General features: G+C 40.5%; 6 protein-coding genes across 7 annotated transcripts; 1 reads left to right on the top strand and 5 right to left on the bottom strand.

Moving 5' to 3' along the window:
- Positions 1 to 20,972: 20,972 nt before the first annotated feature.
- LOC111230466 (arrestin domain-containing protein 3-like) lies at positions 20,973 to 26,009 on the bottom strand. Its single transcript, XM_022757216.1, has 6 exons — positions 25,676 to 26,009; positions 25,491 to 25,551; positions 25,253 to 25,400; positions 25,040 to 25,136; positions 22,204 to 22,460; positions 20,973 to 21,567 (listed from the first exon to the last, which is right to left on the bottom strand). The coding sequence occupies exons 1-6, from the start codon at positions 25,932 to 25,934 to the stop codon at positions 21,310 to 21,312; spliced, it is 1,080 nt and encodes a 359-aa protein (XP_022612937.1). The 5' UTR covers positions 25,935 to 26,009; the 3' UTR covers positions 20,973 to 21,309.
- A 933-nt stretch (positions 26,010 to 26,942) lies between these two features.
- LOC111227093 (arrestin domain-containing protein 4-like) lies at positions 26,943 to 30,552 on the bottom strand. The gene is made up of 6 exons (XM_022752489.1): positions 30,459 to 30,552; positions 30,256 to 30,316; positions 29,836 to 29,986; positions 28,320 to 28,416; positions 27,980 to 28,236; positions 26,943 to 27,209 (listed from the first exon to the last, which is right to left on the bottom strand). The coding sequence occupies exons 1-6, from the start codon at positions 30,550 to 30,552 to the stop codon at positions 26,943 to 26,945; spliced, it is 927 nt and encodes a 308-aa protein (XP_022608210.1).
- A 7,587-nt stretch (positions 30,553 to 38,139) lies between these two features.
- On the bottom strand, positions 38,140 to 42,631 carry LOC111230484 (arrestin domain-containing protein 3-like). Its single transcript, XM_022757238.1, has 7 exons — positions 42,327 to 42,631; positions 40,904 to 40,948; positions 40,419 to 40,479; positions 40,014 to 40,164; positions 39,475 to 39,571; positions 39,137 to 39,393; positions 38,140 to 38,866 (listed from the first exon to the last, which is right to left on the bottom strand). The coding sequence occupies exons 1-7, from the start codon at positions 42,586 to 42,588 to the stop codon at positions 38,594 to 38,596; spliced, it is 1,146 nt and encodes a 381-aa protein (XP_022612959.1). The 5' UTR covers positions 42,589 to 42,631; the 3' UTR covers positions 38,140 to 38,593.
- A 2,052-nt stretch (positions 42,632 to 44,683) lies between these two features.
- LOC111227084 (arrestin domain-containing protein 3-like) lies at positions 44,684 to 47,486 on the bottom strand. Its single transcript, XM_022752476.1, has 6 exons — positions 47,231 to 47,486; positions 46,591 to 46,651; positions 46,318 to 46,468; positions 46,111 to 46,207; positions 45,039 to 45,295; positions 44,684 to 44,941 (listed from the first exon to the last, which is right to left on the bottom strand). The coding sequence occupies exons 1-6, from the start codon at positions 47,484 to 47,486 to the stop codon at positions 44,684 to 44,686; spliced, it is 1,080 nt and encodes a 359-aa protein (XP_022608197.1).
- Positions 47,487 to 49,267: 1,781 nt separating this feature from the next.
- Positions 49,268 to 53,712, bottom strand: LOC111226908 (arrestin domain-containing protein 3-like). Its single transcript, XM_022752219.1, has 6 exons — positions 53,291 to 53,712; positions 53,134 to 53,203; positions 52,692 to 52,839; positions 51,867 to 51,969; positions 51,448 to 51,713; positions 49,268 to 51,282 (listed from the first exon to the last, which is right to left on the bottom strand). The coding sequence occupies exons 1-6, from the start codon at positions 53,556 to 53,558 to the stop codon at positions 51,184 to 51,186; spliced, it is 954 nt and encodes a 317-aa protein (XP_022607940.1). The 5' UTR covers positions 53,559 to 53,712; the 3' UTR covers positions 49,268 to 51,183.
- Positions 53,713 to 69,699: 15,987 nt separating this feature from the next.
- Positions 69,700 to 121,717, top strand: ssbp2 (single stranded DNA binding protein 2). 2 transcript variants are annotated; one of them, XM_022752200.1, is made up of 17 exons: positions 69,700 to 69,817; positions 91,133 to 91,205; positions 94,342 to 94,403; positions 94,745 to 94,829; positions 113,278 to 113,367; positions 115,090 to 115,149; positions 115,264 to 115,330; positions 116,742 to 116,812; positions 116,911 to 116,978; positions 117,679 to 117,727; positions 117,810 to 117,845; positions 117,938 to 117,992; positions 118,079 to 118,149; positions 118,263 to 118,341; positions 118,478 to 118,506; positions 118,600 to 118,698; positions 119,457 to 121,717. In XM_022752200.1, the coding sequence occupies exons 1-17, from the start codon at positions 69,762 to 69,764 to the stop codon at positions 119,484 to 119,486; spliced, it is 1,080 nt and encodes a 359-aa protein (XP_022607921.1). In that variant the 5' UTR covers positions 69,700 to 69,761; the 3' UTR covers positions 119,487 to 121,717. The 2 variants fall into 2 exon arrangements, with proteins under 2 accessions (XP_022607921.1, XP_022607930.1); XM_022752209.1 differs by lacking the exons at positions 69,700 to 69,817; positions 91,133 to 91,205 and adding an exon at positions 92,719 to 92,798.
- Positions 121,718 to 131,381: the final 9,664 nt, after the last annotated feature.

Here is a 131,381-nt window from a genome sequence, read left to right as displayed (position 1 = left end):
ATGTTTCCAATTAGTCTACAAGTGTATCATTTGTTTTTATTCATTGTCCCGCAACACTAGTTCAATTTACAGTAAATGTTCTCCGGCTGAATGATGTAAACTGGAGCAATGCAACAACACAGTGACGTTGTACTGGGCCACAAACATCACCATTTTCACACTCAGCTGACCGCAGGATTTGGTGCTGTGCAATGAAAATAACACTCCTCTCTGTTGGGAAATAGCCATCCTGCTTTGTGGAGGCTGTTTGTTTTCTGTAGAAGAATTGTGTAATAAGGTTTCAATAACAAGCAGTGGATGATAGAGGATACTATCTCCATACTCAATACTTGGTGGCCCCCCTCAATGGCTCCTGTGATCTCACCCATGTCCAGGGTGTTGTTCAAACACGACTCTGGGTTTTGATAGCTCCACCAATACTCGCTCCTCCTGAATGCAATAATGGAGAGATAATGAAGCCGTGGTCCCTCTAACCTCCATCACATCTGCAAGGTGCAAGAGTCGACATTGTAGCAGAATAAGGCAGCTTTCTAAAACCCCTCTCTTCACCTGGGCTGCAATGCTGCAGACACAGAAACAGTTCAACTGAGGAGAATAAATGACGAAGGTTAGGTCGGGGGAGGCAGGCGATGAGTCGACTCACTGACTCTCACCGCTTGCGAGTCATTGGCTGGGCCTGCGAGGAGATGAAAATGAAACGTTGCAAGCTGTCAAAATTGTGTTTCTCTGCCCAGATTAACATGTTTCATGAATTAGTGAAATGAAAGGAGAGCTCCAGGTTCAAGTAATTCAATTATGTGGCAAAAACCGCGGGAGTATTGTGTCACATTGGTGATGAAGTGCTGCGAATAACACAGAGCACAGATTCTGCTGTCACTTATTGGCTGTGATTTTCTTTTTTTTCTTTTTTTTAACACATGAAATATTCCAGAAAAGAAAAGGCATTGTGCCACATGGACACCGCTTGTCTGCCTTCATCTTTTCTTTGCTCTCATTGTCTCAGAATTAAAATGAGTTACTCTTAAATATTGTTGTCTCAAAACTTTTGATCCTACAATTGTTAAAAACTATATATCTATGTACAATGATTCTTCAATGGCAAGAATCTGTCACATTTTTGGAATCATGGTAATCTATCATTAATATAGAAATATATAGCTTTTAACCGCCTACTCACAATGTAACTGAGCATCATTCCTAGTCAGAACATTACAATACTGCATATCTATAAGTAAACGTTCAATATACACAGTACACTAGGAAATCTAGTGTTGGGATTCCATGCACAGAAAGAAGCTTCCAAATATCAATGACACCCTGACAGCTTTAGTTCCTCACAATGTTTATCTACACAGAAAAAAACTACCCACTGAATGATTCTTCTCCACGGGACCTTTCAACATGCGCCAGTCAGATCACACAAGCAAGAGGATGAGTAATCCTCTTGTAAATGTAAACTGTATTTGTTTTTTATTGATTTATTTTCTCAGCATAATCGTCCGGCACATGCTATGCAGACTGACCTCTCTTCACACTGAAACGTGTTCATACGGTGGAAAAGCTGCAGGAAGAAAACTGAGGTGATATACACAGAAGATATTGGCGTGTCCTATGTATTCAGAGGCAGTTAATAGTGTTAAAGCCATCCAATATCTTTTGAGGCGTAAGAATAAGAATGATGAATAAATAAGGATTACTCAGGATGATAGACCTGTTTGTACATTACTCATCCGGGAACTGATACTTTCACTACAAATTAAAAGAGACTGAGGGATGTGCGCGGGTCACAGGTCAGACTGTGTGTTTCATCATCTTAAGCAACACTAACAGTGAACAGCTTGTGTGGGAAATATGATAATGACTCTCTCTTATGTTATGATCCAACACATCTTCAGTCCCTCTGATGGTGTACTTGGTCTAAATTATTCAGTTCCACATTGTTAACAACATTGTTTTTGTCTTTTATTCCGGTTGCTCCGTCGAATTTCCCAACCGCCAATATGTTTTTCTCTGTCCATGGGTGCAACGGGTATGTGATGTAATGACAAAAAAAAAAAAAGAGGTTCAAATTGCTGAGTGAAGAGGAAAATCATCAGCAAAACAACTAATCACAACGTGTCACAGCGGCCTTTCAGATATATGATGTTTGACTCTACAAGTTGAAAACTCACATATTCTCAGTGTTTTGTCATTTTTAAATTCTTAATTTTGTCAGTCGACAGACGACCCTTCACTGTTTTTTTCTATGAGTATCATTCGGCTAAAGCTGCATATGCTTCAAGTGAAGAGACAAAATATTCCTACCCAGATGAGACAAGACTTTTAGATGTGGGAACTGAGAGTGCTACAAAGGCTCCTCTGTCCCTTCCTGGTCTTTCAGACATGACTCAGGCTGAGAGAGGGTGATGATGTCTTGTAGTAACAGGCCTCCCTGCTCTTGGCTTTGACTCCGGAGCAGCAACAGTAAGAGAAAAAATATCTGTATATATATTGAAAGAGTAGCAATGCCTCTCATCTGATTGTGTCTTGCTGTAGTTACCAATTACAGCAAGAGGTGAGCCTCTTCCGCTCTTTGAAGTCATGTTGTAGAAAAATATACTCACAAACTCACACTTTCTAGAGACGGACCTGAAAAGCCAAGGTTGAGAGGTGAAAAACACTCCATATTGTCATTTGTCTCTTATGAAAGTGTTTCTTGACACTTTGAAACAAACAGAGTCACATGCAGATGTATTATTCACTCTCTTAACTGCTCCCACTCCCACTGATAACTGCTGAAAATAATCAGCTATGGCTTACAGAGAGCTCGGGGAATAGTTTGTGTTCAATCCAAACACTTGCAGAGAGATGTTAGTTTTCCTCACTTTGGAATACTTTCCTTTTTTCTTTCTTTTTTTTTTCTTTTGTTCGCTGAAGTCATGAGAATGTTTAGGCTCAGATTAAGAAATCTGTTCATTAGTCATTTCCTTTTAAGAGAGTGGTCTTTATCTTAAGGCACCTCTTTTTAAAAGAGTGGCTGAATACAGACATGTTCCTTTCAAGTCACTGTGTATCTCTCACAGTCTACCCTTCCATCCAGTGTAGGCTGCATGAACAACACTAGTACAAAACAATTTAAAAAAAAGATTAATATATATGGATCTTTTTTTGTGAACATCAAATATAACAGCTGTGGCCACATTAAGTACTTACCAATAGGAAGTACCAATTACAGTGGTAAGTACCTAGAGATATGACTTCAGAGGAGAGGTAGTGGTTGTGCACCAGGATTACAGACATTTGTAGCGTGTCCCTCTCTCTCACACACACATGCATCACCCCACACACTCCCTTGTTCTGTGACCTGAAGTGTGCATCAAGGGATGGTAACAAGATCCATATGTGGTCACTTCCTTCCTCTACTTCACCTAACGTGAGGGGGTAGTATTAACAGGACTGCAGAATCTATTGATTTACTCTCCAGAGGAAGAAGAAAGACACAAAGAGAGCAAAAGAGACTTACAATCCTCCTTGAGTAATAACTTTCTTTGACATCAAGATGTGCACGAAGCAGCAGTTCTGGGAGCTTTTTACTTCCCATCACAGATCATGCAACTGGTCATTGGCATTTGGTGAGGCCGATCTCAAATTAAGTCTGTAAATCTTACAGAGCAAAGCAAAGATACCCAGTGCTGATGCAGCTGTGATTGTAATGGTTTTCAAGAGAAAGGACAATTAGACAATGTGATAACAGAAAGAAAAAAAAAAAACCTGCTTTAGGATCCCCTGACTTTTTCAAAATGTTGAATTTATAATCATTTGCATAATGGATCATCTCCCTTGTGACAGTACGTGCTTGTTGCAGAATGATATCTGAGTGCAGTCAAGCCCCAACAAGTCAGACTTTGGCTACAGGTAGAATTTCAAATATCAAATGAATGAATACTTCTTACAAAAGAATCGAACCAAAGGCTCACAAAGGATATTGATTGTGTCATGTGGGCCCCGTTGGCAAAAAATGAATTTGTCATCAGGATTAATGTGCTGCTTTTGAAGTTCAAGGGAAATTCGTTTTCCCAAATGACTCAGATTTCGTTTTATCAGTAAGATTTAAATGATTACTCACTGGTACTGCATCTGTCTATACATGATACTTATGAAAGAAACAGAAAAATCTTAACCTTTGGAGTTTAGGCGTGAGAAAAATACTCTTATAATGACCCTTTAAAGAAACAGGCAGTTGCCATTACCAGACACTTGTGCTATAGCCTTGGCTTTGTGCTGTTTGTTAATAACTGCTGTGAATGATCCTTGGATGACAAGTTGGTACAAAACACTGTGGATCTTCCATGTGAGACACAGTCATCTGCCAGTGAAATGAAATGCATTGTTTTTTACATCATTTATTTAACTGATAAATGATTGTGTACCAACACCCAAAACCCATTTGTTGATATTTTTCCCATCCAGGCCATTTGGATCCAATTAAAAGCAACATGTAAACAGTTTCTGTAATCTAGCAGACTCCGATGCAAACAGATGATTTATTGTTAATAATAAAATCACAGCAGACTATTAAAATGGAGGGGATACCACAATGATCAACACTATGCACCAACTGTCACCCATGCAGAGCATTAATTACATTTCAAACCAAAAGCAATGCTCAGTTTCCCATGGACAAATACAAATTACTGACATATGTTAGAGGATTAGTGACACATTCTTCAAAACAATTGTTGTGTTTGTTTATTCCTGTCTGGAAAAAAAAGGGGTTCCGGTCCTTCTCTGTGTGTAACAGACAAATCACTCCTGCAAAATCCCCAAATGTGCCATATTTTGTGGTCTTTGATGCGTCATTGTGGGAATTTGTCGTTCAGTGTTGTGTCACATGACAACAAAAACAACATTCATCTTCTTTGCCAGAGGTAGATGGCAAAGTGGGGTTCCTCAAATATGACGGCACTGCATGTTTCCTGCATGGGGGGACATGGGGATTTCACAATAGACAGTAATTCAAACCAATAATTATCAGCTGGAGAGGTCAATTTGAACAATTTCCCTCACTGGGGTCTGAAGACTCCTAATTTTCTGTCCAATTGATAAGTAGCCTATGTGTCGTAGGACAGTGATTATTATATATCCACGTTAATACTACTAGTCTTTGAGGACAAAGACAAACATAAAAACTGTCTTTTTTTCTATCAAAATACCACCCTGCAAATCAGTTCAGTAACAGAAAGCAACATCAATTAAGGCAAACTTGTGAGTATGAGCAGTTTAAACAATATTTATGAACAAAAATAATGAGCGGACATCTAAACTTGTAGACCTACTGTGAGTGTAGGAAAGAAACAACCCGGAGCCACAAGAGTTTGAATGCTTTTCTGCTTCTCTTAAGCACCTAAAATCTGTCTCATTCATTGTCTCTCTCTCAGCAGCAGCTGTTCGTGGTTTCATTTTTCTGCAGGGGATATAAAAAGGATGAGTGGTTTCCTCCAAGGTGGTCTATAGCCATCTGAATCCAACAGAGGTGTGCTAACACATAATGATAATAGCAATTTAATTGTACATCCATCCAGGGGTGGACTCACGAAACAATTTTTAGGCATGGTGACAAAGAACAGTTCATGCTGAAACATGCAGAAACTGGGTCTCATATTCAACAGAGATATGTTCAACTTTCTTGTATACTTGCATTTTTCACAATAATGAACTCACCTAACCTACCTCACTTTTTCCTAGAACAGACAATTTCCACTTAGTGCCTTAAAATGGCAGCCAATATAACCTTATAATGAATAGAAAAAGATTTGTGATGTTCAGGAAACGTCACATATTGAATTTGGCTTTGACTAGGACCAGCAGAGGCCCCGAGAAAGAGCCAAGACCAGAGCCAAGGCCTCACTGACCAGGTCTGTTAGTCCTGGTCCAGCACAACAGGCGTAATGAGGAACACATGGTCTGACAACCCAGAGCCAAGTCAGATCTTGGGTCTGTATGTGAGACACAGCGACACAGAAATATACTCTAATTAAAACTTTTAAATGCACTGCTCTGGTAACAGAACTTTGTACACATTCAAAGCATAAAACATGATGTTCAGATAATTGAGACTCTTTCTGTCTTCTACTGCCATCTAGTGGTTACATTTAAATAAAGATTTATTTGGTCTGTAGCATAACCTGTTGACCATCACAAAGTATATCTTCATCTGTCATACAGAGAGTAGATAGCTTTTGTTGTGTGTTTGTGTGTGTGTGTGTGTGTGTGTGTGTGTGTGTGTGTATGATTTAATAAATGTTGATTCTCATTATGTTTCATTCTGAGCTATTTGTATTTTCAGCATTAGCAAACAAGAACACTGGTGAGTTGATTCTTGGCTTCTGTGTATAGGCTACTAGATATTTACAACATGTATTTTACAGCAAAATATGGCACCTCTGCTTAATGTCATAGATGATCTCAACCATGTTACCAGTGGATATACTAGGGTATAAGGCATATCATCTGACAGTGAATATGAAACACACATAACGAAACATTATCCTTACACTAACTTCTCTCCAGCTACCACCAGAGGGCAGTGTACCCCTGTTGCCTAAAAGGAGGGGGCAACCAGGTGAGTGTTTCTCAAGGTCAGTATTACACATCACACACATAATAGGGTTGTCGAGATGTACAGCAAGATGGAGTAGAAGGCAACACTTCAGCAGAGGAGATGACAGAGAGGTTATGGAAAAGTCTGAAGAGGTGTGATACTGCAGTTCAAGAACAAGAATGCTGCTAGTTTACTTCAAGTCAGTTTTACCAACTGTGTGAGGGACTGTGATTTCTCTTCTGTTTTAAGTGAGTTACTCACTAACACATCCACCGTACTGCTTACTTATAATTTGCCTTCCCAATTCCAATCACATCAGCTGAGACTGAGGATGCCGTTGGCGGTGGAAGAAAACATCACTATTAATAAGCCCCTCACCAGGCACACACACACATACACACACACACACACACACACACACACACACACACACACACACACACACACACACACACACACAGCATACACTGTGTCAGGGAATGACAGAGAGAAGGGTTGGTCTGTCTTTAGCAGAGGCTGCAGTGGTTGCACCATTTGCTCACATGCTGGCAGATGCACGCACACGCACACACACACACACACACAGAGAGAGAGAGAGAGAAACCATCTCTGAACTCATCCACGAGAGAAGGATCTGAGCTGTGGAGGAGCTGAGTTAGCCGCACAGACACACATACACAGATAACCACACACACACACTGAACGCCTGAGCCCCCATTGGTCGGCGTCTCTCCACCCCACCGCGGGAGTCTCTGAGGGGTCTGCTGCAGTACTCTGCTCCAGGGGCCTGGAAACGCTGGAGTGAGCCATTTTTTTCCTTACTTCTATTTTTGGGCTGGATATTGGAGGTCCACAGCCTCCCTCATTTTCCACTGTTTCTTAACATACTGGTTCCCAGTGTAGGCTGTTTGCACAGCTTCAGTTCCTTCTCTGCAGACAGAAACAGCAGTAAGGCCTGTAGCTCAGACAGGCAATATGATACCACTGAGAATCTGTGCAATAAGCTAGTGAGGAAGGACGCATAAATCGTGCCTCCGCTGCAGGGCCCAGGGGCAGTAACCCAGTGTTCAGCCAGCCATGTAGACTCAGGCCACAGCTAAAAGAATTTGGAAAGGACCCTTCCTGCAGCCCATCCCCCCATACAAGAAGACATGATTTTACTAGTCTCCTCCCAAGCCAGCAAGGAATCCATGAGCACAGTTTTGTTGTTTTTAAGTCAAACGCAATGGTCTTGTTTTACATTTCCTGGCTTCTGCTGTAGTGAAACTGATAGAAAGTGCTAATGTGTTGTCAATAACACTGTATCAAACAACAGATAAAATTTTATTTGCATTACAGTGATGGTGAGAAAATGTAAAAATAAAAAAAATAAAAAATCTCTGATTTTGACTCAGTATTTTAAGAGGACAATCCACTGAAATTTGTCTCACATCACACATCACAAAGGCTATTTAGAGCTCCCTCTACACATCACAGGGGTGTTACACCTGAGGGATAAAACTGCAAAATAAGGCAGGGGATGTTGTGGGTTGTTTATTCTTCCATTAATTATTAAACACAGGTATGACTGCAGGTCATAAGCAGAACTAAACAATGACATTGAAATGCGCATGGTGGAGTTGATGATGATAAACACAGCTACAGTAGTAGTACAGATTTTACAGGATTGGTACTTGAGGGTACCTGGCAATGGCATGCACTTTTCTGTTAGGCCTAATATTTAGACAGACCATCAAAATTAAAAACAGGCTGTAATACAGAAAAGGGGAGCATGTTGTAGGTATGCAGGCAGTACCTGCAGCGGATCAATCAATCTCATCAGGGAGAGCTCTTCAACCCCAGTTCTGGAGTAAAACACAAGAGTATCTGCCCACATTCATAAAATAGAGGGAGGTCCCTAATTCCACAATAGCCTATAGGGCTTCAGATTCATGTAGGAACCTGTCAGAGGGAAGTAGCATGTTTATGAATGAACAAGCTGCTTCTCTGCCCGAGTTCAGTGTGTAGTCTGTTTAGCAAACGGGTGAATAAGGATTCCTGTGTGATGTGGAAACAGCCATCATTGCATTTTAATCACACTGTGTGCGTTTTTACGCAGTTCTCACTTTTTTTTTTTTTTTAAAGGTGCATTTATAAAAGTCTTAATAAACTTTAAAACAAAATGTACTTCTGCGTAAGGAGGGCATTTGCAGTTTGTGAACTGTGTACAATGGCTATAAGAAAGTTTTCCTATTCCTCAACTGTTAGGTGACACAGTTGATTGACAGTATATGGTTTTTGATGTTTGGATTTTACGCAGTGGTTTCTGTATCTCCGCGGCCTCAGAGATGGGTATCCGGCATATTGATAGTGGTGAATGCCAGCGGGCATTAGAACAGCAAGCGGCCATCTGCCAGCCTAGCGAACTAGCAACCCCACCAGCTGCAGTCGCAAAACGCCCTACAAAGCAGGACATGCATGCAGCTTCTGACGTCTGCGGCCACACTGCGCTACAAAGCCCAGAAAAACCAGGAGCGGAAACAATGAGAATCAAGCTTATAGACGCCGCATAGGTCCACGACCAGCAAGTTTTTGAGAAGAGGCTGCCGTTAAGTGCACATCAGTTCATTTCGGATGACCGGTTTGTGCGATTATTTTTCCACGGTGAAAAAATATACATAAAAAGACTCATGCAGGGGCACTTTAATACCCCGACATGGCGACGGCAAGAAAAGGGAGAGAGCTTTTTACTATTTTGGAAACTAGCGCGGACACAGAAAGTAGCACCGTGTGCGACAGTCAAGACTCTCCGCTTAATCTTTCAGCCGATGTGAAGTGGTTTGAAATACCGTACAGAAAGCCAGACTCGGACGAGGAAGACGAAGTGCGGGAGGAGGAGGAGGAGGACGGCGAGGGCGAGAATGGATTCACGAGCACAGCAGCAGCCGCGGCGGAGACTGCAGACGCGGCCAGCTTCATCGCAGGAGGAGGCTGCAACATAATTTTGGTCACTGGTAGTAATGGGATCAAGCACGACGAGGAGGAGTACGCAGAGGACTGTTATTATTCTACCTCCACTCACTGCTCTGATACCACCTCAAACGATTCGGATATTGATTTCTCCGATTTGGAGGAGGAGGAGCGCAGGAGTTTTTTCAGCTTTGAAGATGACTTGGACGAGGACTGCACTTCTCCAGACTTCTGGGGTGAACCTGACCAGGTAATTTCAATCGAACCATTCTCCGCTGTCAGCGGCCCGCAGCACTCGCTGGGGGATGATGCTGACACCCGTGACTATTTCCGGATACTCTTCCCAGATTCTCTTTTTGAACACATGGTAGAACAAACAAACAATTACGCCCTCTATCGGCAAAGGAGGAGTGGAAAATCAGACCCCCACTGGCACCCCACTGATGTCAGAGAGATGAAAGCTTATGTAGGTCTGAACATTCTTATGGGCATCAATCAGCTTCCAGACACTGGCATGTACTGGGCAAGTGACATTTTCATAGGCAATGCAGGCTTTAAAAAAACAATGACAGCCAGGCGCTTTGAAAAACTCACCCAGTATCTCCAGCTGTGTGACCGTGAGTCTGAGCCCGTGCGGGGGGAGCGTGGATACGATGGTCTCTTCAAAATCAGGCCTCTACTTGATGTGGTGGAGAACACCATGTGGGACGCATACATGCCCAACCGCTGTTTGACCATAGACAAGTGTGCCATTGTCATGAAAGGACGTTTCTCCCCCACCCAGTACATGCCCTCCAAGCCCCTGAGGAAGGGGCTGACAGTGTGGATGCTGTGTGACTCACGCTCAGGCTACTGCCACCGGGCCAAGATCTGCGTAGGCAAGCCCAGTGAAGACGAGGCAGTGGCCTCCCTGGGCTACAGGGTGGTGACCTCCCTGGTGCGTGGCCTGGAGGGTCAGTACCACCATCTCTTCATGGACAGCCTCTTCACCTCAGTGTCCCTCCTCCAGAGGCTGCTGAGGGATGGACTGTACGCCTGCGGGCCCACGCAGCCAGGGCGCAAAGGTTACCCAGAGGTCCTCCGCCCCCGAAACGTCGGAAAGCTGTCCCAAGGTGAATTCTACCAGTGTCAGCGTGGCAACCTGGTTGCTACAGTGACACGGGATGTCAAGATGGTTAGCTGCCTCTCTACCAATTCTGCTCCAGGGATTGTGGGTATCAATCCAGGCCGGCAGCAGCGTGAGACAGATGGAGAGGGGGAGAGTGACAGCATGGACAGCTCAGGTTTGTCTTTCGGTGTACCCCGACCTCTGCCCCTGCTGTTGTACCAGGAGAACATGAGGGGAGTGAACCTGTGTGACCAGCTGAGGGAGTGCTACCAGGTTGGCAGGCCGTGTAAGAAGTGGTGGCGCTACTTCCTGTGGTTCTACGTGAATCTGTGCATCGTCAACGCCTACATCATCCTGAGGGAGAGCCGAGGGGGCACCCCGCCGGCGGGCTTCAACGGCAAGCAGTTCACCCAGCGCCACTTCCGCGTGCGACTGGCACAGCAGCTGATCGGAGACTACCAAGGGGCAAGGGGCATGGAGAGGGCAGCGCGCAAGAGACACGCGGATTCACCCATAGAGTACGGACACCGCCTGGAGCGCATGTCAGAACGCTCTCGTCGCTGCAGGAACTGCACCAACAAGGGACTGCGACACGAAAGTGTGTTCGGCTGCAAGATATGCAATGTCCACCTATGCAGAGGAGGTTGCTTCTCTGAGTTTCATAAATAAAATTTAAGTGTTTTTTTGTTTGTCTGTTTGTTTTTATATCCTTTGTGTAATCAAACAACTTGTGTCAAGGGATTTTTACAGTAAAACAATTTGTAATTCCAAAGGTTACCACTACAAGTGCACAATATAGTCACACACTTTATGTAGAGCTAGTTTTAGGATAGAAGTATTACTGCACGTACATTAGAGAAAATAAACTGAGAAACTGTAGATTATTTGAATAAGTATAGAATGTTTTGGCAACTTGCCTTCTGTAACACTGACGGAACTGCCTTGTGTCACTTTTTTATACGTTTAAAATATGTTAAGGATTTTATATGAAAAAGAAGAAATCAAACTTTTCTGCACTTACAATAGATCAGAAAATGTTTACTATGGGAAGTTTATCTCTCTCCTTTTCCAAAATAAAAACTTCATTATGATGAACTTAACCGAATCACCTCTTTCTTTTTACGTGGTATTAAAACAACATCAACATGGTTAATATTTAACAGGAAAAACAACGTTAACGCATTAACTGAATTTACACTGGTTTAAAGTAGGTTCAGCTTTGGTTTCTCCTTTTCCTCCACACACATGAAAATCTGTGTTTCTGGGCCTTCAAAGGGACACAGCTTGGAGCAATTAGAGAGTAGAAAAAGCCCCTCAGTACTCTCCAGCCAACGGACCCAGTGATGCCATTTCTTTCTCCAACCGCACTACAGACACAGAGCCATCTGTGGCCCTATTACACAGAGTCCAAACCTAAAAAGTGGTACTTGTCACTGACATGATTGGAAAATGGAAGGAAGATGACAGAAACACACTTTTTGGTAGAAGAATCTTTGTGACTGATGGGTTAGAGTAAGCTCAAAGGGTGAGGATGTTCATTTGAGGGTGTGCTGATCCTGCTATCCCAAGAGAGGAGGACAATTTGAATGAAGAAATATTTGTGACTATTGTGAAACATACTGTTCCCATCAAAGCTTTTCTGTCCACTCTGCTTTCTGACTGGCAAGCTAAAGGCTGTATGTGGGCAGAGATAGGCGGCTTCAGCAGGTCAGACTAGCCGTCTCCTGTGTCTCCTTCTGAGGTCTCTCGCCTTCCTCTCTCTCCCTCTCTTTTAGCATACTGTCTGTCTATCTCCCTCTCTCCCTCTCTCCCTCTCTCTCTCTCTCTCCTCAGGCTCTGCTGTGCCATCCTACACATTCACACACACACACGCACCCTCCCTTCCCCTTCACTCCACTCCCTCGCTCTCCCTCAGCCGTTCCCCAGCTGGGAGAGGGTTAGTCAACTGGACGCCCATCCCGCTGATCTGCGGGAGCCCCGTGGGGAGTTACCATGGCAACCGTGGCCGATGAAGACAGGGAGTCGCCAGCAGGCCCGCATGGTTGTCATGGTACTGGCTCTGGCTATGGAGGTGGGGGGTGCCAGAGGCCACACCTCCCTACTCCAAAACCAGGCAAGGCTGTGGTGTGTGTGTGTGTGTGTAGGGAGCTGGCTGGCTGACAGCCTGCACACTGTACACGGAGCCAGACTGGTTACCAGGCAGGCTCTGCTTCAGCACAGCCAAGGCCATGACAGCAGCCAAGAATGAACCAAACTGCTGCTCTGGAGACGTCTTCATGCAGGTGTAGGATTCAGGGATTAAAGGAATCTGTCACACCGTGTTCTGCATCATACCAAACCACACTCAACGTTTCTATTCTGTTCTATTGAAGACATGAGACACACTGCTGCTTTGCAGATATCTTCATGCAGATGTAGAGGCATGGATTAGCTAAATCTGTACTGGGTACTGCGCTACATAAAACCACACTGCAAATTTATTTTCCGTTCTGTTCAATCACATAACATTCAAACAAGTATTTTCCATGTGTCCAACATTTTCTGAGTTGTGTCAGGAGCTGTCAGTCCTCTTTTACCCAAACAGTGATCATACTGCCAAAGTTATTGCAGTTACTTACAGTAATTTATATATTAAAAGCTGTTCAAGTCATTTTTGACATGTTATTTCAATTACATTTGAGGTTTCCACTTAAATATTGATACATTCTCTAATAGACTTAAATGATACATGATGACAAGTCAATTGTGAGCTGAAATATGAGTTTAATTTTCAATTCCCAGAATATCATTGCAGGGGCCTTGTACAGCAGGCCAGTGGAATTTGAAGCCTTTGTTGGTCACTCTTGTGCTTTTGTATTATTAATGGTGAGAGTAGAACATTGCTGGTTTTCTTCTCTGTTTTGTGGGATGAACATGAAATCATCAGGATCTGTTTGTGCTGAGTCAGAACCAAACACTGTTCTCTCTCTCTCTCTCTCTCTCTCTCTGGATAGGTGGGTGTGCTGTATGTGGTGTCACAATAGCCAGATCTAATGTTTCCAGGATGGATCCTGACCATAAAATGCTCAGCTCTCAACATGTTTCCCCTCCTGGGCAGGGAAAGATCTCTGAGTCTGTCAAGAACATGGGCCTGGTTTCACTTAGGAACCGCTGGTTGGGCAACACATGTACTGTTCGAACCATGAATGTGCCTTTGTTCAATACTTTTCTCTGTTGCAAAATGAGTCCATGGACAAGGACGTTTCCGTAACGCTTAATTCTCAGCTCTCGCTGATTCATTGTTTGTCTCTCGGCTGCAGTGTGTGAATGTTCATTCTCGACAGTCATGATTGTGAGGAGACAATGAATGACTTCTCAAATGTAAACTGTTCATACCTGTTCACATCAACTAGTGTCTCATAGAGAAGCAACCTTCCCTCACCTTAACAAGTTTATCTTATATTCATTTTATGCAGCTTTTTATGGAGAGCAACTAAGTAAATTTACTCAAATAACCAGTTTCCCAGTTTATGCTAGTTTGTTCACAACAGTTCACAAGGAAATATTGTGCTTTTACTCCACTACATTTGTCAGGTGTAGTTACTAAGTTTCAGATTAAGATTTTACATACAAACATAAAACATATTGTAAATTTATAAAAGAGAATTCATGGTCAAAGACTAACTAGCTTTTTGGATTGTGAACCTTTTCCAAAAAAACACACAAAAGCAACGTCGAGATGGGGCCTCTTGTCACGTTCAGATGACAGAAAGTTGTAAGCAGTTCCACAAAAGAGACATTTCCCCATGAAACTTCTCACATGGTTTCGTTTAAATAAGAGCCTTAGGCTCAAGGGTCTAAAATTTTCCAATATCTTACTAAAGAAGCAAAGATTAGAGAATATTCCAGAAAATTAAAACAGATTTGTGTTGCAGAACTTTCTTTTTTTCTTCTCTCCCACATCATTAATCATCTCATGAGTCTTTGGAGGACTAAACTACCTAACTGTATATAAAGAAGTTAAAACAAGCTGCACCTCAAGATGCAACAGTAAAATGTATGCATTGATGCATAAGTATTAACAATCTAATGATGTAATATATATGATAATATGTCAATCACAGGGGGCAATTTTTAGGAATTTGTACCTCTACTTGTGATACTTTAATTACCCTGTACTTTGATTTTAAAGGCAGGACTTTTACTTGTAATGGAGTAGTTTTACATTGTAGTATTAGTACTTTTACTTAAGTAAAGAATCTGAGTACTTGGATTTAAGTCCTTTCAAATGAACCTGACAGGCAACTAAGTGACATACATCTCCATCTAGTGGACACGAGAACATACAGTGAGCAAATTCTCAAGAACTTCAGTCAGTTTGAACTTCCCCGAGAAAACATCTGCTTAGTTAAATGCAGCTACACTGAACGGGCGGATTTACTCTGAGTTGTTATTTTGAGTGCTGTCATACAGCATGTGCATCGCTGTCTCTTGGTCTAATGCATCCTTTTATCCAGGGAGCTTTCTAAACCAGATGGATCTCTTTGGTTTTTGCTGATGTGGTTTTGGTGAGCCCAACAGAATGACGAGAGGAAGTTTGATCTCTGAGTCTCTTGCCAGCGGGACATCAAGGGTGACCTGTAAACAAAAAAACTAAACTTTTAATACTGTTTTTAGCTTATGCATGCCAAATACAGGGGAAATGTGCAAATATACTTAACTTTATATAAATTCCATAATAATTCAGTAAAAAATCATACAAATACTTAATTTTTAAATGAAAGAAATCTCATTGAAATCAAAAGTTTAATTACTTTTGATTTCTGTCCCTCAGTCACTAGGACAGTGTTTACTGAAAGCACTGATTTTGAGCTGGTGGCAGTTATAGTAATATGACACTTTTCCCTAAATGTCTCCACATAAAGTGTGTGGACAAGCCATAACGACTCTCCCCTTTAACCCCTCCTCCCTCTCTGTCTCCCTCTGTCTCACTGCGTCATACAGCCAGTGTGTGGTGCTATTGTCACAAAAAGTCTTCCACAGAAATGTTTTGTAACCACTCTATACCCAGGCCAAGTGTATTTTTCATGACATCAGTGACATCTTAGAAAAAGGATTTTCTCTTTTGGCATCAATACTCATTGGTATAGAGTATTTAATCAAGAATGATTAAATAATGGAGTCGGGTGTGGACAGTATTAACTGTGATAATAATCCCATTACACTGTATATGTGGTCACAGCATTAGTACCTTGAGTCTGTACTCCAGCTTCATCATGCAGCAGTTGAAGAAGGTAGGGATGGTCTGTGGAGGGATACTCATCACTTTAGTTATCGTTTGACTGGTCTCAGCTGGAACAGAGTCTCCCGTTCCAAACAGGATGTCATTTGAGTGCACTGTCCTCTTTGACTGAGCAACAAAGGTCTGCTTCTCACACAGGTAGAATCTGGGTGTTACTGTGCGCGTCGAGTCATTGAGAACTTCTACAGAGACTCCTATTGCCTCACCTGTTTTTAGGAGGAAAATAAACATTCACGTTTAAGATAAGGCCACTTCACAGATATCAGTTCATTCTTTTTGAAAGCTGTTTACCTTGCTTCACTCCCATTCTTTCTGAGGTAACATTCATAGTTACTTTTCCAGAGCCAAAAAATGAAATCCTGGTCGCACATTGTTGCTCCTAAAGACATAATCTGTCAGTAAACCAAGTCTCTGAACACCAGTTTGAACTGGCATCAGGTGGATAGTTGATTATTACAGTATTTTATCACAGTATTTCATAGCTCGTCATTAAAGTGCCATTACAAATTTAACTGGACACAAGTGGAAAACAGAAAGTAAAAGAAAAAACTCATTCAAGTTTAACAGATGATCACTTCTGTACCTTAAGTCCGATTATTATCATTTCTGATTTGGAGGCAAAGGGGAACTCAGCCTTGGTCAGGAAAGGGAACTCAGTCTTGGTTTTGTGGACAAGCCAGATTGACTGAGTCAACTGTGCTCGCAAACTGTATGTAATCTTGCCCCATTTCCCCTCATAAGATGAGGGCATACCTCTGTAAGGAAATGATCCAAACAAATAAGAGAAATTATTTCAGTTCAGCAGCTGGTAAGGAGGTGTTTATGTTAAATATAAATTTCATATATAGGGTGAGGTTATTAGCACACGCACATATTGGGAATCTTAAAGGTGAATGGATACACATTTCTCCCAGGGCCGATGATTTCTGAACCTTCGAAAAAGAAACTTTTGTGTTAGTACATTTGTCATCATATCAGAAGCTTTGAGCCATTTTTTGGCACAAGAGAGAGAGACCATACTAACCATCTCCTTTGTTTTTATCCTGAAGAATAATATGTTCAAAATAAAAGTATTTCTTCTTGTCGCTGTGAACCACTGTGGTTAGTCCTTCTTGTTCATGCCATGTCACCTCAGCTTTTCCTTTGGCTCTGACCAGAAAACACTGCACTTTAGTTTCCTTGTTGGTCACCGCTATCACTCTCCCAGAGATAATATCCCCAGGTGAGAAGGTGCCTCGTTCATTGACCTTGTTGTACTCCACCGAGAGATGCTTTACAGTCATGATAAGATTACATCAAATAACCTTCCCAAAGCTTGTGGAGTGAAAGCACAAGTAACAGCCGCCTTTAGTGCAAAAAATTAACTGGAGCCATTTTGAATGGATCCACAGTGGGACCTTAAGTTGATGAACAAGGATGCTGGCAAGGCTTGCCTATGCACTGTAGCAGAACCTGTATCTGTGTCACACATGATCACGTGATTAAGAGCTGCAGGTGTCACTTTCACACAGGTAACTCTAGCCAGCAGCCTTGTAGGCTTAACTAGGCTAAATAAATTGAGATTGACAATGCGCGCTGACTGGCCTATATGTGTGAAAATTAATTGGTATTCCTCAGTGAAGACAATTGAAAACTGTCAAAACCACAGTAGCTTACAACACTGCATAATCAACATATCAATGACATTATATTCACAAAATCATAGCATTCCTTCTATCTTTGTTCACAGACAGTATTATATGTCGGTTACACAACATGCATTATAAAACAGAGTAGAAACATGAGATTTCTTCTGACTCAGATACTGTACAGTTAAAGAGGCTTTTGTAAGTTTTCACTACTGCCAGAGCAGATGGTGGTGACTGTCAACAAGAGCCTCAGCCATCATTGTCTTGATAATACCAGAGGTTATAATACATCCTCTGAGCAGCGCTGTGCCTTCAGTGGATATTGGAGGCCGCAGTGAGTCACTATCGGAAAGTGACGTAATTGTTGGGGGTTAGCTGGTCATCTTGCTAACTTAAGTAAAAGAAAAGATGTAATACAGACAAGAGTTAACATTATTGTTGCTTTCAACCCCTTAAGACAACTCTTGGTGATTAAAAGAATGAAGTTTGATGCTAAACTCACAACATTTGTTCTAGACAGGTGAGTAAACAGCTGTTAATGCTTAATGCTAACGCTGGCTATGTAGCAATAGCAAAACTTACAAGACGTTCCTTTAAAGTAAATTAGGAGAATGATACAGAACTTTCAAGTGGCAGGAATACAGTATTGATGATTCAGGCAGGCATCAAGCATCCTTGATGAGTACACATTAAAGACACATACAGAAGCATTCAGAGCAAGTTTCCTTTCAGTACTGCTGTCCTGCACTATAGAGAATGCATTAAAGAATCACATCAGATAGTTTTACTTCAGGAGTGGCAACTTCAAGAAAAGATGAAAGTCCAATGAATTACATTTTGGGTGGCCTAGTGCTTAACAGACTCTGGGTCAGTACCCATTCCACAACCTTTTTGACCAGCCTTCTCAGATTTACTCAAATACATTATTAGTGCCAAAATAGAGATTACATAATGACAAATTAGATACATAAGAAGACAGTTTTGTCATATAGCACACTTCATTATAATCATTACAAACACATTATTGTAGTTTTCATTAAAAATGGATACAAGCACATGTGACACATAGTTTTTTTCATGTGTGAGATGGGATTAGAGTTATCTGAGTTAATTTAAATTGAAAAATTCAGTCGATTCTATGTGGGCTTATCTTGCCTTTTGGAGGTTTGTTGTTACGTCTGTGGATATTTGAACTTTTGAATTCACGAGTCAAAAAAATATCCCATAATTTGTCTGTGCAAGCAGCTTATTATGACCCATAGTTACATTTCATTGTGAAGTGACCTCTAGTGGTTGTAGTAATGATGATGGGAGCAAAGGAGAAAGTTAGGGGACGAGGAGGGGAGGGGTGAACTTTAACACACAGGAGACCACTGTCCTTTCCCTTGTGAAACTTTGTCTCTTTTATCCATGACCATTCCACAACCTTAACCATGTGCTTATCTGTCATGGTATGCCATGGCAGACATTTTATGTTTGACTTTGTTTTGGATTTTGTCACTTCCTGTTTTATTTTGTAGTTGGTTTCCTTGTGTGTCTCAATGTTTTTACTTCCTGTCTTGGTCCTGTTTCTGTTTGGTGATTGTCTACCCCGCTCTAATGTGTTTCACTTGTGTTCAATCACCCTTGCCTCCCTTGTGTCTATATAGTCTCTGTGCTCCCCTTTGTCTGTGTCAGTTAGTCTGTTCATGTCTGGTTTGTCCTCGGTCTGTTCATGTTGGCTGTTATGTTTCCTGTGAGTTACCTGTTAAGTCCTTGTGATCCCCTGTGGTTCATCAGTTTTGTAAGTTCTCCTGTTAATAAAGATTTTTTGCACTTCATTCCCATGTGTTGGCTCCATTTGGGTCCAGCCTTACCCGCACTGTGACACTTACTGTTACCATGGTCTGGTATGCCTGTATCTGGTGTGCTCCTATGGGTAATATCCAAGGATTAGAAACAAGTGACCTCTATTGTCGTTCATGTTGGAGAATGTGTTGTTGAATACATATATGACAAATGTTTTGCATTATTACTGTTTCCCTTGAGTGTTTTCTATTCCCTAGGCAATGAAATGAAGTAAGCAAGGGTGTCTACAGTCAGGATGTGAAGGAGCAGCTGACTGGCATGTGCTCAAGTTCATCTCAGAGACATTTGCTAAGAACATCCTACAAGAACATCCATCAAGGTTATGGACATTACCATAAAGAGCCCCTTGTCCTCTAAGCATCTGACAGAATTCTTGGACTACAGCATGCAGCATATCGTGAAGTTTCCTTAGCCAGGACGTCACCGCGAAGAGCCCCATGTCCTTAGAGCATCTCACTGAGCATCTCACTGAGCATCGGCGTCACTGAGAACAACATCCAGAGAAGTTTGGAAGGCTCCATCAGTTTGGCTCTCGGGTAATGTTATTGGACACACCTGGAAGGATTTTGCCTGAATTCATTGAAGCCATATCAAGAGAAGTCATTAATGAGGTTATTCTCCCTGAGAGATGTTCTCCACCACCACATCCAACACTGTTCTGGAAGCAGGCCTGCATCCACTCTGTGTAGTCAACCATCTTCAGCAAAGGTTACCAGACAACCCCAGAAACATTGTCCCATCTGTCTCAACCTGCCTCTGAGTCACAGGAGCAGTCTGGAAATTAATAAATTTTGACCTTGTAAATTGTTGTTCATGTGGAAATTTGAATTAATGAAACCACATTAAAAGGGTACAAGAATAGATAAGACCAGATCTAATAAGTAAGTTGTCCGATGTTCAGTTGCATAGAATAGACAGTCACAAACACTATGAAGGCTTCATGATACATCGTCTTAGTCAGAAGTCAGAGGCAGCTGGACTTGTTTAATCATTAAGATGTTTCATCACCCTTCCAAGAAGGAGCATGAGAATCCCTGTATTTCCAATGTTGTGCTTCATGAGTTGTGAGGTGAAGAAGCCTCTTCTGGATCAAACAAGTCATAGCTGTCCTTGATTTTAAGAGGTCACCTGATGCCACTGAACTGTAGACTTTTATAATGACATCTGTGCTTTTTTTTTTTTTAAACTCCAAAAAGGATAAGGAGGAAGGAGAAGAGGGCTTCAACTGAGGAATGGACCAAACACCATCCTCTGTGGATACAGCTGTTACGCTGCAACTGTTGCCTTGACAACTAAAGATCGGGACCAGCTCCAGCAGCTGGCCTAGTAAAATCTCTCTCTCCTCTCTTCCCTTTCTTTAACCTCACACCCCACTTTCTTTCCCCCCTCTGCCCACCAACCCGCAACCCTTTTCTTTCTCCCAGTCGCTTTTATTTCTCTGTGCTTGAACTGAATATTTGAATATTATATGGTTCTAATGGTTTTGTTGGACACCTACATGATGAGCATGAACTGGACTTTCTCGGAAAATGTTATTCATAAAAGTGAAAGTATCACAGTATTTATTTTTTTATTTTACAATTTGATTCATTTATATCTTTTACACAATTTATCATTTGCAATTCATCTTTCTAATTATCTCTCAACACTTTGTGCTCCATAAGGAGTGCATACAGTATCCAACTACTACAACTACAATATACTTTATGTACTATTTTTCATTGACATTTAAAAAATACAATACTAATACAAAGGTTTGAATTCTAAGTAGTTAAGCTCAGCCTTGCAGGATGAAGCTGTAATGTAGTGCCTATAACGGCACGAGGCTGAGTCTCCAACTGAACCATTACAGCCGAGTCTAAAAATGTCCCAGGTGTACAATGCTAATTCGGGGACATACTCTTATGGCAGGTATTTACCATGCAGTGTTATTTTTTTCAGAATCAGTAAAGGAGGGATACAGTGCATGTGCTCCATAGGGAGGTGGGAGATCCACAGGTTGGGCTCCTGCTTGCTGTGGCATGGTGCTCCAGGTCGGTTGGTTTGGGTTCCCAAATGCTTCAAATGCAAAGCCAGCAGGAGCAGGTAGTTGTTTCAAAACAGGAACCTCAGGCAGGACAACTATAGGGAGTTTGATCTGAGGGTCAATAGCACATTTGATATCCAGCTGGATCTGTGAAAAAGAGTGGTGTTAAAGTTTTTATTTATTTTTTGGAAACTTTAATCTTATGTTTGTTAGGGGTCCCCTCTGGTTTACTGTAGCATTCCTTTTTCATGAGCTTGTTGAGTTTATTACTGCTTGCAGTTTCCTCGAGAAGGGTCTGGCTGCTGCCTGTAGCACCTTTAGCCACACCCACCTCATGGAACACCCTGACCCTGACCCAGCGGCCAACACAGCCTCTTTGGATGAGGGGCCATTCTATGTAGTGGGTGTTCCATGAGGGGCTAAAGGCCGAAGCTAGACCTTATTGGGGTTTCCTGTGGTGATTCTGTTGATGTGTGATCTGCCTTTTTATAAGCCCAGTCATTTTATGAACTCACAAAAAGGAAAATCTTTACTTTTCCCTTTTCAATATGTTAAGTACTAAGAATATCCCTAAAAGGGATTTGTTTATATCAGTTTTTTAGTTTTATATCATTGCTAACTGAAAAAGGAGGAAGACTGAACAGGAAGACATACAGTTTCCACAAGCTTCCTATCAGCAGGTATTTCAACAAAAAGATAAACATGAACATTAAAAACAGAGTGGCACAGAATGAGGAACTGCAGGATTACCTCCCACAGTCTAATGACCATAATGCAGTTTACCTTCAGCCTGTACTCCAGCTTGATGATGGAGCAGTTCAAGATGGAGGAAGCTAGTTCTCTGGGGATGGAGATCACCTTGGTCACAGTCTCTTTGCTAGAGGGTGCAACAGCCTCAATCTTCTCCTTAAGGATCTCGTTTGTGCAAACTCTCCTGCGACCCTGGGCAAAGAAACTCCTTTTCTCATACAGTATGAACTTGGGCTTCACTGAACGGCTTGAGCGGTTGCTGATTTCAGCTATGACTTGAAATGCCTCACCTGTAATATGAAGAAAGGAAAGTTAGTCATTTTCTGAATCATAGAATCAGGTCTTGATAGTTGTTACTATTTTGTATTAGGACAGTGGGAATGCAGGGGAGAATTACTACATACTACACAACTAGTGGCCAAGGCAACACAAAAGTAGATACATTGTTATCAGACACAGGAGAGACAGTACTTTCAAAGAGTAACTCAATACTAGACTGAAAAAGCAGTGTTTTACATCTGTCAACACTGACCTCTGTTGGAACCCAACCGTGAAACCATGATTTACTGACACACCCTGAACTACACATCTACATCACAATGGTAGGGTGAAAGACTACTGGAGGTCAACAAGTATTGATTTACAGCTGTAATGAGGAGCATTCATTGAAAGTACTATTAGTCAGTAGACAAGATATGTTACTATCTGCCATAATCCAAGGAGAGCACTCTTATGTAGATCCACTCATGCTGCACATGCTCAGTTAGACCCTCTTCTCAGCAGGAAGACAGAAGACACATTCAGCTGCTGCATTTACAGAAAAATAAATGTTTTGGAGGTATGAAAGTATTTTTTTCATGAGCTATATTTTTTCAAAAGTTTTTGAATCATTTTTTTGCTAACCTCATAGCCAGCGTGTGTCAAGGTCAGTGTTTCTAGCTCGCACATAATGTTCTGTCATGGCTGACAGGGTGCAGGAGCAACACGCTGTTGTAACTGTCCCCAAGCTAAGCAGCCATATCAAAAAACACAACACAACAGTATTTTCTCAATATTTTTAGTTCAAAATAGGCAATATATTATCCCATAGCACAATAGATGAAAAATAATTGCTCATTTTAATGCATAGGAGAATAAAAACAAGTTGTTTGGGGAATTATTTTATAAACCTCTCATGGTCTTATGTGTTTTGTTTATCATATGCAAAACAAAACTCAATAACTGTTCTCTGATAAATATTGCTGAATAAATAAAACTAATATTGTAAAACAATGTATATTTTCAGAAAACTATGCTTATTGAGACAAAAAAGTAATTAGCAAAATTTTATGTATGTATAATATGTTGCAACCATCCCTGATCGGTGCTGCAACACTGTCCCCAGGGTTGGGGACAGTGCAATATCTGAATTCTTCTATTCAAATAAATATTGCGAATGACATGCCATATGTACTCATCTATAAATGGTATGTGTAATTAGTTCACCGATGTAAGTTTAATCATCTACAAACTAATAGGCCTACTGTATTATCGAATCTGCTAAAAATCTGTTCAATTATAAAAATGATTAAAAACCATTAATATACAATCACATACAATATGATTCACTCAGTCTGTAATGTTCTTTTCACACAGGTTTTTTCTTTTAACAGAGGACAGAGGAGAGCTTTACCAGTGATCCCGTAAACCTAAAATGTGACTTGTGATAGTCAATACAGGCACAATCCCTCACTGCTGTTACACACAGTGTGGCCTGAGTTCCTTTAAGGTCCAGCTTCATCAACATTAGCTGTGCCTTCAAGTTCCCAGCAAGTCCAGTGTACACTGATAAATTGTTGGTGGGCTGGGCAGATGAATGCACCCACTCAGGGTGCTACTAATCATTCACATCATGACTTCAATCACTATCAGTTTCAAACAGGTTTGACCAGGTCTGGCATCTCTGAACAGATTTCTGGCACGTCCTGCTGGTTGCCACTATTTCCCTTAAGTACTCAGGGCCTCTATGACAGGAACTAAATAGAAATATTTCAGCAACTGGAGGGACAAGGGTTGTTACAATGTCATCTTCTTATCATGACTTACATACAGCTCATTCATTAATCAGCAGTGTTAAGATGGAGATGAGGAAAGACCACAGGAAAAATTTGCATCTTTCTTGAAGTATGAAGCTTCTGCACTATCAAAGAACAAGGTTCTCTTCTATCAGCATCAAATCATTCTCATGACCCAGTCCAGAGAGTGGTCTCTGGTAGAGCAGAAGCATTTTCACATGGCCCTCAGTGGATTAGTTACACAGGTTTCCTGTCTTCATGTAGGTTAGATAGCAGTGACGTGTAAGGGAGAAGAAGTGTTACTAAAGAAGAGCTTGCAATTGATTTGTCTGTCACAGTTCTGCATCTCAGGTCACCTGCCTCACTTCAGCATTCCCTTTCATCCAGCTCGCATTCAGTAATTTTCCTTTCACCCTGTTCTCCCGCACCTCCCTGCATTAGCCACTGCCATCTCGTCAAGCCAACTCCATTCACCTGGTCACACAGCTGCTCCTGTTGTACCAGGAAGATTTCTAAGTTTTTTTTTTTTTCCCCCATTAACCTGCCTGCTCCAGTTTCTGCCTTGGTAGAAATAAAAGTCTCTACAAACTGTTTTTGTTGTACTGTGTGCTGCATTTGTGTCCTACACACACCCCTTACAGTGTCCTTGATGGAACATGTAGGTAGTAGTAGTAGTAAACACTGTTCACTCAGCCAAACTTAATATACCTGCTCTTCAAAACAAGTGAGACAGATCTGTCCAGTAACTGGACAAGGAAAGACAGTGAATCAAAATCCTCCAGGTGAAGTATTGCCTCTATAGACTAGATTATTACCTTGCTTGTATCCCATCCGCTTGGTGTGAACATCCATTGAAACATTTCCTGAGCCAAAAAGTTTGACAGATTTGTCCTTGCTGCCATACTGAGGCTCCTGAAACAACAGATCCCCACCCTAGGTTAATGCAGGTAGATAATTGTCTCCTCTGCTTAGACAACATTTATTATATGAAAAAATGGTTGTATTTTGAAAGTTAAATTATTTCTTACCATAAGTCCAGGGATATCCATATCTGCTTTGGAAACAAATGTGAAGTGGACTTTGGCCGTTTTTGTCAGCTTCATTGATTGTTTAAGCTCTGCCCTCAACTTGTGAACGATTTTGCCTATGGAGGCTTTGAAGGATGATGGGATTTTTCTGTAAAGTAAAATAATATTAGAAAATGTAAATGACCCAAATACAAATAAGACATCAATCTAAAAGAAAGATTAAGTAAAGAGTAGGCACCTGTCAGGAATCTTGAAGGAAAAGGGAAATACGTGTCTTCCTTTACCAATGACTTCAGTGCCTGGAAAAGAATAACTTACTATAAGTTTTGAGTTACACAGTGTGGGGATAATGGCTTATCTAAAAGTCATTACATTTGGTACAATGTATCATACATGAATTATTGTATTAATTTAATACGTTACCATCTTGTCTCGCTTCCCTCAAGATATGATGTTTGACTTCATAATATTTCTCATCAGACCAGTAAACATGATGTTGATGTTGCCCGTAATGTTCATGCCAGCAAACCCGAGCTTTTCCTTTTGCCACAAAAATAAGTGATTGGATTTTAGTTTCTTTAGAAACCTCCACAATGATTCTTCCATTGATGGTATCTCCATTTGTGAAGGTGTTCTCGCTGTTGATGGCATCGTATTCAATTAAGAGGTTTTTGATGGTCATCCTCCAAAGAGAAATACACCGTGGAAAATCTAATTCTCCTGTAAAACCAAGAAGAAAACCAAGCCTACTAAAACCCTGGACGGTGCTGCTCGACACTGTTTATATGTGGTCTCAAGCATGCAACTCTTGTTAAACCTGTTTTTCTTGTAGCATTCCTGCTCCAACAGACACAGCCACACACGGTGACAGGAAGAAGCATTCATTGCTACACACCGCTGTTACTCAAAGATATGAAATGCAGTAGCTTGGATGCAACTGGATGGTAACAATCAAAGTAATGCACACACTGTTGTTAAGAATGAGTATGCTGTCCTGACAACCACCCCAGTGGGCGGAGGGTAACACCTGTTTTTAATCTAGGTTTGCGACTGTCACGTGCTGTGGCTTACTCAGTGCATCATGTGACATATTTTCCGATCATGACGTCAAGTAAATTTCCATTTACTGCACATATTGTATGACATAATGGGATTTTAGTCCAGAGAAAGTTACAGTAGAATTAAACTTTGCAATTGTGACAGCTAAGAATATTCACAGTATGGAAATGGAAATAATTTAGAAGAAAGGTTTCACTAGGTGATTTGTTTCATGACTCAACTGTACATAAACAATGTTACTGTGGATGATCCGCAGGTTTCAATGTAAACTGTATTCATTTGGAATTTTTGTGTAAATAAAAATACTATAATGGTCCGTTGTGTCCATTATTTAACACACCCATGAAATTTCTGGAAAGACAATGCTGCTGTTTTGTTCAAAAATATCATTAACATTTTGAGCACCACTAATGAAATTCCATCACTCATATTTTGGTGGCAACATATAGACATGTGACAAATTAAAAGAAAAAAACATAAAATGTATATAGGTTGCTATAGACCATATTAGCAGATAATGCTGGTGTCTAACAGTTTCACTCTGATCAGAAAGTTTTGAAAGAAAAACACAATTTTAGGAAACAAACTCAAACAAGATAGTGATGAAATGTCACTTTTCTATTCTTTTAATTCATTTCTCTGAAATATTGCCAAAATCTGTCAAAGGAGGATACATCCCATGAGCTTCATAGGGAGGAGGGGGGTCAAAAGGCTGGGGTGCTGCTGGTGGGGTTGTCTTCCCGAATGGTTCCAATCCAGAGTCAGAAGAGGTGGTGGCGGCGGCAGCGGCAGCAGCAGCAGCAGGTGGTGGTACCACAGCAGGAACCCGAGAGGCCGGCATGATGATTATGGGAAACTTGATCTCTGGGTCTAAAGCATATTTGACATCAAGGTAGACCTGTGGAAAACACAGCTGATGTAACATTGTTGGATTTTATTTGTTCTGCCTTATATCTCCAAAAAAAAAAAAAAAAACAGTACTTTATACATGCATCTGAGAACACGCAATGCTTGATTTGATATCTTTTGTTTCCCTGACAACAGACCAACTTATCTTTCAAGCATCAGGTTATACTGTATATTGACTGAGGATGTCATCTAACCAAACAATTATCACACATGTCCTAGATTTATCACTAATATCAGTCTTAGGCTTTGTGTTCACATTATGTTTTAATGAAGTGATTTAATAACTCTTGGCAAGTGTGATGTCTTTGCTCTACAAGATTAAAATTATGAGTTTACATGTTTTGCTATTGTCACAATTATTTGCATCCTGTGTGCACAACTGACCCCAAACACAATGAAAACAAACACCGTAAACAATGGGGAGATGGCTTCAAAAGGATCCGGCAGCTGAAGGATTTTAGTGTGTAAAGGCACAACACAGGCACTGCATTCAATACTGTGCTGTTAAGCATGCGTTTCAGAAAGCAGAGCGCTAGGAAACACTCATCTCCATAAAACATAACAGGAGCCAATATCCCTTCAGTTTTTATTTCCAATTTTGCTGCTACATAATTCAGAGATTAATGCTTCATACACAATTCTATTAGGAGCTCACATACCTAAAATTGTCAATTTTTCAGGAGACATTTTTTGTGCACAGTCACGTAAGACAGGCACACACACCTGTGTTGCCAGTCTCCTGGTCACAGAGCTGCTTACCCTGAGTCTGTACTCTACTTTGATGATGTTGCAGTTGAGGATGGAGGGCTCCATATCATGGGGGATGGTGATGACCCTTGTGACCTTTTTCGAAGCAGAAGGAGCGATGGCTGTTCCCACGTCTTTCAAGATATCTTTAGTTTCAAGTCTTCTTTCCCCATTTGCGAAGAAGCTGTGCTTTCTGTACACACAGTACTTGGGCTTGATTTCACGAGAGGACTTGTTGATAATGCGGACCACAACCTTTAATCCTTCTCCTGAGAGAGAGAAAAAGACCGGAAATGTCAAAACAATCCTTGACATGAGACTGGTAAGTGTCAATATCACTGAGGGCTTTCACCTTGAAAGAATCCTGTTTTTTCAATGTCTGCAGTCATGGTTACTGCGCCTGAGGTGAAAAGGTTAAATTTCTTCTCCATACTTTTGTGCTGAGGTGTCTGAAAGACAAGACTGATTAATGCAATACTGACAGAGAGAAAACACTTTAGCCTGGTGCCTAAAATCTCTATATGTCCAGCACAGGCTGGAGTCAATTCAACAGGTCTAGTGTTAGAATAAAATAACCATTAGATAATCACTAATAGGTACACACAACAAACATTTCAACTTCAGTGTATGGCCAAAGTGATTTTGCCAGTAAGACTGAGCATGTTGTGTGCATTTGTAAAGGTTGGGTTTGCTGAATGCCAATATTCAGTCCTGAGGCCTGTACTACAAAGCACGGTTGTTTTGGTTAGCAAGATAACTTTAGGTTCAGTCCTACGACAGTGGTTCACTTCTTACCAGGTAAGTCACCCTAGTAACTGATGCTAAACTCCTGTCCTACTCTGACACCAGTTAACTCCAGAGGATCAAATTAAAACCTGTGACTACTTGCAACCTAGATGGTTGCTATTTATTGTACCGTGAGTTTCCACAGATCTGGACAGCCTTGGACATGGAATAATTTGTAGAAAGACGAACTTATATCCATTGACAACTTTAGGTGTATCATAAAGTAGTTAATGAGACATGTACTTGTACATCAAGCTCAAATTGCTGTCGTGTCATAATTGTGGTATTTTATGTTTTATTTTAAGATGTGGTATGTTTGCATGGCCACTATCCTGGCCAGATCTCTCAAAGGTTTTTTTTTTTTTTTTTTTTTTTTTTTTTTTTTTTAAATAAATGGCAATGGGACTTCCTGGTAAAAAAAAATGGAAAAAAAAAAAAAAAAAAAAGAGCAGCAGACAAAACAATCCGTTTGCTGTTCCAGACCTTGCACGTGCCCGTATGGTTTTAAAAGCTTAACAGCTTCTAACAAATGCAGGAGGAGGTTCACACTAAATAATAATAAATTAATAACTATTATAGCTTCGTTTTACCTGAACAAAGATTCTTTAAACCTGACAGGTTTTCTGACAGTGTTGACACTTTTACTCTCTTCATCACTGCAGCTCAAAATAAATTGAGGAAACTGACCATAACTGGAAATAAAAACTAAACACTGATGTCTTTTATTAGAAAAATTATCCACACACTAAAATATTTCTCATGATTAGAAATGAACATTTCAGTCATATTGACCTTATCAGACGTGAACTACTTCTTGCTCTGGCATCAAACAGTCTGACATTGACTTTTTTCCCCCCTGCATCACATGTTCATAACCAGCTTCTTAGTACAGGTTATCAGGATGGCCAATGTCAAGTTAAATTAAGAGATTACAAAAAGTTTTCCGGCTGAACTTGCTTCATAGTATAGATTGCTCAACACACCTCCATGCAGGTAGTAAACCAGGGCTGGCCATCACCAACCCTAGCAGATTTTTTGTCTGTTTTGGAATGACAGGAATGAAGATGTAATTAAGCACATACCTTTATCCCAGGGACACTGACAAGGTCCGCTTTGGACACAACGTTGATTTTAGTCGAATCTTTACTGGTAAACCATGTTGATCTGCTCACCTTGGCTTCCAGCAAGTACACAATCTTACCATTGGAACCAGTGAAGGAGCAGGGCACATCCCTAAAGCACGAGAGAAGCAGGCCAGAGGAACATGGGAAATTGATTGCAATCTATCAAATGAATATAGGCTATGGTAAGTCTATGATATAATTGTGTGTTTTTAAAATCAATCAAATCTATCAAAATAAACTAGAGCTGCAAAGAGGTTACACCATTAAGATGTTCTTCAGAAGATAATATGCAAGTACCGTATTTTCATGTCTGGAGAGGATAAGGGCCTGTCTGCTCTAATTCATTATAGAACCATTAAAAAAAAAAAAAGAACTTACTGGGAAGGGATCTGAAATTTGAATGGGTAGACATGGCGTCCTGGGGCAACAACACAGCTGTCTGAAAAAGGAAAGGCAAAAGAAGATAATGTGCTGACATGTTTGGGGCTGGGGGCACTTGTCACGGTGCGGGTAAGGCTGGACCCAAATGCAGCCAACAAATGGGGATGAAGTGCAAAATTGTTTATTAATGGAAGACTTACGAAACTGGTCAACCAACAGAACAGGGACCAGTGGACAGGAGGGAAAGCAACCGGGAAAGAGACTGGGACAACAGGGGCAGAGCAGAGCATCCATCGATGCTAAGGGGGAAAACAGGGCAACTCAGGGGGATGGCCCGGAGGCCCCACGGACAGGCTGGGCAGTTCAGTGGGGCGACCCAGAGGTCGGGCAAACTGACGGAACGGACGGACTGCGAAGACCGAGCCCCTCCGGAGGTTTAGTCGGAGGCCGGTGTGCAGGCGGGGTCTCTCCGGAGGTCGAGCCGGAGAACGGTGTGCAGGCGGAGCCCCTCTGGAAGGCGAGCAGGAGGCTGGCGGCCAAGACTGGGTCTCTCCGGAGGTCGAGCCGGACAGCAACCGGGCAAAGGAAGGAGACTGGGCAGAGCAGAGCAGAGCAGAGCATCCACCGATGCAAAACAGGGCAACTCAGGGGGACGGCCTGGAGGCCTCACGGGCAGGCTGGGCAGTTCAGTGGGGCGACCCAGAGGTCTGGCAAACGGACGGAACATTCCCGGGCGGCCGACGGCGAAGACCGAGCCCCTCCGGAGGTTTAGCCGGAGGCCGGTGTGCAGGCGGGGTCTCACCAAAGGTCGAGCCGGAGGACTGCGGCCAAGACCGGGTCTCTCCGGAGGTCGAGCCGGACAGCAACCGGGCAAGGGAAGGAGACTGGGCAGAGCAGAGCATCCACCGATGCTAAGGGGCAAAACAGGGCGACTCAGGGGGACGGCCTGGGGGCCTCACGGGCAGGCTGGGAAGTTCAGTGGGGCGACCCAGAGGTCGGGCAAACGGACGGAACATTCCCGGGGGGCCGACCGCGAAGACCGAGCCCCTCCGGAGGTTTAGCCGGAGGCCGGTGTGCAGGCGGGGTCTCACCGGATGTCGAGCCGGAGAACGGTGCTGCAGGCGGAGCCCCTCTGGAAGGCGAAGCAGGAGCTGACGGCCAAGACGGTCTCGCCGATGTCCGAGAGGAGGCTGACGGCCAAGACCGGGTCTCGCCGGATGTCGAGCAGGAGGCTGACGGCCAAGACCGGGTCTCTCCGGATGTCGAGCCGGAGGCCGATGTGCAGGCGGGGTCTCTCCGGAGGTCGAGCCGGAGAACGGTATGCAGGCGGAGCCCCTCTGGAAGGCGAGCAGGAGGCTGGCGGCGAAGACTGGAGGAAGCCTGGAGGCCTCACGGGAAGGCTGGGCAGTTCAGTGGGGCGACCCAGAGGTCGGGCAAACGGACGGAACATTCCCGGGGGGCCGACCGCGAAGACCGAGCCCCTCCGGAGGTTTAGCCGGAGGCCGGTGTGCAGGCGGGGTCTCACCGGAGGTCGCGGCCAAGACCGGGTCTCTCCGGATGTCGAGCCGGAGGCCGGTGTGCAGGCGGAGCCCCTCTGGACGGCGAGCAGGAGGCTGGCGGCGAAGACTGGGTCTCTCCGGAGGTCGAGCCGGACAGCAACCGGGCAAGGGAAGGAGACTGGGCAGAGCAGAGCATCCACCAATGCTAAGTGGAAAAACAGGGCGACTCAGGGGGAGGGCCGTACAGCAACCGGGCAAGGGAAGGAGACTGGGCAGAGCAGAGCATCCACCGATGCTAAGGGGCAAAACGGGGCAACTCAGGGGGACGGCCCGGAGGCAAGCGGGAGGCCGGCGTCGTAGGTGGAGCTCCTCTAGAGGGTGACCAGGAGTTGACTGGGTAACAGGAGCAGGAGTCCACTGGGCCACCGACTGGACAAGAGGAGCAGGTGTCGGCCGGACCGCCGACAGGGAATCAGGAACTGGAGTCGGCAGGTCCACCGACAGGACACGGGGAGCAGGTATCGGCCGGACTACTGACTGGGAACCAGAATCAAGAGTCAGCTGGACCACCGGTAGGAGATCGGGAGCTGGAGTCCTGTCGGGCCGCCGACAGGACACAAGGAGCAGGATTCAGCCAGCCCGCCATCAGGACAGGAGGAGCAGGTGTCGACCGGACCACTGACTGGGGACCACCATCAGGTGTAGGAGCAGAGGTTCCGGATAGTGAGGTAGTTAGGGCTTTGGCTGGAAGCTGGGGACCGGGGACTGTGGCTTGGGCTGGAAGCGATGAACCTGGGGCTGAGGCTGACTTTCCATTTGGTGACGGCAGCCATTATATCCTCGCCTTCCGTGGCCACCACGGAACCCCGGAAAAATAGCCAGACGAGTTCCCTTGAAAGGTCCTCCAGAGTCAGACAGCGGGTCAGCCAGCGTGCAAAGAGACCTGACGTTCGACGGGGGCGCTGGCTGGAAGGATCGAGGCCCGGGCTGGGAGTTCTGGGGCTGAGGCTACTTGGGGAACCGGCGTATCCGTGGCCTGTGTTTCTTCCCAAGGGCTCCCTCCCCTAGATACCTCCCAGGGAAAGCTAGCCGGGTTTCCCAAAAGGGATACGGCTCAGGATCCGAGTCGATCAACCAGCGTGCAAAGGGGCCTGACGACCTACGGGGGTGCCGGCTGGGAGGATTGAGGCAACCTCAGAAAAAAGCCATGAAACTGGCGTATGCCACTGTGTCCATATTATGGTCGGTTCCTTCTGGGACGGTGCAGGAAAGGCTGGGCCCAAATGCAGCCAACACATGGGGATGAACTGCAAAATTGTTTATTGATGGAAGACTTACGGAACTGGTGAACCAACAGAACAGGAAACCGAAGCACGAGGGCACACAAGGAACAACAACCGGAGACACATAACAACAGATAACAACAGCCGATATGAACAACGAGGCAAGGGTGATTGAACACAGGTGAAACACATTAGGGCGGGGCAGACAATCACCAAACAGAAATATGACCAAGACAGGAAGTAAAAACATCGAGACACACAAGGAAACCAACTACAAAATAAAACAGGAAGTCTAACATAAACAAAGTCTAACATAAAATGTCTGCCATGGCATACCATTACAGCACTTCCCTATCTGAATCAGAGCTGTTACGTGCAGCTATAGGTCAAGTATAATGAGTCATTAAAGAAGCTGGAAAAGTGTAACAGACTTCTTCATCAAGGTTCTAACAACTTTTTTAAAAGCTACTTAGTGGACAGCAAAGAGTAAATGTACAGTTGTGGCATTGGATTGTGATTGGATAATAGGATGGATGGTAAACACATGGCCCCTCAGATAACTCCAGCTGTTAATATGCACTAGAAACCTGTTTCAAGCTACTCACACCTGAATTAAAACCACAACAGTTTTGTGTCATAAAAACACACCAAAGCCACACCAGAGGCCGAGACAGAACAGTGGAATACAGTACTTACATGTTTTTCTAGGGTGGGCTGTCACAAGTGTTTGCTGGTAATTTCCTGCAGAAAAAAACAGCACACTGGTTAATGTTTGTCACTTAAGATAGAAAAATATTGCCATAAACAGCTTTATAAATGACTAATCTGCAGATTATTTTCTTGACTAATCTAACAACAACAATAATAATAGTAATCTAAACTGGCCTTAAAAAATGTCTGGCAAATGGCTAATCAAATAGCAGCAGGACATCTGACTGGCCTCCTGTTGTATTGGCAAGCATGGGTCTTTGTTTGTCTTTTACAAACCCAGCTTGCTTGAATGACTGTCGCCCTGTATCCCTCACTCCAGTAGTCATGAAATGCTTTGAGTGGCTTGCTATGCAGCACATCAGGACACGCCTCCCCGCCAACCTAGCGGAGGGCGAGTGAACCTTTCGTTGAGGCAGGAGTGTGAATCAGAGTAACCAGAAGTACTGGCAGTAACAGACTGAGGACTGATGCTGGGGCTCTATCTCAGGCTCTATTTCTTACTCAGGCTGTAATGCATGGCAGTAACATCCAGGTAGTATCTTCATATTCCACAGGGCCGGCAGCATACTGTGTCTTACTTAAAATTAACAGCCAGTTCTGACAGCAATGAATATGTGGTATTCAACTACCAAGTTCTTACAATTACAACTGGACTGGACTGACTAGCAGCAACATCCATCCATCCATTTTCTTCCACTTATCCAGGGTTGGGTTGCGATGGTAGTAGGCTAAGCAGGGCATTCCAGACATCCCTCTCTCCATCAACACTTTCCAGCTCCTCCCAGGGGATCACAAGGCGTTCCCAGGCCAGATGGGATGTATAGTCCCTCAAGCGAGTTCTGGATCTACCCTGGGCTCTTCTCCCAATTGGACTCCCAGTTCTTCCAGTTGGACATGACCACCAGTTACCACCACCCCAGTCTGCCACTTCACAGGTTCTGTTCCAACCTCCACGCAACATTGAAGAGATGTGTCAGCCATGACAGCCCAAGGATGTCCAAAGCCTTCAGTCTCTCAGGGCAAATCTCATCCACACCTGACATCTTGCTGCCAAGGGTTAGGGTTAACCCTCTGCCAGGGCTATGGATGATGCTTCCTCCGAATCTTCAGACTCTCCTCCTCCACAGAGGACGTGTTAGCCAGGTTCAGGAGCTCCTCAAAGTGTTCTTTTCACCACCCAACAACATCACCAGACCGGGTCAGCAGTTCTCCGATCTCTCTCTCTCATATACGCACACACACAAGCACACTGACAACGAAGCTGTCTGTCGGATTGGCTAAAAACAACAACGCATAGTTGTTTAATTGCATGTCAAGCAGGGAAGTGATATCAGATCACAAGTTGTCAATTGAGACACAAGTGGAGATGCATTTTAAAGCCAGGTGTGAAATGACATGCTTAGAGTTGACCACTTATGATTGGATAACTGAAGACATGTTAATGCTGGGCCTGTCCAGGGCCTAACTGATGAATAGGTCCCTGGGTGGGTTTCACACCCAGATGTGAAAGGTGAAGAATTGTGAGGGAGTGAGTTCAAATAGCCTGGGGTCTCCACCATCTTGAATAGGCTGAGGCCCAACAACTTCAAACTGCATTATGCATTGTTGACCGGCTGCAGTATGGTAGTAGCAGTAGTGGAGTTGGTGATGAGCAGTGGTGAATCTGAATCAGTAAGTATTTATAGTCTAAAGGTTTCAAATGTCAGAAATGAAAATGTCTTTGATATTAAATTTCACTTACTAACTAACTTTCATTACAGTGGCTAAGAGTGCTAACTTGGGAGGTGAAAATTGAGGTGAGGTTACACACAAAAAGTACTGATATTTGCAAAGTGAGTAATTAAGTAAACATAATGTCTGAGCTGCTTTGTTCACATGAAATCACTTGACAGATGACGAGTCCCTTTGAAATGGGTTGGAAAAAAGACACAGCCTCCTGTCCACTTCTGAACATTAAGGTCAGTGAAACTTGTATGAGCTCACTCTCCTATATAAACTATGATCACAACCAGCACGTCACTGAAAAGAAAATGTGTAAGTAATGACGTCCTAGTGAACAATCTTAAAGGACATAGCTCCAAAATCTCAGGTGAGATTTGAAAGTATCTCATAGCACATAGCTGGTTCAGAGTAGCACACAGGTTTTATACAAATCTTTTCCTGTAACATTTTCTTGATATTCCATCATGTCAAGATTTATATTAATTTTTAAACAATACTTGTTGAAAATCAGAGAAGAAACATAACACAAGTCTCAGGCTAAGTTATATCTGCAAACACTTTCTGGAGAGTCAAGCTCTTTATGTACAGTACATATGTGTGTGCATACGTGTGCATGAGACAATAGAGACAGAGAACATTTACACGTTATTTTGGCCATCTAATAAAAAAATGTCTCTACCAAAGATAAAAACCAAACTTATGCCCTTGTTTGGAAAATTCACAAATTTTTAAAGATCCTCGGCAAAGTAGCCAACCCATGCCAAACTCTTTAACACATAAAATAACATTTAAACTCTATACATTACAGCTTCCATTCAAATATGAAATCCCTCCTACCTGTGAGAGTTTTATCTCGGATGAAGTAATGTTTCAGGCTGAAGTACTTCTGCTTGGAGTGGTAAACAACAGTACCATAGCCTTGCCTCTCTGTCCAGTTCACCTCAGCTTTCCCTTTGAACTTAATGAACAGGTAGTTTATCTGGCAGTCTTTGGCCACCTCCAGAGTGACTTGACCAGAAACCCAGTCGCCATTGGTAAAAATGTCTTTCCCATTAACGGAGTTATAGGTGACTTTGAAGTTCTTCACAGTAAACATGACACATGGCACTAAGAAATATTGAAAGAACTGAAGATCGACCACCTCTGACTTCCTCGACAGGTGTGTCTGAAATTTAAGGGGGGATCAGGTTTATTTCCATGATATTGCCTCCTCCCCTCATTATTCATTCATTCAGCAATCTGCATAAAATCAGCATGTCTGCGGCGTATTACTAAAACAAAGCCTGAACATTATCAGCTTCATAACAATAGTAGTATTGTGGAATCCAGTGGGTGTGGCTGAAACTGGCCACAGCCATGATTATCAAAATCCCCGATAATAGTGTATAGAGGTTTAAATCATTGATATTTTCAAAAGGTAAAGGATGTTTTTATACTTTAGAGAAACTACATTACAGATTACAGCAGATTAAAAGTCACACCATAAGTACTGATATTTGCAAAGGGAGTAATTTGTTTAACAAGTAAACATAATGCCTGAGCTGCTAGTCAGACTGATATGATTGACTGAAATAGATATGGAACGAATGGAAAATACATGTCTCTGTGTGGTACTATGTGATCTCTAGAATAAGATATTTGATTATAGAGCTATATATAATGCTTATTCATATTTATTGCATAAACAAACATATACATTTCATGACAAGATTTCAGTATTCCTCATTAAGCACAACCTATTCAACCTGTTCTCCCGCACCTCCCTTTATTAGCCACTGCCATCTCGTCAAGCCAACTCCATTCACCTGGTCACACAGCTGCTCCTGATTACACTCACCCACTATACAAACCCCAGACTTCCAGTCATTCTTTGCCAGATTGTTCTTCACTCTTCTCCATGCAAGACTCGCCGGCATTTCTTGGAATTGAGCTGATTTCCCGTTGTTGAACCTGTTTGTCCCTGACTAGCCTTTCTTGTATGAACCATGATAAACACGCCATGGTGGTTCACCTGGTAGAGAGCGTACCACGAAGGCTTGGTCCTAACTGCAGCAGCAATTTGTAGCATGTCACCCCCCCTTTCACCTTCTCTCTCTCATTGCAACGGTTGGATTAAAGGCAACCACCAAGAACTGCTTTTGTGACTTTGGACTTAGTCTGCATGTTCCTGTGTTTAGGAAGATTTAAGTTGTTTTTTTTTTATTAACCTGCCTGCTCCAGTTTCTGCCTTGGTAAATAAAAGGTCTCTACAAACTGTTTTTGTTGTACTGTGTGCTGCATTTGTGTCCTACACAGGCCTGTTAGTGTCTTTGACGGAACATGTAGGTAGTAGTAGTAAACACTGTTCACTCAGCCAAACTTAATATACCTGCTCTTCAAAACAAGTGAGACAGATCTGTCCAGTAACTGGACAAGGAAAGACAGTGAATCAAAATCCTCCAGGTGAAGGTGATTATTACTATCTGCATGGCCAGATTTTTCTTACAGACCCATCAAACAATTTGTTTTTGTTGTTTTGTTCTGTTTTTGATTGTCTGATAAAATTAGTGATTTCCAACTTCAAAACCAAATAACAGTCTGCAAGTTTATTTCCAAAGTATTTAATTGCTTTTAGTACCTGCTGTTTACAATCTTGAAATATGCAGGATTCATATATAACAACTGTGAAAAGATATATAAATGACTATGCGAGGACATTTTCATGCAACTTAATTCACGTTTAATAAATTCCTTTCCAGTCACAGATCATACAGAAAAAAACACTGTCTGAAACAGGAGAGCTATTAGATTTTAAGTTTATAAAATATATCTACCAGTTTTTCAACAATCTTAACAGTCCAGAGTTCATTCATGGAGAGCCTCATAGACTCTTAGAGAGGATAAAACCTGAGGTATATGAAACTGTGGAAGGACCACTTTTCTTCTCTACTATTTGTTTTACAGGTTATTTTGGAAATAATGCAACACATTTTATCACTACTGCATAATACACATAATACCTAACAGTATCACTCTTATCAGAAAATCTCATTTTAGAAAACAAACACCCTCAACCACAAGATAATGATGAAATGTATTTCATTTCTTTGAAATGTCCAAGTATCGTCACAGTCTTCACAGTTACTGATATTTGTTGCCAAAATCTGTCAAAGGAGGATACATCCCATGTGCTCCATAGGGAGGAGGGGGGTCAAAAGACTGGGGTGCCGCTGGTGGTTGTGGTGGAGCAATGCCCCAGGCTGGTGGGTTTGTGTTCCCGAACGGTTCAAATCCAAAGTCAGAAAAGGCAGCAGCAGCAGGTGGTGGCGCCACAGCAGGAACCCGAGAGGCCGGCAGGATGATTATGGGAAATTTGATCTCTGGGTCTGAAGCATATTTGACATCGAGGTAGACCTGTGGAAAACACAGCTGGTGTTACGTTGTTGGATTTTATTTGTTCTGTTTCATATCGCCAGAAAATTTGGGACACACAGTGTCATCATGTGATTGAGAACACACAGCTAATTCTTGATTTGATTTTTTCAGTTCTCTTATGACAGATCAAATTATCTTTCCAGCATCAAAATACTTTTTCGGGAGACATGATATTTTTTGTGCACAGTCACGTAATAGAACAGGCACACACACCTGTGTTGCCAGTCTCCTGGTCACAGAGCTGCTTACCCTGAGTCTGTACTCTACTTTGATGATGTTGCAGTTGAGGATGGAGGGCTCCATATCATGGGGGATGGTGATGACCCTTGTGACCTTTGTGTTGGCAGAAGGAGGGATGGGTTCTCCCACCTCTTTAAGGAGGTCTATAGTGTGTAATCTTCTCTTCCCTCTTGCAAAGAAGCTGTGCTTTTTGTACACGCAGTACTTGGGCTTGATTTCACGAGAGGAATTGTTCTGAATGCAGGCAAGTACCTTCAATCCTTCTCCTGACAAAAAAAGACAAGAAATGTCAAAACAATCCTTGGCATGAGACTGGTAAGTGTCAGTATTGCTATGAGGGCTCTCACCTTGGAAGAATCCTGTTTTTTCAATGTCTACATCCATGGATACTGCTCCTGAGGTGAAAATTTTCAATTTCTTATCCTTAGACTCGTGCTGTGGTGTCTGAAAGAACAGATTCATTAACACAATACTTTTAAACAACAGAGAGAAAATACTTGTGCTTCAAATCTATCTATATGTCCAGCAAATGCCTGAGTAAATTCAACAGGTCTAATGTTAAAATAAAATAACCATTAGATAATATCTCTGACACGTACACAATAATAAAAAAATAAAAAAACATTTAAATTTCACTATATGGCCAAAGAGTGTAGTTTTGCCAGTGAGACTGAGCACGCTGTGTGAATTTGTAAACCACGTGTTTACAGGTTGGGTTTGCTGAATGCAAATACTCAGCAAATAACCAGTCCTGATTTAACATTGCTCAACACACCTCCATGCAGGTAGTAAATACGGCTGGATTTTAGTTACTCAACTGCCATCACCAACCCCAGCAAATGTTATTCTCCTTTTTGGAATGACAGCAATGTGATTAAGCACATACCATTATCCCAGGGACACTAGCGGGGTCTGCATTTGACATAAAGTTGATCTTAGTCGAATCTCTAGTGGCAATCCTCATTGATCTGCTCAGCTTGGCTTCCAGCAAGTACACAATCTTACCGGCGCTACCAGTGAAGGAGCAGGGCATATCCCTAAAGCAGAGGAACATGAGAAATTGATTGCAAGCAAAGGAATTTACAGTAGGTCTATTAAAAATAAAAGTACCTTTTCAAAATAACTTTATTAAATCTATTGTATTAAAATAAACTACAGCTGCAAAACCTGGGGTTACTCCATTAAGGTGTTTTTCAGAAGATAATACGCAAGTACCGTATTTTCATGTCTGGAGAGGATTAGGGTTTGACTGCTCTAATTCATTAAGAAACCATTAAAAATGATAACTTACTGGAAAGGGATCTGAAAGTTGAATGGGTAGACATGGCATCCTGGGGCAACAACACTGCTGTCTGAAAAAGTAAAAAGAAATTGGTAACAAAGATGATGTTCTTCCATGTTTATTTTACAACCCTTATAAATTTTCAACTGTTTGCTAGCCTTTTGGATGTAGTGGGATTTGGGGCTGTGGGCACGATGATCTGATCAGAGCTGTTACTCGATGACCACCTCCGCAGCAAGGGCTCCTTAATTGACAGCAGAGAATAAACTTACACTTGTGGCACACTGTTAATGGCTTTTGGGTTTGTGATAATACAACAGGGTGAATGGTCAACACAGTATTAACCCCTTAGCTCACTGGAGCTGTTAATATGCACCAGAAACCTGTTTTAAGCCACTCTTAACTGAATTAAAACCCCATCACGGTATCTTTTTGCATAATAAAAACACAACTGAGCCACACCAAAGGCCGAGACATAACTGTGAAATACTTACATGTGTCTCCATGCTGGGTTGTCATAAGTGTTTCGTTGTCATTTCCTGAAGAAAAAGCATTACACTGAGTTAACCGCAATTAACATTTGTCGCTTAAAAATTATCGTCATTAATGGCTTTTTTAAATGACCAAAGTGCAGATTATTTTCTTACTTAATCTACTAAGAGTTGACTGACAAATGACTTCATTGACTTAAAACTGCATTATTGCAGATACACATTATAGTTTAAAAGTTTCAAATGTCACAGAATTGAAAACGTCTTTGAACGTCTTTTGAATTTAAATTTCAATGGCTTAGTGTTTGATAATTAGTGAGGCAAAAATGCCCAAAGCAAAAGATGTCCGGAAAAAGAACAACTGAAGTGTAAGTAACAGCTGAGCACTAATAAGAAAGTTCTGTAATCAATCCAAACATGTATCTTCTTTTAAATTAATGGAGAGGATATTTATTATTGAATGCCCCCTTCCCCTTTCCCTGAGTGCCTCAAGAGCAGAGTTATTACAGCATATGGGTTAACGAGACATGAACATTATTTATAAGGTAAATAAGCCACAGTTTGTTCAACTGGTTTATTTGTTTATGCCAGACATAATTTTATTCTGAAAATCCTCTTAGCAGCAGCCAGAGCAACAGGGACAGGTGAGCTGCAGGCTCTCAGGTGATCTCTGATGTCCATCTTGCCATAAATTCAGGAGCTAATTAAAGAATAATACAAGAATACGTTTTTTTGTTTTAATCATAGATGAGTTTGAGCATTGATGTGGTGCTGCAGAATCTCAGGTGAGATTTGTATGGATCTCACAGCACAGCTGGTTCAGAGTATCACACCACCTGCATGGTTTTATAGATTCATTTTCTTGTAACAACTTGAAAATCAATCATGTCAAGATTTATATATTATTTAACAATGTATAGTAGAGTTAGAGTTAGAGTAAACTTTATTGTCACCAAAGGGAAATTTGTCTTGGGCACAGTGCTACAATCCGTTGCTTAAAATAGGATAACAACATCACAGAAACACAAACAATTTGACAAAAGCTAGACCATGGCTTCACACAAAACATCCCAAAAACATGAGGAAACATCTAGCTATACATTTCACACTGACAACACAAAACCACAACACAATGACATAAAAACGTATAACGAATAAAACGAATAAAAATGCAAAAGCATGAGACAATGGAGACGCAGAAAATGTGTGCATCTTATTTAGGCTATTTGATGAAAAAAATATATATGGAGAGAAAAAAACCAAACCTACGCCCTTATTTTGAAAATTCCTGAAATTCCTTAAAACTTCTGTAAAATAGCCAACCCGCGAAAAATGCTTTAACACAGAACATCACAAGCACGGAGGCCAGGGTTACACGGTTTAGTATAACGTTACAGCCTTCGTTCAAATATGAAATGCCTCCTACCTGTGAGATTTTTATCTCGGATGAAGTAATGTTTCAGGCTGAAGTACTTGTCCTTGGAGTGATAAACAACAGTCGTTTTTCCGTGCCTCTCGGTCCACAACACCTCGGCTTTCCCTTTGAACTTTATGAACAGGGAGTTTATCTGGCAGTCTTTGGACACCTCCAGAGTGACCTGACCAGAAACCCAGTCGCCATTGGTAAAAGTTTCTTTCCCATTAACGGGATTATAAGTAACTTTCAAGCTCTTCACGGTGGTCGACATGGTCGGCGGTGACGCTAACGAAAAAAACAAACACACAACGAGATCTACCTTCTCTTACTTCCTCGATAGGCGTGTCCTAACTTTGAGGAAGAATCGTGTTTGTTTCAGCGATATTGCCTCCTCCCTTCATTATTCATATATTCACTCATTCATGTATCTATTCTATTCAAGGACGCTTGTTTCCCTGTCTGTCTTGTTGTTAGACAACCGATCTCAAAGAGCATGAGTATGATACACGTGATACAGAGGACAGCTGAGCATGTGTATCCCTCAATTTAGTATTACTCTCCGTAATACTATAGCTTACTGCTGCACTAAATGCTTTCTATAGCAAGTGCTGTCATTAGCTATAAGTTTGATATCTTGAGAAAGACGTTATTGTGATGCATTTTTAAATGTATTCACATCATATCTAAATCATCTAATCTACTTGATTTGGTTCTACAGCAGATGATATTAGGACCTGATCATTTTCATTTTCAAGGGAACACTGATAATACTGGTGATATTTCATCTGCTCCAATAGATATCAATGAGCATGTGCAGCATTTAGAAGCTGAGAAATTGAGGAGCTGTCAAAAATTACCATAATTCCATCAACATTTCTGTGTTCACTGTGTCAACAAAACCCGAACATGATCAGCTTCATAACGGTAGGATGTAGTGTGGAATCCAGTGCGATGATAATCTTTCACTGTAAATGGGGAGAGATACTTGTCCTCATTTAATCACTGTTTTTATGAGATATCATAGTTTATAGAAAAAGATTATCATTATATGTGTTATAATTATGAAAAAGCATCAGTTGTATGTAACAATAGTAACTTATTGTTACTATACAGCCTTACCCACCAACTATCTTACTAATGCATTATGGATCAATAGATTTACATTGTTGATATTTTCAAAAAGTGAAGGACGTTTTTATACTTTAGAAAAACGACTTTACAAGTTACTGCAGTATAGTTAATGTGAAAAGTCACACAATAAGTACTGATGATGGCAAAGTGAGTAATGTGTTTAACAAGTAAACATAATGTCTCAGCTCCTTTGTTGCTCCTTTTGAACTGGGTTGAAATGGGTTGGGGAAAAAAACAAAGCCTCCTGCACGCTTTTGAACATTAAGGTGAGTGAAACTTGTAATTAGCTCACTCTTATGAAATATGATCACAAACGGCACGTGACTCATTTTCCATTGGAAAAAAAATATTTTGTGACAGAAGGTTTATCTCTAGGTTTGAGATGTTTATATTGTAATGAACCATTATTAACAATATTTCATAACAATTATAAATAAGAGTAATTTATGTCCTCATAGAGATGCTTGACACAAGGTGAAGTTTATTTGTTGTTATTTGATTGTCACGCAAATCCATACGTAATGTCATATCATAGTTTTCAAATTAGACATTGGTCGTTGTTCTCCTGTTGTCAGCCTGATATGATGATTGAAATAGATATGGAACGAATGGGAAATACATTTTCCCTGTGTGGTACTATGTGATCTCTGGAATAAGAGATTTGATTATGGAGCTATGGATAATGCTTATTCATATTTATTGATATTTGAAAAAAAGCTAACATAAGCAAACATGTATAGTTTATGACATACTTTCACATTCAAGATTTCAGTATTCCTCATCAAGCACAACACCATGAACCTAAGTGAACAAAGTCATCATTGGTAATCACATTCTCCCAGTGATACAGGAGCTGATCAATGATACAAGGGTCACTATACAGAGTAAAGGTTGAGACTGGACTAACAACCTTCAACTTAACATCAGAGACCCAGTCCTACAAACATCACTGTAACACTGTTAAGTAATGCAGAACTATTATACTAATAATATTATATTTATAACATAAAGTTTTCTACTTTTTAGCCCCTAAAACAATCCACTATCTTCATTCCTACTCTTAAGATTCTCTTCAAGTCTTTCCAATGGCATCAGTCTTGCCATTTATCTGAATAAAAGGGTTTAAGCAAAGACTTGGTTAGTATTTAATAGTGGTAGTCCCAAACATAAAGTCATGTGTTGTACTGTTAATTAAAAAAAAGATCTGAGTGCACTCAAAAACCATATTTGAGCTTCTAGGATTTCCCATCAAAACCAGTCAAGGAGGGGTACATCCCATATGTGCTATAGGGTGGAGGTGGAGCAGAAGGGCCTGAGGCTGCTGGGTTTTGTAGAAAGCTGGTCCCTCCTGCCATGCCTGAGTTAACAAATGCTCCAAATCCAAAGTCAGAATATACAGGTGGCTGCTCTTCATCAGGCTCCTGTAAAGCGTGCAGGACGACTATGGGGAACTTGATCTCAGGGTCTGAAGCATACTTAACATCCAGATAGACCTGTGGTTGAGAAAGAGTCAGCACTTCTCATATCAATCCTTGAGCCCTGTTACCATAAAGACATGTACTGATATGTTTTGGAAAAGGAAATACGCACCCTGAGCCTGTACTCTGTTTTGATGATTTTGCAGTTTAAGATGGACACACAGGTGGTGGGGGGGACAGTGATGGTCCTGGTGACAGTCTGACCTGCAGAAGGTGGGATGGCTTCGCCCACTTCTTTCAGGATGTCTATGGTTTCGACTCTCCTCTTCCCCTTCGCAAAGTAGCTGATCTTCTTATACAAACAGTACTTGGGCTTAATGTCACGAGATGATTTGTTCTGAATGGAGGCCACAACCTTTATGCCTTCCCCTGGAGAGCAGAGCAACACTTTATACACAATGGTCTTACTCTCTGGTTGACGCCTACACACAAGTGATAGCAGTAATCTCTTACTGCATACAATATAGTTTACATTTTTAAGGTGTGCATATCAATATTACATAAGTCTGCTGTTTACACCTGCATAACTTGTAGAGATATGACAAATTAAAGTCACTTTATTGTTGAACTTTTTGACTAACAGCTCAGTAAAAATCCCTTAAAGATAGTCTGTGTAGTTTTTGCTAAACAGTTGCCTCTTTGGCTTCAAGTAGAAATTATGGAAAAATGACAAGTGTATTAATGTAGCACAACAGTAGCACAAATAGAAAGGGGTTACAAAGTCCACATCCTGACTAAGTCATATCTGTTATACCTATATATCTACTTTAACTTTGATAACATCTGCTTATATTACCACCATAAACTACTTGAAATAGAAAGAAAAAGTGAGATTATAGCAGCAAAACCCCTGAGTGAGTAAAGGTGCATGTTAGTATTTAGGAATTCAACTTTTAATTTGAATGAGAATGAATGTGCCATTACTTTCTTCTTTCAAAATTGATTGATTATTAATTTAACATTTCTTAACATTGCTTAGTGCGATTGGAAAGACCAATCTCTCTAAGCTAGAGAACATATTTGGACTACCTCTCTGCCGCTTTTATTCCTACATCTCATTTGTTGTTGTCTTATCTTTAGACCATAAAAAAAAGTTCCATTGACAGAGGAAAGAGACTTTGAACTAAACATGGTTCAACTGCGAAGAGTCGTTGTTAGATAATCTGTGGAGTATAATTCAATACCTTGGTGGAAGCCTGTTCGTGCAATATTTACATCCATGCCCACTGTTCCTGATGTAAAGAGCTTCATTTTCTTATCAATGATATTTTGCTGTGGAGCCTGAAATGACAATTTAGTCAAAGATAGTGTTAGTTGTCATTACTGCACCAGTGTCAAATGTAAACAGCAATTGTGATCTTGTGTGTGTGTGTTTGCTGTAAGATGGGTACCATCAACGATGGATCACTGTTTAGGTTTCCTTTGTGGACGAGGGTGAACTTCGCCTTAGCTTTGCTGTCTAATTTCATGGGCCTGCTCAGGTTTGCCTCCAGTGAGTACAGGATCTTTCCATGGGAGCCCTTGAAGGAGGATGGCAGCTCCCTGCAAGACATGACAACACCATGTACAAAACAGCCCAGACAACAATAATGCTCATTTATATTCTTTGTTTTATAGTAATTGTTTATTTATTTATTTATTTATTTTTTATAAGAATAACGTACTGTGCAGGAATCTGAAAGGTGAATGGGTAAACATGACAGCCCGGGCCAACAGTAATATTGCCTGAAATACAATGAAGCAAAGTGACTTAATGTGGCTTCCATCACTGATCATAGCATGGTTTGTAAAACTAACTATAAATGATTACAAAAGACATTATTAAGAACAAACCGTTCCTTCTATAACCATGTACAGCTTTCTATCAGTAAGGATGGGTCAAAATCAAGCTCATTAATAATCTCATTAAAGTCAAACCTTATGTCAGTCAGGGTCTTGATTTTTCTAAATCCCTCTGTATGAATATTTGTTTAAATGCAGACACTGGGATTTATTTAACCTCTAGTATTTGCTTAAAATTACCAAAAAAGATACCATCCTGTGTATTTTGTAAGTTAAAATACACCTATTATAGGTTAAAAAAAATTAGAAAAGACACTATTTTAGTTGAACAAAATGAGATGAGACAGAAACAGATAAAAATGAAAGGTGATATTTAAAACAAAAATGGTGAAAGAAACCCTCTATAGCAAAGCAATACATTCTTTAATAAAGAGAGCCATGTGAACACAATACACTATGAATAAAATAAATGTGATTACAGCAGGTTATTTCTACATTGAATGACATAAGTAGTGCACTTACCGTGGTCCTCCTGAATGAGAAACTGCTTGATACTGAAGTACTTCTCTTTGTTATGGTATGTTACACTTGTTTTTCCATAATTCTCAGTCCATTTGACTTCTGCTTTTCCCTTCAGCTTTACACTGAGTGAATATATTTTGCTGATGCTTGCCAGCTCTAAAGTAATCTGTCCTGTAAGGCGATCACCACTGGTGAAAATGTCGCTTTTGTTTATGGGATTATATCCCACTGAAAAACTCTTAACACTGTTTGCCATGATATACTGTGTGACCGCAAAGCAAAACTGTAGATACAAGACAAGAGTGTCAGGTGAGAAAGTGAAGACACAGACTTTATATCTTGTGAGGTGCGTCTCTGCATGCAGATAGACACTTTGGTTTTGGTAATAATTAAACCATTGGACTTCAATGAATCTCACTTACTAGCCTGATCCAGACTGGTAAACAAAGAAATACTGGCTGTCAGAATACAAAATGTTGCTCTGGGGACAGAAAATATCATATGCATGTTTCTTGCATAAATCAACACAGCGGGTAAACAATGCCATTTACAATGCATAAGTGCTGACAAGCTTTAATGGCAATATATGCTACTAGAAGCTACTGCTGGCCCTCATTATGTGGGTGTGTCCACTATGTTTCAAACACATTATGCAAAGATCATATGTTGCTGGAAATAATGAGCCAATAGAATCCAGGGGAGGAGCTTCAGTCCACCTGGTGTGTGTGTAAAGGTGTGGGGATAAGCATGGACGTGGGGGTGGGGAGGTGACATGTTACAAAGAGCAAGCAAGAAAGACAGAGGGAGAGAAGCCTGACGAGCCAGACCTCTACATGTTTATACATGTTTTTTCTTCTTTCTTTCTTTCTATCCATCTGTCTTCCAGTTTTTCTTCCCTCCTTTCTCATGATGTAATTTTTATTTTTTACGTTGAGGTGAGGTTTAACATAAGCCCTTGATGGGTTTCTTACCTCACCTGCACATTCTCTCATATACATATACAGTACTATATACAATGTATTTGTAATGTAATATGTTTGCGAATAAAAAAATCAAAAATGAAAAAACATGAAATCAGCTCCTCACAATGTAACCCTGCGTGCTGCTGTCCCCTACAGGAAAACAGATGGAATGCACCATAATTGCAACCAAAAAACCAGTTATAAAAGGGCACAAGCACTAAGAAATGAATAAAAATTTCAAAAAATTAAAAAACAAAACATACTAACATCAAAATGTAATTCCACTTCATTAAAAATATATATATAATAACCTCATGCTACTGCAATAGTGTGAGAAATTTGAAGAATACCTGAAAGCCCATCCCACAGAAAAAAAAACAAAACATTATGACACTTATGATTTTGGTGTGTGACATCAGAGAGAATGCAGCAAAAGAGATGAGAACAAGATGAGTGGCTGAGACTTGACCAAAACAAGAGGCACTGAGGTTCAAGTCAAGCAACATCTAAAGCTAGACATTATGCTCACCAACTATAGCTGTCAAGGTGTTAACTCGCTCTGGGTGGGAGCTAAATTCCAATTCTGTAAATTTGTTTCATATGTGAAACAACCACATTAAAATTTCAATTTTCACACAGCAGCAGTATGAAAGGAGCAGCATGAGGTGATGTGAACATACATTTGAATAAAATAATAAAACTTTAAACAAAAGTCTGTAAAAGAGTTAGTTGTGCGGAGCTGCTCTCAACCAGACATCTGAAGTTAGTGAATATTAACACACTGGCTCACTTGGAGTGAGTGCCGGCTGAATAACAAAGAGGAGACGGCTTTCCTCCAGGAAATTAAGCTGATCGTGTTTGCATTGATACATAATTAGGCTAAAAAGATTGAATTCAGCAGTGTTTTCTGTGCTGAAGGGAGAAAAAAGTAATTTGGTTCATGGTATTGAATCAGTTCAGCCAAGCATTCAGCTGTTTGCATGACAGGTCTTTGTCATCATCATCATCATCATCATCATCATCATCATCATCATCATCATCATTTAGAGCACACTTACCCGCACTGCGCCCAAACTTTTATTTTTGTCAGGTTATAGAGTAAAATACTTCTCTATACAGTTTACATGCAATACAGTTTGTACATGACAATAGTGTATATGTAACAAGACATGATGGAAGTTGAGATGATAAATAATAATAAAAACATACATAACACATACTTACAATAATATAGTTAAAATCACTTTGCTCATTACAGTTAAGAGTCAATGCATGATCATGATACTATTTTTTATGGCATTAAGTGGTAATATTTTATATTAGATGAATTTCCCCTAGGGGATAAATACAGTATCTATCTATCTATCTATCTATCTATCTATCTATCTATCTATCTATCTATCTAATAACATTCAAACTGTAACACCTTTCCCCTGATGCTTCAATGTACTTAGACATGTGGTGAAACTGGATGAATGTCCTTTAAACATCTGCAACAATCCAAAACTTACATTACATAGATTAAACACAGACACATACTGAAAACTGTTTGACGGCAGTATGATGCTTTAAGGCACTTTCCATAAAGCAAACTTTGTGCCTTTGGCTTGTAACTAATATACTGAAGAGTCACTAACTGTATAAACAAAGCACTACGGTGTATATCCAAACTGACATTACATTTTTAACATTATATTCTTATGCTTCCATAGATTAAATCTACTTTTCGCTGACAACATGTATTAATAACCAAGTGAAAACATGGGGGAACCATGTTTAAAAGGTTGCAAGGTTGTATATGTAATATTGAGAAGACCCGTCAATAGTGGCGCTTGGATAGCGCACCAGGAGAAGAGGAGCAGTGTACCCTACTGTCACCGACAGACCATGTGAGGAAACATCATATGCATTCAGACATTGGCAAGAAAAAAAGTGAATCATACAAAATGGCTTCACATTCTTACATATAGCACTTTTAAACAGAATGACAATTTGCAGTTGTAGTACACATACAGAGACATGCAAAACATAAAATAGTAGAGGTAGAATATGATTGTGGAAAGACTAGAATTAGTATGGGGCTAGAACAGTGACATTCAATTTTGGCATTGAAAATCAAATTTTACATTGAAGCCGGAAACCCAAACTGAAAAACAATAGCACTGAAAAATTTTGATGGCACTGAAAACCTCCACTGAAACATAAAACACAGGTTTTCAGTTTCAACTTTGGCGTAGAGAGGGAGGGCTTGAGGGGAAGAGCAAGGAGCGTGTGATTTCTTTACATCCATAAGTCTGCTCCTCTTTGCTGCTGCTGTGTCAAAGATAACTTTTAACGTACATGATTCTCTTTTGGCAGAGGTCCACCGGAACAAGCGCTAACGTGAGTGTGCCAGTGTAAGCCCTTGCCAAGGTATGCAGTCCAGTCAGGCTTCTGAATGTAAATAAATCACGTGCTCCTTGCTCTTCCCCTCAATACAATTTTTTTCAAATGCAAGTTTTTCAATGCCATTGTTTCCCTTTTCAGTTCAGGTTCTGCTTTCAATGCCAAAGTCAATGTCACCATTCTAGCCCCATAAATTAGCATCTTATGTTTGTCAAAATTAAAAAAAGAGACATCTTTAATGGATGGGTATGTACTTTATTTTATTTATCCCCTAGGGGAAATTCGTGAATGTAATTAAGCATAAAAAAAAAAACATCACAAAAGTTATTTTTCAAAACATATATTGACCTGTAAAAACGTAATGCTTAGTAGAAGAGGCCATCCCTGGTCAGGTGAGCCTCATACAAAAACCCTGAGAAATACTGTAAAGCTCTCCCAGTAACATCATTGGAAATTAACTGAAGTCGCAATTACACAACTCCATGGAGTGCTCTTAATTTGAAAACAACGGATAAAGGAAGTGCACTTACATCGGTGACACCCGGCCCAGACAAGAGGGAGAGAGCAAGGAGGAAATCAATCCCAGTGACCCTCACCCATATGTACTCACAAACAAGGTGGGGGAGGACTGCCTACAGGGGTATCACACAGGATGATGGGAAACAGAACTGTGAGATCAGGGAAAGCCCATCCACTGAGGTTCACCTGCAGGAGACACAAGAAAAGAAGATGAACACACTTGGAATTCAAACTGTCAGTAATCCAAATTTGCTTCCAAATGAGTTGTTTGCATCTTAAAGCCCGCAGTCAAACTGTTTAACAAACAAATGAATCGTTTCTTCCAGCATCAAGTCTTTCATTAGTACCAACCTCAATTAAATAATCAACCACCAGGATGCTGCAGTTAGAGATGGTGGGCGACGCAGATGAGGGAATAGTGAGCATGATCTCAGTGTGCACGTCAGAGGCGTGACTGCAGATGGGCTCTCCAGCCACCGACACCAAGAGCTTGCAATACTCCCTCTTGTTGACCTTGTTTTTGGTGTAGTAGACCTGCTTCTGCTGCAGCCTCACCTTTGGAGTAGCTGTTCGAGATGAGCCATTACTAAACTTGCAAATTATTTTCACAGTTTCACCTGGAGGAAAAACAGACACAGGGTTGGGACGACAAATTTTTCAGAACTTCATTATCATCCTTATTTCATTTGAAAAATGGATGGATGGATGGATGGATGGATGGATGGATGGATGGATGGATGGATGGATGGATGGATGAATGGAAACAGTACCAGGAATGTAGCCTTTCTTCTCTATACTGGCTGTCATTGTGATAGGATAGGAGGCACACCATAGACAGCACACTGTCATTTTGTTGGAGCCTGAGAGAGGAGTCTGCAAAAAAACCACAAAAAAACACAAAAAAAAAACAGCGTAGTGACACAGTGACAGAAGTGCAGCAGAAATCAACATATTTTACCCACTATGCTAACAAACAAGTGATACAATACATGCGCCAATGGACATTAATCAAACTGCAACTTTTAAATGACACTACGGAGTAAGTTTGTAATGTTGTCTCACGACCATTTGTGTTCATTTTTGCAGCTTTTATAGCTCCATCATTTCTGTTGTGGATTGCCTTGTGGTGTAAATTGTCAACACATTGAAAGTTTTTTTTCAAAATTTCATCTCTTTTTCCATTGTGAACTGACTACACGCTCCAAACCTGCGTATACGTACTGTGTGTCCACTTACGACTCAGCCTGTGTTTCTACTGGTTTGTGGTCATTTCATTGAGAATATGTTTGAGGATATTGAAGTAGAGCATTAACTCACACAAGGGGCCTCGTGTCTAAATCTTCATACATCAGTTCAGTTTTATGGTTACGTGTGTGAAAGTGCTGATTTTGACATGTCAAAGCAGGTACTTCATTGCAGAGAAAGCCGTTGTTAATGATAGTGGTTCCACCCATACTTTTCTTGCTGTGAAAGGTCACAATGTCTGCAGCGAATGAAGCTCTATTCCAGTACAGAAAACCTGAACACACAGCAGCAGCTCTTTTTTATTTGCACTGAGGATCCCTGGTAGGTTAGTCTGGTCATGCATCACTTACCTGCAGCTCTGGCTGGTTGGCATTAATGCTGTTTACAAAGTTCAGCTCTGTTGTAAAGTCCTTAGACATATGCCATGGTCTGTTGATGCCCACTGTCAAGTTGTACGCTATTTTTCCATGAAGTCCATGAAAGGAGGATGGGAAGTCTCTGCATTGATGCAAAACAATCAAAAAAGGAAGGTGGAAATAATGAGATGATGATGATGATGATGATGATGATGATGATGGGAAAAAAACCCACTATAATTCTTATGCAAAAGTTAAAACGAAGATGCATCTAGCTCAGATATTAGAGAAAACTATTTAAAAGCATCTAGTTTTAGTTGTCTAAACGCTTTTTTTTTTCTCCTTAAAGTTTAAGATAGTTGCTGCATGTGTGTCGTTACCCCAAATACCACGTGACCCCGTAGCAAAAACAAGAATGGAGGCAGCTCATACACACCCCTGTGGCAGCTGACATGTAAACGGATACATATGTGTGCCAGGCTGAAGTTTTACTGCCTCGTCAGTAGCTGCAAGACAAAGACAAGACTGCAATGAACAATGACTGATTGTTTATGTTGCAACAGTGCACTCAAACAAACTCTGTGTGTGCATACCACCGTTTCTTTGCATGATGACGGCTTTCAAGTTGAAAAACTCCAGTTTGGCCGCGAAGTGTCTGCGTCGTCTCTTCTTCCCTCCCCCTCCGCTAGACCAATGGACATTCGCTTTTCCTTCCAGTGCCGCCGTTATTGAAGTGATTTTCGTCTCCTTTGTAAGGTCGAAGGAGAAGTGTCCAGTTACTGGTTCGCCACTGGAGAAAGTATTCCTCTCGTTCAACACGTTTAAGTTGATGTTGAAATTCTTGAAGGTCTGCTGGAACATCGTTGAAACTGGAGTTAAGGTAAAGATACATAAAAACCGTATCTAGTTTTATCCGGTGTAATAAACGTTTCTGTGTAGTAAGATAGCCCGGATAAATGTAACTGTAATTAAAACGCTGAGCCTCTTCACCACCACAGCAGTGAGTTTAGCAGGCCGCGCAGGCGCACAACATGCCGGAGGACCAGCCCAGATTTCAGGCGGAGCCAGGGTGCCCATGTCCTGTGTCTGCAAGACTCAGTGCTCTGCGGAGTGCTGTGGAAGTCACGAACAGTAAAACGGGAATGGACTGTGGAATATGAGAAGAATGCAGAACATCTGTTGTCTGTAACCTCTCTGCACATTGGACAATTATTCCTGTCAGATCCCAAACTAAAATCCGTTAAAAGCTCCTCAAGTTATCTGCTTTTAAACATAGTTTAATCACTACAAGGCCTACTTAATGATGTAACATCAACATTTTTATATGTATCATATGGATTTATAAGACTCTAAACAAGAACAACAACCAAGATGATTAAGTAGGCTAATGCTGTAATTAAATTTTTCTAATTTAAAATTAAGATTACTGTCTTGTTCTGCTATGTAGGTGCTTTTTCTCAAAACCACTTGTGATATTTGGACTATTACCTTGATCAAATGTTAAACTTGAGAAGTTGTCATTACATTTGTCAATGTAGTTGGCATTTATTTTATTTGGATTTTATATTTTTAAATTTTATTTTAACTTTATTTATTGAGGTGAATCCCATTGAGATAGAAATCGAATTTTCAAGAGTGGCCTGAATGTACACAAAAAAACATAAAAAAAAAAACAATAAATGAACAGATAGTTCAAAAAAGAATTTACAATTCAATTTAAATGACAAACAATAAAAATGATAATACTGTAATAAAAATAACACACAAGCTTCTGTAAGCCTGATCAGAGGTTTTAGATGTAAACGGACAAATCCCTAACTCAGACATGGTTCACATTACATTGAATAGAATTGCAAAGAAATATATGTTTTGACAGAAAAGCATTCAGCATTCATATGTATGACAAAGCTTGAGGGGATTTGCAGATTTACAGATTGTATCCCACAACAGAACATTTGTAAAACACAACATCAGCATCAAAGCTGTTGAAAAACTTTGGCTGCATGTTTTCAGTGAACTCCCAAAGCAGCTCATGCTGGAGGCTTTCTGAGGCAGATGTTTATGCTGTAAAAGCAACAGGAATCTGTGTATCCAGTGTTGCTTAATGGCTTTAAGTAGAAATTAGTTTGCATTGTGTTTTTGTGGTTTGAGAAAGTTTTTTTTAAAAGGCTAAAACTCATTTGCCTACCTCTAGACTTGCCTCTATAGCTGTGTTTTGCACTTTTTGTTTTGTTTTGACCAGATTTTTAGATATTCAAATCTCAGATTTGGAAAGAGAAGAAGCAAAAAAAAAAGAAAAGAAGAAAGCAAAAACTATTGGTAAACCATGGTGCTTGTAGGATTAAGTGAGAAAATATGTTTAGTTTTGTCGAAGTGGCTCTTTAACAGTCTGAAATTGTCTAACCACTAGATGGCACTAAACACTTTACTGTGATGCTCACTGTGCATTGTACAGTATAAACCATGACTATACAGACCTTACTGACAACATAACATGTCATTACAAACCCACATGTCATATTTCCTCAAGATGCAAGTCAATCATTTCAGAACTGCTCTTGGAATAAGCTGCAGAGTGGCATTTTAAACATAATGTTGTGTTATGTTTTAATAACAAGTGGTTTAACTGCCCTTTGATGGGGTTATGGTACACAATACAGCCATAAAATGCATATAAAGACCCGATAAAACTGACAGCACAAGGCATATAAAAACTCCTGGCACAAGTTAACTCGACCACAGATCTTTTCATACCTGCTGTCTTGTTCTGCTTGAGAACGGGATAGACCCGTCAGCAGTCTCCTCTAAAGCATCAGATTTTCTTTGGTGTGTAGTGAGGCACAACATTTTGGACAAATGACTTGTCAGAGATTGTGTCTGGGCTGATATAGATGTATGGAAGCCATGTATTGCTTACTATACTAGATTTACCCTTTGGCGGCTGTCACAGGATGGGATATTGGTAATCACTTAAAACACACAGACAATTGCGAACATATGCACTGTCAATAGATTAACAGTCTTGTCATGCACTTATTGCAGGAATTGTGCTTAAATAACTCAGGAAACCAAAAGTTTGTTAAACTGCCATCCCTTGTTTAATGGTTAATTTTCTATTTGCCAAGTGTTTATGTGTGGGCCTTTATCAAATAAAATGTTTGACAAGACAGTTGGTGATATTTAGATCAGAATCTCGATGTAGTGTCCCAACCGCATTTTGAAACAGGAAGAGCTGAAAAGCAGAAATCGCTTCGATCAACAAACTTTAATCATCTCTGCTATTAAGACTAACGGTCCATTAGCTGCTCTAAGACTTAACATTGTGCCGTATAAACAGTGGAAAGAATTTATTGTTGCAATGGTGCTGGAGGCCCAGACAGCAACTCGTGCAGAGTGGCATTCACATGAAATCAGGACCCCAGCTGTTTTGCATCAGGACCGCTCTGATGTTTTTAAGGATTACTCGTAACACTCCTGGAAAGTTTAGCTAATGGATATGAGCTATCACATCAAGCGCAGTTACTCCTTTCTTCTGTAGCCTTCATTCACTTTTGTACATCAAAAAGGGCCAAAGTACGGAATAAGATCATTGCGTGACAATAATGCTTTTGCCTTTTTACCTCTTTACCTGCGCTGCTGCCAAATGAGAGATCTTTGACTCAAAATCCTGAGCTTAATGTTATAGTGGGACATGATTTCAACAAGTCCTGTAGAGAATCTTTTTCTTTTTCTTTTTTTTATGCTGAGGGAACGTTAACTTCTGCGACATAAGATGTTCTCGGTTTTGTGAAAGGCGGCTGGTTGTTGTGAATGTGCAAAATTGATGCAGATGAGAACTTGGCATGTTCTGCTTCCAAGTTAAAGAGTCTTAGCAACCTGATCTTTTGTTGTGTGGATCTACATGTTGGCCATGAATGTGTGTGTGTGTGTGTGTGTGTGTGTGTGTGTGTGTGTGTGTGTGTGTGTGTGTGTGTGTGTGTGTGTGTGTGTGTGTGTGTGTGTGTGTGTGTGTGTGTGCCGTGTGTGTGTGTTAAGGTGAGTGTACTCACACACACCACTGTTTATAATAGGCTTTGACTTTAGCTGTCTCTGATAAGGGCACCTATCAGGTTTAGTTGAGCTCACAGTGACTTGACTTCGCCTGCCAACTCGGTAAACCAACCACACACAGTATGACGGCCGCACACATACACACATACACACATCTATCCCTCCATCCATGTCTTGATCTCAGAGATATCACATCACATTGTTAATTGGATAGCTGTGTCCAGTACTGGTGAAGTTACTGGATCTATGACAGCTTTATTTTTGTTGGTCTTGGCTCATTTCTTTCTCTAGCTTTAAGTCACTTGACTTTATCTCAAATACACCTTTAGAGATTTGGGAACATGATACTTCCTCTGATGTTGTCCTCTCTGAATCTCTATAACAGCCCTCATCAGCTACCCATAATCACACAGCTGCTGTGTGCAACGTGTTTCCCTCATCATCGAAGTTTCTTGTCCATTTCTCATGTGAGCTCAAACAGTGTAATTACTTGGAATTACTCTGTTTTTTTCTGGCATAATTTCACCCCTCTAATCACTCTTCAATCTTTGCGTAATGATTTCTATTTTGACTGTTTTTTTTTTTTTACCACATTATAAATCTTATTGTTTGTTGGAATACAGGAATAGAGTAGACAGTGGCAGTTCAGTCAGATCTAAATCCAAAGTGAAGTAAAAGAACCCAGAGGATAAGCCGTGTTATTGATCTGTAGTTTCTACACACCGCCTCTCTCCTCTAGTTAATCCACAGGGTCAGCTCTAATGACATTGAGGAGCTCCTCTGGCAGTCGGCGCTGCTGCCATTTGCAATTTAGATGGAGGGAAAGGAGAAGAGCAGGAGGTGCGGGAGGGTGAAAACGAGGAGGGAGAGTGAAGGAGGGCTGAAAAGAGTGACAGGGAAAGATGATGGATAAAAGGAAAAGACAAGCAAGGGGGTAGACAGCAGGAGGATGAGTGTACTGCAGGAAAATGGTTGTGGGAAGAGAGAGAAAAATAGAAAATAGTGTAGGTGTATTTGAATGACAGAAAATGAGAATTTTAGCAAGAGGTTAGACTGTTGGTTGAATTGATACAATATGTGAAGTCGCACAAAATAAATACTATTTTGTAACTTTTTCTTAATGCTTTACATTTAAAGAAATAGGATTTAGGTTATACGCTTATTTGCTTTCTTGCAGACAGTTAGATGAGACGATGGATACCACTCTCACATCTGTATGATAAGCTGGTTACCTCAGCTTAACACAAAGACTGGAAACCTGAAAACAAAACCAAAAGTGCAAAAACCAAAGTGTTTTTATAAATAAAAAAAACAAAAAAAAAACGTGTTGGGGGTTTTATGGGGGAGTTATGTGCTGGACTATTTCATGGGCAGGTGCACCACAACAAGATATGGCATATCAGTTAGTGAGCTTTAGAAGTGTTTACATTCAGACGGAGCCAGGCTACCTGTTTCCCCCTGTTTCCAGTTATGCTAAGCTAAGCTAATCGGCCGGCAGCTTCATACACACAAGAGTGGTATTGATCTTCTGAGCTCTTGACAAGAGAGCGGATAGGCTAAAGTGTATTTCTTAAAATATTGAACTATTCCTTTAACCAACATGTGCAGGTACCTTCATGTCTCTCTGTGTGCTACAAAGTTTCAGAATGAAACACCTCTTGATTGCTACCCAAACTAAAATACCTTTAAAGCTTGTGTTTAAACATTTGAGACTTACAATGAGAGTAAATTGAGAGGAAGGGGTTAACTATGTCACATTTGTGCAGTTATGTACTTTTTTTTTTTTTTTTTTTTTTTTTTTTTTTTTTGCCCCCGCCAAAAGAATTCCTGCGGCAAAACAGGAAGCCACAGAGGGAACAGTTGGCAACCCTAATCTTGTGTAGATCCTCTGATAGCTTTCTTCTCCACAAACAATGCCGGTCAGGGCTGAGGAGGCTCTAGAGGGGTGTTGAAAGACCCGGTAACCAGGCACAGCCAAGCTCTTTGTCAGCGTCTGACTGATCAGACATGTTCGTGTAGTTCCAGGAAAAGATCATGTTTAGTCACTTCACAATTGTCGTGCATCCCAATGTTTTACAACCTCCATTGTTAGTAAAACGTTTTATCAAGTTCCCCTTTTCAAAGCATAGGAGTAGAGGCTCAATGTCCAGTGTCTTATAAGAACTCTAATTACCATGTGTTGTGTGTGAGAGAGAACCAGTATGACTGTATGTCTTAATCCATGTCTGTCTGTTAATTCAGTAAGAGTTTGTCCATCCAATAACTTTTATTTATGAGTCAAACAATGGACCTGTTTGGGGTTTCCTGAAAAGTTTACCACATGATGAAATCAGAGCGAAAGAATCCTATTTTAAAAGGGCATCGCAGTTTGCTCGCTCTGCGGTCAGACTTTAAAAGCTAATACTGCCACCATGATGTCATTACCACAGGGCCAATACTACAGCTAATGAGTCAGGAACAGTGTGGAGTCTCGTAATGTAGCCTACAAATCATCCTCCGTCTGTCTCTCCCTGTGGTTAACGCACAGACACCCCGACACACTAACACAAGATGGAACCGCCAACCCACATGCTATATTCATGTCTAAAGTTCACGTCTGAAGTAGTGCTCCATCTCTGAGTCTAAGAGTTACCTCAGTAAAACAAAAGAGGTGCTTTGTTCCAGGCTAAATCCTCCCTCAGCAATTACCGTTCACCTTCCAAAGACCTCGGCGAGGAACAGAGCAACACTCTTTCTTTTAAAGCAGGCAGTGGAGCATGAAGACACAGGTGCTCTACAGGCAAAGCCCGACCGCACTTCTTATTCACCTGGCTATTCTGTAGGCCTTGAAGAAACTATTATGATTCGGCACTTCTGTTGGTGTCTGCAGCAGGTATTTTGTTCATGTAGGATCATACGTTGCAGTCAGATTTTTATTTTTATTTTTGTGGAGAATAATTGATGTTGTGAGACAGGTCTGGATTTGATAATGGCTGATAAGCATTTATGAAATGAAGTTAAAAGTAATGAATTGTATAACTTGAAAGCAGAGAGAGAGAGAGAGGGAGATCGATGCACAGAGCGACATGCTGGAGTGTTTTTTTTTTTTTTCCATCAGAAAAATATTTCAAATTCCATGCTTTATGTGTAACTCTCAGCTGTCACTTTCAATTATGCATCTTCTCCCCAAATATTCTAATTGCCCCATTTTATCCCACTTTAGCATAGATGTACGTAGAAGTGTGATTCTGTGTACAATGCCCATGAGAGACGGGCCTTTCAAGTAAATGTCATGTGAGCCATTAGAACATTTATTAAAATTCAGATTTCTTTTTTCCTTATGAATTTGTGGATCTCACAGTGGAGAGGATCTAATTATCTTTTGCATTAACATGACATTCTTTTCCCCTGCCAGCAAAACTTCTGGATTGCACTTGCTCCTCCTGGCTGCATGAATCTGCATGTATGTGAGATGCCTGCACACAACATGTCTAAGACTCTGTGGCCACATTAGCAGCACTGTGAGGCCGTAGTTAGGCAAAACAGTGTTTTGAGCTTAATGCCATTGTCAATTCAGTTGGCAGCAAAACTTCCCAGACTGCAATGACTGGCTACATAAAACTTTACATGTGTGTATTCCCCTTCATACGCAAACCAGAATGTGCTAGAAATATGCACATCATGCTGCAAAAATCACGTAACTGTCACTGAAAGCATCGTGACTTACAGAATTACAGAGTTGTCTGTCAAAGCGTGGTCCAATATTTTCCTTGAGCTGTCTTGCTGTTTCAAAACAAATCTTTCAGTCTAAAGCGCAGATCCTTGAAATAAAATCCAGTTGATCTCCCCCCTAACCTCCACTTTATGACTCAGTGAAGAAAGAGACGCCATCACTTGAACCCGCTATAGTCCTGACTCAACTTGTTCTCATTTCCTGCAGCTTGATCACATTATGCGGCACTAAAATACCATAAAAGATAGGTTGTAATAAGAAATGATTTTTTTTTTTTCCAGGAAACTGCCTGTAAATATATATTTTGTCCACTTGATGTATGTTTGGGACTCCTCCTGTCTCTCACCACACAGCCACTGTTGTTGCATTTGTTTACATCAGGGCCAGTGGGAGGCTTCCAGACGCAAAGGGTCTGACAGTCTATCAGTAGAAGAGGGTAGTTAATATGGGCACACAACCTCTGTCTTGACCTTGATGCAGGACCATCCATCATCTAGGCTCAGAGAAGGGAAGAGGCTGAGAGGTAGTATATCCAGATGGAGGACACTTTAACCCGGGTTAGAGCCTCTCCATCCCAGTCAGTGTACAGCCTCTGTCCTGAGAGGTTGGAGGAGTTAGAGCATTGTCAGGAAAAGGCACACCACTGCTGCTATTGTTATAATCACATTAAGCATATAAACACATTAATGTAAAATGTAAAATACACTCAAAGTGTTCTCTTTTTTATGATCTTTTTGATGTTTATGGTAATTATGACAGGTTTGGATGCATATGAGGAATGCATAGAATTAAAGCGACAGTATCAGCTTTGTCAAGCTGCTTTGGCTCGGATGTAAAATCAACTTGGAGACTAAAAAAGGTAACACATATTCTGCAAAAACGCACCAGACAAAAAATATCCATGCAAACAAAGCTGCAGTTTTTACTTTCACAGTTTCATATTAAAGGCCCTATTTGTAGGGTTTGAAAATGTCTGATTTTGGTATCCCCCAGTGGTGATATGCAAAAAGACACTGTGGCAGACAGAGATACATGCAATGCAAAGCAATGCAAATCACCTTTTTTTTTTTTTTTTTACAGGAATGCCATTTTTCTACAAACAAAAACTTATATCATCATAATTACTTGAAATGTGCTATAATCACCTAAAAATCTACACACCGGCCAATCAGACAGTGTGAGAGCTGGAACACATTCTGCCTCCCTGGTTTCCACATTTTACTCTTCAAAATAAACTTCTCTTATCATTATCTTATTTGTGATACACCATGACCTGTCACATGACCTGTCACTGTCAAGCCAACCAACAAACTAAAGCAGCTCTCCCCAACTGACATTACATGTAGTATTTTAAACCAATTTTTTGACCATTTTGGGCAGCACAACAAGCCATAAACACAACACTGACATATCCTTATCTCATAAAGTTGCGGTGGTTAACATGTTCTCGAACAGTTTCCTATTTACACATTGACACTCAACTGTACATTGGTCGTTTAACATACAGGTGGTTTTTGGGGGCTTTTTAAAATTATATGCTGACGAGAGCGGTGAGAGTGAACCAAAATGATAAAGTTGCAGGCCAGAAAGACATTACATTACATGCAAACCCACAGCGATTTAAAAACATAAGAAATAGTACATCTCAAGTAATTGTGAAACTGGCCCTTTAAGTGTAAATGCAGCCAATAATACTGTGTGTGTGTGTGTGTGTGTGTGTGTGTGTGTGTGTGTGTGTGTGTACCACCTGAAGAATACCCACAGTACTGTCAGTACTGTCTGTCTGTCTGTTCTTTCACTAAAGCATGTTGTTCTCTTTGGAGAAGTCTTGCTTGGGGTCATCCCAGTATTGCAGATCTGAGAGTGTGTTTTTGGCTGGCAGTACAAGAGGTGTTGTTTCTTTTTCACACGCACGCACACACACACACACACACACACACACACACACACACACACACACACACACAGATGCACACAGACACGCACACACACACACGCTCATCCAATCCCCGCTCTCCCATTTTGTTTTTTGGGTCGCAGCGCACTCATCTGCAGCCTTATTACCCAGAGTCCTCTGCGACAGCCCAAAAGGCGCTCTGCTGCTAGAGTGTTCTGTTAGTCACATCAGCACCCAGTGCACGCTCAGCCCAGCTCAGATCATCAGGAATTTCACCGATGGAAAACCTGCTCAGAATTCAGAATTCAGAAAAAGGCTGTGCATATATCTAATTGTGATGGAGTTTTCAAGCCCCAGCTCAACCGCACTTTTTCTCTGCTTAGTCCCAGAATGAAATGCTGTTTCATCTAACCTGTGTAATTAAGCGAAGAAATGAAATCTACAATACATAAGAAAAGTCTATTTTTCATTACCAAATCAGGATGGTAGGATTTTCTGCCCCCTTAGGTATCCTCCAATCATCATGACAAATTGTGACTATTTGAGTCTTCAGTACAATAATTTAGCAATGATTATATTGGATGTAGGGTTTATATTTACATCCTTATCATAACCATAAACATCATATCTCATTTAATGTATAGTGGCCATCATTGCATACAACTCATCAAAATAAAGTGATATCATCTGTACAATTTCAGAACATCTGTTGCGTAAAAATGCCAGAGGCTGTTTTAGTAATAAACCATTTAACAGCTGCCTAATTGCTGTATGAATCAGCATCATTGTGTGTAAAATGGTCTAACAAATACACGGTATGCGCTTTTCTTCCTGTGCAGAAATTAAATATCTCTGTCTCTGTTTCTGTCTCTCTTTTTCTAGGTCTGAAAAGCTGCATCTTTTTGCAAAAATCAGAAATAAATGTGATTGTATCAGAGCCACATGCAAAGAATATATCTTTGGATGTTTTTTGCTGAATGCCAACAAATGTCTCTCCTGCTATTTTTAACTTTCATCACACCACTCAGGACGCTGTTACTATGATAGTGTTTTTTTTTTTTGTTTTTTTTTTTATTAAATATTTGTTTATTGTCAAAAAACCTTTGCAGCAGTGATCAATAGGCTGGAATTTGATAACCACTGAAAAAACACATACAGTACACCCCGTTGAATCTGTAATAAACGCCTTCTGGAATCAGAGTTCAAGTTAAACACATACTGGTTGGTTGATTCCCTGCAATGAACTGACAGGCTATTTTGCAAACACGCATTAATCCTTTCAGTCAGCTAGCATCAGGACAGAAGAGTAGGCACAGCAGGGCCCATATTTTCAGGACCGCTTAACTTTAGATGTCTGTTAAATCAGCGAGACGTAGAGTGTTTTGTAGACATGCTTATTAGGATGTTTTCAGCTCTTGCTTCCCTGTTGCATCAACTGTTGAAAGCAAACATTTTTTCCTTGAATGCCAAGTTTATTTCGCTTTCCAGCCTGGATGATCTTATGGCTGCAGTATATCCATGTTGATTTCTATTAGATAAACTGTGAAACCAGTTTGTTAAGTTGCCTCTGTTTACATTGCTGATCAAATTATGCCCAGAGGCAATTTGTTTGTTTGTTTGGCCATACTGGCAGTTTCATTGTGCTTATGAAAGCAATTTCTAAGTTTTTCAGCCAGTTGTAGGGTGGGATTCGTAACTTTTTCCGCCGTTAACAAAGCCCTCAGCTGGGACACCCTCTTCATCAGCAGGGAGGAGGAGGAGGAGGGAACAGCAAATTTTGTTTGGAGCAGGCAATTTCGAGACACCCCTGGACCAGAGCAGACTGAGACACAAAGATTTATATTTCTTTTCTCCCATGCACTGTATTTGTGTGTGTTTGTGTTCACACGTCTCAGCCCGCATGCACACATTTGTACTGTAGATGCGATTCCTCCTCGACTATCTGTGCTGCGTGAGCATGTGATGTAGCTGTGTTTGTGATGTGTGTGTGTGTGTGTGTGTGTGTGCGCACGTATGTGTGTGTGTGTGTGTGTGTGTTTCCATGTTTAGAGTGTGTGTCTGACACTTGAAAGGCTGACAAGACTGTAAAGCAGCTTCTTCCGGTGTTTTTCAAGGGAGGGCATTTTCCGCAGGGTAACAAACATGGTTCATTTCACCGAAGATACTGTAGTTACATATGCTGTGTGAACCAGAATAACATTTACACTCAGAGGAGTGTTTCCCATATTTTACACTGCATGCAGCTCAAAGGCAACAGCTGTTAGTGGTTTGATTTTATTTACGCTGAACAGAAAACGAAGTACATGGCATTGTCACCACACTGGCACCATACATACCACTCTAGTGTCCACCTTAAAGAACCAGTGTTGAACAGTGATCTATCCTTCGTCTCGACACTAGCAATTATTTATCAGAAAACAAAAACACAATGTGACAAGGTGTACTATTGTTCATGCTAAATTATTTACTGAGCCACAAGCTTTTCTAAACTTCAGCGTCAATTAATCTCAAGAACCTCTTTTGTGTGAGAGCTTAATCGTTTGCTAATTAGCGTCCTTGCTTACAGACACTCTCTGTGGAAATATACGATTACATAGCCCATCGACAGGCTCAGTAAACAAAGGCTGTTTGCCAAAATGCCAAAGCAGTTGTTGTAAAGCTGTAGAGGGGCAAATCTATCATTTGTTTGTGTGTGTGTGTGTGTGTTTGTGTTTGTGTGCAGCCGACTGTATGTGAATGTGTGGGACTGAAGTGACAAAGAAAGTGAGATAAAGAGGAAAAACAAAGAAAGAGTGTGATTGTTGGGCGCATTTAGATTTTCACTCTGTTGTTCACAGCGATTGCATGTTAACTGTAAGTGAACATGTTGGCTTGTTTTTAAGTGACAGTCCTGAGAGTCCATTGGCTAGACAGCCTGGAATAGATGACCTCAGACAGATGGCTAAGCGCTGCAAAACAGAGAGGAAGGACGTGGTGGGTGGAAAGAAAGAAAGAAAGAAAGAAAGAAAGAAAGAAATGGAAGGAAGAAAGAAAGAAATGGAAGAAAAGGGAGGAAAGGGGCCAAGCAACAGGAACGATGTTATCTGACCGTATTCGACAGATGTCATTACGTTGTTTTTATCACCAGTGGCTGAAAGTAACTCAGTATATTTACTCAAGTAGCTACTGTATTTAAATACATGGTAAAGACGTGGTACTTCTTACTCTATAGATTTATTTAATAGCTGTAGCCACTACTTATTTTAAGGCGATGGGATTTTTACATTTGGATTACTGCAGAAAATAAGCTCTGAGACAAAGAAACGTTTATGATACTTACCCTTTTTCCAACTTGTAGTTTGATTTAGCGTCCTTACCTCTTCTACAAAGGTCTTTCCTCTCACAGCATTTATAATAGTTTGCAAAAGCGTGAGTATAAACAAAACAAGGCTGTCAAAGCGCACTGGTGAGTCCATTGATTTTTGTGTTCACAGTGATGACGTTTAATGTCCCCAACAATCTCTGTATAGTCTCATTTAGCCACTTGTTAGCAACCGGCCCTTTTTAAGAGACGTAAAAGCTTAAAGAAACCACAACGTATTTTTATGTCAAATAATAATATGTCAATAAATAATAATAATAACCAAAAACCCATTCAAAAAAACCCATTGACTTTGGGACAAGGGAACTGGAGGTGCTAACATGCTAACTAATTTCCAGGTTTTAGGACTTATTCCTGCAGCACCTGATAACCAGAAGTTTTACTCTCATTACTCCTGTTATTTCACTTGGACTTCCAGTCTATGTAATTTCAAGCCGCCAAGGCTCATGACAGAAAGAGGAAAATGATTCACAGAAAAATAATGTACACAGTAACATATACTGGTGGAGCTGGGGGAAAGCAGTGGGATTGTAGAACTCATTCTAAAGAAAAATGATGGTGGCAAATATGAAATAAGATTTGAAAGAATACGTGGGATGATGTGTCTGTTTTGTCACATCCTCATTTCCCGGCTCTCTCTCTCTTTCTAAATAAGATCATGTGCTCTCCTGACTGCAGTTGTGCTTTTCAGTGATGTGGTGTTAACATGCTGGGGTTTAGTTTTGAATGTCACCACAGGCCCACAGTATCAATTGGGCCACAGTCAATGGGAAAGGAGCTGAGTGCTCCATGATGGAGTATATCTACAGCCTTCAGCCAGCCTGCCTCCCAGGCACCCAGCCAGTTAGGAAACTTGTTAGTCAGTCGATTCATCAGTCAGTCAGTCAGTCAGTCAGCCAGTCAGTCAGTCAGTCAGCCAGTTGGTCAACGAGCCAGCCAGTCCATCAGTCAGCCAAACTGCCGCCAAGTTTATCAGCCTGTAAGACAGGTTTCACATCATTAACTCCACTTCTGTACTGCTCCCCTTCCTTGGGGGGAATGAATGAGGGCTGAGGTGAGCTACTATGATCAGACTGTGGCCCCCTGTAGTAGAACAGAGGCCATCGCACCGTGTTCCCACCCGCGGCTTCCTGAAGAAGACAGGAAGTTGAAATAGTGAGGAAGAGAGAGAGAGAGAGAGAGAGAGGGGAAAGAATTAAGGAGAAATGCTAGACAATGTCAAACCAAGTATCGCATATACTGTAATATATCATCCCCTTTATGTTACATTATTTACATTAGTTAAATGACTGAACTTTAATTTCACTGAATTCATTCTCAGTGTGTATTTATTATTAGTGCTGATACCAGTAGTATTTAGGGCTGTAACTAATGATTATTTTCACTGTCAATTAATCTGTCAGTGTCAGAAAACAATGAAGGTGGCTGTCACATTTTCCCAGAGTCAAAATGCTTCCAGTGACACAGATATTAAACAGAGAGAGCAGAATATCCACACATCTGAGAAAGTGAAAATAGCGAAGGTTCATCATTTTTGCTCAGTAACTGACTTAAATGATTAATGAATTATCAAAGTTGTCACAAAGCTTACTGGCTTGCCAACAGGTAATGTTATATACTATTAACTAAAATTCGGGAGCAGGTTTTTTACCTCGTCATCCCAATGCAGCATAATGTCATTTGGTTTCAAATAAAAATTTGCAAATGGGAAATAACTGAATAAAATATGGAGCGAAGAGATGCAGGGGGAGAGAACAATGTAGAAATAAAGGGGAAGAGAAGTTAATCTCCAAAGTCAGCAGAGACTAAATGTTCATTACCTCTGTGAGGATCGGAGCACCATGTTGTTAACAGGGGTCAACTCAACATAATAGAGAGTGGGTTGGCCAGTGATCTTTACCTCCTCCACTTACTACTCCCTTGGCTATCCATCTATCTATCTATCTATCTATCTATCTATCTATCTATCTATCTATCTATCTATCTATCTATCTATCTATCTATCTATCGTTTCTTCTCCCTCCCTCACTCTAATCACAGCCTCTGTCATTTTTGTTGCTCTTCACTTTCAGTGGTGGCAGTAATTTGAGTTCATGCATGTATGATCATGATGATAATGTACCATAAATTACCTGAACATCTGGAAACATAACAGCAAACAGGTGAACCCGATCCAATCATGTTTGATCTGATTTGACTTTTTTTTTTTTTTTACATTACATGACCTATTAACCTTTTATATTCTTTCTCTCACTCACTCTCTTCCTTGCCCTTTCTTCTCTCATCCTTCCTCCTCCTCCTCCTTCTCCTCATCCTCCTCCATCCTCAGGAACACATGGTTATCGCCTGCGAGTGGTTGTCATGGTGATCAACCCCAAGGGACTCATCCCAAAACCAAAAGTTCTGCTTGTCTGAAATAGAACCTCTTCCTCTCTCCAGGGGGAAGGAGGTTCATTTGGCACATGAGGGGAGATGGAGGGAGAGAGAGAGAGAGAGAGAGAGAGAAAGAGAGAGACAGAAAGAGATGAGCGAGTGAGGACAGGGAGGAAAGAGACAGAGAGAGAAGGGGAGAGAATGAGGCAGCATGCATCCATTCCAACTGGGTCACATCGCGGGAGCATTGCGTAAGCGTAAACACTGCTGCCCCTGTGCTATGCCCTTAGCACACACACACACACACACACACACACACACACACACACACACACACACACACACACACACACACACACACACACTGTGTCTTTTCCAAAGCTTACTACTGTCTGGGAATCAACCGTTTTGTACGACAGTGTAGTGTTTGTAAGATCCTGTATGGCACCAAGCTGTGGTGCATCTCTTTTCTCTTGTGCTCTTTCTCTCAGTGGATTTGTGATAAGTACATCATGACAGTGGAGTGAACCCTTCCTCTCTGTTCGCTGCCAGACTGGACAGCAGCATGACGTAGCACTTCTTGTTCCCTGCTGCATATCCACAAACAAGAAAAAGACTATGTGCTCCTACAGTCATCGTGACCTCTAGTTTTTGTAAAGCAGGACTGTAAATGTACCAAACCTGCATCAGCATGTGGATTCATACAGAGTGTGAGGCCTGTAGGGGATTTCAACTCACATGTTACTCAGTTACTCCAACAGGTCATCGTTTACACTTTACAGCCGATCATCCTCATAACATCCGTCCTGACTGCATTTAGTACCACTGGATTTCCCTACAGTGGTGGAACAGCAGCACAGCTTCAAGTATGTATGTAACAGGAAGGCTCCTAATGTGGCCACATCTTCCCACAGTACACCCTCTCCTCCCTGTGCATGCTGGGTGTGTTGTTTACAGGCCCTCAGTAGTGCTTGTCTGTTCCCAACATGGTCTACTCCACACATGTTTGGATATCTTAACACCTATGTAAATAAACATAAATGCAAATGCAGCTCATATTTGCGAGAGTTGTTTGCGCAGTGCGCTGTGTGTGCGTCGGTAGAGGGTGTGATTGTCTATAAAAGGAACAGCCAAAGCCAGTTGTTTAAAATCCTGGTTGGACGGTTTCAAATCCCCCCTCAGACTGAGAGAGAGGAGAATAGAGGGAGGGAGTGCGGATGTGCGTGTGTGTGTGTGTGTGTGTGTGTGTGTGTGCGTGCGTGCGTGCGTGCGTGTGTGCGTGTGTGCGTGCGTGTATGTGTGTGTGTGTGTGTGTGTGTATGTCAGTCTGTCTGCATGTCAGGAGAGCCTTTCCAATCAGGGAAGAGATGGGAGAGACACTGACAGACAGACAGATTTCAGACAGACAGTCTGAGAAAGCAGAGGGAAAGACAGAGTGGAGCAGAGAGAGAGAGAGAGAGAGAGAGAGATACACGGGGGGTGGGGCCACTCCAAGAGGGGCGTGGTCAGGTAGCTGTCACTTACTGGCGGTTGCCATGGCAAGCGGGCGGTCCTGAACAGCGGGACATCCAATGGGAGACGACGCCGCTTGTGTCACCATGGTGACGGGGCTGTGCCCAGGGAGGTTGTGATGGGTTGACAGGTGCGTGACAATCGGAGCTCTCTGCAAGCATGTACGCCAAAGGCAAGAGTAGCAACGTGCCGTCCGACAGCCAAGCCAGAGAAAAGTAAGTTTTATTTATGGGGGAGGAAACCGCGGCTGTGAGGGAAGTTCATGAGCGGCCGGGGGCAGTCACACACGGAGCTGCGGTAGGGGAGGGCACACGGCGCCACACTCAGCGGCATGGGGCTCTCTGCTCAGCGCTCTGCAAGGCTTGGAAAGTTGACTGCTTCATTTATTTGAAGAAAGATAGACATTTTGTCGGCGGGGTTTTTTGCTGTCATGAGACTAAGTAGGGTAGAATTTAACACGTAGTTTCTGCTTCACTGGTTAATTTCAGGGTTTTTTTTGTAAATTCCGAATCCAGTAACATCCTCCTCATGTGATGTCTAGGTATTTTTCTGCTTGTTGTCTATTTCATTTTAATTTCGAGCCGTTTCAGTTTGAACATTCAGCTGGAATTTTGCTTCGGTCTTTGCCTGGGTCTTACACGTGTATTGAACTCAGTAACAGTGCTGCAGTTTTGTAAACATGCGGAGCGAAACTAGACGTTGTCGATGGTCTGTAGGCTGTGGAAGCGGCAACAAAGTCCACGCATTTCACTGCTCGCAAGCCGCTGTGTGTTTTGAGGTGACGCTTTTCTCCTGGAGACTGTCTTGCCACGCGCCGTGACTCCAGTCACCGCTACAGCAGATGAGATTTGTGACAGCAGACGCTCATCTTGTCTTCACATTTTGGCGAAGCAGGAACAGTCTTTTTCCGGCTTTTCTGTTTGTTGTTGTTGTTTTTTGTTTTTTTTAAATAATTGGCCATATAGCGGAAGATCTACAGCAATTTCTATTTTACATATCAGCAAGCAAAGATAGTACGCGGTTTTTAATGGAAATGCCCGTCATGGCTGTGCTACGTTGACTGCCCACTGACAGAGTTGAGCAGAGAACAGAGTTTGACCCAAGAATGGAACTAATTAGGCCTTTTCCTTATCAGACAAGAGGTTTTGCTGTGTGGAATGAAGACAGTTTTAGAGGTGTACAGGTCAGGACAATGACATAATTATCATGTCCAGCCAGGTTGTAAGAAAAAAACAAAAAAAAAAACCTCAACTTATATTATAAAGAAATACAACTTATATATGCAATTTGACACATCATCTGTTTGTGCTACTTTTCAACAGTACTTCTTACCTGCTGTAATGCTAACACCAAATCCAGATGTTCTCAAACTAGGTGCTCAGAGAAAGAATGACAGATCCTGTGTAAGATCAGGTGAAGCCCCTGTTCAGTTACATTTAACAAGGCAGAGTTGCTCAGTACCTTTTGGGCGCTCAGGGTCAGGTGGTGAGTGAGTAGGGGTCATAGATCAACTCCCGCTGGGAAGGAGGAGCATGCATCTGTTGATGATCTGCCTTCGACTGTGAGCAGACAAAAACATTTATGGTTAGTTTTGCTTCTCTGGTTAGGACCTCTCCAACTAATTAAGGGATTCGGAGAGGGAGAGAGTTAAAGTATGACATGACTATATGGTGATAAAGTTACCCTGCATTGCATTGAACTTGTATTTTTCACTTGTTGCCACCTGTGAGAGCCCTTTAAGATGATTTGTCCCGGGAATCTGTCCATAAAAGACTAGATTAATCATCTCGCCTCTACTCCCAGCTACTGTGACTCATTTATTGTGTCTTTTGAATCCAGTTCACTCATGTTTGTCAACAGTGTGATTGAGTGTTCAGCTGCGTCCCTTGAGCCCCATTCTTTATCCCCAATCGATATGAAAAGGATAGGACTGAGCAGAGTGGCTCTATCGCTGCCTTATCGCATGCACTGACAGAGACAGAGATGGGAAGCTTCCTTCAGGCCTGGAAGATACTGTGTGTGAACATATGTAAGCGTGTGTGTGTGTGTATGTGTGTAACCACGTAAGTGATGAGCTTTTTGATGGAAACACAGTAGATATTCATTCTGTAGAAGTGAAGTGGTTCAGTGGTTCCTTGACAGTTTGCAGAGCAGCTGAGTTCACCTGTGATGAAGAGACTTGAGTTCACATTTCCAGACATGCTGTGTTAACAAGTGGATTACCCACTGTCTTTAAAGGAAACATCCACCTTAACGTCATTCAGATGTGAAGAACCACATTTTCAGAGCTACAGAGGAGGTTTAATATTCATGGACACGTGACTTTGTGTGATTGAAATAATACTTTGCATGCTGCTGAGCATGACTTTTAACATTTCAGCCACAAATACATTTTGTATATTTATTATAAATGAACCATCTACAGCAGTATCTACTGATTGAATAGGACATTAGTGTTTCTTTTTTTGTTAAAATGGTCATTCAGCCACATACGTGTCATTTCTGCTCTATAGTGTGTGCTGAGCTTGACTGATCAAAACAGGCAAGTTCTTTCCTGCAGACACTGAACACTGTTTGACATTATATTTAATTCAGACTTCCGTGATGTTGCCGATCATTTTGTTATCGGTGTTTACATTTTGAGGCAGGAGTGATGTTCCACTGCGTGTTACTGCCAAGGCCACAACAAAAGAAGGGAATGGGTGTAAGGAAAACGCCAGATGAAAAGGCAGTGAAAGGCAAAAATCAAGGAAGGCAGAGTTTCATTTGTCTCTTAACAAGCAGCCTTGTTTATCAGCGGTGTGTATCAGAGAAGCAGAGCGGGCCCAGCACTGCCGAGGCTTCAGTTGTTTCTCATTTCTGCAGCGCAGCGGGGGATCAGAGAGCGGGAGAGACAAGAGGGCAACAACAGATTGAGGGGAAGAAGGAGGAGGGGAGAGAGCAGGACTGAGGGAATTTGCTGGATCATTAGTTTACAGTCTTGTAGTATTGACCTCAGAATGGACCCCCGCAGACACAGGGCACTGGCGTCTCGCCCATGTGGATGTAGAGGAGCTCTAAATGCAGCTGACCTATCTCTGTGCAGCTCTGTTCACTGGTGTGTTTGTGTGTGTGTGTGTGTGTGTGTGTGTGCGATAAGCATCTGATTGGTGTGGTGTGTCCTTGCTACAGATGCATTTTGGGAACATGCATTTTTGCCTCACCAGTCGTTTAGGTATCACATATTCCTAAATGTTTATCTGGCGGTTTTGCAGTTTGCACACTTGGAGATAAAATGTAATATAGCATGATAAAAATCTTGCTTCAGGAGAATCACCAAGTGTAATACTTTTTTTTTTTTTTCCGAGGATTCCACATTAAATACTGTAAACAGAATCTACCAAACAAAATAAAAGGAGCCTCATTTCCTCTGTAATGAGAAACTGTGCGGACACTTACTGTCTCTGTGTCCACATTCTTCGATTGCCGCCTATTGTTTTGAATACAGCGCTAACCTTTTTGTTAAATGTTGTATAATGTACATTAAAAAATATTACATTAAAAATACACCAAAGTAAATTCGCCTTCAAGTGAAGATTTTGTCCATAATTTTACTTAAATCATTACAGTGAGGCCCATTTACCTGATCCTCCTCCTTTACAGCATAGATTACATGGTAAGCAATCACTGGCTGCACAAAATATTAGAAACACATTTCATGAAGTACACTGAAGATGTAACTAAAGCTGTTATCACTTATTGATTTCCTTTCTTTAATCTGTGTCCTTCACAGAGGAGGATATGCAGATAAAGAGAAACAGATGGGTAAGAAAAAGATGTTTTAAAGGATCGGTCTCGCCAAATCATAGAAACTACACAAGTAAACATATTGTCTCACCCCTAATGCTATCACGCTTCTCAGATAGATAGTGGATGTGCCACAGTTGTCGAAATATCCGCCTCTTAAAGTAATGCAGCGGCAACGTGGTGCTCGAAGCTCTGAAAATGACATTTAAAAAAAAAAAAAAAAAAAAAAAAACTCAACAGAAACGCGTCTGTCCAGAAACAATGTCCCTGACACAGCCAACAATAGTTTTGATTAGGACTGTTTCTTCAGTAGAAGATGGCTCGAGTCACACACTGTTGGCAGCAAGGTCTATATGGATTATACTGAGTAAAAGGGACTTCTGCAAAAGATGACAGAGATGTGAATGGCACAACAGTGGCTGCAACTCAAAATCAAGAATATGTCTGTAATGTTTTATAGCATCATTAAAATCCTGACAAACACAAGTCTATACGTATAGCCTGTGTGTGTGTGTGTGTGTGTGTGTGTGTGTATGTATGTGTGTGTGTGTGTGTGTGTGTGTGTGTGTGTGTCGGATGTTATCAAATCAGACATGGTTTTTACACATATGTGTCTTTAGTGAACAGTCTCTCTGTGGGTCTCAGACAGCAGCACTGTTCAGCTCTCTCTTCTCTCACTCTCTCTCTCTGGCTGTACCAGTGTTACGGTCTGCACTTGATTTTGATTCGGAGTGACACTACACGACCACTGACTGTGTACTGCAGTTGTTCAACGAGTGTAGGTTTCAGTCACTGGCAGTTAGAGGACACATTCCACATAGTTCTGGGATTGTGGTCCTGAGTGAGTTGCATTGCAGCACATAGTACACATTCCTTTTTCTTTTTTCTTTTTTTTTTTCTCTGCATCTAGTTCATCGTGGAACAAACTCAAATCCTAAAGCCTAAAATCCTTTCTCACCCTGTCTCTCCATTCTGTCTCGCGGGCTCATACGACACATGTCGGGTTTTTGTTTATCTTTTCCTAGAAAGTACAACCCGTGTTTTATTTTTTGACACATGATATTAATAAACACAAACTGAAAACTCACAGTTGTGAAAAGTCCAACTGCCATTAAGTGTCTTTGATCAGTCTGTAGTGCAGGTGGCAGCCGTCAGTCTGGTGCAGACTTAAGCATTTCTGGTGCTGTAAGGATCATCATTCTGCACACATACGCACACACACACACACACACACACACACGCACGCACACACACACACACAGCTACTTCTGAACCTAGACACCTCAGAATCCTGCCAGGAGGCTGCCAATGCAGCATTGCGCAGACTGAGGCGAAGCAATGCATGCTGGGAGTGTTTATCCGACAGAAGCAATTCAGGCTGCCACTCTGGCTCTGACAGTGAGTCACATTACAGGAGAACTACAATAAAAATAGAGCAGTATCACACAAACACACACACACACACACACACACACACACACACACACACACACACTGTATCCTCACAATGCCTTGCGTGGACTGGGCAGGGAATCTGATTTTGTCCGTGCCAGCTGCCACCTGATGAATGAAATTGATGAGTTTTTTGTTACTACATCTCATTGTCCTTGAGAAATGACAGAGGCACACTCATTAGGAGAAGGGGAATAGGAAGATCATTTGTTAGAGCATGAACAAAAGAATGTAGCCAGGAGGGTAAACATATGTTGCTGGTCAACTTGGCGATTAAAGTGAGAGGCTGAGTGTGGAAAACGAGCTTTCAAACTTGAGCAGTGGAAAAAATAAAAAAATAAAAAATGCGACACAAGTTCAACAGTTGAGAGGTTAAAAAATGAAAACAAAGGACTGGATGAAAGAAAGATCATAAAGGAAAGGAAAGAGTTTTATGTCCAGGTCAGACAAGGTCAGGTGATATCCTGCAGGACCTCATGGTCTAATGCTCCATGATGGCAGTGCGTCGGACCTCTGCATTCTGCACACATCTCACTCTCACTGTGGATCACTTACACTGGTAAGTGGACACACCTGATTCTGTTGGCTTACATCCAGTGATGGAGTGAAAAGCCCCAATGAGAAAACCCCCCGCACACCCCCATACATACATATGAGCCATGTAATGGAAGCAGTGCTCCTCCTTGTTTAAGTCAACAGAAAACAATATAAAAAGTGATCATTATGATCGTGTGTGTGTGCGTGTGTGTGTGTGTGTGTGTGTGTCTGTCTGTATCCGCTCTTTGCTGCTTTGGGTCAATAGAGATCACACTGCGTGTCTAAGTCTGTAAGCCCATCTGAGCTGTCTGTTTACAGCACTTTCCCCATATGTTTCATCCCTCAAAATCAACCTCCATCTGTCTCTCATGCTGCCTGTGTAAATGTGAACTACAACACCCAGTGATCATTATACAGCTAATAGCCTCTCCAGCTCTCACGGGACACTTGTGAACAACCGTGAGAACCCAGAGAACTGTCACCGCTCTCTATTGTTGTCGTTCACCAGCACTGACGGTCAGTGAGAGATATTGACTTAAAACTGCTGCAAATGTATTTAATCCTCACAGCAGTTTAGATTAGCATCAGTCTGGGATTACAAGAAAACCAGAGAAGAAATGGGGCTTTGATTTCTTTTTTTTTTCTTGGTATATACAGCTGTCTTCAAAAAAAGTGATGATGACAGTTTGACAAGGCGCTGATAGAAAACATTTTTTAACCTGCTAAACACATAGAGGCTGTTAAAAGTCTTCTTTTATCTGTTGGCATCCCTCCTAGTCGCTCTCTTATCCCTGCTGCCAGAGATGTAACTTGCCACAGAACTGCTATCAAAGCAGCAGCCTCTTATTGAGCTGTGTGAGGGGGGGGGAGTGATGTGTCAATCAACAGACAGGACCCTGTAGAAGGCACCCTCACAGGACGCTTTGGGGTCCTTGGGAAGGATCGATGTGACAAAAGGCCTCCGTCGGCATCAGATAGCATGTGGGAAAGGAGGGGAAGAGAGGAGAAGAGGGCACAGCATCCTGAAAGTCTTTTATCACTCCCCTCAAAAGATGGAGGGTACGGATGAGTGAGTTTATCACCAAGTGCTGGTCCCTTAGGCCCCCATGGGTGTCCCTGAATGCTTCTGTTTTAATTAGAAACACACCAACACATCATATCTTTCTCTTCTCTTCTCTTCTCTTCTCTTCTCTTCTCTTCTCTTCTCTTCTCTTCTCTTCTCTTCTCTTCTCTTCTCTTCTCTTCTCTCCTCTCCTCTCCTCTCCTCTCCTCTCCTCTCCAATAGTTACAGTGCATGAGGTTTGTCTTTGGGATTGAGATACTGACATTTGGGGGGGGGGGGGGGGGGGGGGGGGTTGGAGGATTCATAGTATGCTTTGCTGACCATGACTGGAGACTACAATCCATGCTGTCAGGCTTCGTTCTTGTTGTTAGTGGTAGCATTTGTGGTTTTGTCAGGAAGTTTTTTGTTGCCCCTGGTGACACCAAATATGCACAGCTTTTCTCCAAACCGCAGCACGGTAGGGACGCTCTCCCTCAAAGCGTTTCCTGTAACCTGAGAGCTCCAGCACAAATGTAAATGCTGTTGGTGGAAACAACACTTACTGTCTATAGGCTCATCTGAAGAATGCTTTTACCTTTGAAGCCCAACATTTTAGCTTGTCCTAGTTAATTTAGCATCCTCATTTATTCACATCACCAGCTCTGTGTATTTGTCATCATTTCCTTAATTTTTCTAGAAGTGAGGATGCCGTGTCACGCTCGCTTTCACGGTATGACAGCTGCTCTTGTGCTCACCAGCGTAACTTGCACTGCTATTGCAAGTGCCATAGTGTAACTGCGGATGCTGCTGTGCCTCCCCTGCCTGTAGTGGAGTGGAGTGTAGTGGAGGTTGGTTGGAGGCCTCTCTGCTGATATTCCTCCATCATTGATATGCAAGCTGCATCGCACAGGCGCTAGCGCAAGGTTAAGCATGCGTGACGGCCAGGCTTAGGAACTGCTTCAGACACTTTCTCTCTGTATCCCTCTCTCTCCTGCACACACAAACACACATTTCTTTTTACTGTGCCTTCTCTCTGCATAGCTCGCCGTTCCTCTGTGTCTCGCTCTCAATTGTCCCATGGTCTGTTTTGTGAAGTTATAAGCGTGAGTTCTTCACTTTAATTCTCCATAAATGCGCCGTCCTTACATGACCACGTGCGGGCTGTCCGTCCACTGATCCTTATAAAGTCCACAATGACATTTTCTCCCCTCTGAATGCAAGGCGGTATATCCCCTCGCTTACGATTTAAATTGCTGACATAGAGTTCTTGACTTTTTAAGGTCTACTTAATGCCATTTCTCAACCATAGGGAAGCAGGTGCAGAGAAGGGCAACAGTGAGACTCTTCAGCAGGACGGCTCCAGTGTTGGAATATAGTACATGTTGTTTTTTTTGTTTTTTTTCTAAGTGTGTTTTTTTTCTTGTTACTAAATGATATTATTCATTCACAGACATCTCGGTGCATAAATTTTACTGCTAATTTATACAACTTCATGTTGCAGCAAGATATATTTCTCTAAATGGTTAGTCATTTATTTATACTTCCTCTAGAGCCTCTGTGCAGGCCTTAATAGCCTCACATTCTTCCCCAAATTGCTCCAGATTGCCTTCATCTGTATCAGTTTTTTTATCTCATCTCAAAGCTTTGTTGTTCAAAAGAATAGAGGCCTATTAGAGCCCCGTAGAAAGGAATTCTAATCCTATAAGATTAGAGCGGTGCAGTCCTCCCAGTCGTCTCCTTCTCCCTCTGGTTTTGTTGGGAGTTGCTGCCGATTGTGGAATGTTGCATTGTGTGAACTGGACAATGACGTTGTGCCGCTGGACGGAGTCTGCGGAGCTGGCGAAAGAGAGGACCGGGTCCCAGGCTGTCGCATTCTATGTCCTGTATAGTGTACGACAGGGGAGTGTCGGCAGGACTCGGTCAGGGGATGGCAGCTAGGAAATACCTTAGCACCACTGTGTTTGTGTGTCTAAGTGAGAGAGAAAAAAAGAAAAGGATAAAGTAAAAGAATTTGTTTCTTCTGAATAAAATTGTGCACAGTGACATGATTGTGGGTCTGAGTTTGTTAAATAGACATCCTGGGGAGAGGACTGAAGGGCCGCACCAATTTCTGTCAATAAGTTAAGACTGAAAATTTGAAACATTCCTCAGGATATATGCATTTTTAGTCGACCCTCATTGACAGAAATTGAGTACAGCCCTTCAGTCATCCCCCCAGCATGTCTATAATGTGTTATTTTGGGGATGGTGTACACAGTACACGCAGTTGAAGGTTTTTTTTTTGTTGTTGTTATTGCTCGGTGTAGCCTGTATACTCACAATCCTTTGAACCCTCCTCTTCCTGAGAAGCTGTAAAAACAGACTTTAAAAGAATACAGTAATTAACTCCGTATGATCGCTAAGTGTTGTCATCAAAATCTAAGTTCTCTCTGTAAACAGCAGTTTAATATTCCGGGCTTTATGGCTGTGTTGCATTCAAGATTTACTGTAATAGCTTGTAGAGAAAGTTGAACAAGGAAAACACTCCTAAAAATCATTGGTGTTCTTTCAGCTGTGAAATTAAACAAACTCCCCACGAGAGGTGACTCAATCTAAACAAATCAAAGCCAATGAAATGGAACTCAAATTAAGAAAGTGATGGATTTGCCTCTGCTTTTATTTATTTTATCCACTTTACATGTTCTGCAAACAAATTTCAGTTGTAGAAAAATCCCACTGGCTGTAACCTATGTGTAAATGACAGGTTTTCTTATAAAATAGGACACAACTGGATTTTTTTTCTGCAATTAGGGTGTTGGTAAACAGTGAGCTTACCCATCATGCTCTGTCACCATCTCTCTCTGTTTCTCCCTCTCTCTGATAAGCTGGCATTTCCTGTTATCTTAGCCCTGGGTATTGTTGTCTGCTCTGTGAGAAAGTCAAGTCTCTGCTCCGCTGACAGAACAAGAACTGTTTCACTTTGTCTGATTGTGCCTGTATCAGGCGGGGGGTGGGGGTGTGGGAGTGTGGGGGTGCTTCCTTTTTATTGTATTGTCTGTTCAAGTCTTAATTGCAGCTGCACTAATGCTGCTGTTTTCAAGATGCGAGTGGGGGAGTGTATCCTGCCAGAGCTGCCACCACTCAGTCAGTGTAGTCTGGTACACACCACCCACTGAACTCACAGTCAGTGCTTTCACTGATACACAAAGACGAAGGACAGTGATGAATTTATCAATATTCCTATGCCACGGCAAAGGTGACATAAAGCAGGAATCTGAATAAAATAAAACCCTAGAAAAAAAAACGCACTGTGGAAGAAAAGGTGCTGTGACTGAAGGCGTCTGCAATTAATGAAAATAGTTTAGAGCTGAAACAGTTAGTCAGTTGTCAAATGTTTTTGCTATTTTCTAACATTTTGTGATGATGTTAAGGTGCGGTCCAGTTTACACCCAATGTAGATTTATAAATACAAAGCTGCTTAGTGATTTCCTTTTTTCTTTTTTTTCTCACAATACTGATTTTGATACCCGAACTCAAGGTACTGATCCAGTTCAAGCTCTCATTTTTTCTGGAGGTGATTGTTCAAAAATCTAATGATACAGCTGCTCACATCAGTTATCTTTATTGATATTCATGCTTCAACACTTTTAAATATATTGTTCTTGAAGCTTCATGAATCTGTTACAATTACAATGGCAGAGACTCAGAAACTGTATTTAACTGTATTTAATGCGGCTACGCCTGACTGGAGTCAATGTCAGGTCAGTATCAACACTAATCCAGTGCATTGGATTGTTGCATCCCGATACCTACTGAATAAAGGCTGGACAAAACTGAATGTTCACACGATTACACATCATGTAGTCTATTTTCTGTTTGACTTTCTGTTCTATCTGTTGACTATTTTTCATGCCCCACAAATTTGACGTTAACCTCTTTTGGGCGTAGCCTTTTGGGAACACAGTGTGTGCTGCACTTACAACACAGGGTGGAGATTTGCAACAACAGTTGGACTTGTGGTCACAGTATCTTGATAAGTTGGCTGTTATCAGTCTTCGCCCTGTAGCTTGGGTTACTGTCAAGTTTGAGTTTATGTTTTTTTTTCTATCATTCATGATTCTCCTTCTTCATCAAGGATCAAAACAGCATATCAGTCACTTTTCAGCAACACTGTAGTGCATTGTAGATGGTTGACTGGTTAGTCAGTCAATGACTATCAACAAAGCAATTTTAAGACTTCACTTTGGGCTCTGGTGGACATTTGCCATTATAAGACATGAATATAACAGAGACTTAATGGCCAGCTAATACCTACATACAGTATAATAATGTAAACAAAAACCAAACATTTTGCATCTGAATTATTTCCCACTCAAACATTATAATCTTTGTTCTTTTAATATTTGTCTTTCAAGTGCCAGTTTTACAGCATCTATTTTCACCTTGTACTGGACTGTCCCAAGGGTGGGGAGGGGGAGGAGAGGAATCTGGGATCTCTAGTTAATGAAAGATAAACACAAGGTCTACTCTGAGGTGAGCCAAAGAATGCAGGACTCTTCCTCTCTGTCAGGATATGAGCTTCATTCTTTCGACTTATACTTTTTACGCATGACATTTCATCTTTCTACTGGCAAATTCCTCTCTTCGCAGGAGGAATGTAGCGAGAGCTACTTCACTTTTTTACAGCCGCCAAAACAGTTTTACCTCTTTATTGTGAATATTAGAAACATTCCCTCTTAATGTTTCTATCAGCTGATTGCAGAACAGACACCATAATGCTGTGTGTCAACATCATTGTCCCTCGTGTGTCGTTAACTCATGTGACAGCATTTATCAGCCACCTGCATAATGTCACAGAGATTTCATTTTGTGCTGCTGGTCGGCCTCTCACACAGTTCTGAAGTCAGCCAGCGCCGTTCACCCCGGCTGTTCTTAGCCAGCAGCGCAGGCCACGCTGCTCTTTGCCAAGCTGGTGTTGGAGCATTCAGGCCTGTCACCCAGCCAAAGCTCCACTGAGGGCTTTACTATGTGTTGTGGAAGTGAGACGGATAAAGGCTACGACAAACATTTGCTCAACAAAGCAGCGTGTGAGACCATCTCAGCAGAGACAAAACAGGGGACATGAGCAGAGAAAACACAGCTTATTTGACTGTGAGTGTCTCTGCTCGGGCTGTTTCTACGCGGGATTATGACACGCGTTTTGTTAATCTTCAGAGCTGGAGTGAACTTTTCACTGCTCCTCCCAACTCTCAACTACACACCGAACCTCCAACTGAAGTCTACACAGAGGCCAGTTAGCGTAAGAGACAATATACTCTATATGAGTATCTCTATTCAAGTGCTGCCTTTAGCAGGAGCCATTAGAGGGACCCCAGGGGATGCTGTGGAAGGGTAATGGAGAATATAGATCTAACTTGTGACCATCAGCAAAAATACCAATTAGAAATGCATCAGCGAGCAGCCAGCGATAGAGCCACAGCGCATGCCAGTTGGGAATTAATTGAAGGCATGTATTTGACTTGAGATATGGCAAGTGGTTGAGGGAGTCTAATGGAAGTCTTGTGTGTCTGTGTCTTATCACATTTAAGTACTAAATCATCTCAATGATCTTTTCTTCTACACAATGATGTAAACTTTGTAAAAATGCAGGTTTTATATAATCGCATTCTGTTGGCTTAAGCAACTAGTTTTTGTCTTTATAAATGAAAAGGGGAGAAACTGTCTAATTCACTGGCGGTGATTCAGCCTCTGCAAGTTGGGTTCAGTCCCACTTGTTCAAATCTTGTATTAAGCGGATGCGTCAGCCTAATACCAGCTCAATCTCCCTCAGAGATCCTCCCTGATAAAGGTGTGTGACAGCATCAGGCATGTTCATAATGTTGTCCTCCTCAGCTTTGCTCACAGGCTGCAGCATCACTCCTCTTCTGCTCCGTCCTGACCTCCCCTCACTGCATTTCCCAGCTTCTTTCATTAATCATTCACTCTCTCCCTCCTCTTTCTTTTTCTCTATTTCTCTTTCTCTTTCTGCCCCCCCCTTCCATTTCTTCTTTCTCCTTTGCTCTTTCTCTTCCTCTCTACCCTCCAGTTCTCTTATTGCTCTTGTTGCTGCTAATCTTCCTCTACTTATCTTTCTCTCCATCTCTACGTCTTTATCTCTCTGTTGACTGGTAAATTACCCATCTTTGTCCGTCCCTTAGTGCTACCAATGTGTGTCATTGCCTCTGCGTTCCATACTCTCTCTCTTTTCTGGCTTTTGCTCTCTGCCTCTGTCTAACCGTGTGTATGAGTTTGACTGTAAATATCCCCATTTGTGTGTATGTGAATTGTCTGCTTGGAGAAGAGTTAAAATAATAGCTCAAACGAAGCAGCCACCGTAGGCAGCTAACATGCTTTCAAACAATTAATCCACTCGCACATACTGTAGCTCCCCTGCACAGATTCATTAAAACTATAGTTTTTACCTCAATGAAAATGTATTGGGGATTAGTCCACTGGAACCTGATTTTCCATGTAAAGTGATTTGTCAATGATCCTGTCGCTGTACTTTTCCCATACAAGGTGTGTGTGTAAATAGCCCTGTTTTGAAGATGCTCTTCACTGTATAAAGGCTTCATAATCCTCATGGTTGTTTGGGCTGTTGTTGTTTTTTCTCCCCCTTGTTTTCCTGAAGCCCTGCATATAAGATGAATTATTCAACATTGTAATGGGTCTATATTTGTCGTTGTTTATCTTGCCTCAGTGCCCCCGCCACCCTCATCGCTGCCCCACCACCATCCCTCTCCCAGCTTTCACTTGTCTGTCTGTCTGGCAAGCAGAGCCGCAGAGGATGCTCCACTTTAATGAATGAAGTGAAGTCATTTTGCAAGGCTCTTAATGGCACATAAAGCCCCGCTGCTAGGCTTGATTAATCAGGGAAAGTGTTTGGCTGTCACACACAGGGCTGTCCTCAGCAGGGGCAGCAGTTTGATCGTTGCGCTCTCTTTTATGACGGGGTCCTTCTCTATTCTCGCCAGAGTTGTCAGGGGCTCAAGCTGCCAACACTCCTCATCCACAGGTGGCTTGTGTCTAATGGTGGGCTTTTGGAGGCCTGATTGGAGAGTTAGCGATGGCTTGGCTTCAATGTAGACCGGCCTTGATGACAATGATAATGCTGATGATCCCACCTCTGAGTCAAAGACAAGGGTCTGTGATTTGTGTTGCTCTCGTGCCCTGCGGCTCTGTGGTGAGGTGTGATATCATGACAGGGCAGTGTGGTCAGTGAGCAAGGATACAAACAACAGGTCTTTACCGCTGCCTCATACAAGAGAACCAGACTCATCGTATGATTACTACAAAGGGGGTGGACCGAATCACAGGGACACAATACAGAATACAGTTATATAGCCTCGCGGTTTAAATGCCTATATGTAAAAGCTGAAAGCAATACAGCTACACATATAAATTAGCCAGGCCAACATAAATTTGGAAGTACAGAAATGCCAAATTGTTAGGCCGGTATACTAAATTTTTTTTATTAACTCCCAAATATCGATATCAGTTTCAGCCTCAAAAATCCCATATGAGTCAGGGTATAGAAAGCAACCATCTGGTTTTCGTGTACCTACCTAACTGGCTTGTTATGATGACTGACCCTGAACAAAGCTGATGCATGGTGTTCATTGTGATTCAATTTAATATGGCTCAGTTTTGAACAAGGACGCTGCCTTTGTATTTGTGGTTACTTTTGTCAGTGCCTGTATTGCATCAGTCATATATGCTGCAAAATGCTGTGATGTAGTAAAGAGAAAAGTCTGAAAAAAATCTTGACATTTTCCAAACAAGCTGCTTTAGCAAAGAGGCACAAGCAGTTCATCACCTACACTGACTAAAACATAATGGGATATCTGATTAACTGCATGACAAAACTATAATGGCACTCAGTAGAGCGCATATCTCCACCAAGGCCAAACCATCCTACACATGTCTGTGAGAGATTCAGATTATTACTTGGATCTTATTATCTGGATCTGCCCTAACTTGTACAAAGTCATAGATCTCAACCATTAATATGCCTGATATTTTACCTCAAGATCTATACATTATTACAAATTGATTAAAATGTCGAAAAAATTCTGTATCTTTACAATGTTGAGGGAAGATTGGCACTAACATTTGATTGGTTCTTCTCAGTGTAAATTGGTTCACTACTTTTTTGTGAAATCCCGCTGACAAACAAACAAACTAGAACATACACTGAGTAGAGCGCAGACCTCTGCCAAAGCCAATGTCAAACAACATACACCAAAATTAAAATGCATAGTAAATGATCCACATCAGCCCTGAAATTTATTAGGTTCTTCCTGTCCCATCCCTCCACCAAGTTTGGTGTAAATCGGTTCTTTTTTTCTTTTTTTTTTCTTTTTTTTTTTTGCGAAATCCTGCTGTCAAACAAACAAACCAACAAACAAACAGACACAGGTGAAAACAAACCCTCCTTAGCGGAGGTAATAAAAAGACAGCATTGAAAGTGGTGTTGTAACTGAACATTATGAGTTTTACCAAACTGGAGTTTCCTGCAAGCCTAATTCATTGTAAGGTGGGACGGCTTTTTCATCCGTGGGAAATTTAAAGGACTGACTTTATTTCTTCTTATTGCTTTATTATTCTGTAAAGTATTCCATTCGCTTGAAAGCAAAGTGCTTCAAAGACACTATAGCTCTCAGTAGATACTTCACAGTGTCACTTTTACTAACATTATTCTTTGCTGTGAACACACACAGCAGAGATTTAAGACCATAATTTAGTCTTTTGTAGTAGGTAAGCATATCCAGGAGATAATTACAATATTTCAACTTCCTGACGGTGACTTAGTTCAATCGAGGATTACTTTTCCATTGTTATTACCTCTCACACAGAACTCATTGAAATTCATTTATAAAAACATAATGAAATTCAGTGCATATTCTGAGGCATTCTGTCCTGTATGTTATGTTTTCAGCACAGCATGTAGTCATTTAATTTTTCCCTTACAGAATGTTAGGAATCGAGTCTAGTTCAGCCTGACTGTTTTTGTTGCTGGGTCTTGTGTTAATTTGCAGAAGGAGGTCACAGCAGGGTGCTTGGCTAACTGAGACGCCACTCGCACTGAGAATCCTCAACATTAGAATATTAAAGTTTACAGATCTCACCAGCATTTATCTCAGGGCTAGTCCGCCAGCACCCATCACCTCCATCCTACCCATCTGCCTTTTTTTTCTGTCTCTAATCCCCCTTCTCCAGTCTCCTCTCTTCACCAGAACCTTTCATCCCTCTCTGCTACGCTCCTGTCACCCCATCCCGCTCTTTCTCTTATTTTCTCTCTCTTTCTGTAATTTTTATCCACAGAGGAAATGGAGAGGGGAGGGGGGTGGTATGGTTCAGGCTATGGCTGTTTGTTCTTATTTTATCTTCATTCAATTGTCTATTGAGGATATACCTTAGAAATCCCTTGTCACATTTAACCAAAACAGGAGAATAAAATGCTGTTGTTCAGTGTAGAAAGTCTGTAACACACTCTACTGAACATGTGTTCAACCTGTGTTTGACCCCTTCATATGAGTCATGGTTTAATTCCTGGTTGACACCATCCAGAGACTCTGACTACTAAGCCTGTGCACTTTGGTTTGATTTTGTTTCTCCCTTACACTGTATACAATACAATCTCCTTTTCTGACTATTTATATAAGTTAGGTAGTCAGTTACATAAATTTCACCTCATTATCAATAGCATTTAACATTTTATCATTCACAAGCAACTAGCTAGTGGACACCATGGAGCATTTAACTGCTAAAGAGCCAGATACTCCACTCAGAATAGAGTTAAAAGGAGTTGCATTCATGGCCAGAAACATGACTCCAAAGTATTGCTAACTGTTTGTTAACATGCTCGCCTTAAGAACTTTAAGGAGAGTATGTCAATGCTGTGTTTACAATTTCTTTCACTGCCTTCAAGTGGCAAAAAATAAATAAATATATGCAGGTTTAAATCCCCTAATTCAACTGATTTGAGATTAATGAAACAAACGCACAGCGTACCCTTACTATTGTACAGTTTACAGCCCGTGATCATTGCATACAGAGTAGCAAAGGAGACGAGACGTCCTTCTCTGACCACACCGCTCTCTAAATGCTGTTTAGGAGAGAGATTGTATTCATCGCTTTCTGTGGGTGGAGCCCATTTCCTGCCGCTGCCCACACCCAACACCAGAATTTAATTTAGGCAAAGAAGGCAAATTTATGGCGTCTTACTGGCAGGGGGATGAGGGGACAATACACTAGTGTCTTTACTTTGGCTCTACTGTGTGACAATGTTAAAAAAAAAATGTGCAGCTAAAAAAGAAAAATTGTGACCTGCACCAGTTTTTTCAATTTTACTAACATTATTCTTTGCTGTGAACACACACAGCAGAGATTTATATTTTATATATTTTATATGTTATAAAGAAATCCTATTTCCAACTAACACAGCTGTCTTGTAATTGTTATCATTGATGGGGATGGCATGTTTACTGGCAGGAATTGACTTAATTAGATTTTTCCTGGTGAAATGTGTGTTATTAGGTTGTGTCAGCATAGTAGCAAGTCTTGTAAATATGTCAATTAGCATGCCGATTCAGATCAGAAGTATAATCACTTTTCCATTTCATCTTTAACAAGAGTGAAATAATCTGGAGCTAATCTGTAACAGGCAAATCCAATCACTGAAGCCATTATCTGTTGTGATTTGAAGCTCTGCCAGACTTTGATCGCCATGGCAGTAAAATTGATTAGCAGTGATCTACTGGTCTCTACTAAATGCTGATCTTGTGAAAATAGGTTCATGTCTTTGCTTTAAGCTGCAGTTTGTGGTTGAGCTGCAAGGTGCTCTCCTCTTCCTGCTCTCCTCTCCTCTGTCTGCACGGCTCAGTAACAAGGCAACACAGTAGCCGGTCACTGTTTCCGCCTGCTGCCTTCATCAAGCTAAGCTCAGTCTCTGACTGTTCAAGCGCGCTGGCTGCCTGGTCCTGTGCAGATTTACAGAATGAGACAGGAATCAGGGTCGGCTTCAAATATGAATTTGATTAAATGTGACTCACAGAAGACAAAACCACTTGAATTTGAAGGAGAAAGGGGTCAGGTGAGGATCTTAAAGTTCCCCTCTCTGCCCCACCTTCTCCACTATACTACCCACTCACCACAACTACTTCCCATGACACACACACACACACACACACACACACACACACACACACACACACACACACACACACACACACACACACACACACACATCTTTAACACACAGGGAGAGGAAGCAAAGTGGGAGCCACCTGATCTCTTCAATCATCCTGGTTGCAGTTGTGATTAATGTAAAGTGGTTCTTATTTACAACACAAATTGCCAGGGCAGACAAGGCCGGGAATAAAAAAATGTCTTCAATTTTCTGGTGTGTGTCCGACAGCAAGGGCAAACACCAAAAGAGCTTTAATGTGAATGACCTAATGTGGAGTCAAAAACATTATAAATGCATTGACTGCCTCCCTTTGAGCTCTTTTACCTTAAATGCTAATTCAGAGATTATTTAAAATGACAGTTTATTTAATGACAAGAGAGTCTCTTTTTTTTTGCTTTCACTTTAATGTGTAAAATTTAGAGGATTTTTAACCTTGAACAGTCCCTCCGTCCTCTAATCCTCAACCCTTATCTCCGCTCAGTATTTTGACTCTGTCAGTCAGATGAGTTCCACATAGTTGGGCGCTTTTTTATCAGCGGGAGGCTTGGCTGAACAAGTGGTAAGTGAACAATGAGAGAGCAGTATGAGGGGGTTTAGTGTTTTCAAAGCCTATCACTCGTCTTTGAGGAAATTAGTAGTTTTGAGTTAAAGTTCAATAGATACACTGAATGCTAACAAAGTGCCTTCATCTGCTGCTTAGCTGTCTGCTTATCAGTCCTATTTCAACTCTGCCTACTGTCGGTGAGTGTTAAGAGAGAGAGAGAGGAGTGCTTTAAGTGTGATTTATGTGTGTATTTTTGCAAGCGTCGGTGCATTTAAACTGTTGTGTTTAAGGTCAGGAGCAGTGAATGAATTAAGACATCCTTCATTTTTCCTTCCTTTTCATCTCTTCTTCAAAACTTGCATTAACCTATTCACCTCTGATATCCCCTAATGTTTCTCTTTCTTTTATTGAATCACCTTTCTCCCCACTGCTGCCCTCATCCGCCCACCTTTCTATGGTTTCTTCACTTCCTTCGACCCTTTCTCTACATCAGGGGCCAAAGGGTGCATCTTAGAGCTCCTGCAAAATCAATCATAGGTCGAATTTTTCAGTCTGCCTCAAAGGCAGCTACCAGGCGAGGCTGTGGTTATGTGTGTACGTGGTAATACATAGCTGACTGGATACAGGCCAAAGCACGCTGAGGACAAGCTTTCATCTCTTTATTTATTCCCACTGATACAATGAATTTGTTCACGCAGCCGATCGGGCTCGGCGTCATCGCTGTGCATGTATTCACAGCAGAAACATGAGATCTTTCAGTGTTAATAAATGGTTCCATACTGATGCCGCCGTGGCCGGCGTGAGGGTTCACAGGGGAGTTGACAGATTTAAACAGGTTGACAGAAAAACGATGCACAACAAGAGCGACTGAGCAAGTTTGTTTCTAGAAGTGTTCGGAGTTGTACAGTGCCTGGGAAAAAAAAAAAAAAAAATGAGCGCATCTTTTATTCATGTTCAGTTGTCGAGGTGTCAAGAGTTTTGTCAAGCCTCTCATTGTTCCGTTAACCTTGTCCCTGTGAAACGTTCTGTCTCTGTCTCTTTGGTTAAACATTACTGCCAGGCCACGGGAGGGGAGGGGAGGGGAGTGGGGGATGGAGAGAGGGAGGGAAGGATAGAGAGGAAGAGGTTCCCTTCATCCTTCCATCATTAAACAAACATGGCCTCTTACCAAAAAGAGGGCAAGAAGAAAGCAGAGCACAGGCAAGACAGAAAAGGCACAGAAAGAGAGAGAGAGATAGAGGAGGAGACTCAGGATGAAAATGATGAAGAAGGGAGATGGAAATGGAGGAGAGGGATGGTAAGGAGTAGGGGTTGTTTGGGGGGGTGGGGGGGGGGCAGAGTACCTTTGTGCAAAGCCGAAAGGTGTGCAGTCCATCATCTTCAGACAGGCAGACAGGGCTGTCTGGGGAGTTTATTTTTACCTCAATGTAAGAGGAGTGTGGATCGGCTACAGCAGGCTGGTAGCACCTTTCAGCGGGGGTTCTGGGACAGCTGCTGTCCTGGTGTGACCATCTTTCACGCCTGACAATACATAATCATCAACATGTATAAGACAAACACACACAGACACATGGAGCTCCAGGTCAAAGCTTCTGCTGCATCATGCTTCAACTTTAGTTTTCTGTGTCTGCATCACAGCTATATCGATGAATCAATTTGTCGATTAACATTGAATAGATCTGCAACTATTTTCATAATTAACTAATCTTGTAATTCATTTTGAAAGCATAAACACCAAATATGCATGAGTTCCAGCTACACACGTTTCATAATAAACTGTCTATCTGTTGTATCTTTTGGAGTTTTGGTCACCATCAGCTTTGAGAAATTATTTATTGGGAAAGATTTTGCTAACACACTGGATGTCCCATAATACCCCAGTACACCAACTTCTAATTAGGCATTTATTTTCTAGTATGGGTAAATACATACAGTGCATCTCAGGGATATAAATTAAATTAATTGCCTTCTTTGCTCAATCCATGGGAAACCTGTCATTATTCATAGCCCTTGTACAGTGACTCTCTGCTGTTACACTGGACTTCTCTCTAAATCTAGGGTGCCATTTGTGGAGTCAGTGTGATCTGCTATCGATCTCCTGTGGATCAGTGTTTATCTTGTAGTTATAGACCAGCAGATCATCAGCCCCCCTTCCTCTCTAAGTTGCTGTTAGAACCAGCACAGACACTCTGGGAGGAGAATTGATTAACAAATCAAGCCTGTAATTAATTCTCACTGCGATCAAAGCCATGGGAGGAAGTCTGTGGAGAGCCCGCGGCACGAGGGTGAGGTGTTTCACAGTGTAGTCCCACCAAGCATCACCACGCTGTTTGTTCTTCAAACAGGTGGGTTTTAGATGAAGCATAACATTGACTGAATTTCAGATGTCTTAAAAGGTTGCCCTGCCTGTTGTTTGGCATTCGGGAGACGATTAGTGTTCCTAAGCTGCTGTGCGTCTTTTCCCGTTTCTGGAGAGATTTGTAACAGACTGTGACGCCCTCACACATCACTGCACATCACTGCGTCCTGGAGCTGCTTGGCAATTTGTATCCATGCGTAGGTTCCTTCATCTTTTATTTTTAGGTAATCCTGGGAGAAACTCTCTTTTAAGAATGGATTTATCTTAAATATGGAGTAGGAAGTATGATTGTCTAAGGTTTTAAAGCAGTTGATTTCTGGCCCTGAAGTTGGACAGAGATGACCAGGAAACATTCATGAGAAAGTCTTCATACTCAAAAAAGTTCAAACTGGGGGCTACGTGAGGTGAATGTGGGAATTTCATGCTTAATTTTTGTCTGCTTGTAAAACCAAGACTGCTTACCATTGTAGATGGTTTCCTCCCCTTTTCTTATATTTTTTAATCTGTTTTTCACTAACAGAACATCTGCTGTTGACAGTCTGGATCTTAATGAATACACTAACCCACTTCCTCCCACTGTCTTCTTTATTTTTCTGTGCAGGTTAGCTCTGTATGTTTACGAGTACCTGCTGCATGTAGGAGCACAGAAGTCAGCACAGACCTTTCTCTCAGAGGTAAGTCATGCTGTATCTGTTTGTGTGTCAGAGGGAGCACAGGCCTTGTACTCTCTGTGTACAGTCAGAGGGGTGGTCTGACCCTCATGCAATATGTCCACTAAGTGTAGCAGCTAATTGAATTAGCCTGGCCTTACAGTGCTGAGCCAACAGGTTAGTAGCAGCAAACAGGGCTTCTTAACATTGCATTTAGTGGGAGTGGAGCAGGAGCACAGGGAGAGTTACAACACTCAGTCTGGAGCTGACGTCTGTCCATCTCCTTCAATAGCATTTTTGTCTTTTCTTCTTTATTCTTCTTCTTTCTCTCTTTGCGCTCTTTCCACTCTCTTCTTGATCTTTCTCTCCAATCCTCTCCTCTGAGATGCGGGCTTGTCTTCACTTTAATTCTGCAGAGGTAAAAAGGTGACGGGGTGAAAATGAGGTCAGTTGATTCTGCAGCCTCGCCTTAAATGACGATAAATTACAATGTAGAAGACAGTGGCTTGAGGCTTGTTGTACATCGGCCAGAGGAAGAGGAGAACAAAGAGAGGGGGGGATGGAAAAGGTTACATCATCAGCTGGCACCAATTCTCATCACTCTGACTTAGTGTGTCTTTGTGCACATGCGCACACACACACACACACACATACACCTCTCTGTCTCTCTGACACCCTTTCCTCTCTGCCACACTACTTGCTCTCTCTCTTCCGCAGATGTGAGAGATGAAAAGGATAGGCGGTGTCATGTTCAAGTGTGGGAACGCATTAGCTAAGAGTGCAACAAGTATAAACAGAGCCGCTTGTATACAATACACATTCACACATATGCACGCACACACGCACACAGGGTAAGCATTACACCGTAATGTAGCTCTTGCTGGAATAGTGGGGTGGAGCAAAAACATGGCTTTAAAGGCCTGTTATCCACTTTTTATCATCCACATCTGTTTACAGTGTATCCTCAGGCTCAGGAAGCGAGAGCCCAGAAAGACGAGTCACGAATCAGACCTGGAGACCTAAACGTAAATACCAAAAGACACAGACAAACAGCTCAGAAGAGCAGGCAACAAGAAACTGTCAAACTTAACTGATGGCTCAAACAGTAATAACAAAAATACACTTAAACCTTGACAGAATACACGAGGAGGCACAAGGACGACAAGGCAAAATAAAAAGGTAAAAATATATCCATGGGTAGAAAGAAAACGCTGTATTAAAGTAAAGCTAATAGTAAATCTCAGGCCTCTGTGTAATGAGAGCGACCCCCCACCCCCCACCCCCCCAGCAACACACAGCCTACATCTGCCAATAATCATGCTGAAGGGATCTCACTGTAGCATAGTGTAGGTAAATGAATGAACCTCCCAGCAGTGCAGACCACAAGAAGACAGGATATGCGGGCGCAGTCTGTTTTTTTTTTTTTTTTTTGACGCTTTCCAGATGAAGGGGGGATAAAAGAGCACGCTCAAAAGTGTCCTGACCTGAACTGTCTGCAATCGTGTTTGGACTGAGCTGCAGCCAATTAAATGTGAGAAACGATGGGATGTCATGCCCATTCCGCATCTTTTGTACCACTTGAGCAATGATGAGGGAGGAAAATCCATCTTTGTCACGGTGTGTATGAAAATTGCTGGCTGCCTATAATGTTAACTGATATGTCCTCACTAGAACTGTTAACTCAGAGTGAAAGCATGTGGGATAAACAAAAAGAGGCAGTTCCCCCCTACCAAAAAAAAAAAAGAAAAAAAAGAAAAAGAAACTTCAAAGCAAGACATTCCTTCTAAAAGTCACTGTGTCTGATCTGCAGCTGAGGTCAGGACAGTCTGATCGAAAGTGAAGTGATTCAGTTTTTCCTGTTATGTTAGCGCTTATTCACACTGCCAGTAGAGCAGGTGGTACAATAGTCTCGTTTCTTTTATACCCATATGAAACATTTCAGCGAGGGAAATTAAAAAGATGAACATGAGATCACTTGAAAACTCAGAGCGACAGAGATGATGTAAGTGTGTTTATAGAGAGGAGCGGCAGACTAAACAATACCATCATAGTCTGATAGTAGCAGTCAGACTGCTGCCCACAGCTGCTGGTCGGACTGTGACATCGTGTGCAAACATAAATCATCCCTACTGTGGGTGATGTCAGCACTCGTGTTAGCCACTGACCTTGACCAAGGTGTTAAGCCGTCAGAGCGCTTCAACCCAAGTGCTTGTCAGATGGTCGAACAGTGTCTGAACTCAGCAGTTACTGCTGCTGCACGTCCAGATGTTTCCCTTTTAATACTACAAGAGAAAAGACTTTTAGTATGACTAACTATGGTTTGGTCAGGGGTGTGAAATCCAATAAAGAGCAGGATAGAGGTGCTAGTGTAAACTCTTAAAACATCCAGGACAAAACTCTCACACACTGGATGTGTACTACTACACGCTGCAGTCCCACAAAATAATGTATAAATTGCTCCTATAGCCTTGGAAGTAACATTAAAGAAGATAAACACGCAACCTAATGTACTTGTATTTTTGGTTTTGGTTTTGTTTTGAAAGAGAGAGAAAGAAAGAAAGAAACCATCCGAACTCTTATATACAAAATATGATTGACTGCGGCAATGACTGGACAGGTGAAAAAGATAGAAAGAAAATTAAGAAATACTCTAATAATAACTTTAAAGGGGGAAAAAAAGCAACAAAATATAGGAATACAGGATTGAAATGAGTTATAAGGAAGAACAGAAAGTAGGAAAGAATGAATGAAACACATAATGTGGGTGAGCAGCAGAGCGAAGGGTGTGTGGGTTGTACAAAGGTTTGACTGGGCTCCTCAGGCTGGTACATGTCTCTGACCTCACACTCCGAACACCTTCCTGACTCAGTGAACACACACACACACACACACACACACACACACACACATATGCACTTGCACTGATACATTTTCACGTACTTGAATAGATGGGCTTTCAGGCACACACTTATCCACTTATATGAATCCATGGCATGAGAATCATAATATAATTACATAAAGGCATGTGTTATAGGAATTCCCTTGCAACCTCTTCAATCTTGTGAAGCAGGTAATTCAGATGTCGGGCATGTTTTAAAACTCAATATGTTTCTGAAGCTTCTCATTCTCTCTCGCTCTCTGTCTGTCTGTGTCTGTGTAGATCCGATGGGAGAAGAACATCACATTAGGAGAACCTCCGGGGTTCCTCCACTCATGGTGGTGGTGAGTGTCTTTGTGTTGTGTAATGATTCAGGTTACATGCTGTTTCTCATCTCTGACATTATTGAACAAAATGATGATCCTCACTCCTTCTCCTCCTGTTTTTATTTGTCATCATCTCATTAATTGTTCCCAACAGCTCTTTTTCAGTTTGCTGTTTACAAATTGTAACCCACTAAAACACCTAAAGTCATCTATTGCAATATTGATAATAGAATCACACTTATTGTCTTGATGCAGGATTACGCTGCCACTAAAATGGACTGTTAGTTTTATCTGTCAGGCTTCAGTGTTTCTCTTTTGTCATGATTCTCCTCTCTGACTGCCTTCTCTGTTTGTTGTAGTGTTTTCTGGGACCTGTACTGTGCAGCTCCAGAGAGAAGAGACACATGTGAACACTCCAGTGAGGCCAAGGCCTTTCATGACTATGTGAGTTTTCCCTGAAGTAGCTTTCCTTGCTCTTTCTGAAACTATGGCACTTCTCTGAAAGATTCAGTAACATATGGAAACCCAAAGTGTTCAATATTAGATTAGCGGATAAGAAATTATGAAATAAATAATAAACATATATAACACATATAACATATATAACCATGAAGCTGTCAACTGCATTTCATCTGCTTCTTTTCACAGTAAAAGATTGTGTCACGATATACCGGTATTGACGATAATCGTGATATTTTGTGATATTTAAAAAATGATATATTGATGTAGATGTATTTTTAATGATATTCATATGATAATATTGTGATGGCAAATGTTAGGCATTGTGGATCTTTTGTTAATCAGTTCAACTGGTTGCATTTCCATTAAGTGTAATTGTTCATTTTAAATGCTTTTGCAGTTATGCTGCAGTTATGGTTACAGGCTCACTCCACCTCTCTACACTCATATTTGTGTCTCATTCATTTGCCAAAAAAGAGACAAAATACAGTAAACAAACTTAAAGATGAATTTGACGGATAGCATTATTATTATTATTATTATTATTTCATGTTTTTTATAGATTTTGTGATATCGTCATCATGAATTCTTTTGGCCACAATAATTGTGTAGTGAAAATCTGATATTGTGACAGCCCTAAGTGCATTTCATTTTTGTGTTTTGCTCTGATGTGAATGCACAGACAGCCATATTACATAGTGTAACTCTGTTAGACGCTCAGACATAAAAACTATTTGATGACAAGTGCCAAGGACGAGTCATTGGGAAAATATCACTGTAAAATGTAAAAACACAGACTTTAGAAAAGGTACAGGTATAGTAAAAACTGTAGAAGGGCAAAAAATAATACCTCAAATAATCTGATAAACTAGAAAAAAGCAAGATGAAATAACATTTCACAATACTGAATTAAAAAATTATATAAAATCAATGAATTATATTTAATTTATAATAAATGATAAATTATAATTGATTATAATTATAATTATGTTTTACATTTTTCTGTATATATTCATACAATTTTTTATTTATTTAATATTGAGCGCTTTGGGTCTCCATAGTGTTAAGGTCAGCTGAGATCAAAGATGAAGAAACATGTACAAACTGGTGACTGTCTTCCAAAAAATACCACAATGACAGTAAGACCAGTTGTCATCAAAACAATGTGTAAATACAACACCTCGCTCCAGTGTCTGTCTACTTCCGACTTCCTTGTGGTTTGTTTGCATTATACAGTTTTGAAGAATTACCAGACGGTGCAAAGAGCAATATAAATGTCAACATTTACAGAGAGTGGCTTGCTGTTTCTCTTTTTGTCATTACAATAGTAAATAACAATGATTTCGAGATGACATCAAAAGAACATGTGCACAATTTTGGTGCGCAATTAGACCATAAAGTTGTGATTTAGGATTCACCGACCGTCAACACTTTCTCACATTTAACCCCAGAACGCGTTGGTTACGATACGGCTACAACTTGTCTTTTTTACATCCTTGCAAACTGGTTTAATCCTTTATCTGAAGTGGTGTTTAATTGAATGCTTGTTGTGACATTCAAGGTGTGTGATTAAGTGCCTGCTTCTTGTATTCGACCAGAGAACAGCAGCTCTAAAATGCTGCACGTGCGCACACACACATATCTGGCTAAAGTATTGTGAGCGCATTACACTGTAGAGCAGACTGGGCAAGCACACAGTCGCCTGTGTGGTAGAAACATGGTTTATTGTTGTGTTTTCTCAGTGTGCCTCCACTTTACTGCTGTAATTCCTGCACATCAAGGCATGGGTTGATTCAGTCATGCACCATCCAGTAACCGGTAACAGTGAGCTGTGCCAGAGCACATGAAGTTTTAGATTAACTGGTGACTAAGAGACAGGAAGTGCAGCTCTCCTCGCGGGAAGTGGTGAGGTGGAGTTGGGAAGGCGGGGTTGGGTGGGTGCGTGGGTGGGTGGTGTCATTGGGGCGGGGGGGGGGGGGGGGGGGGGTTCCTCTCTCTCCTGCTTTTTATGTTGTTGTTTTGCCTCTGTAGCCTGAAGTCTGACTCATCAGATTTGTCTGCACTGTGGTTTATTGAGATGTATTGTTGGAAGAGCACAGGTCAGGGGTTTCTGCCTACCCCAGCAGGATTGTCCGTCCTCTCTCTCCCTCCCTGCGTTTCTCTCCCTCTTTCCTTTCGGCTTGCAATCCTGCAGAACTGTTGGGACTCTCTTCTCTTTTATCCTCCTGCCGTAGGTGTGTATGTGTGTGTGTGTGTGTGTGTGTGTGTGTGTGTGTGTGGTGGTGTGTGTGTGTGTGTGTGTGTGTGTGTGTGTGTGTGTGTGTGTGTGTGTGTGTGTGTGCGTGTGCGCGCATACGCAGGTGATGCTGCTGATGCTGGCGATGATGATCAGGGTGATGAATAGGCACTCCGAGGACGAGGCAGTTATATGGGATGATGTCATCCTGGCTCTGAGGAAGGGAGCTGGAGGGCAGCACGACCTCAGACCTGAGAGGCAGACAGAATGGAGAGGAGAAAGGTGGAGAAAAAACAAGGAAGTGTGGAGACGGATAGAAAGAGAGAGGAGGTCAAAAAGAGGGGCAGACACTTCTGTCTGATTGATTTGTCTCAAACACGGCTCAAAGCCAAAAAATAAATAAAACGCATTCACATTCGTCATTAAATGTAATTGTTCTTAAGGTGACAACAACAGTATCTTCTGCCTTCTTATCTTATCAGAATCATTTCAATTCAGAAATCATTCGGAATATATTTTAACATCATTAGCGGAGGCCACCAGCAACGTCTTATTCTTACACTTCCTGCAGGGATGTAATCAGAGAATTATAATTAAACCAATTGTAATTAGACCAAGGTCACTTTCAATCAACTGTTGCAACGCTGCACTGCTTCGTAGATCCAATCAGAGGTACTACCCACATATCTGCCACTCAATTAAAACAAAATGAGGGGACAACTGCGGTGGACTTGGTTGGAAAAAGTAGCACGCCTTAATTTGAGGCTGGTGCCTCTCTTTCAGTCTCCTGACTTTGAGACTGATGGAGATTTTAATCAGACATTTTGATGGTAATTATTTTCAGATAGCTAATTACTGAGTGAAGTCCTAATTAATGCTGGGGAGACGTAGGAGCTCATTCACATCATTGTGTCCCTTTTCCCTTTGATAATTGATGGGACTGTGACAAGGCTTTTGACTCGATTTGAACGATTATCCCAGTTTAAACTACCTGCTGTAGACACAGTTGGCTTTTAGCTGGGTTTTTCTCTTAAGTTTGTTTACATGTGCAAGATGTTTTGCATGAGGTTGTGTACTGTATATGTCCATCATATCACTAGACCTGAGAATGTTCTTCAAGGACATTAATACAGTAATCTAATGTTAAGGGGGAAAGAAAAGATGATGAACAAAGCGAGATGCAATGTTATTGATTTCCAACCTCAGACGGGGCTTTTCAGGCATCAGAAAGGCCATTTACAGTTCTGTTAAGTGCTTTGTAAATTGTGTTCTCGATACTAAATGAGCAGTTTCCATTTGCGAAAGGCCATGAAGTCATAAAAACAAGTTATTTTTAAATTCTGATGCTTGACCCGGAAATGGCCTTATTAGAGATGAAAATCAGTTGCTGTTGTGTTTCTGTCTTTGAGGAATAAGATGTCAAACCATGCAGATCATTCCAGGCTTTTCCTGACAGCATATGCATTGATATGCATTATATGTGTTTATAATACAAATATATATTGCAAGGTCTCAAGCTAAGTAATAAATGGAGAGAAATATGGTTTTGAACTGATTTCTGCTGGAAAGTGGTAGTTTCTGTTCTGCCTGCAAACTTTTTGTCCCAACTAATTTCTTTGATGTTTTTACAAAATATGAGCAGATGAAAGGGGCGCGAGAAAGACTCAAGCAGCATGAAACTGCTTGTAAAACCTGTGGAAACAATATTGAGCATATTAACAGCATTTCCTCAACTACATAATGACATTTAGACCCTTTTAAAATGTTTGCTGCACTGAAAAATGGTCCATTTAATTGAAATACAAATGTCTCCATATAAATTGTGTTAAGTGCATTGGTGCGTGATGTTCAGAATTCCCTCAGTGAATTATTCTTGTAAGTTCTGAAAGAGACAATTTGTGTAGAGCCAGAAAGGCAGACTGGTGCCAGAAGGGCTGACGAGTTTGAAAAATTTGGGGAGTTTTGGAGAAGTGATGAAAAACAAAAAAAACTCCACAGAGAGCGTTACCTGACTCCTGATTTCTGGAGATTATCGGCGTCCGACAGTTGTACTGGTTGTGCTGTGCGGCCTCCAGATAAGAATGTGCTTTTTAACTGAAGCAAGTCCTTGCTTCTAGTCCTTTTTGTTTTTGTATTTCATTTTAAGTCGATATTGTGACTGAAAATATGCTGTGAACTGAAATGTTGTAGGTGGTTGTGAAAGTATTTTGCAATAGCCTGAACCGTTACCATTGTCACACTGTGATCAGGCTTTTAGCCCCATGTGTCTGTCTCATCACTGTGTGAATGTGTGATGGATTCTTAAAGAGGAAAGCCCAACTGCTAGTAAGTGGGCCAGAAGACGAATAGACGAGTATTAAAGGGACAGGGCACATATGCAGAAAAGGCCAGGCATGCAGCCTCACTGGGAGACAGTCAAGGATGGACATTCATTTTGAAAAACTTCAGGAATTCAGACAGACAGACAGACAGACAGACAGCTGGCGAACATTTCTACCAATAAATATCCCAAAAAATTCAAAGAATGTGTGTGGCTGCTGCGTAATGCAAAAAAACCCCCCAAAAAACCAAAACAAATTCACCTTACCTGTAGTTGACCCCTTACAAAGACACACTAACAATTATTTTCATTATAGGTTAATCAATTCATTAAATGTCAGAAAAAAGTGAAAGGTACGGTGGCCAAGAAAGCTCAATGCTCTGCACCTTGAATGCAGTGGATGTGTTTGTTTGTATGTGTTTTCTTCCAGTAAGTGTTAGTTGCAGTGCACTGAGCTCTCACCGCCACAGAGGAAAAAGTGCAGAAAAATATTCAATTCACTTAAAACAAATAAAACAGCCAATCTTTTTGATCAACTTATCATTTCGGCTTGTGACATCTCACATGTCATGGCCACAGTGTGGACACACAACTTAAGAGCATTTCAAGCAGAGGGTGATATTTCCTTCTCAGGTTGTTTTATTTCTAGAGGGAAGAAGAATGAAAAGTGGCCAGAATTTCACAAGAAAAGAAAAGTTGTGTTGTATTTCAGCAGTATATATTTTTGTGTCTTATCCCTTTTAATGCTCTCATTAAACCCCTCAGATTTATCTGGGAACACCTCCCCAGGTTGGGAACCACCGTTTTAAGATTTTATTACAAAATTCTGTATATTGGTGAAACTGCAAATAAAAGCTTGTGTCAGTGGCCTCTGCTAGCTGCCTGCACAAAGCTAATTTACTTCAAATTAACAAAGAGATTGACAGATGGATGACCTGGAGAGTGAGCAGCAAACATCGAATGCACTGTAGATAGGCAGCAGCGTTACAGGCAAGTATTATAGCACAGGGAGTCTGGTATCATTGTGTGGCATCACTGTGGGAGATAGCAGGCACTCGGCAGTTAGAGGGGAAGAAGAGATCAAGAGGCAGTGCCAAGAGCAACCCCCTTTGATAAAAATGCTCCATCTGACGCTGCCAGATCTTACATTCATACTCTCTCACTCTTGCATGGAAATGTACCCACGCCGCTCAATTTAACAGCAGCACAAACATTCTGTCTTTATTAAGGATACACATATTTGTAGAAATGTAATAACACACAGGGCTGCTTTATTCATTTGCATCCTGATGCACTCTCAGTATTTAATATCTGTGGAAACACACATAGTGCACACATAATGTGCTGCGCTGTCTGTGTGAAGCTGAAGGACAGGAAGGTGTGGTGACCGTGGGGTTTAACTGAAAACGGTTCCTGTCTGCAATGAGAAACATGTAGTGTACACTGTACATGTGGACTGTTATACTGAACAGAAGGACACTCATTCATTAATTTGACCATTGACATGTTTTTTTGGGGGGGTTTTGTGGCCTTCTTTTAAACAAGCACAGTTTTACTCATATAATGTGGCTTTACCCCTGATTCAGTCTGGTTGGTTTTGTTTTTTTACTGATACCGATGTTCTGCAATCTTAATAACACAATAACACACAGCACTTGCCATGAAAGTTGCAATAGAAAATGCTGTAATGTTGAAATTGTTAATTATTAATGTTTCATTTCTTTCTAGCAGTGCAAGGATGGCAGTATGTGTCGACCTTTTCTTGCTTGAATTTCCACTTGTACCGAGGAAATAATAAAACGCAACGGGCAGATTGCCATGAAATTCACTGATCACGTTTATGCTCCCCAGAGAATACACCCTCTCCGTTTTGCTTTTCTGTTTTGTGTCCACTTTCTGCGCAAGATTATATACATAATTATCATCTAGTGATCTAACAGGTATAATTGTTGTTTTTTGTGTTTTCAGTCTCTTTCATACTAATTTGTCAAATTGAAAGAATTCTTACAATTTAGTTTTCTAATCACTAACCTTTTCTAAATATAGTAATCCCATTGAGAGCCACTCTTCAGAGTCCAGATCAGATAAAGTAAATATTCCACCTCAACAGTCCAACTTCATTTTCTTTCCCCTGAAGTTGTCTTCTCAGGCAGAGCTGCCTCCTAACAAGCTCTACCAATTCAAATCTCAGCAAAACTTTTCTAACCTGAGCTGAACCAGCTATAACTTGTTTTTCTACGCCTTTGTTACACATTGTTACAATTACCACCAGCTGCATTACTTCTTTTGAAGATAATTTCACCTCATACTGGAACAAATTATATACTGATTATTAGTTATTTCCTTACACTATTTCAGTTTTTTTCCCCCTCAGGCTTATGATATTTGAACATTACTTTTATTTGTCAGGAAATAATCCAAGACATGCTGCAAACTGCATCACATTTGTTCAGAAAAGCGTCTGCAAATTCAGCCATTCCCGACTGCAATAATTACAAAAAAAAAAAAGAAAAGAAAACTCTCTAAGATGCTGTTGGGGACTGATGTTTTATTATCTGATTATGGAGTAACATAAGACAAACCTGAGAAGGCATGATTCAGTGGCGTGAAATGGATTCTGACCAGTACCTGTGTGTGCATGCATATGAAGAGACAGCAAAACAGAGAGGACAGAAACAACCTAGAAACAGAGACTCTGTTGGCTCCAAGCGTTGTGGGTAACAAGCTGACTCCAACCAGTTGAGAACCAATGGGGGTTGGGGAGACCCCCAGTCTGTTTCCAGGGAAACAGAGCGCTCTCTCCTCCTCTCTCTCACTCTCTCTCTCTCGCTCCCTCCCTCCCTCTCCTTCTCTTTCTCTCTGTCTATGTCTCTCTCTCACACACTCCCATGTTCCTTCTTGGCTGTGTTGAGGAGGAGGGAGATGCGGAGGTGACTCACTGTAACATCATTGCCATGGCAATGAAGAGCAAGCTGAGTGAAGAGCGACTGAAGGGAGAAAAAGAACGGGAATTTCCATAGGTTTAGCAGAGATGGAAATGGCTGTCATGATATCCAACAGTTTGAAAAAAAAAAAAAACAAGGGAAATTTGCTGTGTTGAACAATAACTGTATGCTGGGCTGCTTATATTCTACTTCGCTGGCTTTCTCCAGAAAAACATTACAATCACTCGCTCCTTTTCTCCTATTTTCCCCTCCCCTTCTTTTCCCTCCTTACTCTCTACACCGCTTCCTACTCGCTCTTTCACATCAGCAGTTTTTTTTTTCTCTTCTTCATTCCCTCGGTCTATCTCTGTCCCCTGTTCTCTGTCTTTCTACATTCCTCTCTATGTCTCTTATCATCTTCCTTCCTCTCTCACTGGCCTGTTGCGCTCAGCCCTCTGGTCTCCGAGGAATGTGTTTTCCACTGTCCTGTTACGCTGAGTCATGTCACATGCGTGTTTGGACATGCCGAGGTGGAGTGTTTATGTGATGTTGACATATGCACGCCTTGCTGCTCTGCAGCGGGCAGGGGCAAAGAGGAAGGCATGAGTGCAGAGTGGAGGGGAGAGGTTAACTGAGGGCAGGGGAAGACAAGACAGTGTAAGAATGAGAACAAGCTCAAACAGAGCTGTAGGATGCGAGAGAGTAATTTCTGGTTTGACTGCAGTTATTATTATTGATTATGAAAATAAGGGGCTTAGTCAGGAGCATATGTTATTTGTCTATAGCAGTGTCTCTGTGCTTTCACACATGCAGCTTCACCCAGAAAACGGGTGTCAGAGTTGATATTATGGAAGCTTTTAATCACAAAACACTGGGATGGAATCAGTCTATCAAGTTAATCAGTTTTGCACATTGGACAATGTGTTCTTATACATCCAGTCTTCCCTGACCCATCTGAGTGGAAAGTTATAGAAACGCTGTTACGCTTTACACAGCGGCAACCTTACAGGTCACATGTGAAAGGGATTATAGTGACTGATCCAGAGATTGAACTGTAGAAGTGGCGGCAGGACTACGGAGGGAGACCAGGAGGGCAAAGCGAGAATGCTGACACAATCAGACCAGCAAGTTATCTCTTTGACCCCAACTAACCCTGATGTATTTTTGCTGTTGTAGACACCCATATCCTTATCTAATGCTGTCTCCTGTGTCTGGCCTTCTAGCACTAGCATGACTGCAAGATGAGACACCCAAAGTGACTTCTCATTAGTTCTTCCTGTGGCCTCTGGTTGATGAGTCTTTGTATCAACAATTCTGACAATTTTCTAACTCCAATCCATTCTTTAATCTCTGCAATTACAAAATACAAGCATTGGACCATTTGGTGTTAAAGATCGCAAAATCTGTGGATTTCAGGTTCTATTTTTACACACTATAGATGCAAGGATAGAAAATACCATGACATATTCTCCTCTTCATTTAAAGCCGTGGTTTTTAAATCTTCCTCTGTGTCTCTCTACCCTTCCCTCTCCTCTGTGTTCAGTCCATCTGCCTTATCTCCTCCAAGTGTCGTTGAACCAACTGAGATAGTGGTGGGAGAAGTGTGTCTCCAGGACCAAAGCGACTATCATTTTCAGCTCTGTATGTGTATCTGACAGTGCATCAGCCCGCGGCTTCACCTCACATATTATACAGCTCCTCGCAGCCTCAGAGATGTTTACAAGGGTCGATAATGACATCAGTGATAAAGGAAAGACGGCCAGCGCCCCCCTCCCCTCATTGTCACCCCCTGTGGAGCTGATATCACCCTACCTGTAATCACCCAGAGAGGCCAAGTAGATTAGTGTTGTGCTGCCACTTTACCTGGTAATCACCTGTAATGTTACACTAGGGAATGTGCTGGTGGGGATTTTGTTGCATGGGATAAAGGTGAAGCTGAAGGTGATAAAGATTGAAAAGATGTAGGAGGGTGAAAAAGGTGAACTTTGAGAGCAGGTTGAAATTGGTGACCTCTTCCTCCTCTACTTCTGTCTAAGTCAGATACTATTGATTTTGTTAATGCAATATCCTGTGTCTTATTTCCATTGTTTTAACACCATTGTAATGTCTGAATTGTTTGACCATGTCTTGCTCTATCTTACCTCTTTTTGGTAATGTCATCACCTTCTCTCATTAGTTTTACAATGCATCACTTTTGCTACATTTACGCCTGGCATCCACAATGCCCCGGAGTTTTCGAGCCCCTAAAACTTTTGGAAACGCTTCCTCTTAGTTGGAAAAGTCCAGGGTTGCATTTTAGTCTGGACGTATAGAAACGGAAACTTTTGGAAACAATGACGCAGACCTCCACGATAGCCTCCTGATTGGGTCTTTTCAATGTACCTTTCCCTGATTTGTCATAGTCGTATCACATGACCCATTTTTGCAAGAAAACAATGACTCCCAGTCAATGTTTTCCACCGCCATGACCACCTTATACTGTGTTATTTTCACAGTTCCTCCTTGTCGTCAGCCTAAGCAAAGAAATCTCTGGTCTCACCTTTTTGCTATTGCTATAGTAACCAGCACAGGCTTGCCCAGTGTACATGAATGGTCATGTGATAGGCATTTTCAGGTTGTTAGAATGGATGGAGATTATTTCTAATATGCAGCTAAAACGCTCATCTGGACTGAGATCGTTTTCATTTAAAAAATGCTGATTTAAAATGAAAACGTATTTGTGTGCTCATAGTCTCAGAACTCAGCAAATAAAATGATAGTACTAATTTTTGTTTTTCTTATTGTAAACAAATCCAATGAAAAGACCAAACCCAATAATACCTCAGTCTCTCAATACTTTCTGACTTGACCTGCCTCTGGCCATCAGACCCAAACCCACTGGTTTCTACTGACAACAAAAACCTTGTGGATCACAAATGTATACTTTCATTTTGTATAAAGGCTCAGTAATTACCTAAAACACCTGGGCAGTGTAGTTTTTTAGGAAACGTTACTCAGGCAAGATTAATAGTACATTTGTTGGGGACTATTTTCAGATGTGGATGTATACACATTTAACAAACTAATTGAGTATTTATGGTAGAAGGGAAGTGTTTGTAGGATTGCCCCATAATAAACAGCACCCATGCTCTCAAGGTCTGTGGTACAGAGGAATTAACTAACTAATCTTAATCAGACTACACAAACTGTATAGGAGCCATTTCCTAGATGTATTTCACCAGTTTGTTCATGGGATGTCAACTATGTGCTGTGGTCTATTTACTGGGTAGGAACTTTGTGTCAGGTGTAGCTACATGAAAACACAATTGTGAGGTATGAGTGAAAACATTGGCTTTATGGAGAAAGTTATGCACTACTGTAATGTATTGTTATATGAACATCTTAACAGCCCCTTAGCCATTTTAAGTTTAGGCTTGGCAGTTACACAGATAGTATTTGCAGGGTGGATTAGTTAATTGTTTGTTTTGGTCTTAGCATGTTATTTGTTGGTAATATATATATATAATGTATGAAATATATTCACCAAACTTAGACTATAACTTGGAGAGTACAGTATTTAAATTAACAAAAGGAACTGCCAGAACTACAAAAACAAACCCAGGCTGGATGAAACTGGAATATCAGCCAAAACAACCTGGGTTTGTCCCATTGTTAGCCTAACAGACAAACACATGGTTATACTCATACAATGTTTTTTTTTTTTCTTGGCAGCTTGAACGCAGCCAGATTTTGTTGCTAAACAGCAGAGGTCTGGAATGAGGTACAGAGAGAGAACACTTTTTTCCACCCATTTATGTGTTTTACTGGTGTAGCATATGGCATGTTTTGGTGAAGAAGGGAGCTTTGAATGCCAGAGGGCGATTTTAAGCCCATCTCCCTTGAAATTGAAAAGTGAGTCTGGCTCAGGATTGGACGGTGGAGCTTGTTGATCTGTCTCTGGCCGCCACAGGAGACTGTGAATAATACATGGTCAAAGGCAGAGCACACCCATTCTCATCTCTGTGCTGTTAGAACACACTTCTTCTCTGTTTCTGTCTGTCTTAATTTCTTCTTACTTAAAACCCTTAGTTATAGATATATTGTAGTTGTGCCTTTGACAGTGACTGACAGACTACAAAGTTATAGTCTGTGCATATATACCAATGTAGAAATCAGTCTTCTTATTGTGTTTCCGCTCTCATATTTTTATGTGAATGTGTGTTTTGCTTGTGCGTGTGTGTGCGTTTGTGCGAGCGTGTGTGCGTGTATGCGAGCGTGTTGTGTGTGTGTGTGTCATGCAGACTGCTACCATCTCTTCTTTCCACCCCCACCCCCTTGTTCGGGAAGTGGACTAATGGCATTTGAGAGGATGGAGGGAGCTGGAAAGAGGGAGAGGGAGGAGGAACGGAGTTCCTTCCTGTGTGGTGTGTCATTTGTAGATCCTGTTGTACAGCGGGTGGCCTTGAGACTCAGTGGTAACCCTTCCAAACCCCACCACTTCCCCCCACCCAACGGCTCTTTGCAGACAGTCAGCATACAGAAGGGGTTTACAAACTTGCATCTCAAGCTGTAATTGTTACGTTTCTGTATACGTAGTCTCTTACTGCTCTGTCTGTCTGTCATGTTTCCCTGCAGCTGAACAGCTAAAGAAATATGTAAACCCTAACCCACTGGCCATAGTTCTACCGTGAACTTAAATCTTCAAACTTAAACATTTGATTGATTAATTAATTAGTAGATCAACATTCTGTTGTCATCTTCTCAGTTTTGAGGATTGTCTGCTTTTCTTTCTTTCATATCATAGTAAACTAAATACCTTTTGGTTTTGGACTGTTGGTCAGACAAAAGAAGAAATCTGAAGAAATCACTTTGGGCTTTAGGAAACTGTGACAAGCATTTTTAACTATTTTTTGACAGTTTTTAGCAGAAACAATTAATAGACAAAAAGAAAAAAATAAATGGCATTTTATTGACTGAAAATAATGGTTAGTTTCAGCTCTATTTAATATTTTGACAGTTAAGTACTTCTTAAGGATAAGGCTGGTATAATACTGTATATTTGTCTTAGCAAATCCTACTAAATAACCAGAACCAATAATGCATTAGTCCGTCTCCAAACACTTTCAGACTTAGACCTTATCCTTTCTGTGGCGTTCAATCTCAAGCCCATTCATTCCTTCTAAATACAAGTCATTGAATAGTGTTCACAATAGTAAAGTTTCATTTCTTAAAAAGGCTAATTTCCTGAAACATCTGGGTTTTCTAAAAAAAAAGAGTACTCAAGCAGGAGTTCATAGTGCATCTGTTGGGGACTGTTTTCAGCCTGCAGATGAATACACATTTGGTTCTATTTACTGCAGCAGGACAGTGTATGTTGGATTGACTGAAAATAAATTACATTGCCCATGTTCATTGTAATGAAGGAACATGTCACCAAGTGCAACAACGTGGCTCATTCATGTGTATCTAATAAGTTTTTGGTTCGCAGTGGAAGAATAAGTTACATCAGGCATTTGATACACAGTCGACGTTTGTTTGTAGGAACAATTCAATGTTGTTTTTATTCTGTTCTCATAAGATTTGTTGACAATAAGAAAAATATAGAATATTGCCATCCCTATCTTGATTTGTGTGAGAAACAAAGTGTGCCTGTGAGAGAGGAGGAGAGGTGGTGGAGGAAGCAGACAGTGACCGATGCAGGTTGAGACAGAGAGAGAGAGAAAGAGAGAGAGAAAGAGAGAGATAAACAGACAGCGAGAGAAGGAGGAGATAGACACAGACAGCCTTTTGAGATTCCACTCACGCATCTCTGAGGGTCTCTCAGTCTCTGAAGTATTGAATGAAAATGACTCCCCACCTTCTCACACAAACACACACAGAGTATGCATGCATTGCGCACACACATTAGTGAGCAGCACAATCGGTAAACATATAGGAACAAAAGAGTTTGCGACTTATCTCATTAAGTATTACTGAGCCCTTTAGCCTGATGGGATTAGTGTAGTGTGAATGTAGTATGTAGAAAGTCTGATTAGGTTGCTAAGTAGTGAACTGTAATGTAATTGCACTACATTTAAATGTCTACTGCTCCTTCAGCAGTTTTTGTACTTTTTACAGTGGAGCACAGCCGGTTTTTATTACTTAACATAAAATGTTTTGTATGTGTTTGTTTTTTTTTTTTTTTGTTCATAATCAGTCAGCTCTCCTTGCAGCACTCATTCCACAGTCGTGCAAAGAACGCTTGATAAGATAAAGCATGTGTTGTATTGTATATCAGTAAAGTGCGTCATTTCATTTGGAGAAATTGTACTCATTGTCTGTAGCACTGTGATGGCAGAAGGGTGGAAAGGAGTCTTTTTACCTTTTTTTTAAATCCTGGATTTCAGAATCTTCTTTTACACATCTCATTTTACCCTCTTTTAACCCCTGTTTTGTTTTTATGGCAGTGTACTTTAGAGCACATTGAGTGATGTTGTAGTGTGTTGCACTGTATGTCTTCTTGTGTATGTCTAGTATACTGTAGCGTTCTCCTGGAGGGTGGTGGTTTGAATAATTTATGCAACAAATGAGTTTACCAGGAGATGCCCGTGTTCATCTGAGGACGTGCAGTGGCCGTTCCACTGCCTCAGGTTTCATCACAAACATCTTTTGGTTCCAAAGCCAGTAAGTACAGATGTAGGAATCATAGTATACATCGCGACACAAAGAGCAAATCATTCAACAAGTGAGTGACTCGTGGAATCAAAAGGCTTAACGTAATGGTGTTGCTGAAAGGACAGACGGATGAATTAAATGTCTTGTTTTCCGATCAGGTCTTTTCTGGGATCTCGGTAAAGACAGCAGAGATGGAGAAGAACACAGAGAATGAAGGTAGAGGGAGCAAAACTCTGAAATGAAACAGACAAAGAGAAAAGAGTTGAGCGGGCATAAAGAGAGAGGTCAGAGGATTTGGAGGGGATTGGATGGGATTCATTACTCTCAATGGTGTATTTTATTAGATGTAATACAGTACAACAACAACTTTGTTTACCAGTTGAGAAATGATGAATAATTTGTGAGATAATCTGGTTCTTACAATTTGTTCTCAACTCCATCGGGTCAAGCACAATGCATATTAGCTGAACTCAACCAGTAATGTGCCAAGTCTCACTACACAAGTCATTGTTGACAGTTTCATTCACACCATGCATGACGTGCAGTACACTATGATACAATGTGCTAATGTGTAAAGCCAGTAGCTCAGTATCTCGTTGTTCCTCTCCCCCCGCCTTGTCAGAAAAGTGTAAACACTGGTCTGTGAGAAGTGTAAATGATAGACTCATTAACAGTGTGTAACACTGTGTGCTGTTCATGTTTACAAAGGTTAAGTGCTGGAATATGTTGAGCTTGGCTGTGAATCAGTATTTAAACAGAACTGGCTAACAGGAATTTACAGAGTCAAATTCAGAGTACATTAACTTCCTGGTCACTACACTGTTGTGGCTAATATGAGCTAATTGCACCACATTGATGCAGTTACATTGCATCAGGTGAAGCTCTGCAATCTCACTGTTAACACAATTATCAGCAACCAGGATTGACTGCGTAGTTGCTGAATGGGGATGGTACAGTAAAGGAATGAGTACATCAGCATGTTTAGTTTAACTGTTATCAACAGTCCGAGTAAGTCGTTACCAATGGAATAAACATAAAATGTTGTTCAAGTCATTCTCTATAACCATCCACAAGCCAGCTGATAAAGGTAATTAGTGTAACTGGGAGAGTCGTGAGTATTTTCTTGAATACTGAATTAACAGTCTGTAGAGATACCATGTCTTATGAGTATAAAAATCTTTAAGTCTTATCGACTGTTTGCCCCTACCACTGTGGATGACCGCTCATATTGCTATCATTCCCATTAGTCCAATTGGTCTGACTATAGAGTCTTTTCTTTGTTCTTGAGTATAACACAGCTTTCAGGCCATGTGTGTTAATGTGTAGCTCAGCTGGAACAGTAATCTTTATTCTATTACAACATATATTCCTGTTTTAAGGCGATACCAATATTCTATTTTAGAGGTACAGAAATCAAATAATGAAATGTTCTACATAAGCATATAACATGGACAAAAAAGATTCAGAATCCCAGAAATTAGTTTTTTAAATAAATGTGACATTGATGTGTGTGACCCCAGACTTTCACAGTCTGGCTACTTTGAGTGGCCGTGGAGCAAAAGAAGAAGTTAAACAACGTAGTTTATAGGGAAATCTGTGTTTCGAGAACGTTGAGGTGGATGGATGGGTCGTTGGACTTTAAAATGGAAGATCACTCTACATTTCTTGTGTGAACCAACAGCCAGCATTGTTTCTGTTATCCATGACTGTGCGTTTATTATGATCATCAAGTCAACAAGGGTGCAGTACCCTTGCCAATGGTATGGTAATGAATAATCGGTCTAGGTGAAATATTTTAGAACCACTGCATTGGCTGGATGAATGTTTGCACTTTTACGGTAGCCTTGCAACATTGTCAGACACACTTTGTGTTGTTTAAATCTTTATTCCATTTCTTCTTTTTTCTTTTTTTTTCCTTTTTTTTTGCAGAGACAACGCCTGTTGCTAATTGAAAAAAAAATACTAAATGGACCAGAGTTAATCAAGAATTTTTCAAGATATTAGTATTACATTAGTACTGTAGTTACTTGAAACCGTGCAAACTTAAAAGAATAATTTGACATTCTGGGAATTGAATAATTTTATTTATATAGCTCAGGTTCACAACTCACAAAGTTTCCTCAAGGGACTTTACAATCTGTACAGAATACAACAACCTCTTTGACCCTTAAGATGAGGAAACCCTTTAATGGGATAAAAAAAGGAAGAAACCTCAGGAACAGGAACACAGGAGGGATCCTTCTTCCAGGGTGGACAGACATGCAATTGATGTTGTTCAACAACATGTAAATGAATGTACTTTACAGCTGCTGATAGGTGGAATTGGTTGTAGCTGTTTCCCCGTTTCAGGTCTATGTACGAAATTAAGGAAAACAGCTGAAAATGATGAATCAGATCTCAGAATAGTACTATAGAAATTTTACATAAGCATCATTATGCAAACCATGTGACTCCTCCAACTTAGAGGTGTCTTGAGAACAAACTGGACTTTTCTAATGCCATTTGAAACAATCTGATTTGTCATAATCAAGAGAAGCTGCCAGTACCAGAGGAGTTAGTGTTGTTGCCAGTGTTGTTTTTGTTTTCTGTATATGGAGCGTGTTGCTGGTTTTGGGGCAGGGAGATACCCTGGCGTGTTATGTTTATTTATTTTTTATTTTTTTCTTGTTGCTGTATTTGGAAAATGCTGCTTTGTCAGCAGGTCAGGTAGATTTTTTTTCCCTCCCCCAGTTCTCCTTTTCCCACACAAACAAACATTTAGAGCACTCACACACTCACTCCCACATGCACACACACACACACACACACACACACACACACACACACACATACATACATATATATACATGCACACTCATAATCTCTGCTTTGTCCTCTTTTCTCTTCTTGCCCTCCCTCTCTCTCTCTCTCTCTCTCTCTCTCTCTCTCTCTCTCTCTCTCTCTCTCTGTGCATGAAGGCAAACTCAGCAGACCTCCAGGCTGCCAGGGAGTAAAGGCATTCTGGGTAATCCAGGGTGTGAGAAGGAAAAGGGAAAGAAAGGGAGAAAACTCTCACAAAATCTTACACGGACGCACACATACACACACACACACACACACACACACACACAAACACAACCAAATCCAGTCTCTCATCACTGAACCATGGAGATACAATATCCATCTGTGTCCATCTGTACATTCATCTGCTGAGACAAATACAGACTGTGTTTGCAGCAGAATATGGAGTCAAAAAGCTGCACAGCATTCTGTTCCCTGTTGCTGAAGATTTGCAATTGGGAGATATGAAGGAGTAAGGGTGGAGGGGGGGTTGAGGGAATAGCGAGGGTGGTGGGGTGGAGCAGAGGAGGATACAGGAGTGTCGTCAGTCCGCTTTTATCTCAGCTCTGATTAAACCTTGTTCCTGTCTGACCTAAAAAGTCAGCTGGCGGAAACTTCAGAGACTGTGGGTGAATTTCACTGGAGCTCTTTACACCCAGCCCGATGCCTTCAGAGAGGAAGAGAAAGCGAGACGAGAGATCAGAGAAACAGAACAGAGAGTGGGCAGATTCTGAAAAAATAAAAATAAAAAATACACACACAGACACAGGCAAGCTGGCTTTACATGCTCACTGTTCACACATTATCATATATATGGATATACGCTCTCCCACACTGCATGTTGTCTGCTCTTTATTCCTAATGAGGATGAGGAAGAGGCCGGTGCTGGGTGGTAACTCCGGGTTAGTCCGGAGTACAATGCCACAGGAAGCAGACAGAGGCAGTGCTGAAATGTGTCAGCGCCGCCTGTCTGGGACAAGCACAACAAAAAACACAAGGTATAAAAATAAACCTGTGCCAGCATGGCAAGGCATCTGCTGAAACAGGAAATATCCCACTGAGGTAGAGACAGTAAGAGAGAGATGGGGAAAGACCCTTGGATTGGATTTTTTTGGTTTTGTTTTAATGACTCTTGTATTGTTTCACTGGTGGCAAGTTCAATAGAGATTTTGTATTGTTGGTGTCAACAAAGCTACAGTGATGGGGGAAGTATTCATCTTTCAGTTAAGTAAAAAGTATCCATACCGCAGTATAGTAATATTTAATTACAATTAAAAGTGTCTTTTATTTTTGGATCATTATTACTTATGCATTAACATCCAAGTATTATTGTACTGTTGGCTGATGTGCTTAACTTTTGTAATATGTTGGGTAGGTTCATCTGTAACAGTGTGTCAAATTTAATGTGCCTTTTGTACTTTTAAAGTAAGTTTTGTAGACTAGATTGAGTTGTGAGTGTAAATCTCTTTTTGTATGTGTATGTGCGTTTGTTTCTCTCAGAGTGCTGCAGCAGCCCCCAGTCCAGTCCTTGGAAACCTTCCCCCAGGAGAGGGCATGCCAGTGGGACCAGTCCCTCCAGGATTCTTTCAGGTATACAGTCCAAACACACACACACACACACACACACACACACACACACACACACACACACACACACGAACACACACACAGACAGAAAGTGTGAGAGCGAATTATTTGGGTCTTTAGACTTAGATTTAAGGGACACTGAGTAAATTACGGCCCATTGTTAATCCCAGGGAACCTGTTTTACGTTGAGCTGTGGTATATTACTCCTTTTTTCAAATGTGAGTATTTAACTTGTGAAACTTCATCAAAACACTCTCTCACTCAAACTTACCAGTATACATGAGTGTAGAGTACCTTTACATATGTGTACAATCTGTGTGTATTAGTGTGTAGGTGCACCATTGTGTGTTTCCCAAAACAGAGAGAGAGAGGTGTGACAAGAGAAAGAAATCTCTCGCAGACAAAAACACAGACATGCACCTTCGTCCCTGATCATCTCTGTTCTCCATCAGAAGGACTCTGCCGGTTGTACATTGATTATTAGTCAAACTCAGACGCTCACATCTGACATACAGATCAATAGCTTTCATAGGCATTTCTCAGCTCTTTCAAAAAACTCAAAACCGGGTCTGAACAGCCTTTTCCATCTCTGTCTGAAGATCAAGTGTTCTTTGAAGACAAGGTCTTGTCAAGACCAATTGGTTAAACAAATGCCACTTCTTCATTCAGGTTTCAGAAAATGAATTGCATATGGACCAGATGAGAGAAGGTTATAGCTGAATTTTGGAGAGATTGATAATGCATCCTGTGCTGGTAAATGTATATATATGCACAGGTTTTTACACAGCTAGCTTTAAACATGTTTCATTTATTGATTCATTGAGTCAATTTATGAATTTATTCACTGACTCACTCACTAATTTCTAAACTTTCTATGTTCAGTTGTTGCATGTATTTATTCACGTAAAAGCAAGGTTTTCAGTTATCATTATTATTAATTTCATAATTATTATTATAGCAATCAAATAGACCTAAAATAGTGTATCAGTTTTCCTTTAATGGATCTTCAGCACAGCTGGGAGATGGGACAGGAGGTGGGGGGTGGCTAAAGCGAAGACCCTGATCAAAACAAGTGGACCATTGCTCTCTAGTGGCTTGTTGAAGTATTGCCTCTCCAACACTGCAGACTGACTGTTCTCACCACAGAACATTAGTTCAGCAGACATAGCGACAGTATTGCTACTGTCTGTGGCAAGGACAAGTGAAAACCCACTCACAGCTGCAAAAGAGCTTCTCGCACATGCTGCCAAATTCCACAAAGTTAACACATACACTGGCATCATTATTAAAAAACCTCATCCTTTATTCCCTCATTCTTTTTCCATAAATGCAATCCAATGAAAATGCGGTCGACTTCCCCTCTCTGCTGTCATGGAATTGTTGTTAAAGGAAAATGAGCCCAAAACTCACCAGCAGACATACGCAGTAGTTCTGGTTGGTTTCCTGTTTTGGAGAGTGAAAAAAAAAACTTCCCATAGTGCTTCATGGTGCAGTTTGTACACTACTTTTGTTTCTGGGAAAGAGTTTATGAAAGAAGGACTGGCATGGTGACCCATGACATTATATTTTTTTCAGGATTTTTGGTTGATTTTTCTTTCAGTTTAATTAAATTTTGATGAAAATACACAAGTACTAGGTTTTAATATGTGCACGTGATAGATTGTGTGTGTAGTATGTATAACCCTGAGCGATTCAACATACATTTATGGTGTTTGTTTTTTTTAGCCATTTATGTCACCTCGATACCCCGGAGGACCCAGACCACCCCTCAGATTACCCAACCAGGTAAGAGCCATGCTGACTCCTGCAGGCAGCAAACAGAACTGTCGACAGTAAAAATGGACAGTATATGTGTGACAGTGATGACAATGTTGGTGATGGATCCTCTTTCCTCTGTAGGGACTTGGAGGAGTCCCAGGTAGCCAGCCTATGTTACCAAGTGGAATGGACCCCACAAGACAGCAAGGTAGACATAGACATACTGGTATACACAAACACAAACACACTGCACCTAGTTTATTAAAGACTAACTAGCATTTCCAAATACATCTTTTAAACCAAAAGGTATTTTCTCTGGAGCCACAGCCTGATAGAGCTTTTACCAAAGAACTGACATCTCAAAACTATTAACTAGCTAGCAATAAAGGCTGTAAAGCTGCTCTTAGGCATAGCAGTGCTTTGACCTAAATGCTAATGTCAGAATGTTAATATGCTAACATGCGCACAGTGATGATGCTGATCTTTAACATCTTTTTATTTTTCACCACCTTATTTTGATGTCATAGCATGCAAACTTTTGCTAATTAGCACTGAACTCAAAGTACAGCTAATACCAGGAATGTCTTTAGTTTTGCAGGTATTTGGTCATAATTAAAATTTTGACCTGATGATGACGCTATACGAAAGGTTGTGGAATCACCAAACTTATTACATGTCATCCTGTGTAAACATGTCTTCCATGTCTGTACCAAAATTTGTGTCCATTGTTCTTGTAGATGTTGAAATATTTCACTCAAAATCACCACAAATGTCACTATCATGGGTGCACTAGAGGAAAAGTTGTGGGTCACAAAGTCATGAGGATTCATCCTCTGGGGACCATAATATCTACCAAATTTCATTGCAGGCAATCCAACTCACTAGTCACTAGCATGGTAAAAAACAGTAAAGAGCCACAGTGATGCACTGGCTGATATTTTTCTTCATTAAAATGAGCATGGTTGCCGTCATTTATTATAAAACAACTGCAATTCATGCAGATCACGGAGCATGCTCTGGGAAAAGGTTTCATACACTTTTGCTATTTTTGATGAGATCGGATGAATGAAATAGACCTGCCCATTCGTTGTAATGAAGGTACAACAGTATGTCATCTTTATGTGTTTTCAATAGTTAGTTTTGTGTGGTAATCTAGCAGGATGACTTCATTGACTTCACATAAAAATATCTCTTCATATCCTTTAACTAAATCCCAATTTACACAAACTGCTCATTCCTCTAGACAACACATAAATTATGCATATGTTATAGACTCTGGCTGTTCAGTTACTGTTTGGCTCAAAACTAGAATGAGAAAATTGTGTAATTATAGCAGCTGTAAATGTTAGTGGTTTGTGCCAGACGCACAGGTCTCATCATCTCAAAAATACATGTCATTCTGGGGATTTGAAATACTACAGTGTCCAGATAAAAACGTGTCAAAAGGAACATGTAATCAAATAATGGATCCACTTCATCTAGCTTAAAGTACGATAATAAGGGTATGCATCACCTAAAATGGCCATGAAACGTCCCAGAGTCTGACAAGTCCTGAATCCTGAATACACTGTTCGGAAAAATAATATTGGTTATAGTTTGACTGTTTTTCTGTTTTTCAGGACATCCAAATATGGGAGGACCGATGCAGCGGATGACTCCACCCAGAGGCATGGTACCGCTGGGGCCCCAGGTATGGAACCAGATGATTTGCAGGGATATTTACAAAAATTGGTTCCAATCATTACTCTCTTATAAACACAACTAAAGGCACGTTTGTGTTTTTTTAAGAACTACGGAGGTGGAATGAGACCACCACTGAATGCCCTGGTTGGTCCTGGGATGCCTGGCATGAACATGTAAGTGGTATCTACACTAACCTTTGTCACTTTTGGGGAAATTACACAGATTTACCCTAACCATTGACCCAAAAATCAGGCTTTTCTCCAATAGGGACACAGCTTTTGTCCCCAGTCGGACAAGCTGTCCCCATTTAACAGGTCTTTCATCTGAAATTTGTCCTCAAAAGTTACCTAAGTCTGAGCCACACACACACACACACACAGAGAAAGAGAGAGAGAGAGAGAGAGAGAGAGAGAGAGAGAGAGAGAGAGAGAGAGAGGGGCATACAAAGTGGTTACTTGTGTACATAAGTTAAAAAGAAAAGAAATTCACTTTCTCACCTCTCTCACATTTCTGTCACTCAGAAAGACAACTTAAACCCCAAACATCCTTAATCTGTCAGCTCAGTAGATACAGTTAGCCATTTCCTTTATGTAGCTTTTAATTACAACTTTACAATATGTTTTTAGTACTTAGAGGTTCGGAAGTGGAGCTTAAGCTGTCCTATATTTTGTCTTATATTGTATGTTTTTTTTTGTTCCCATCACCTCTCTCTGGCAAAGGGAGACTTTGTTGTTGCCAACACTGCCCAAATGAATTGGAAACAAAGAAGCTAGCCAAAAGAAGAAAACTAAAGTGTGTGTGTGTGTGTGTGTGTGTGTGTGTGTGTGTGTGTGTGTGTGTGTGTGTGTGTGTGTGTGTGTGTGTGTGTTCCAGGGGACCTGGTGGGGGTAGACCCTGGCCAAATCCTCCAAACTCCAATTCGGTAAGTGCTCTAACAACGAAACCCAACAGACAGTTTAACAGTTATTTCATTTCTTTCATAATTTCCTTCTGTATTTTTGTAGACCCCTTACTCTTCTGCATCTCCAGGAAGTTATGTGGTATGTACTGTATGTTTGAGTTTAAACTGTTGCTCTACAGGCTGTTTTTCATTAGTTCATGAATGAATCTTATGGAAACTGAAACATTTCAGGGACCTCCAGGAGGTGGAGGGCCACCTGGGACCCCAATAATGCCAAGTCCAGCAGGTAAGCTCTGTGTATGCATCTGTATGTAAGTATATACATTTGTTTTGCTCTTTATCCTCTTATTGTTTCTCCATTTGTTATGTCAGATTCAACCAACTCCGGCGACAACATGTACACGATGATAAACACAGTCCCTCCAGGTGGAAGCCGACCAAATGTGAGACTTTTTCCCTCCATTTAATGTCAAATATGAGTGCTGTTTTTATTTATTTGTTATTTTGTTGATAGTAAATTTTGTATATCACTGTCACTTCTGTATGTTCTCCTCAGTTCCCTATGGGTGCGGGCGGCGATGGTCCATTAGGGGGAATGGCTGGAATGGAGCCCCATCACATGAATGGATCATTAGGTACAGGAACATGTTGCTTGTAGGTGCTGCGTTGACAAAAATCTCTGGTTATGTTTTTTCCCTAATTGATGCAAAACAAACAATCATATGATGATGGTGATTTGCGTGTTTTTCACGTTTGGGTTCCCTCTCTCAGGATCAGGTGATATGGACAGTCTCCCTAAGGTAAGACAAGCCATTTATTTACTTTGAACCTGCAGTTTGTGCCTGATGTTTTGCGGCTTACCATTAAGCTGTGTTTTATTTACCTTTGTGTAGAACTCTCCTGGTAACCTCAGTATGAGTAACCAGCCGGGAACCCCCAGGGAGGATGGAGAGATGGGAGGAAACTTCCTTAACCCTTTTCAGAATGAAAGTGTAAGTTGGTTGACAGCTACTGTATGGGCTGATTTGAAGGAGTGGTTTGACATTCTGGGAAATGCACAATGAGAAGATACCACTCATAAATCTATATGCTAAATATGAAGCTACAGCCAGCAGCCAATTAGCTTAGCTTAGCATAAACACTGGAAACCAAAGAAAACCGTTCCATCCAACAATTTAAAAGACACTTATTAGCACATCTTCATTTGACTAAACATTATATCATTTGTTTAATGATAATTAAACATAAGTTTAAACAACAAGCCATGGTTTCACAGGCATTTTGTCCAAATCTCTTGGATGAGAGCAGTGACTTTCAAGTGTTTGCTTGGCAACCACACTATGCTAACAACACTTTTAGGTTTACTATACTTAACTATACTTTAGACCTTTACAGGTGCTGCTAGTGGATTTTGTTTCTGTTTCCAGTCTTGATACTAAGCTAAACTAAGCAGCTGTTAGCTGTACCTTCATATTTAATGTACAGACATGTGAGTTGTATCTTCTCGTCTTATTCTTGACAAGAAATAAATAAAAAAGGTTCCCGAAAATGTTGAATTATACCTTCAACATATAAGAGAGTTTCAAGTGCCCACTTTGATGGAAATTATTTGACTTAATCCATTGCAATTTGAAGGGATTTCTAATTCAGGATGTTAGTGTACAATCAGTGTTAACTAGAAAACTGGTTTTGTCTCTCTCTCTCATATATTCATGGTGACAATTTATTTCTCCCCAATCAATCTCTGCAGTATTCTCCAAACATGACGATGAGCGTGTGAAGGCTTGGGAAGCGGGTTGGTCAGTCGCTCAGTAAACTGGTGTGGATTGGTGAAAAAGCAGAGAGACTGGGTGTGATGTCATCTAGGCCAGTGACTTCCTCCACCACCACCTACCTAGTCAGGACAGTTGCCCCAGGGTCTGTCCTTCTACTACCCCCCCTCCAGCCCCACCTCCCCTCTCCCACCCCTCCATGGTTTCTGTCCACGTCTCTTCTCTCCTGTTTCTTCTCCCGTTCTAAGTGGTGACTCTGCTACATTCATCAGTTCTTCCTCTGCAACTATGAGACTGTACAAAGGAACCAAATTGAAAAAACCTGGAGGAGAACTCTTTGTATATTTGCATACGGTGTGTATGAGACTGTGCACACACTGCAGTCACAGACAGATGTTTCTGCCTTTTGCATCATGTCACGGAGTTCTTGCCCAAATACAAAAGGCCAGTATCCTATTTATCCTAAAGTTTAAATTTCCAAGAATTTAAAGAGATATAGACACTTTTTGATTGATGGTAAAAAAATTTTATCCAGCTGATTGTCACATGGAACATCTTTTGTCTTTACCTGACAAATTACTTTGTCCATTAGTGGAAGAGAATTTGAGAGACATCATAATCATATTACCATGAGGTTTTAATTGAAGCTTCTGCAAATATTTGTAAAGTCTTTTCAACTCTTGTTGTTGTCTAAATCTTTATGACCACTTACATTGTGTTTTATGTTTTATACTATGGGTCTAAGAAGTTTTTTTTTAAATTTCCATCACAAACTCAGTCAGAAATGTGGAAAATGTAAAATCTCTCACTCTGCCTCACCTCTATTACATTTGCAAGGCCTGAAGAGGCGTATGAAGTGCAGATCAAAATCAGTTCTTTGTTCAGACTTTAATAATAATTTAAAGAAAGGCTTCAGCACGTTGAATGGTTATTAGGAAAAAAGAGCTTTGTTAAAGGCTTAAAGTGACACTATGTAACTTTTGAACAGTAGCCACTATTGCCACAAGTGACAATTACAGGATAATGATAAATGATAATGATAATGCTTAAGCATAGTGAAACCAGAAAAGGAAGTCTGTGAAGTGGCTTGGTAATGTCCATTATAGAGCAGATAAAGTTTGTTACACTAGCTAACATTTAGCAACCAAAAGTTACTGGTCATACCAGACCAAGTTAGGCTGTAGACACAAAAACCCTGAGTGTATTGAATTGAGCAATGGTGTATTTTATTATTTATGAATTCAACTTTCCATTTGTAAGCCAAAGAATTTGTTGTTTCTTCTTTCAAAAGTTACATAGTCTCCCTTTAAGTCAAATGAGATCAGTCCTTAACTGTAATTTAATTGGGGATAGCAGTGAGGATAACACTGGGGAAGATTGTTTGCACAAAGGTTAATACCTAATAGCACTGGACAGACTGAAAGTCTCCCATTTTTTTTTTTTTTTTACGAGTAAGTGATTCCTCTGCATTCAGCAGGCCTTTGTTGCAATTCAGACTGTAGTGGTAAACCAAGAGTCCATTGAAAGATTTTACATTCTGTTGACTGCCCAACCACAGGACAAAGTTTAAGTCGGGGACAGCAAAACGTAATTGATTTTTCTTATGTAAAGATTTTTTCTAACAAGGGGGGAAACCTGTGGTCATATCGTGTGGTCATATCGTTTGTTGTTTTTGTTTGCTGAGGCTTCTCTCAACTCTAGTTCTTTAAACCTTGATGCAAATGATTTATCAGGTTACGTCAGTGTGATATGAAAGGTTGGTTGGTACAGAAAGCTAAGATAAGCTTGTTTTTAATCAATGTTTTCAACTTTTTTCACTGCCCAAGATGTATTATCATCATGTATAAAAGATCAACATGCCTGTGAACATTCTCCTTTCCCCTCCCTTACTGCAAAGTGTACAGCTCACAAATGTAGCTCCTCTGTCTTGTATGTGTATTTGATATTATTGTTATTATTTAAAGAAAAATCTGGAATTATCGCAAAAGGGAGCGATGGACTGATGACGCACCATCACAACTGAACAGAGATTTTTATTTTGTGTTTTTTTTGTTAGATTGAAGCCATGAGTGGGAGTACAAGAAGATGCATTTGTACATCGGATCATGTTTTCTGTTTTGTGGCAGTATGTGGGACTCCATTTGTGATGTGTTAATTTTCTCTTTTTTATTCTTGTATTATGTTTTTGTAAATACAGAGAAGTATTTCATGAGTTTTGAATATGCTGGTATAAAGCTTCTCTTCCCTTAGTCAAAGTGTCAACTCTTTTCATTTGCGAGTATATGGACATGAACACAGTCACTTGAAGGTGTATTTCAGTGTGTTTGTAGACAAAGTTATGTTACCATGAAGCATTGCTCTAGGGAAGCTAGATAACTTCCAGGTATGAGCGTTGTTCCTGCCTGTATTAATAAAGTTGTTCTGAAAGAGGAGGAGGGACATAGTGAACAAGCATTAAAGGAATAGTTTATGAAGATTGATACCACTTTCTCATCTGTACATTAAACATTACAGATTTTGCAGTTGCATTTTTAGCTATAGCTTCATATTTAGTGTACAGACATGGAAGTGCAAGGTTTTAATCCGAGAGCCAACCACTGTACCGTAGTGGCCACATTTTTATACCCAGCAGCAGACACCTTCTTATCATATGAGTCGGAGAATTCAAAAGAAAAGACTTTAGTAAACAGCATAGTCACTGCAGTTCTATTTACATATTTACTCACTTTCTCTAAACTGCATTCATGTCAATGCTGCATGTAGGTTATATAACATATGTACACTTCAGATTATGATCTTTGCATATTGCATGAGTGTATATCTCTCTCCCTCTCTACCCTCAAACACACAGCACAAACACAGAGAGAGTGAGACCACAAATACCCACAGAAAGAATAATTCATCTTGCGTAACAGAACAGGACAGCGGGGAGGGAATGTGAGTGAGCCTCTGGCAGAACCACAAAGACCACAGCATTTCTCTTGTATAACACTATGATATAGCATCAAAAAAGTCTCTTTCTTACACACAAACACATGCAATAAACATTTAGCACATTTGAAATATTCATCCCTATATTCTGCACAAGAAATGCAAATAGAGGAGGAACTTGGAAATATAGTCTTTCTCTCACCCCCCCCCCCATGCCCAACCCCCCCCAATGCCCATACCCCCCATGCCCCCTTCCACCACCCCTAACTCCTCTCCCTTTATATTAGTGTAACATCACCTCTGCTCGTCTGCTAGCCAGCATTCCTGCAGGAGTACACTTGTTCTGTTTTTGCTGTGGTATTCAACTGGCTATCATTTGACCTTTAATCATGTCTGTTCGCTTTTGTCTAGCTTTGCTGGCTCTCTCTTCTCTGACTGCTGCGTCTGATCCAGGCTGTGAAGAGCTGATTAAACCTCTGGATGATGGAAACCAGGTACGTTGTCCTCAGGATTTACATTGACTGTTAAGTAGAATCCAGTTTTCTTTGTTCTACATGATTTAACCTTACATAACTACAACCTCTATTTTTACTGAGGTGTATTCATGTTGTGGAGTGTTCTCAAATTCCACCATCTGGGGTTTGAGAGCCACAAGTATCTGCCATATAGAAGAATAAAAATAAGTAAACATGAGGGCAATGAAGAGGATATTGTGAAATATGGAGTATAGGTGCACTGAAGAGGTCACTGTTCACCAGCCAACTCCGATGTCTCACATGTTGGACTGTTTGAACACAAGACAAGTTCAAATTCAGCAGTCTAAATGTTCACTGTGATAGATTTCCTATCAGGTCAATTTGTCATACTTGAATAAATGGTCATCGATAATGTGACAATAATGTTCAATAATGTTTGAAGGTTGGAATTTTTTTTTTTAGTATTTTACATCTCTCAAAGTTGCATCTCAAAGGAACGCTGTAAAAGTATGGGAGTTAAAACTATGCTACAAAAATCTGTTTACCAAGAGCTTTTATTTGAGTACAAATTTGTTAGAAATACGGGTTTCAATTTTGCACATCTATTTCTAGCTCTTTGGAAAATGGATATTCCATTCTGGAACATCAGACAATGCAAACTCTCTGAGAGACCTTAAAACTGTCAACAGCTCCTGGATTAAACTCTCACCCACACCTGACAATGATGTTATGACCCTGAGCTGGGGAGACAAAGTGTAAGCATTAATCTTCTGAAAATGAATTTTTTTGATACATTTAAGGTCCAGTGCATTAGGTAAGAGGTGAGATTTAATACAGTTCTCATGCGTTTGTTTTGTTTACTTCTCTTTTCAAGTGATGGGAAATGTCATTATGGAAGTGTTAATTTCACCTTCTCAGTAAACTCGACCAAAGTGACATGTAAGTACATTATGGTACATATCATTATCTGTGCTTTTCACAGTTACTAAACTTCTGTTTGTATCCAATAGTTAGCTTTAACTCCTCTTCTCATGATCATGTTGGGAATTACCTGGTGACCTGCCCTGAGTGCATCCTCTGGACAGACACCTCAGTGACAGTGGGGAATGGGGAAACCAGAAAAGGGAGAAACCTTTACCTCTTCAGTGAGTTCACAGTTGTCTCTACACTCGTTAAAAAATCCCAAAATTCAGAGCTTTAGCACTCAATTATGTTTTGACTAGTTCCTTGAGATAATTTATTAACTTCTCCCTGCCCTGCAGCAAAGTCTAGGAAACTGGATGTCTCTTATCTGGATGTTTTCAAGAAACAGGCTGCATGCCTCAACTTCCAACCAGACATCTTCTCTTTGGACAACACAGGTGAGATGCTGCGATCTCTCTGTCTATCTTAACCACTACACACTCAGCAGTAATCAGTATGGGTAACTTATTGAGGCACTTATCAACTTCATTTCCCACCTCTATTTCAGACCTGTGCCCTGATGAGAAGGAACCTGCCACAGATGTAAAGGAAGACGAATAATAGAGAAAACATATTGTCACCCATCGTAAACCTCAACTCTACCCTGAGACTGCATGAGTTAAATTTGTATTCAAGTACATTCTCTTAGATGTGCCCAAACTCCCAGTACCACTTGTATGTATCACCGATGTCTTAATAAAATTGAACAAATACAAATTTTCCATCCTGCAGGGGTTTTACAGTAGTGTACCTTTTGTTGTATTAAAGGGACTGATTCCGCATGTCACTGTTCATAAATTATGATGGAAAAAGTTTGTTTTTTCAACAAAAGGAGGGACTGTGTTATTGCATGCTTTTGTTTTGTATTAAAGACAATCTATATGTTCTTTCTGGCTCTGACTATGATGCACTGCAACTTAAAAAAACACATGCAAGCACAGAAACGTGCTGCAAATTCAGTCCTACAACACAACAGATGTGTTTCCAGTGGACACAAGCGTGGGAGCAGGGGTAATGCTAACCGCAGTAGTCCGGGTTCAAGTCCAACCCATGGCCCTTTGTGCCATATCATCCTCTCCCTCTCTCTCTCTCTCTCTCTCTCTCTCTCTCTCTTAAAAAGAAAGAAGTGGTGAACCTGGCTGGGACAAACTTGTTATTCAATGCTTTCACCTTCAAAAGGGTTAGCCAGGTTCATCACTTTTTAGTGTCCCCTGAAAACACTTCTGTTGTGTTCTATGAATTTTTCGCACGTGTTATCAAATTGATGAAGATGTATGGAGGTAGATTTCTTTCAATATTATTTATGTGAACAGATCAACAATCTGTGCATAAATGTGTAATGTGGAAATATAGAACACCTTCCACAAATACTGAAAATAAATTTGCAAATTCACATAAATATCGTGCAAATATAAAATGGATTTGCAAATATACAAATTCCACAAATAAAAAAAATATCTGTGAATACATTTGATAAAATTACAAATAAATTAATTGCATTTGTGAATATCTTCCTAATATTTACAGCTTTCAAACAGAAACTCCTAATACCATACTTATGAATTCAACTTTCCATTTGTAAGCCAAAGAATTTGTTGTTTCTTCTTTCAAAAGTTACATAGTCTCCCTTTAAGTCAAATGAGATCAGTCTTTAACTTTAATCTAATTGGAGATAGCAGTGAGGATAATACTGGGGAAGATTGTTTGCACAAAGGTTAATACCTAAAAGGACTGCACAGACTGAAAGTCTGCCCCTTTTTCATGAGTAAGTGATCCTTCTGCATTCAGCAGGCCTTTCTTGCAATTCAGACTGTAGTGGTAAACCAAGAGTCCATTTGAAAGATTTTACATTCTCCTGACTGCACAACAACTGTGAATACATTCAATACATTTGCAAATAAATGAAATGCATATCTTCCTAACTTATATAGCTTTCAAACAGAAACTCTAATACCTTACTATACTATGACATGTTATGCCTTACTATACTATGATGTTTTTATGGGGTAGCACGGTAGTAGAGTGATTAGAACTGTTCCCTCACAGTGAGAAGGTTCTGGGTTTGAACCCTAAGCCATTCTGTGTGGAGTTTGCATGTTCTTTTTATGCCTTGCTATACTGTGACTTTTTATGCCTTTTTATACTATGACTTTATGCCATTTTTCTTTTTGAAGATTTTTGACAGTTTCGAGTCATCTGGTCATCGCTAGCCTCCTCTAAAGTTAAGCGCATTAGAGTTTTACTTCGCATTAACCCTAACCCTAACCCGACCTGCCCACAACCACCTACAGAGAAGCCTACAACAAATCAAGAGTGCCCAAGACAGACAGTCTACTGGCAGTCTCCACCAAGGCTGAACCGCTGAGACACCAGCAGAATCTTTCCCCATGATAATGGGACACGGCCTCCAGGAAAATCCACCTAGATCCCGTGTCTCCAGGGTTACCACAGCAACCTCAGCCACCTGGGTTCCAGACAAGGGTCTCCAGCAACAGCGCAGCTCACAGTCGGCCGGTCTTAGCATTATGCTTGTGATGGGGTTGATGTCGTAATATGACAATATTTAATCATCAAATATCATTTACAGATGTAGTGATCATTAGTTGTATAGCCATAGTGTATAGCCATAACATATTCTCTCCCACCATTGCCAGTTCATCACAACATTCATTTCATTATTAATTCCATCTTGATAATCATTATATTTTGCATTTACTCTGTAGATAGTAGTTTAGTTAATAAACTTCTTTATTTACACTCAGTCGTTGTCCTGTTGTGTTCTTCTGAAGTAGAGACTGGAAATCCATTGAATTGAGGCTTCTGATGTGAGATTGATCAGATTAATTAATAAAATAATTAAATGTTGTCCTCCCCAAGGACTGGTGCCCCCTATTCAACAAAAGCAAATTCTAACTTGTGGTGCTCACACTGCAACATTTTATGCCTACTATGACTTTTTTATGCCTTACAATACTGTGACTTTTTTATGCCTTTATTTAGTATGATGTTGTTATGACTTTCTATGCTATGGCTTTTTTTATGGAGCGGCAAAGCGAAGCAGTGGTTAGAACTGTCGCCCCACAGAGAAAAGTTTATCTTCCCCCCTCTCTGTGTGGAGTTTGTATGTTCTTGCTCTGCCTGCATGGGTCCTCCCCAGTTACTCCAGCTTCCTCCCGGAATCCAAGACATGCACATTAGGTTAATTGGTGACTTTTTAAACCTTACTTACCTGATGGCTTCCAGTTCCACCCAACCAGGAACCTGCATAAACACGGAACACAACACAACAGTCACAGGCACACACAAGCCCTGGTACAGGCCCCAGGGCCGTGACAATAGTAAGACTAAAAAAAAGGCATAGTATATGGCATAAAAAATCATAGTATAGTAAGTCAGAAAGTCATAATAGAGTAAGGAACAAATTGTCATAGTATAGTAAAGCATAAAAAGTTATATATAGTAGGGATAAAAAAAGTCATAAAAATGATATAGTGTAGTAAGGCTTAAAAAACATCATAGCATAGTAAACGTCATAAAAACATCATAAAAATGACAGTATAATGAGGGATAAAAAAATCATAGTATAGTAAGGCAAAAAAACTTCATAATATAGTAAGGCATAAAAGATATCATCAAAATTCCATACTAAAGTAAGGCAAAAAAAAATTCAAAAAACGTCAGTATATTAAGGTATAAAAACATCATGAAAATGACATTAGGCGTAAAAGATGTCATCAAAACATCTTAGTATACTGAAACATGAAAAAGTGTCATAGTATAATGAGGCATAAAACATGTCATAAAAACCACATGGTATAGTAAGGCTTGAAAAAACGTCAAAAATACAAAACAGTATTGTGAGGCATAAAAAACATGATAAAAAAAATCTCTTTATAGTAAGGCAAAAAAACGTCACAGTATAGTAAGACATAAAAAAAAGTCATAAAAACGACATGGAATAGTAACGCTTAAAAAACGTCATAGTATAGTAAATGTCATAAAAAAACGTCATAAAAATGACATGAAAATGACAGTATAATGAGGCATAAAAAACGTCATAGTATAGTGAGGCAAAAAAAGGTCACAGTATAGTAAGACATAAAAAAAGTCATAAAAACGACATGGAATAGTATTGCTTAAAAAACGTCATAGTATAGTAATTGTCATAAAAACGTCACAAAAATGACCTAAAAACGACATAGTATAATAAGGCATAAAAGATGTCATTCTACAGTATGGCATAAAAATGTCAAAAAAATTTATAGTATAGTAAGACAAAAAAACGTCATAGTATAGTAAGGCATAAAAAAACGTCATAAAAATGACCTAAAAACATAAGGCATAAAAAATGTCATTCTACAGTATGGAATAATAATGTCAAAAAACATCATAGTATAGTAAGACAAAAAAAAACGTCATAGTATAGTAAGGCATAAAAATGTCAATAAACATCATAGTATAGTAAGACATGAAAAAAATGTCATAAAAACGACATGGAATTGTAAGGCTTAAAAAACGTCATAGTTTAGTAAATGTCATAAAAAGGTCATAAAAATGACCTAAAAACGACATAGTATAGTAAGGCATAAAAAAAGTCATAAAAACGACATGGAATAGTAAGGCATAAAAAAACGTCATAAAAATGACATGAAAATGACATAGTATAATACGACAAAAAAAAATGTCATTCTACCTTTAAAAAGGTCATAAAAATGACCTAAAAACGACATAGTATAATAAGGCAAAAAAAACGTCATAGTATAGTATGGCATAAAAATGTCAAAAAACGTCAAAGTATAGTAAGGAATAAAAAAACGTCATAAAATGATATAGTATAGTAAGGCTTAAAAAATGTCATAGCATAGTAAACATCATAAAAAAATCATAAAAATGACAGTATAATGGGGCATAAAAAACATCATAGAATAGTAAGGCAAAAAAACATCATAGTATAGTAAGGCATAAAAAATGTCATAGCATAGTAAACATCATAAAAAAATCATAAAAATGACAGAATAATGGGGCATAAAAAACATCATAGAATAGTAAGGCAAAAAAACATCATAGTATAGTAAGGCATAAAAAATGTCATAGCATAGTAAACATCATAAAAAAATCATAAAAATGACAGAATAATGGGGCATAAAAAACATCATAGAATAGTAAGGCAAAAAAACATCATAGTATAGTAAGGCATAAAAAAAGTCATAAAAATGACATAAAAACGACATAGTATAATAAGGCAAAATAAAATTGTCATTCTACAGTATGGAATAAAAATGTCAAAAAATATCATAGTACAGTAAGGAATAAAAAAACGTCATAAAATGATATAGTATAGTAAGGCTTAAAAAATGTCATAGCATAGTAAACATCATAAAAAATCATAAAAATGACAGTATAATGAGGCATAAAAAACATCATAGAATAGTAAGGCAAAAAAACATTATAGTATAGTAAGACATAAAAAAGTCATAAAAACGACATGGAATAGTAAGGCTTCAAAAACATCATAGATATAGTAAATGTCATGACAACGTCATAAAAACGACCTAAAAACGACATAGTATAATAAAGCAAAAAAAAAAATGTCATTCTATAGTATGGAATAAAAATGTCAAAAAATGTCATAGTATAGTAAGGCATAAAAAAACGTCATAAAAATGACATAAAAACGACATAGTATAATAAAGCAAAAAAAAAAATGTCATTCTATAGTATGGAATAAAAATGTCAAAAAATGTCATAGTATAGGAAGGAATAAAAAAACGTCATAAAAATGACATAAAGACGACATAGTATAATAAAGCAAAAAAAAAATGTCATTCTATAGTATGGAATAAAAATGTCAAAAAACGTCATAGTATAGTAAATGTCATGAAAACATCATAAAAATGACCTAAAAATGACATAGTATAATAAGGCATAAAAAATGTAATTCTACAGTATGGCATAAAAATGTCAAAAAACGTCATAGTATAGTAAGGCATAAAAAACGGCATAAAAATGACATAAAAACGATATAGTATAATAAGGCAAAAAAAAGAATGTCATTCTACAGTATGGAATAAAAATGTCAAAAAATGTCATAGTATAGTAAGGCATAAAAAACGGCATAAAAATGACATAAAAACGATATAGTATAATAAGGCAAAAAAAAATGTCATTCTACAGTATGGAATAGAAATGTCAAAAAATGTCATAGTATAGTAAGAAAAAAAAAGTCATAAAAATGACATAAAAACGACATAGTATAATAAGGCAAAAAAAAGTCATAGGGTTAAAAAATGTCATAGCATAGTTAACGTCATAAAAACATAATAAAAATGACAGTATAATGAAGCATAAAAAACATCATAGTATAGTAAGGCAAAAAAACGTCATAGTATAGTAAGAAAAAAAAAGTCATAAAAATGACATGGAATAGTAAGGCTTAAAAAACGTCATAGTATAGTAAATGTCATGAAAACATCATATGGCATCATATGGCATAAAAATGTCAAAAAACGTCATAGTATAGTAAGGCATAAAAAGTCATAATAAAAATGATATAGTATAGTGAGGCAAAAGAAATGACAAAGCATAGTAAACGTCATAAAAACATAATTAAAATGACAGTATAATGAGGCATAAAAAACATCATAGTATAGTAAGGCAAAAAAACGTCATAGTATAGTAAATGTCATAAAAACATCATACAAATGACATAAAAATGACATAGTATAATAGTATAATACGGCAAAAAAACGTCATAAAAATGACATAAAAACGATATAGTATAACACGGCATAGAAAATGTCATTCTACAGTATGGAATAATAATGTCAAAAAAACATCATAGAATAGTAAGGAATAAAAAAAAAAACATAAAAATGATATAGTATAGTAAGGCTTTAAAAACATCATAGGATAGTAAACATCAGAAAAACATTGGAAACCTCTCAGTAAGTTGTGGCAGATTGGCTGGGTCAACGAAGCATCGCATCTTCCTATAATGAGGCATAAAAAACATCATAGTATAGTAAGGCAAAAAAAATTCATAAAAACAACATTGTATAGTGAGACTTAAAAAACATCATAGTATAGTAAATGTCATGACAAAGGTCATAAAAATGACCTAAAAACGACATATTATAATAAGGCATAAAAAATGTCATTCTACAGTATGACATAAAAATGTCAAAAAACATCATAGTATACTAAGGCATAAAAGATATCATCAAAACTCCAAACTGGTGGCAAAAAAAAAAAAATTCAAAAAACGTCAGTGTATTAAGGTATAAAAACATCATGAAATTGACATCGTATAGTAAGGGGGAAAAGATGTCATCAAAACATCATAGTATACTGAAATATGAAAAAGTGTCATAGTATAATGAGGCATAAAACACGTCATAAAAACGAAAATGAAATACTATCGTTAGGCATAAAAAACTTGATAGTATACTAAGGCATAAAAAACATCATAAAAACAACATTGTATAGCAAGGTGTAAAAAACATCACAAAAACAACATTGTATAATAATTTGTAA

Source organism: Seriola dumerili, unplaced genomic scaffold (genome assembly GCF_002260705.1).
Source record: "Seriola dumerili isolate Sdu_G_001 unplaced genomic scaffold, Sdu_1.0 BDQW01000017.1, whole genome shotgun sequence".
NCBI classification, from domain to species: Eukaryota; Metazoa; Chordata; class Actinopteri; order Carangiformes; family Carangidae; genus Seriola; species Seriola dumerili.
Note: the sequence above shows the minus strand (reverse complement) of the source record. Positions and strands in the feature narration are given on the sequence as shown.

Excerpts from the sequence above, each read along its gene's own strand:
- LOC111227084 (XM_022752476.1), bottom strand. The coding sequence starts at position 47,486 with ATGGCAAACAGTGTTAAGAGTTTTTCAGTGGGATATAATCCCATAAAC. Across the intron at positions 46,469-46,590 it reads ACCTTTCAGATTCCTGCACA|GGAGCTGCCATCCTCCTTCA; the intron begins GTACGTTATTCT and ends CATGTCTTGCAG. Across the intron at positions 44,942-45,038 it reads AAACAGAGTACAGGCTCAGG|GTCTATCTGGATGTTAAGTA; the intron begins GTGCGTATTTCC and ends TCTCAACCACAG.
- ssbp2 (XM_022752200.1), top strand. The coding sequence starts at position 69,762 with ATGTACGCCAAAGGCAAGAGTAGCAACGTGCCGTCCGACAGCCAAGCC. Across the intron at positions 69,818-91,132 it reads GACAGCCAAGCCAGAGAAAA|GTTAGCTCTGTATGTTTACG; the intron begins GTAAGTTTTATT and ends TTTTCTGTGCAG. Across the intron at positions 113,368-115,089 it reads TCCCTCCAGGATTCTTTCAG|CCATTTATGTCACCTCGATA; the intron begins GTATACAGTCCA and ends TGTTTTTTTTAG.
- LOC111226908 (XM_022752219.1), bottom strand. The coding sequence starts at position 53,558 with ATGTTCCAGCAGACCTTCAAGAATTTCAACATCAACTTAAACGTGTTG. Across the intron at positions 53,204-53,290 it reads CATCATGCAAAGAAACGGTG|CTACTGACGAGGCAGTAAAA; the intron begins GTATGCACACAC and ends TTTGTCTTGCAG. Across the intron at positions 52,840-53,133 it reads ACATGTCAGCTGCCACAGGG|AGACTTCCCATCCTCCTTTC; the intron begins GTGTGTATGAGC and ends GCATCAATGCAG.
- LOC111230466 (XM_022757216.1), bottom strand. The coding sequence starts at position 25,934 with ATGACCATCAAAAACCTCTTAATTGAATACGATGCCATCAACAGCGAG. Across the intron at positions 22,461-25,039 it reads GCGGATGGGATACAAGCAAG|GTGAGGCATTTCAAGTCATA; the intron begins GTAATAATCTAG and ends TTCATATTACAG. Across the intron at positions 21,568-22,203 it reads AGCTGGAGTACAGGCTGAAG|ATCCAGCTGGATATCAAATG; the intron begins GTAAACTGCATT and ends TCTTTTTCACAG.
- LOC111227093 (XM_022752489.1), bottom strand. The coding sequence starts at position 30,552 with ATGGATGCTCTGCTCTGCCCCTGTTGTCCCAGTCTCTTTCCCGGTTGC. Across the intron at positions 30,317-30,458 it reads TCTGTTGGTTGACCAGTTTC|ACAGCTGTGTTGTTGCCCCA; the intron begins GTAAGTCTTCCA and ends TTCCTTTTTCAG. Across the intron at positions 27,210-27,979 it reads AAGTAGAGTACAGACTCAGG|GTCTACCTTGATGTCAAATA; the intron begins GTAAGCAGCTCT and ends TGTTTTCCACAG.
- LOC111230484 (XM_022757238.1), bottom strand. The coding sequence starts at position 42,588 with ATGTCGACCACCGTGAAGAGCTTGAAAGTTACTTATAATCCCGTTAAT. Across the intron at positions 40,480-40,903 it reads AACCCAGCATGGAGACACAT|ACAGCAGTGTTGTTGCCCCA; the intron begins GTAAGTATTTCA and ends TTACTTTTTCAG. Across the intron at positions 39,572-40,013 it reads CTAGTGTCCCTGGGATAATG|ACACCACAGCACGAGTCTAA; the intron begins GTATGTGCTTAA and ends CTGTTCTTTCAG.